This window comes from Phoca vitulina, unplaced genomic scaffold, assembly GCF_004348235.1.
Source record: "Phoca vitulina isolate PV1807 unplaced genomic scaffold, GSC_HSeal_1.0 scaffold6, whole genome shotgun sequence".
NCBI lineage: Eukaryota > Metazoa > Chordata > Mammalia > Carnivora > Phocidae > Phoca > Phoca vitulina.
In genome coordinates, this window is record NW_022589709.1 from 62,755,078 (window position 1) to 62,865,041 (window position 109,964).

Below are 109,964 nucleotides of genomic sequence, written 5' to 3' on the forward strand. Positions count from 1 at the left end.
TACTATGTTGAATAGCAGTGGTGATAGTGGACATCCCTGCCGCGTTCCTGACCTTAGGGGGAAAGCTCTCAGTTTTTCCCCATTGAGAATGATATTCGCTGTAGGTTTTTCATAGATGGCTTTTATGATATTGAGGTATGTACCCTCTATCCCTATACTCTGAAGAGTTTTGATCAAGAAAGGATGCTGTACTTTGTCAAATGCTTTTTCTGCATCTATTGAGAGGATCATATGATTCTTGTTCTTTCTTTTGTTAATGTATTGTATCACGTTGATTGATTTGCAGATGTTGAACCAACCTTGCAGCCCAGGGATAAATCCCACTTGGTCGTGGTGAATAATCCTTTTAATGTACTGTTGGATCCTATTGGCTAGTATTTTGGTGAGAATTTTTGCATCCATGTTCATCAGGGAGGGATTTACATATATTTTTAGTTATTTTGCCATTCTAGATAATGCTGCATTGAATTCCTCTGGGCATATAGCTTTTTGCTGTTTAATTATTTCCGTAAGCTAAATTCCCAGGTCAAGGAGTAAGAATAACTTTCTTGTGTAATGGGTACAAAGTTTCAGTTCTGCAGGATGAAAAGAGTTCTGGAGATTGAGGATGATGAAGGTTGCACAACAATGTGAATGTAATGTCACTAACTGTACACTTAAATACAGTTAAGATGGCAAATTTTATGCTGTGTCTATTTTGCCACAATTAAAAATGTTTTATTTTATTTTAAGATTTTATTTATTTATTTGACAGAGAAAGACACAGCGAGAGAGGGAACACAAGCAGGGAGAGCAGGAGAGGGAGAAGTAGGCTTCCCGCAGAGCAGGGAGCCCTATGTGGGGCTCGATCCCAGGACCCTGGGATCATGACCTGAGCCGAAGGCAGGCGCTTAACGACTGAGCCACCCAGGCGCCCCACAATTAAAAATGTTTTAAAATAAAAAGAATTATTCCCTCCCCCCCAAAAAAGAACATCTTTGTATTTTGTTGCATAATAAATCATTTGGCCTTTTAGAAGCAATGACCAAGTTACAGTGCCACCAACACGTTACCTCACTTGTAACAGTATTCACTGTCTCAAGGTTTCTTGACATTTTTTGCTAAATGGTCTAAAATGATTATTTAAGGTTGCCTTAATTTGCATTTTATTTCTAGCCTGGTTAAATGTAAACATTTGCTTTTGTGGATTTTTTTTTACTATTTGTATTTTCCTCTTATGTGAAATATATTATTTATGTCGTTGGCCCTTGTTTCTTTCTGTTAAGACCTTGATCATTTTCTTTAGGTTTATTACAGCCCTTTCCATAGTATGTTATAATATTTTAAGTAAATATTTCTTCTAGTCTTTGTTGTCTTTTTAATTCAGATTTAAGAAATGAGTAACATTATTTTACATCCTGCAGGTCAACTATGGAAAAGTTTGTAATGACAGCAGAAAAGGATTGAAATTCACAGTCTCCTATGGCTGCAGTACAGAGTTTGTTTTTGTACCATATGGTAGCACCATTGCTCTTTATACAATTTACTCAGGAGAACAGATAACTATGCTTAAGGGACATTATAAAAGTGTTGACTGCTGTGTATTCCGGTCTAATTTCCAGGTAAGAATGATCCTTAAGGGAATTTAAAATGTTCAGGTAGCTAGCTTGCCAGACTAGTTGTATACAAAAGAATAAATTGTGATTTCATTCTGAGGAATTACACTTGTAATCCACATTTAAGCTAGGGTTTCTTTAATAGAGGATTATACAGGATACAGTTTTAGATAGTATAGGATATTTGTAGGAATCAATATAATACTGTGCAACTTGACTGAGATAAATTCTTTCTTCTGCATTTGGGCTCCACTTATTTACCAGATGAAATCTCTAGTAAATTAAAATAATGTCTTGCAATCAATCTTTTGGGAAAAGATGGAATACTGTGTCTAATCTCAAAATACAGTTTTTGTATCTTCATTTATCTATGTGTGAGTCTGTCTCAGATTTTATTTCTTCTTTATTTCTTGTCAGTGGCTAATCATTTACTTTTGAGTTGATGCAGCTTACACGATTTCTTAAATATGGCTTTTGTTTTTTAACATCCTGACCTTTCTCTTTCATCTTACCAACAGAGCAGATTATATTTTTCAGAGAATATTGGCACAAATTACCTCATGTATGCCTTTAAATGAGTCTCTAATATAGCAAGACTGTTGGTATTTTCTGTATTTTGTAGGTAAAGAAAATGAGGCTCATGAGCGTTAAAATACTGATAGGATGAAAACTATGGATTATTAGAGCTAGGAAGGACTTCATCACCTGGTAAAGTTGTTAATCATTTATTCATTAATGCTAATTACTTAATTTGTGTCTGATACTACAGTAAGATATACAGTGCTTATTTTTCAGCCACCACACATCTGTATGGCAATAGCCATTATTAAAATATTCAAATACATATTTTATTGTTTGTTAAATAGCTATTGCACCAAGCCCCCTAAGAGACCTCTAGCTTTACCCCCTTTCCTGAGGCCTCGTAGTTTACACCTTAACCTAGCACCTAAGAGGGACCGTCAGGATCCTGCTCCCACTCTATGGCTATTATGTCTGCTGATTGGTCAGTATCCTGATGTACTAGTTGTTAAGTATTTTTAGTATTACTTCTGGGAGAAGAAGACTAAAACACCACTTTGCCTTGCCTCAAACCTGCAAGTAGTTATTCACAGTGTATGGTTATCTATTCAAAGAAATTCTTGGAATACTGTACCTCTTTTCTTATGCAGAGTCACTCAAAGACACAGCCAAGATTTTAAACCAGATATCCTGACTATAAATTATTGCTTTCTACCAAATCAGAATTCCTAACACATGTGCCTAGAATAGATTAAAAGTGTGCCAAGATACTGGTTCCCCCCAGCCCTTGGAATAGCTGAGACAAGCCGGTCACAGCCAGAAACCTAGGCCAGTTGCCTCCTGACTAATCCCATTTCTCTAGGTGCTACATATGCAGATTTGAATCACTGCACTACATCAGACAGCTTCCGGCTCTTATCCCATTATATCCATTATGATTTTTGAGAAGGAAAATAATTCTAAGTCTCAAAAGCGAAATAGGGTAGTACTTTGCATGCAGTAGAACCCTTTTTCAAATTATATATTACACAGAATTTACAATCTGAAAACAAATTGATGTTTATAGTACTTCTATCATAACTATAAAAATCTAACAAGATATACCTAACATCGAAATAAATAATGATAATACTGGGTTATAACACATTGACTAAATAAGGGTCCATGAATCCATTCAGGTATAAGTAAGTAAACTAATAAATTGGAAGTCTAATGAGGAGTGGGATATTTACATAGTCCCAAAGTACCTCCCTATAAAATATTAATTACAAAGGTAAAATGTGTAATTTTACCTTGAAGAAGCCTGGCATACATCACCTTAATCAAATGATCAAAGGTAACATCCCAATTACATAGTATTCCTTCAGTGATAGCCCTGGCAAAGATGCATCACCTCAATTTAATCACGAGGAAACAAAAAATTTGAAGGGCATTCTACAAAATAACTGGTGTTTATCTTCAAAACTGTCAAGGTCAGGAGGGCCAAGTGCAGACTAAAGAACAGTTCCAAATTGAAGGAAAGTTAGGAGACATGACAACTAATTGTAGCATATGATTTTAATCTGGACCCTTTTGCTATAAAGGACATTTATTCAGACAATTGGTGAAACTTGAATGGAGTCTAAGAATTAGCTGGCAGTAATAGATCATTGTGAATTTTTTGATTTTGTTAGATGCACTGTAATTGTATGAGAGTGTCCTTGTTCAAAGGAAATAATACACTAAACATTCATGAGTGATAGGACTCATGTTGTCAACTTAGTCTAATTTCCCAAGTGAACACCTAAACTTATCCCAAAAACTTTAACACTCAATTCAAATCCCTCCATTTACCTGAAGTCCTTATTAGTCATTCTAATTTAAGTGCTGTCTCTTGTAAGCTTTCTTGAATATCTACAGAATTTCCTTTGTCTCCATCAGTGTGGCAGTACTTAACCACAAATTGCCTTGTAAGCTTATCTGACCAAGTTATCTTGGAGGTGTGTGTGTGTGTGTGTGTGTGTGTGTGTGTTTATATTCTCGGGAAATTAAATTGTTCAAGGGCACTGAACATTTGAAAATATCTTTGCATCATCCACAGTTAGTGTAACTATATATTCAAGGTTAAACAATACAGTCTGTAGAATTTTGTTCCCTTCAGGAAGTCTGATAATGTATAACTAAATCAAATTTACTTTAATATTTTTACATCTAGGGGCACGTGGGTGGCTCAGTCATTAAGCGTCTTCCTTCGGCTCAGGTCATGATCCCAGGGTCCTGGGATCAAGCCCCACATCGGGCTCTCTGCTCAGTGGGAAGCCTGCTTCTCCCTCTCCCACTCCCTCTGCTTGTGTTCCCTCTCTCGCTATATCTCTGTCAAATAAATAAATAAAATACTAAAAAAATATTTTTACATCTATATTTCCTATGAATAACTTTATAATCTTAATTTCCCTTTATCTAGAACCTTTATTTTTTTTTAGAAAAATACTAATTGTACCATACTTCAAACTTTTTGAGATGAGGGCGCCTGGGTGGCTCAGTCGTTAAGCGTCTGCCTTCGGCTCAGGTCATGATCTCAGGGTCCTGGGATCGAGCCTCACATCGGGCTCCCTGCTCGGCGGGAAGCCTGCTTCTCCCTCTCCCACTCCCCCTGCTTGTGTTCCCTCTCTCGCTGTGTCTCTCTCTGTCAAGGAAATAAATAAAATCTTTAAAAAAAAAAAAAAACTTTTTGAGATGAACAGTATTGAAAATAAATAATTGCATAGCAGAGCAGGAAAAAACTTCACTATTAGAAATGTTTGGGGGTGCCTGGGTGGCTCAGTCGGTTAAGCGTCTGACTCTTCATCTCAGCTCAGGTCTTCATCTCAGGGTTGTGACTTCAAGCCCATGTTGAACATGTTGAAAAATAAAATGTTTGTGTAGAAATACAGAAATAAATTTGTGTGGGAAAAAACCACTTAGTCATTCATAGTTTTACAGCTGCTTATCGTTTTGCTGTTTTTTCTTTTTAGACCTTTTTCCTTTACATAGCTTTTTCTTTTTTTTTTTAATTTGGCCTTGTGTTTTACATCTTGCTTTTTTCCTTCACAGGATGACTCTGTGGTTCATATCCTTCTCTTTTCTCTTGACATTGAGTATTTCCCCATGTCATTAAACACTCTTAAAAAACAAATTTAATGATTATATGACATCCCATACTATGAATGCAACATAAATTTATATATAAATCATTACCCTACTTTTGGACAATTATTTCCATATTTTGTTATTTTAAATATAATACTGCTGATATCCTTGAATTTCATACATGTCTTTGGCATGACTTCTCAGAAACGCATACAAAAACTTTTGACATGTATTGAGATTCTATTCTGCATAGATTATACCAATTTATACCTTCTTTATATGAGAGTATCTATTTCACTGCTTCATAGGAATGTTTTTAGTACTAGACAATATAACATATTCCTTGAGTTTTTTGGGGGATGGAAATGAACATTGTTCAGCTATGTGTAAACAGCATATTCATAAAGATGTTGACATAGACTGCGCATCAGCCCAAGCTTCCCCTTATTAAATAAACTTCTGACTAAGCATAGCATATGGATCTAAAAGCTCTTCTGTTGAATAACAACCAGTTAGGCAGCTGTGAGCTAAATAATATTTTTTGTGAAGTTCTGGCCTATTTTAGCTAGAACTCATAAGGTTTTATTATTGATGTCTTTCTTAAAACTCAGTTATTGACAGAGAAGGACAGACTCTTGATTCCATCTTTTTTTTTTCTTTTTCTACTCTGACACTTGGCGATAAATGGATACTATGATTGATAAAAAACCACTAGGTTGTTCAATCTTTTTGTAAAATTTTCAGGTTAGCAAGCTCTGACAATATCAGATATTTTAATCCTAATATCCTAATGATATTTTAAAATATAAAACAAAGCTTTACTGCATCCTAAGGAAACAAAAGACATCAGCTCGGTTTCCTTGGAGAGTAGAAATAGAATTAATCTAACTGATCTAACCTAAAAATTAGTCTTTAAATGATGTATTCATTTCAGATTGGCACCAGCTTTAAACTGACCCATGATCATATCTTTATTTTCTGTGTTATAGGAACTTTATAGTGGTAGCAGAGACTGCAATATACTTGCTTGGGTACCATCCTTATCTGAACCAGTTCCTGATGATGATGAGGTAAATATTATTTACACAAATTATACAGTGACTTTTAAATCGCAAAGAAAATAGTTTTAGAGGCGCCTGGGTGGCTCAGTCGTTAAGCATCTGCCTTAGGCTCAGGTCATGATCCCAGGGTCCTGGGATCGAGCCCCACATTGGGCTTCCTCTCCCACTCCCCCTGCTTGTGTTCCCTCTCGCGTGTCTCTTCTCTGTCAAATAAATAAATAAAATCTTAAAAAAAAAAAAAGTTTTATTAATTTATTTCACATGAGAGAGACTTTAAGATTATATTTATTCATTTGATAGAGAGAGCATGAGCGGGGGTCGGGGGAGGGAGAGGGAGAAGCAGACTCCCCACTGAGCAGGGAGCCTGATGCAGGGCCCTATCCCAGGACCTGGAGATCATGACTTGCGCTGAAGGCAGACGGTTAACCATCTGAGCCACCCAGGCGCCTCATGAGAGAGACTTTTAAAGCATGTCTGGCTATTTTCAGATTGTGAAAATAGTTTGCCTGTTATAACACTTTTGGAAAATCCAGAAAAATATGAAAGAACAACTTAAATTTCTAAAGTTGAATTACTATTAACACTTTCATTTACTTCATTCTTGCTTTTTCCTATGCATATATGGTTGTTTAAACACAGTTAATATGCTTGGACACACAACTTGGCATCCTACTTTACTAACTTAATAATAAACCTTCTTCCCTGTCATTAATAACTATTTGTAAATTTGTTTTTAATAACATAGCACGCTGTCATTTATATATCACAATTTACTTAAATATTTACCTATTCGGAGAGATTTCTTTTGATCACTATAAACAAATCAAGGTAACTGTTTATAAATTGTTTATATTTCTTTTTTTATTTTATTTTATTTATTTATTTGACAGAGAGAGACACAGTGAGAGAGGGAACACAAGCAGGGGGAGTGGGAGAGGGAGAAGCAGGCTTCCCATGGAGCAGGGAGCCCGATGCAGGGCTCGATCCCAGGACCCTGGGATCATGACCTGAGCCAAAGGTAGACGCTTAATGACTGAGCCACCCAGACGCCCCATAAATTGTTTATATTTCTGATTGCTTATTTGGATAGATTCCTAGAAGTAGATTTTATCTCTTGAGTTATCATGTATGACATTTTTAAGGTTTTTTATTTACACACTTGAATTTTACCAATTTATACTCCTCTATCAGCAGTCTGTTAGTGTCTGTCTTACTTTTTTTTTTTTTTTTAAGATTTTATTTATTTATTTGAGAGAGAGAGAGCATGAAGGAGAGGGAGAAGCAGACTCCCCACTGAGAAAGGAGCCCGATGTGGGACTCAATCCCAGGAGCCTGGGATTATGACCTGAGCCGAAGGCAGCCACTTAACCAACTGAGCCACCCAAGCACCCGTTAGTATCTATCTTAGACATAAATTGATACAAATATAACCAATGGCCATGGGAATAAAGACCCTTAAAAATGTGGTAAATAAAGATGAATAAGACATACCCCCTGGTCTTAAGTAGTGGCCTCTGTATATTTTTACTTCTATGTTACACTGTCTAAAGGTGCTATCTTTCTCACCAAAGATTTTTTTTTTAAGATTGTATTTATTTATTTGACAGAGAGAGAGACAGTGAGAGAGGGAACACAAGCAGGAGGAGTGGGAGAGGGAGAAGCAGGCTTCCCACTGAGCAGGGAGCCCGATGGAGGGCTGGATCCCAGGACCCTGGGATCATGACCTGAGCCGAAGGCAGACACTTAATGACTGAGCCACCCAGGCGACCCCCACCAAAGATTATTTTACTAACCACTGTTAATCATCCCTATTTATCTTAATTTCTAGGATATAAAAAGTCAAATGTCTAAAAACCAATATTTATGTATATAATTTTTTTTTAAATTGGAAATATAAATAATGCAGTTAGAAACACCTTGAGTTAATCTTACTCAAGTCTTGGTATAAAAACAAAGCATCTTCAATGGAGATGAAAAGTATTGGTAGAGCAAGTTTAAAATTCTAAAAATATTTTTCACATATTTAGTTCCTTTGTGAGAAAATGACTGTCCAAAACCACATGGAAATGAGTTTTTATGGGGGTGGTTGATACCATTTAGCAGCTATTGGCAAAATCTATTTCATGCCTAGATTTGCAACTGCTGTGGCTTACTGCAGGGTATAGCCTGTGACTTATTTTCTTTTGGCCCTAATCCAAATAAAATAGAGAAAACACATAATGGTAAATCTTCAAGCAGCTGGCCAACTGCTGTATGAATATTTTCAGATTTCATCACAAATCTAGTTTATTATGGCTTTGATTAGTTTTGGTGTACAGCTGCTTTAAATGACTGAATTTTTTTTTTTTTTTTAAGATTTTATTTATTTATTTGACAGAGAAAAACACAGTGAGAGAGGGAACACAAGCAGGGGGAGTGGGAGAGGAAGAAGCAGGCTTCCCGCAAAGCAGGGAGCCCCATGTGGGGCTGGATCCCAGGACCCTGGGATCATGACCTGAGCCGAAGGCAGACGCTTAACGACTGAGCCACCCATGCGCCCCTTCTGTAGAAAGCTTAGTATGGTCAAATACTTTGGCTCAGGCATTTATTTTGCATTATTTAATTACTGCTTCCTGCCTTTTAGGAATTACTGTCTGCAATAAATTTAAGTTAAAACACTATGAAAAAACCCCAAAAAACAAAAAATAGAAAAGACCACTCGAGGCTATGTTAACAAGTATAACAATCACTTACAAAATGAAAACAATAAAAATAAATCTATGACTTACATATGGAGAAAGGATATTAGAAGAAAACTAAATTGCTTAATTTATAAAGATAGTCTGTGACTGATGTTTTATTTATACAATGTAGTTATAGTGATAGTTTCCTCATCTAGAAGAATTTTTGCATGTGGGAAACTAAACTGAACAAGTAGAAAAGCAAATAGAGATGCACAAAAAACAAGTTAGCTTTATATTTAAGTTTTAGAGCTATAAAGCCTTATCTTTTAAAATATACTGTTTATACGCTTTAAGATAGCCATCATTCTCATAAAATGGTATGGGCTAAAATTATTTTCACAAAACTTTAGTTTGGAATATTCCTTTGAATGTAGGTAGAACATGAATGTGATCATGGTATAGATCCGAGAGAAGTCTGTCTGCACCAGACCCTACTCCTTACATGTATATTTACTATTTAACTCATATTTAAAAGTGTTTTTAGGGGCACCTGGATGACTGTCAGTTAAGCCTTCAGCTCAGGTCATGATCCTGGGTTCCTGGGATGGAGCCCTGCTTCAGGCTCCCTGCTCAGTAGGGAGTCTGCTTCTCCTTCTCCCTCTGCCCTGTGCATGCGCTCTCTCGCTCTCCCTCTCTCTCTCAGATAAATAAAATCTTTAAAAAAAAAACAAAATGGTGTTTTTATCTCAGCTATCAAATAAGTGATGCTGCAATTTCCCAGAAGTGTGCAGGAACACACTTCAAAACAAAACACGCACATACATGCACACACACTCACTTAGTCTTCAGTTTCAGGTAAACTAAATAATAACCATACTGGTAATTGGGTTTGAATCCCTGTTCTGACATCCATTGTGGACTGAGGACAAGTTTATGGTATCTCCTAATATCAGAATCATCAAGCAAAATTGTTCTTCAGTTTCTTTTCAAATCCACCCTTGAGATGAGATTTACTTCCCCATCAACCAAGATATAATCCCTTAGCAGTATTTCTTCTGATATCCAAGATAGAGGGGAAATTTAGTCCTACTGTAAGAAATTGAAAGGCACTGGGTGATAGGGACAGGTTTTATGGTCTTTAAGCATAAATCTATGTATTTAATTGGCAGACTGTTTTATTATATTTTGAGGACTCTGCCTTCCTTTTGCCCTCTTTTCCTAAAACTTGGTCATGGTTAAGGCAAGCCTATATAACTCCTAATCACTTTTTCCTTTCTGAGATCTGTACGGCAGCTACATTATAGTTTAAATCTGACCTCTCACCAAGAGTCTTACTTTATTTTGATAGTCACACAATACATAGCTGTTTTATTTACCACTTGGTAGATATGTGCAATTGACCCTTAAACAACAGGGATGCTGGCACCCACCCCCATGCAATCAAAAATCCTTATGTAACTTTTGATTCCTCCATAACTTAACCACTAATAGCCTACTATTGACAGGAAGCCTTACCCATAACATAACAGTCAATTAACGTATATTCTGTATATGTATTATATACTGTATTTTTACAATAAAGTAAGCTAGAGAAAAGAAAACGTTATTAAGAAAAGCATAAGGAAGAGAAAATAAATTTACAATACTGTACTGTATTTATAAAAAAAAATCTGCGTATAAGTGGATCCACATAGTTCAAAGCCCTGTTGTTCAGGGTCAGCTGTAATCATTTGCTGACAAAAACAGCCCTATTTTGCTCCTGTGGAGACTTTCCAGTAATTACCAGTAAGGAATTTAGAATACATCAAGATGTATATGTGTAGATGTAGGGGTTGGTTTTGTTCTTCCTTCCCATTATTTGGACCTGGACTAGATCCCTTCTAAATCATGCTTCTCTATCTCCATAATATTTACAACTGTCTCTCAATAGAACAGGCAACCTGGTGAGGTTCAACCATAGAAAGGATGTCTACTAGGAGGAGATGTTATAGAGAAAACTTAAGTGATAGATGGTAGTTACACTTCATCTGTGGGTCTCAAACAGTAATATGGGTACCACATCTATATACAACCTTCTCACAGTAGCTTTTAATTACAAGTGTGTTTTATTTGTGATTTTTTAGCAACAAAATATAACTGTAATAATCGTACTATAATGCATTTATATTGTTATCCTTTATTACTATAAACAGTCAAGTTTATAGTATTTGCGTATTAGTATAGTATTTATCAAAATTTATCAATATTTCATTTCAATTTTCACATAATTATTTTGGTTTCTTTGCTCACCGTAGCAACAATAATTTACAATAAATTATAATTTTGCTTCTCTCTTGAGTCTTAAAATGAAATTTAAATGTTTAATAGGTTACATATTGGGCTTCCATAGTGGAATTAGGAGGCATGACCTTTGTGTGGCTTATTCACATTCAGGGACATTTTTGGGAGATATCTAAGGCAGAGTAAGATAGAGTAAGGGAGAGGAATCACCTAACCCCCAAGGACATTACAGCTTTTTTTTTTTTTTTTTTAATTCCAGTATAGTTAACATACAGTGTTATGTTAGTTTCAGGTGTACCATATAGTGATTCAACAGCAATTCTGTACAGTGAACATTTGGATGAAAAAATAAACAAACTTAGGTGTGGTACAGTCATTGATTACAAATCAGTGGACTGCTGCTAGAAATAAGTGAATAATTAGCTGAGGTTTGGTAATAGTTTTTTATCTGAGTATTTGAGATATATTTTTTGTTTGTACAACTGAGTCATGATACCAGGCATGACTATTATAGTTTAATAATGGTGCCAATAGCGGGCATTAGGTTTAGTAATAGATTCTGATCTATAGCTTTAATAGCCATAAGGAATACTTAAATTAATATGTCCTTTTCCAACTATCCTGGGTGATATTGGGGAACTTACTGGAAATTCACATTTTCTCTACTGTTATCATTGTTTAAATTTTAAGATTCTAAGTCATCATATCAAAAAAAAAAAGGCAGTAAACATGCTTAGACACAGGGGTTCCTCTTAACATAAAACATTGCTGTATGTTGTATAAGGCAATATCTAAGGTAATATGTGAGTGGTCTTGGTGCTAATACATTGGTGGATTTGGGGTCTGAACATACTTGTAGCAGATGTAAAAGCTGCAGAATAAGAACCTGGCTCAGAATGACCAGATACTCAAAACAATGAGACCGTCTTAAAGCCCTTTAGTCATTTGCCAGAGAGTAAGAAGGTAGCCATCCAAAAAGTTTCCTCAGAAAGTGAATTGATTTGAAATGCCACAAATAATGAAAATTCCTCTAGTTGCTGATTACTTTTATTATGTAGGGCTCTAAAGTTGTAAGAATACTGTGATGTTTTGTTGTTTTAAATAAACACCATCCAGGTGCATATTATCTTTCAAAGAAATCTCCCTGGAAAACCTTTGAGCTAATGACAAACATATTACCATTTTTGACATATTTTTTCATGTACTTGGGAACTGCTTTACCAGCGATGAAAAAATAAATAAACCTCACTACTTAATAACTCACATTAGTTTTTGGACCAAAAATGGTGTTACTCCGTTTGATGAACACCTTATTCCCCATATATGGATATTTGCGTATTTATAGTCAGGTCCATCCAAATAATAAAAAATTGCCAACATTAATATTTTGGGCTGTCAGGTCAGATTATAGACCTGAGTCCAGTCTTAGCCACATGGATGTTAATGTGCAGCCTTCTCCAGATAATTCCAAAGAGTTGCAGAAATGCCATAAGCAATAGCTGATCAGTGTGTGTGTGTGTGTGTGTGTGTGTGTGTGTGTAGATGCATTTATATATGTGTTTGTGAAGTAATTACTTTGAAGGAAACATAGTTAATTTGGATAAATTCTGGCTTGTCTATTTAAAATGAAGTTACATTGCCTTACATTGTATGTGGAGTGTTTGTTACATTTTTTGTTTTGAATTAACAATTTTATTGTTACTTTCAAAATATTGTAATTGCTCTTCATTTGATAGATTTCATAACTATGTTGTGAACCTAAAATTATGAGGTAAAACAATCAAATTTTCCTTTTTTCTCCCTTTTTTAGACTACAACCAAATCACAGTTAAACCCAGCATTTGAAGACGCATGGAGCAGCAGTGATGAGGAAGGATGATTCTCAATCCTGAGTACCTTTGTGTCTCTACTGATGAAACTTTTAAAATGGGACTGTTTTTTGTTGTTATTGTTTTCTTCCTAACTATGTGATGACAGCTAAATTAACCCTGAATTTGGGTGATTTTTTTCACCCATGTTTTAAAATGAGGGTAGGATTTGCATGAAATCCTGAAGCAGACTTTTATATAGTTTATTTAATCAAAAGTATCTCCTTGATCCCAGTTGCTGTAGCCTGGGGCATCCCCTATTGTTACAGTACTCTCTCTATTGAGACAGATCCTGGCAACCCCTGGCCCCCGTGTGAGACCCTGAGCACATTGTGTGAACTGTAAGATGCAGTCTCAGAGGATGAGCAAGTAAAGGTTATCAGCACTGACTTTCTCCTACTGGCTGTACCATCACCTTGTTCATTTTCACTTTCAATGATGCTTTTACTGAGGACAATCATATTAAAAATGATAGTTGAAAAGTTAGCATCCAATTTTTAAATTCTTTTTTATTCATGCATTCAGTTTTTGCAATGATTTCATTTAGCCAACCATTGTCTAGCTTTAATTAAATATTTTTGGACTCAGTCCAAAAAGTGTGTATCACAGAAGGTTTTAACTTGGGGGAAATCCCATGTTTTCTTTATTTTTATGTGTCAGATGGTAGCTTGCACTCGTGCTTGAACCTCCCTTCTGTGAATCTTGTTAAGATGTGACCAAGTCCTGTTTCAGTCATTAAAGCAGAAAATGCCCTGGCAGGAAATCTGGCCCAACATGAAATGTTGTCACAAAATTTCTATTTTATTGTCTACTTTTCTTGTATAATAACCCACAAGTGATTATCATGAAGCTAATCTTACTCCCTTTCTTTCTGATTCTTATCAGCAGGAGACTAGGAAAAGAGGTTTTTGTAGCTTGAATAACAAGTGTATAGTCGTTGAGTTTTTGTGTGTGGTAGGCCTCATATCAGACCTTTCTGGGCAAATGTTTAACATATATTTACTATACTTGATTTTCTTAAGCACTGACCATTATACTGTCGCTTCCCCCCCACTCCTCAGTGAGGATGCTTATGATCTTTGAGAATGCTACTGAAATTGGAATCTTTTTTTATTTAAAAAGAAGTCCTCCTCTAAGCTGCAAATAACTATATTGCTTCTTTCTAGTTATATAAATATACATGCTGATTCTAAATCATTCAGACAACATTAAAACTTACAAAAGAATATAATGGTCACCTGGAATCATACCACCCTAAGGTAACTACTGTTATCATTTTGGTGGCCATTCTTCCATGCATCTTTTTTTGACATAATTTTACATAACGGGATGTTTGGCTTGCTGTTGTTATCATGGAAATTCCTCTCCTCCCACATCAGCACCTCCCTCCCCATCCAATAATCCACAGTATTAACCACGTATGCAACAATCCACATTATTAACCAAGTATGTGTTGTGGACTTGTGAACCAAGAGCATCTGTTTTTCAAGCTCTGGATCCGTGTGCCTGCGCTGCTGTAGCTTCCATGTGACAAGTCTCGGGATTGGTGATCTTTTTAGCCCTGCTTTAGGCAGAGAGGAAGCCGATTTTACCTGCGAAGGGGGAAGGGGAGGGAAAAGGGGGACAGCTCAGGTAGTGAATCACAGCCCCTCTTTGGGTCGGTCCGCATCTGGGAGGCTTTAATCCTACTCCTCAGGTTATGCTTGGGGGTGACTTAAACTGTTGAAAGTAAAGACCAGCTCTCAGAAAGCCTTAAAGATTTCCAACTCTCTGGAAAATAGAGGCTCTCACAGACCCTGAGCCTGTGACCTTTCATACCCAGCAGCGTATTAAGCTTTAAGTCATGAGAACAGCCCACCAGAAACTCAGTATAACTACCAAGGCCTCCTTAAGGTAGGATAGAGCCAAATCTGGGCTCTCTGGTATATTCCACCTGTAGGAGGAGGTGGCTCTCTCTATCCTCAGTCCTTTGCCAGATGGCATGGTGCTGGAGGATGTCACCCCTCCCCTAAATCACTTGGCTGCCTGGGAAGACACTTGGGATTAACTGAATGAACAGCAAGGGAGTACCTAGACTATGCAAATGGCACTGCGAGCCACAAAACATGATGGAACTCAGTGGAATGTTGCTGCTTCCCATCTCTTAGCCAAGATGTCCCTAATAAAGGACAGGACCCAAGAAACAACACACTTGGCCAAACTTCATGCAGTCATCTTAGTACTCAATGCCCTGGCCAATAAGTAGCTTCATCTTTACATTAATTATAACTGTTGGGCCATTGCCTAAAAATTGTCCCTTTCAGGGAGAAACAAACAAGCAAACTCTGGGACTCTCTTTCCTCACAGATACCCAAAATCTAAGTCAAAATTACACATCTCCATCTATATTAAGGTCACAATACAATGCCTTGCCTGGACACTCCATCATATTACTTTCAGAGTTATAGACATTACTTATAATAAGCAAGACACACATTTTACTTATCAAAATACACAATGCTAGTCTTTTGGAAAAGGTATTCAATCGAACTTCCGTGTCCGTATTAAGTCCCAAATAGCTGGTTTAATTGATAGATATAGTGGCCTTCTCAAATAACTCCTTTTCGAGTTCCGTTCAGGTAAATGGACCCGTGAAGGGTCTCTGTCTTGCTCCAGGCCTTATTCTCTCTTAATTCAAGGACCTTTGGCCAAATTACACCTCACACCAACTTAGAAAACTTTTCCATTGCCCTTTCCTGTATTTAAAGGGAGAAGTGTCTTGCTGCCATGTATATAAACATTCATTATTTATGAGGCCCTTTTTATAATGTTTTTCCCTGTCTTTATAAATTGTTTATCATTCCCCTATCCCAGAAGGGCTGGAGGCCATATCAAGGGTGCATACTCTTTTGGGACCCATTATCCAGACTGTCCATAGATCAGACAGCTGTTCATCTAATATAGGACTCATTTGAGCCTAAACTTCAACCAAAAAAAAACAAAAAACAAAAAACAAAAACAACCCTGTGAGGTATAGCCACATACCTTTCTGTTGACTGTTGGTCTTATTACCATTGTTCTGTGTGATTTCCTTAACTTACAATCTGGAGACCCAAACCCTCTAAATAAGCCATTGTTGCAAATGCTGAGACCCACATCACCTCAAGTGGGTACGCTTTTAGAAAGGATACCCCAGTTCCACATCCTAGATAACATTGCCCCAGTCTAAGACCTCACTGTTAGGAGGTGAGCCCATGGGTGCCTATGGGCTGGCTCTCCTAAGGCACAAATTAGACACAGGACATTTTTGCTTTTCTTCCTTTGATAGTAGGGATCCCATTATGGTTCTGAGCTTACTGTCTGCTTAGCCCATGACCCGGCTACAGTCTTTGTTCCCTGCCAAAAGGCACACTCCTACCCTTCCATGCCCATAGGGAAATCTGGTAGAGGTTACTACTATCTTCCATTCTAAATATTAATGGAGATTATTGCTTTCTCCTTAAGCACCTGCCTCATATCAGTAAAAATCCTTCAACCCACTGGGGAGAGAACCAAGTACTTCCCAAGACTTTTCCGCCTCTTTTGATCTCCCACCATGACCACCACAACCATTCTTTTCCTTTCGGCTACATGGTATCACTAATCTTTACATACACTCTACTAACTTACCATTTCATACCCTGCAACAAAATAACTGCTGGACCCACCACCTTGAGATATAAATAGATAGAGCGATAGAGAGAGAGATACAGATACATAGATATATAGATATATCATACTTTTAACATACTATACAACTCCACCAAGATATTGTTAGAGACCCCAAGAATTTCAGATCTATTTTCTTGGCTAATGGCATCTTATGCCATACTCTCCACTAGCATTGCCTCAAATTTCCTTGATATGATGCAATTGTATTAATTATATTTTCTTATTTTCTGTATTCTTGATACTCTGGCATTTGTGGCTTTCATCCTGGCAACACTGCCCCATTCCAGGACTAATTTCCAGAGATTAGCAAATGACTCCCCTGAGAGTGAGTCTTTGATACACAAACCAATCAATCCAGAGTCCACACCCACAACCATCTTCTTTATCAAACTCAGTTTGATCAAAATCACACCAATGCAGTGTTCCTACTGCCCTAAATCACCACAAGGCCAGGCCCCAGACAACTAGGGACCACCCCAATAGCCCAGAGACCACCAAAATTATTCAAACTATCCAATCCTAAATTTATTCAGTGTACGTACCTGCTTCATCCATTCCTTGCCACAAAACCCCAGCAAAGGCTCTGGGCTGTGCTCTGTCCTCCCTCTCTGCCTCCTGACTAGCCATGGGCCTTCGCCATGTAGCCCTGCATGGCATGGTGTGCCTGCCTCCTGGTTCTGGGGGTCTGTGGGTATAAACTTTCTTCTTCATGACAATCATTTCTCTGTCTTCGTGTCTTAGAACAAACCCCAGGTACAAAACTGAACACACTAAGTCATTCTTTTTATTAACTGCTCAATACTACATCTTGAGAATGTACCACAATTTCTTTAGCCAGTCCCCTGTTCAGGACCACATGTATAATAGCAAAGATTGTCAACGACCTGTTTTCCTTAGGTGATGTATTTGGGTGATATCTGTAGTTATTAAATATCTTCTTTTCGGGGCGCTTGGGTGGCTCAGTCGTTAAACGTCTGCCCTCGGCTCAGGTCATGATCTCAGGGTCCTGGGATCGAGCCCCGCATCGGGCTCCCTGCTCTGCGGGAAGCCTGCTTCTCCCTCTCCCACTCCCCTTGCTTGTGTTCCCTCTCTCACTGTGTCTCTCTCTGTCAAATAAATAAATAAAATCTTTAAAAAAAGAAAAATCTTCTTTTCCTCTGGCAGAAGAAATGATCATCTTGCTGGGTGTAGGATTCTTGGGTTGCAGGCCTTTTCTTTCCTTAGTGTGTAACTATTATGTCCACTTTCTTCTGGATTCTGTTCTTGCAAATGAGAACTCCAAAACCACTTTGATTTTTTTCCCCTTTCTTGGGAACTCATTCTTTATAGCTGGAAGCTTGTCATCTGTGAGATTTTCTTCCTCCTATCCTTAGAGTTCCATAATTTTAGCAAGATATCTGATAAATCAATCTTCCCCCACCTTCTCCATCACTTCCTGGACCTTTAATGAGCTTTTTTCAATCTGAAGCTTCAAGTCTTTTTTCAGCTTGGGGATATTTTCTTTTAGTATTTGTTTGGCTTCTCCTCTTTTTTTTTTTTTTTTTTTTTTCCCTTCTCTATATTACCAAATAATTGCATGTAATGTCTACTTTGATCTCTCCTTCATAGTCTTATCTTTTCCTTCCTGCTTGCCTTTAAAAAAATCCTAGAACAGTAGCTAGTGCAGAGTAGATGCTCAGTAAATACTTATTTTGTTATTTCTATTGTATACTTGGAGATTTTGCACTTGATCTTTGAAGTCACTAATTCAGGCCTGACTATAATCATCAAAAGAGGCTTTTTAATTATTGTTTTATTCTCTTCTCCACCTTAAATCTTTGTTTTGTTCTGTTTTTAAACATTTGCAGATTATATTAGAAAACTATGAAAGCTCCATGGAGGCTTCCACTTGAAACTTTTGTTTCATTTAATTGATGTTTGTCCAGCCTTATTGACAGTATATATCAATGAACCTATTACAAAGGTAGCTAGACTTCTCTCTGAGGCCTTTTACATTTTACAAATTGTTCCTCCACCCTGTCCTGGCTAATAGTATGTGTCTTTTGGTCCTTTAAGGTGCTGTACCGCACCATGGATCAAAGAACACTTAAGCCAGTTGTTTGCTTCCCCTCAAATTGATCCCACTTTTAACTGAAGTCACTCCTGGTACACCCATGAAATGCCTAGTTTTAAAAAACAGAAAGAGGGATGCCTGAATGGTGCAGTTGGCTGGGCCGCTGCCTTTAGCTCAGGTCATGATCCCAGGGTCCTGGGATCGACTCCTGAATCGGGCTCCTTGCTCTGCGGGGAGCCTGCTTCTCCCTCTGCCTGCCACTTCCCCTGTTTCTGCTCTCTCTCTCTGACAAGTAAATAAATTTTAATAAATAAATAAATAAATAAATAAATAAATAAATAACGGAAAGAAATGCACATGCTTTATTGACAGAGCCCTAAACCTATGTTTAATAGCAAGCCTGAAAATAGCATCATAGATAAGCTTTTATACTTTCTATTAAGCCTTTCTTTATAATTAATTAAGGAAACAGTAATGGGGGAAAAAAAGAAATCTTCCTTTCGAGTGAAACATTTTTTCTGTTCAGTTTATACTAAAAAGCCCCATTATTTAAATAAAAACATTTAAAGAAAGCTCTGAAGACAAACCCTTTAACTGTAACAATTGTATTAACAGATAAAAATAACTTCAAAATGAAGATTCTTGAGGAAGGGACACAAAGATATGTAAAGCCTACTATTGGTAAAGCACCAGAAAACAAAAACCTTTAGCTCTGTTACTTAAAATCTGAGTGAGACAATGATCGATGTTGGAAAAAGTCTGTCTCAACAAGCTAATCTCATTTATCTTTGAAAGAAAAGTTACTATCTCATATTGGAAAGGAAAACCTCAAATTAGATATTAAGCTTATAGCTCTATAGTTCCAATGCAGAAATACTTCATTACTGTTCATTTATATACATTTCTATAAAAATGATGTAATTACTAAAGATTAGAAAAGCTATAGACCTTTGAGTTATAATTTTTATAAACAAATGTATTGATTACTTTTGTTTTTTTAACTTAATTTTTTTCTCTATATTCAGATGCTATATACTGAGCCTGAATTTAAAAAACTTTGAGTATCATTAGAGCAATAAACTAAAAAATCAGCCAAACCATGCCAGAAACGAAACTGGCAAAAAAACCTGGCCTGCTTGGGATTTTGCCTTTCAAAAAGTATAACAGGGAAAGCTAAATACAGAAAGGAAAATAATCACTTTGTTTCGTATTGTGATGAAGTTTCTAGATATCTGAAGATTAATTCCAGTGCTAGGATAGGATTGGTTCTTCTGTTTTAACTCTGGAAAAAGACTAAATTCAGGAGACCTATCTAACAAAGCTCAATCATGAATATGGCTTTTCGTCTTTGCAAAGAAATACGTACAGTTCTGTTCTACCTAGAGTCATGGTACTAATAAACCTTGGTGCTGAGAATTTATTACAAGTCATTTATTGTAATACAAGCTTGTCTGTCTTATTAGCTCTGTCAGACACATCCTCACATACAAGAGGTGTAGTTGTTTTGCTGCCATCTAGTTCTCTATTTTCTGCTTTTTAAAAAAATTAGACAAAAAATTTTAAAAAAAGGGCCACGTGGGTGGCTCAGTCAGTTAAGTGTCTGCCTTCAGCTCAGGTCATGATCTAGGAGTCCTGGGATCCAGCCCCACATCCGGCTGCCTGCTCAGCGGGGAGGCTGCTTCTCCCTCTCCCCCAACTCATGCTCTCTCTCTGTCTCTCTCTAAGAGAAAGAAAGAAAAGAAAGAGAGAGAGAGAGAGAAAGAAAGAAAGAAAGAGAAAGAAAGAGAGAGAGAAAGAAAGAAAAAGGAAAGGGAAGGAAAAGAAAAGAAAAAAAAACTAAGGGAAATAATAAGACAAACAACTGTATTGTGACCCTTTTTAATTCTCCAAGCCTAAGAGTCTGCAAATGGCCTATATGCTGCTGACTAACCACTTCTGTTTATCCTCACAAGGGTACTTGTAAACTTTGAGCTAGTAAGTTAATAACGCTCTCCCAAGGCTTTTTAAGAAATAAAATGTCACAATCCTAACCTGGTTTGTTATTTCATCACTAAAAACACAAGGGAGTGATGTTTAAAACCAGGTTCCTCAAGCTTATGTTTTTATGCTCTCACAGTTGTCTCTGGTTATTGTGTAGGCCTGGTAGCCTTAGGCCTGGCCAGTGGCTTGTTTCCTTGGCAATGGGGGTCAGCTCTTGAAGGCAACAAATGATTGGCTCAAGTGATTGGTACAAGCCACTTCTCTTTTGTTCATCGCATTCTTGGTGGCAGGAGTCAGCAACAGCACTAAATTAGGGGCTCTGAACACCTAACTGTTCAAACAGCACGAGCTGGACAGCCACTCCTTCCCAGGTGGCTCTCATTCAAGTCCAGCCGCTCTTCACCCTGTACAGTGACATCAGCCACTGTCATGTGAATCTGTGTATTTTCTATATAAACATACTGTTAAAGTTGTGCTAAAATGAGGAATAATCCTCCTAAGTCTTTGATAATCAACTTAACTTTTTTTGTACCATTTTAGTGTTATGTATATGATATATGTAAAATTTTGTTAGAGTTTCAGTAAGAACTGTGAAAAAAAAAAGGTATTCCAAATAACTCAGTGGTGATTACTATGAACATTAAAGAATGGTAAGATTATCAAAAAGTAACTGTGACAGTTTCATAAAGAAATAAATAGTAATAAATGGACTGGAAGTGAGAAGACCAGATCTTTAATGTTAGCTTTATTACCAAGTAAACATATGAATTTGAATAATATTTTTACTTCCTTTTTCTCATTAGTTAAAAAAGAGACAGAAAATTGGAATAGAAAATTGTTAAATTCATGTCTGCTCCAAAATCACACATTATAATATTTAGAAAGCATTTTAAAATGGTATTTACTGTATGAAATGTGTAAGTAGAGGGTTATATTCAAGACTAAATGAAGTTCATTGAAGGCAAAGTGGAGTGTCTTTATATAAAAGTTTTATGAACTATGTCGTACTGAATGAACATTCAGATTCTAATGGAATGAATGAACATGCTGTTTTGCCTAAACTAAAACTTTAGTTTCCATTTACATTATGATGGAACTGCTACTGATTAGCTGTTAGATTAAGCAAGTTCCTTAGCCTTCCTGAGCAAGTTTCTTCATTTGTGGAAAGGGAATATAATACACCTTACAGAGTTGTAAGGGTAAATGAAATAAAGTCCTGACATATAAAAGTTGTTGAGTTAATAAAACTCTTATTACTTAAAATCTCAAGATTATTGGGCTCTGAGCTCTTGTCAAAACTCTCTCAAATTTCACCTCCTCAGAACATGGTCTGCTTACTTATTTTGTCCTTCTCTCCCTTCTAGAATGTATACTCCACGAGGTCAGGAATTTTATCTGTTTTGCTTATTGCTGTTATCCTTGGCACCTAGAGCACTGCTTGACAAATAGAAGATGCAAAAATGTATATATATTTATTGGATTAATTAGTGAAAAACACCATTACCAATCACCTACCAAACAATTCCACTACAATCTGTAAATGATAAAGTGCTTAACTGATTGTGTTATTCTTATAACTTACTATGTATGAAATTTTAAGTATTATTAAATATTAGTTGATAGCTTGGGCATTACATTAATCTTTTTTTTTAATGTTTTATTTATTTATTCATGAGAGTCAGAGAGACAGAGAGAGAGAGAGAGAGAAGCAGAGGCAGAGGGAGAAGCAGGCTCCCCGCCTAGCAGGGAGCCTGATGCGGGACTCGATCCCAGGACCCTGGGATCATGACCTGAGCTGAAGGCAGACGCTTAACCATCTGAGCCACCCAGGCGCCCCCGGGCATTACATTAATCTTGCAGGTTTCTTACAGAGTGGCAAAGAGTCCTATTCTCAAGGTTTCCAATTGGCCTACACACCCAATACAGATCCTCCCTGAATCTATTAGACAGCTGCTATATACTGCAGACTTGCTTTGTGAATCTCAATAGCTAAACAAAATTAGAGGAGTGCCTTGAGTTCAGATTTCTTTACGTGGTCCCCTCCAACTCTTCCCCATTCCTACCTGGTAATATTGTGTTTAGACGGAACTTCCCCATTGCCTTTGGCTCTAAAGTTCTGGGCCTTCTCTTGTGTCCCCTCATTATGGAAAAATGACAGATATATCTGGGAATTTTACATATTTCAGGTCATTGATTATCTTTACACCCAGGAAGAAGGCAAGAAAGGCAAGATGAAGGCTCACAGTCTCACATGATTACAAAGGTCAGGAGAATATGGTAAGCAAGTGAAGGGGTGGGAGTAACGAAGATCAAATATGAGAGTTATAATCATATCCTTTATTTTTATTGCACTTTGGTATAAGCATGTAACATAAACCTATATTAGAGATTAAATTTTCTGATATAAAATTCAAATACCTAATTAGATGATATTTTAGTTATTATATTTTTCTTGTCTAATCCATTATTTTGTTATCTTGAACCAGAGAAATGTGACATTTTTCTTCTGTAGCATCTGGGAGCAATATTAATTTTCTTCAAATCAATAATGTAAAAGTTTTTCACAGATAGGGTCTTTTTTTTTATTTAAATTCAAGTTAGTTAACATTTAGTGTAGTATTGGTTTCAGGAGCAGAATTTAGTGATTCATCATTTGCAAATAACACCCAGTGCTCATCCCAACAAGTGCTCCTTAATGCCCCTCACCCATTTAGCACCTCTCCCTTCCCTCCTCCCCTCCCCCAACCCTCAGTTTATTCTCTATAGTTAAGGGTCTCTTATGGTTTGCCTCCCTCTTATTATATTTTTCCTTCCCTTCTCACAGATAGGGTTTTCTAAACCATAGATTCCTTACTCAGCTTTTTTTGCATACTTAAAATATTTATTGAATTCAGTTCATGGTTAGTTTTTAGAGCTACAACTCAGAACACTAACTTTCATGTTTTTTTAGATTTTTATGTACATCAATATTAGCTGAGAAAAGGCAAACTGATACAAGTTTGTTCATTTTTATAAATTTTGAAATCAAATAACTTTTTTAGAATCAATTCTTAGGTTCACAAAGGGTAATCATCGCTTGAATTTCTGAAAAATGATTTCTGCATACAAAAGTAGGCCAGATTTTTCCTGGTTAAGTGAAAAGCGCAATCTGGTTAGAAATAAGATGAATAAAATGAATGATTTGTTTGTGTAAGTGGTTGTGAACAGACTTGTAGAGAAATAGTGTTTATAATGTCAACCAAAGGCCTAGTCTTCGACTAAATCTTCATTAATGAGTTTAGCTGACACTTTCCTTAGATAACAGAAACCAATTTCTTTTTCTTTTTCTTTTTCTTTTTTTTAAGATTTTTTATTTATTTGACAGAGAGAAAGCCAGAGAGGGAACACAAGCAGGGGGAGCAGGAGAGGGAGAAGCAGGCTTCCCGCAGAGCAGGGAGCCCGATGTGGGGCTCGATCCCAGGACCCTGGGATCATGACCTGAGCTGAAGGCAGACGCTTAACGACTGAGCCACCCAGGCGCCCCCACAAACCAATTTCTTAAAAACACCCACCTCCCCACTCCCCAAAACACCTTCAGTCTCACACCACATCTATTGTGCCTACAATCCCTCAGGAAAACACTGACGTGTGTCCCGTGGTTCAAACCATGGTAGTACATCCATTTCACAGTATTCATGGCTACATTCAAGACATGTTCTCTTTTTGTAATTTAAATGTGACCCCCCACACTGAATTATGAAATACATGTATGTTGTATGCAAACTGCCAGCATAGATTTAAGTTTTGTAAAGCAAGTCCACTGTGAGCACTGACTTGTAGAGCACCACCGGCATCCCTGTACCCACTTCACTCAACACAAAAATAGTTTCCTGTTGGCCCATTACTGGTTCGATACTCAAAAGCTATTCAAACACTTAAAACCTTCCAGACGTCACAAACGACTATAGCTAATAGGGTGGTATTTATATCTTTTATATCTGTACTCTCATTGGTAGGTGCGGAGGACTACAAATGATTTAATCTTTTCGTGTAACTTTGCGCTATATGTCCTTTCACCCCCAGCTTCAACATGTGAAGAAATGTTATGTTAAACTTATGTTTACAAATGATGGTTCCTGTTCAGGATGCAATTTCTGCTGTAGTCAACCTTTTTATAAATCCATCCTTGGCAAAAGCTTTTCCTGCCAAGATTTTTTTTCTTTTTTACTTAATACATTTTAAACCATTAACACTACTGTAATTCCAGCCCTTGTTTCCAGTCCATTAAGTTTTTCATCAAGTTAACTTTGTCATTAACATGTCTTTGCTATTCTGGTCATACTTCTTACTGTCGTTCGTTTCATAATAGCTTCTTAAGTCATGTAAATTTAATACAGTGTGCATTAGTATTTGGTGTGCAGTATTTGTCACATAGGAATAGTCTACTTCCACAATGACATATGCTCTTCAACGACTCCTGAAACACATGGCTCTATCAGTCTTTCATTTTCTTCTTTTCAGTGCAGAGAAAAGCAGTGTGATGTGATGATAAATGGCAACTCCTGGGCAATGTTAGGAAGACATCCGGTAGTGGTGGCAGTTGTGATAAACCTGAGAACACCTGCCCAAAGGCAGCAGTTTTTATGAATCAGGGTTAGATTTACCTGAAAGCCCAAAATAACAGAGCTTAAATAAAATATAAACGCATTTCTCTTGATAAAAGTCCAGGAAAGCAGTCCTCAGCCAGTATGTCATCAGGAAACTACGCCCTTTTTTTCTTACTGCCCTCACACCCTCCATCAGCAGCTTCCCCCCTGTGATTGAGCATGATTGCTCTAGCCATTATATCCACATTCCTCCCAACAAAAAAAGGAAAAGAAAGAAGATGGCGTGCTCCCTCCCTTTGAGGACACTTCTGAGATGGTTCACATACCACTTTCACTGACATCCTGGCCACACCCAACTGAAAAGGAAGCTGGGTCTTTAGGTGACCATGTGCTCAGCCCAAAACTGGGAGATCAATTACTGTTAACAAAAGGAAAACAGATCGTGGAAAACAACTAACTGCCTACACCACATGACTACTCGGCTCCAGCTAGTTTAGGCCATGTGCAAACGTGGACCTATTGAAATGCTAATTACTCAAGAGAAATGAAAATCCATATTTTTATCTGAAAGAGTATAATTTTTTGATATTGGCAAGTGATTCAGAAAATGTTCATAGCTTGAGAATCAAAATATCTGTGGTCTACATCCTATCTAAGTGTATTACTTGTGACTATATATATAGATAAGGGTATAGAAAATCATGAAAAAGATCTGCTACATGTCTTCATGTTGCAACATTTATGCAAAAAGGCAAAAAAGATTTTATCATGGTAGGAGGAAGTTGCAGGTATTAACATGTTTTATCCTCAGAGGAGACACTCACCTGCTCCTTACTAGGTATTGACACAGTGAAGAACTATATCCATATTAACTTGTAGCAGGGGGAGGAGAGGTGGAGGCACAGATGGAGAGGGAGAGAAAGGATTTTAAGCAGGCTCCACGCCCAGTGTGGAGCCCAATGTGGGGCTCCATCTCACCACCCCGAGATCATGACCTGAGCTGAAATCAAGAGTCGGACGTTTAACCAACTGAGCCACCCAGATACCCCGAAGTAATTTTGAATATATTTTGAAGGTAGAATTGGCAGAAAGGAAGAGAAGAGTCAAAGATGACTCCCAGATTTTTGGCCTGGGCAACCAAAAGAATAGAGTTGCTATTAAATGAGACAGGGAACATACAAGAAGGAGGGAAATATCAGGGACTATATTGTGGACATTTAAATTGGAGATACTTATTAGACATCCGATAAGAGAGGCCCAGTAGACACTAAGATATACAGGTCTGGAGTTCAGGAAAGAGTGACAAGCTGGAGATACACATTTGGGTACCATGAGTAGACAGCATTTAAAGCCCCGAGACTGGTTCAGATCACCTGTAGAATGAGTGTACAGAGATGAGAAAAGGATCAAGGGCTGAAACCCAGGCACCCCAACATTTAAAGGTCAGATAAGAGGGAACCTGCTGAAAGACCTGAGAAGGAATGGCCAGGAAAGTAGGAAAAGGGGTGGTCAAGTGTGGCACCCTAGAAGTCAAGTGAAGGAGGTATTTTAAGAGGACAGTAATCAACTGAGTCAAATGATGTTGACAAGTCAGCTAAGACGAGAACTATAAAGGCACCATTGGCTCATGCTCTCAACAACTACATCAGCTTCCAGTCCTGGAGGAGGAGTAAATTTCTCCGGAAAATTTTTCCCTGCCAGATCCCAGTTTGAATTAGGAGTTTCTCTTTAGTGCTCCTTTGGCATACTACACTTATCTATATAATAGCATTTAAGCATTCAACAAAAAATGTATCTATTATTTATTATTCCCCAAGTACTACTCTAGGCTGGCAGTCTAACAAAAAGTCAAAAATCCTTTCTCATGGAGCTTTCATTTTAATGGGGGAGGGGAGGGCACAGATGATAACATTAAAAGGAAAATTTGTATAGTATGTTGAAGTTACTAAGTACTATGGAGAAAAATAATACAGGGAAAGGGTATAGGGAATGTAAGGAGTTGTAATTTTAAATAATGTGCTCAGGAAAGGTCTCTGAGCAAAGAGCAAGCCACGTGGGTACCTGGGAGAAGAACGTTCCTGGCAGAGGGAACAAACCAGAAGTCCTGAGGCAAGAATATGCTGGCCATGTTCAAGAAATAGCAGGGAAATTAGTGTGGTTAGATCAGAGTAAGCGAAAAGGAGAGTGTTAGGAGAGGAGAGGTGGCATATTGCCAAAGAAGTTGCCAGGTCTTATCCAGCAAATACCAAAGAGAAGCCAATTTCCTGCAGTTCTCACTCAATCAATCTTTAAGGCAATTTAAATCAAAATCCTACCATAGATTTTGACTGGGGTGGGGGGAAGAGCTGCTCTTAAAATTTACAAAAGTTACTCTATGTAAACAATACAACAGTACCTGGCAAATAGTGCATGTGTTAGCTATTGATATTAACACCACAAGACTGCAAATAACCTACATGTTCATTGACAGGGAGCTGGTTAAGTAGATTATGGTTGATTCATACAATATAGAAGTAAAAGATGAATAAGTTTTCATTCGAAGTATCTCAAGATACATTGTTTAGTGAAAACAAATAGGTACACAGCAATATGTAGGGTGTTTAGTATTTGTATTCAAAAATAAACAGGAAGAATAAGCTTTTTTAAAAAAATTTCTTTTACATCTCTAGAAGTATATCAGAAAGGCATGGAGGGGCACCGGGGTGGCTCAGTCGGTTAAGCGGCTGACTCTTGATTTCAACCCAGGTCATGATCTCAGGGTCCTGGGGATTGAGTCCTGTGTCGGACTCCATGCCAGCGCATAGTCTGCTTGAGATTCTCTCTCTCCCTCTGCCCCTTTTCTGCTCTCTCTAATAAATAAATAAGTTTTTATTTTGAAAAAAAGGCATGGTTGGGAGAAGAGGTGGAGGGAGATTTTCCACTGTATGCCTTTTTGATATGAAAGTCATGTGAAGGGCGCCTGGGTGGCTCAGTTGGTTAAGCGACTGCCTTCGGCTCAGGTCATGATCCTGGAGTCTCCGGATCGAGTCCCGCATCGGGCTCCCTGCTCAGCAGGGAGTCTGCTTCTCCCTCTGACCCTCCCCCCTCTCATGTGCTCTCTCTCGCTCTCTCATTCTCTCTCTCAAATAAATAAATAAAATCTTTAAAAAAAAAAAAAAAAAAAAGAAAGTCATGTGAATGTGTTACCTGTTCAAAATAATAATTTTAAAGCAGTTCCAGACAGATTAAAGATCTAAATTTAATAAGAAAAAACCCTAAATTTTAGAAAACAAAAATGAGTATATTTATGACTTCAGAAAAAGGAAATAATTCTAACATAAGAGGCAAAATGCACAAAATATAGGGAAAATATCAATTTACATTAAAATTTTTTAAACTTGTGAACAACAAAAATCCTCATAAAATTAAAATATAACACTTAGATTGAGAAAAGATATTGTAGGGGTGCCTGGGTGGCTCAGTCGGTTAAGCGTCTGCCTTCGGCTCAGGTCATGATCCCAGGGTCCTGAGATCGAGCCCTGCATCAGGCTCCCTGCTCAGTGGGAAGCCTGATTCTCCCTCTGCCTGCCGCTCCCCCTGCTTGTATTCTCAAGCTCTCTTGCTCTCTCTCGCTCTCTCTCTGGCAAATAAATAAATAAAATCTTAAAAAAAAAAAAAAAACTTAAAAAAAAGAAGATATTGTAAAACCTATAACCGACAAAATTAGCATAAATTAACAAGAACAATATAAATATATAAAAATAAGCAAATGACATGAAAAAGCAATTCAGAGAAGACATCTCAATGGCTAAAAAAATATGAAAAGATGTTTGGTATCACAAGGAATCCTGAAAATATATATTAAAACAACAGTGGGAAACCGTTTCCCACCTATCAGACTGGCAAAAATACAAGGTTGAAGAACATGGAATGTTGACAAGGATTTGGGGAAATGTGAACTATTCTATAATGTGGTGGGAGTGTAAATTAGCACCACTTTGGAAAGTAAGTCAGTCAGGGTCCTCAACTGCAAGCAAAAGAAACTAAATGACTAATTTAAAAAGAAAAGGTGTTTATGTTTATTGAAAAAACACTGAGAAGCTTACAGACTTCCCCAAAGCCTGGATAACAGGCTTGGAAAAAAGAACAAAGTAATGCTCTGCTGACAATCCAGAGCTAATTTTATGCTAGTGAACCAGTCTGGGGAGCCATGCCTCTAGCAAGCACAATTTCTTGTGTCACTAAATTCAACGTCAGCATCCTGAGTGGGGGAAGGGAGTGTGGGGGGGTATCCGTTTGGCCCAGCTTTGGTCACAGCCCTGTGCTCTAGCTGCCCAAGGGGCTGGCGAAGTATCACACACTTAAGCTTCTATAATGGGAGGTGAGTTCTGCCTCCCATGAAGTCTTATAATAGGAACTTCCTCAAATATATGAAGAGGATTCAGATTCAGGGCAGCGAAAAAATACCGAACGTCCTTAGAAGAGAATAATCTAGTCCATGACCAGCAATTCCATTTCTGAGTGCAAACCCCAGAAATTTTTCTACATGTGTATAAGCAAATATTTACTCATATATTCATTGCCACATTGTCTCCAAAAGGGAAAAATTAGAAGTTACCCAATTTCATTCATTAGCAGGCAAATGGATAAATGGTTTTACTCCTACAATAGAATACTATATCATAATTAAATGAGTGAACAAGATCTATATGTATCAACATGAATAAATTCTCAAAAACAGTGGTGACAAAAGAACACAGTTGCAGAAGAATACACAGTATGATAGTATTTACATAAAATTTAACCATATGTAAAATTATAGTATGTATTTAGATATATATGTAATAAAATTAGAAACACACATGCATGGAAATGATACATAGCTACTTCAGGATACCTTTGGGAAAAAAGAGAGAGGTTAAGGTAGTTTTAACTATAACATTTTATTGCTTTAAAAAAATGCAAATTTGGAAAATAATATTTGCATAGTAGACAATGTCAGTTTCACCCAGATCCCCTTGGATCCCTTAATGGCCTCAATAGAGCACTCATACACAACTTTCTGTATCAGGTCTGCCTCTGGGGAACTTGATAAGACCATCTATTAACACAAGCTCCTACTTCCCCAACATATGCCCGTAACTCTGCCTTCCCTCTGTTACCTATGGGTGAATGTGCATGTTCAGATCTAAGGTCAGATTCTCTACCTGTGTACCAAATCCCACCCCTCTCACATACTCCAGGACATCACTACAAGAGTTGTCTTCTTTCTAGCCGTACAAGTTTTTGCTTCTTTACTAATATTTTCCGAAGTATACAAACCACTATCTTTAACACACACAAAAAAACAAAAAACAAAACTCTCTAGATCCAATTCCCCTTCCTGCCATGACCACATTTCTTTGCTCCTTTATACCACAAAAGTCTTCAATAGAATTGTCTAAACTTGTTTTCTCCAATTTCTGTCTTCCCACTTACTCTTGAAACTCACTCAAATGAGATTTTCATTCCTTCGGCTCCTCCAAACCTGTTCTTCCCATGGTCAACCAATGGTTTCCATATTGCTAAATCAATAGTCAATTTCTGATCCTCAGTTTACAGCATTTGACACAGATGATCACTTCCTCCACCTTGAAACACTTTCTTCCCTTGCTGTAATAAAAGCTGGGGTTATTGTGTAGCAACTATTCATTCTCCTCACCCTTCCACTATGGGCATTTCTTTTTAAAATCTGGGTCATGGGGCGCCTGGGTGGCTCAGTTGGTTAAGCGACTGCCTTCGGCTCAGGTCATGATCCTGGAGTCCCCGGATAGAGTCCCGCATCGGGCTCCCTGCTCAGCAGGGAGTCTGCTTCTCCTTCTGACCCTCCCCACTCTCATGCTCTCTCTCTCTATCTCATTCTCTCCGTCAAATAAATAAATAAAATCTTTAAAAAAAACAATCTGGGTCATATGATGTCACTTCTCTACTAAAAAATGCTTCCCTTAACTGTTTGATCTCCTATATTACTAATGTCCTCACTTACCCCAATTCAACCACTCTGGCCTCCTTGCTATTCTGTGAACATGACTATCCCAGGCACAGTCATGCTTCATGGCCTTTAGCCTTGCTGTTCCACCAACTAGAATCCTGTTACCCAGTTGGACACACAGGCTTGCCACCTCACTTCCTTAATATTTTGGCTCAAATGCCTCCTTCCATTGAGGTCTTCCCTAACCACTTTAACATTGCACCTCCCTATCTCCAACTTCCCTACCCCTTTTCCCCTCTTTATTTTTCTTCATAGCAGTTACCACAACATGAACACCACATATTTTATTTATTCATCTATGGTCTCCAATTAGAACGAGTGTACATTCCAGAAGAAGAGAAAATTTTTTTTTCATCTGTTTTCTTGTGTGTTGAGTCTTGAGGGCTTGGAATATAGCATTATTAAGTATTGCTTAATGAATGAAAGAATCCATCTGACATTCTGCATATTTGAAATTTCATCAATATATGTAGATATTTAGAGATAGACTATCTAGAGATAGACTCAAAAGGAAATACAATTAAGCAAATGTCTCCAATTCACAAAAGATCTTCCAAATCTACTAAACTGTATTTATTTATGTTTTCATTATGAAAGCAGAGTTTACCTAAAAGGAAGGAGAAATCTTCAGTTTCCTTGACGTCAACATTCTCTTAAACTTGAGCTTTCGTGTGTTTTGCATTCCTTTCAATGGCTACTATGTGGGTTCTCAACATTTTTTACACAAAGCCTTTAAAGCCTCTTGTTCAATTCAATAGGGTTAGGTGTGGAAGGCAAACTATATGTGCAGAAAATACACTTCTGGCCCACTGAATGTTCTCCCTATCCACCATACCTGGTCCTCGTCTGGATCCTTTGTCAAGATTCCATGCTTGAAACTTACAGCACAAACCCAGAGGCCACATTTGTGAGGAGCTGGGGTCAGGACTGCAACCCAAGGTTATTTTTCAAGTTTCTAGAAGACAACTCAAGGGGCGCCTGTGTGGCTCAGTCGGTTAAGTGTCTGCCTCCACCTCAGGTCATGATCCCAGGGTCCTTGGATGGAGTCCTACGTTGGGCTCCCTGCTCAGCGGGGAGCCTGCTTCTCCCTCTGCCTCCTGCTTCCCCTCCTTATGCTGACAAATAAATAAATAAAATCTTTAAAAAAAAAAAGACAACTCAATTCCAGTTCTTGGTTTTGTTTCCTAAGCACGTAACTTCTTCCGACTCCTATTTTGCCTCCCAGCTACTGATGCCATGACCCCAAAACTTAACAGAGGTTAAGAGGATCATAATTAGACACAGGCCAGGTAAGTTAAAAAAATAATGGAGCGCGCATACACATACCTGACATTCATCCTCGCTCCACTCCCCAAGCCCACAGTAGCAGATAAGGAGAAATCAGTTTGCTAGACTTTGTTCTCTGCAGCAGCTAGTGTGACGAACCAGAAAAAAGTTAACTTAGATTTTATATTTGTTTTCATTGCTCTAAAAACCCCCTCCACTCCCCAATATTTGCAGCAATTTCTGTCCAGTTTCTTACTAAGCAGGGATGGAGCTGACCCAGATTGGGCTCTCCTTGGTTGGGTCTGGCCTCCATTTTAGATATGAGTTAACCCTCCGAAAAGCTTTATCTGAAGCAGGGATTCCCTTTTTTTTTTTTTTTTTCCCTTCCCTCTCCACTCCAGCCTCACCTCGGCCAGGTTTTCCTCCTTTCACATTTTTCTACAATTCATTCCTGAGTCATGCATGACGACAACTTTCACACTATTTACGTTACGCCTCCAGATGACCTCAGGTGATGGCAGGGGCGATGAGAAAGAAATTAACAGTCCAAAGGACAGAACCCATATCCCAAAGCAGCGGGCCACGGTCCGGGGGTCGGGGCGCGGAGGCGGGCGGAGGCGGGCGGAGGCGGGGCGCTCGCTCCCGGGAGAGCGGCTGGCTCCTCCCTCCCGCCCCTCGCGGGTACCTGGCGGCGGGCGGGGGCGGTGCTGCGCGGCGTCACGCGGCGGGGTGGGAGAGCTGGCAGGTGACACCCCGGCGGCCTCCTACCCTTTTCCAGCTCGGTCGGCGGCTGGGGCAGCAGGGGCCGCTGTGAGGAACTCCGCGCTCGCGCCGCCGCCCGCCGCTGCCCTCTGCTCCCGCGCGCGCCGGCCGCTTCGTCTCCGCTCCCCTCGGGGTGAGTGCGGGACTCCAAGCCCGTGGGTTGGGGCTAAACTTTTCCAGGGCGCGGAGAAGCGATGGGGGGAAGGGAGAAAAACCCCGTCGGCAGGGGTGCGGAGCAGCCGGATGGAGTGACCTGGGCGCGGCGGGCGGGCAGCGGGATCCGGGTGCGGGAGACCCGGGAGCCTGGCCAGGCCCTCCGCGGGCTGTGGGGAGGCGTTTCGGAAGTTCTTGCACCACGGCCTGTAGGTGCGGAGGGCGAAGGCCCTTCCCGAGGGAGGGCGGGCCGCCGCGCTCACCTGCGCTCTCCCTGGGAGCCCCCCGACGCCCCGGCGTCCCAAAGGGCCGGTGCTCCCGGGCCGCCCCGGGGCTTTGAGCCTCCCCGAGCGCTCCCGCGGGGCGGGGGCCCTGCTACTCCGGGCGGGAGGGCTCGCTGGTGGGACTGGGAGAAGGACCTGCTCGACCTTGGCCACGGAGGTCACTTCCCCAGCTCCGGGATCTGGCTTCGCTAGCCTCCCTCTCCCCCAAATTCCCAAGCCCCTTTCTTTCTGCTTCCTTCCCCTTTGGGGCGCTTTTGTGTCCTCGAGGCCGGAATGAACTTGGAGGGTGGGGGCTGCTCTCGCAGCGTGGCGCTGCTTCTTTGGCTCCCTGAGCTGCACTGTGTCCCGGCGACTGCCCCTGGCTGAGAAGGGTGATGAGTACTGAGCCGTAGAACAGGTCGTGCTGGAGATGGAGATGGGAAAGCCTGTTGTTTCATCTTCCAAGGTATCGTTGGTTAGGAAATTGCCCCCCCCCACCCCGCCCCCATCAGTCAGCGCTGATTTAAACTTACCGGATGCGGAGCGAGCGTTCCTTCGAGCTCCCTGGGGAGCCGGGACAGGAAGGATCGGGTCTTGCCCCCGAACAGCTCCCTGTGGGGTTGGGGAAACACGTCCCACGCCAACTGAAGAATAGTTTTGGCGAGCCAAGCCTTTCCCCTCTTGCTGAGATATCCCCTCGGAAAGCATCTTAACTTATCCCCATACTCGCAGATTACTTTTTGTTTCACAACTCCCATTTATCGTTCAACTGCTGTGAAAGAATCATCCATACTTTGTGATTGCCTCTGGCTTCTTACTGCTCACGGGCTTACTAATTCCCTTACTTCGTAATTTCTGCTCCTACTACTGGCCAGAAATTGTTCTCCCCAAGGTCACCGAAGACTAGAAAAATCTCTTCCTCTCAAAGGCAGGCATTTATTTAGTGTTTATGTGATGGGCACTGTTCTAAGAACTTACATTAACTCCTAATCCTCGCAATGATCCCGTGAGGTTAAAGGATTATGTTATCCTCATTTTACGGATGATACCTCATAACTTGCCCAAGATCACACAAGTAGCAGGAAGGGATTCCAACTCAGGGGCCCTGGACCAACCACTGTGCATACTGCCTCACGTAGCGCTCCTTTCTTCCTCCTTATTTCCTAAAGTCTTGACCTGAGCTCTTGGAAGCATCACTGACCAGGTTCTCATTCTCATATCCCTCTTGTGTGGTTTTGTACTAGTTTAGGTTCTTTTTAATTTTAATTTATTTATCATTATTTATTTTGAGAGATTTCGCAGAACTCTGTTACTTAAGTTATCACCTCTAGTTATGTGACTTAAGATCCTGTGCTTTTCATGTGTCTTACTTAGTTTTCTAGTAACATCTGTCAGTTTCTATTGTAATATTCCTTGTGGACTTGCCCTCTTTTGCCTCAAAGCATTTCTGGTTAACATCATTTATGTCAGGGGCCCCATCATCATCCTAGTCACTCAGGTGCAAAACTCAGCGGTCCTGTCTCATGTCACCTCTCTCCGAATCTTGATATCTCTTCAACTTCTACCTTGTCTCTTCTTCTAGCTTTCATTGAACCTTATCCTCCCTGACCCTTCTTCCCCAGTCTCCCTGTGATTTATCACCTATTGTTTGTCTTTTTCTCCTGTTGGGTAATGTAAACAGCTTAGGATATTAAATCTTCAGGCCTTACATGTAGTAGTTGCTTGGTAAATGTTTGCAGGATATGATGCAATATGAATTAAGGTAGTACACAGGTGTGCTTGATGATGGTAGAAACTGTTTTGAAAATTTTAAGCCAGATTTCAAAGGGTGTTAAGGAGTTTGCAATGGAAGACTTGGAGTAGCTGGCAGACATTGTGGAAGAGGAGAAAAGCCTCTGCTGACCTGACTGTTGCGGAGAGGAATCCAGTTATCCTGGCTAAGCATTACAGTTAGTAATGTAGCTGTAGGACCATATCGGTCGATAGTTATGAATCCTAATCTTACCTTAGCAAAACAAGACGTAAAACCAACCACAGTAACTTACAAAAAAAAAAAAGCCATCTTTAATTTCAAAATATAACGTATACATAAAAATGCATAAAACACAAATGAAGAGATGACCAACAGTAGACATATTTAGCAGGAGAATGACTGTCTTATTCTGGCAGGAGATGTGATGATAGTGGGATGAGAGTGCAGACATGCCTAATAGGAGCCTTTTCCCAAAAGCTCTGTAAAGGTGATGTGAGCCTGGACTAGTCCCAAGAGGAGGTGTCAGGAGGTTTGCCGACATTTGAAGTGAGGAGAAGAGAAAACCAAGGAGGTGCCTAAAGTGAGACTAGGGAACCAAAGAGAGTTTTGACCCACTGAGTGTAATTCTACCACAGTGGATGTTTTGCGATTTTGCCTTTGTCTCTCTCCATTTTTTTCTAACTATTAGCTAATGTTTCCTTCTGATTTCCAAATATGATTTGCAAAACTCCTACTGTTTGTGTTATATTCCAGCAGTTGTAATGTCTACTCTATCCTCTACTGTTGAACAGGTGTATCAGCAACAATTATAAACAACCTTTTACAGTAATAGTTACCTTTGCAGTTATGTCACTTTATGAATTGGGGTTTGTTTCTTTATGTCAGACATTGGAATGCACATAAAAGAAAATCCTTGTCCTCAAATCATTGGTAGTTGAGTGGAAGAAATAGGACTTTTCCTAATTTGTTCAATTATTCTCCTTGGTGTGCTGTGTGCGCAAACATCAGTTTTAGGATATAGAAGAATGCTATTTACCAAACAAATAATTTTGGAGACTTTGTATATTAGCATGTTAAATTGAGAACTAACCTTGAATTTTAATCTAACACATCATATAGCATGGAAAGAAGCCTGCCATAAATACATTTTGAGAGAGGAGTATATCTTAGATGTGTTTCTGTCACTCATCCAATTTGGACCACCCACAAGTTATGAAGAAGTTGAAAGTGAATGCAAATTTAGCATTTTATAAGACTGATCTTCTAAAAAATCGAGATTTCCAATTATTCCTAATTTAAATGTATTAAAAGCACATATTACATTGGGAAGTAGAATTATCTGTTTGGTTAATGATAGAAGTAGCCGCACCACCATAAATACTTCTAAACAGGGGCGCCCAGGTGGTGGCTCAGTCGTTAAGTGTCTGCTTTCGGCTGGGGTCATGATCCACGGGTCCTGGGACTGAGCCTCGCATCGGGCTCCCTGCTCGGCTGGAAGCCTGCTTCTCCCTCTCCCACTCCCCCTGCTTATGTTCCTGCTCTATCTCTCTCTCTCTGTCAAATAAATAAATAAAATCTTTAAAAAAAATAGAACTTTAAAAAAAATACTTCTAAACAGGCTATTACTCAAATGAACTAAGTTACCATATCACATATAACATACAAGTCTGCCATGTGAAATACAAAACCTTCATCCATCTTGAGAAGCAGCCTCACAGCCTTTGAACACAGCAGCCTAGCTTCTTCGTCCTCTCTGATATAAGGTTATAGAACTAAATCTAGCCGAAATTAGGGAGTTTTCGGAAGTTGCCTATTCCACAGACATTTAAATGAGTGCCCATTTTGTGTCAGGCAAAGTGATCAGCAGAATGGCCAGGGTTTCAGGGAGGTAAACAATTCCAGTGCAGTGCGATCAACTATGAGCAACACAGTGTTGGGGAAGCCAAGTGGAAGAAGGGAGGCATAAGCGCCCTCCTAAGCCGAAAGAAGAAAGAGTGGGAGTTAGGGCAGCAGAGAAATGAGGTGAGGGCAGGAAATCTGATTGAGGCTGAGAGAAGACAGATGCCTTGCGGAGGGTGCAGAGGAGGGTGTGAGGTCAGGTTGTCTAGGCCTGCAGTTTGCTGAGAGCCTTGTTTCACCTGAAGCATTTGGATTTTCTCCTAAAATCTGCGGGCAGCCAGGCAGCCCTTGGAGACATGCAAGGAGGTGAGGGGCCTGTTCACATTTGAATTTTAAAAGTATCCCTCTGGCATTTGTATCCTCACCTTTCTGAAACCTCTCCTCCTCCTGGTGGAGGCTCGCTCGCTCTCTTCTCTACCTGATAGCCAGCTCACAGTTTGTTTCTCTTTGAAAGGGACAGCCACTTTCAGTGTTTACATTAGATATCTTGATTATGCTCTGTTGGCATAACAATTTTGGAACAGAAAATAAGCTTTTATGACTGTCCGTGTGCCACATGTTTATAAAATGCTCAAGCTTGCATTTAAGTTTTCAGTCTTCTATTGGTGAATATTTAGGCATCTTTTTAGGTATCATGATAGTTGCAACAAGGCACTCTACAGGCATTTTCTCATGAATCCTCTGAGGCTGGCAAGGTCTGTACCATGATTCTCGTAGTACACATGGGTGCAGAAAAGTGAAGAAAGGTGCTCAGGTGAAGAAAGCAGACAAGGTGCTCAGCATACACGGTTGAAAGTATGCAGCCAGGATCTGAACCCAGGTAAAACTGCAATGTTTAAGCTCTTCACACTCTGCATACTAACTCTGTGGGTTTATATTTTAGAGGGTGTAAGACACACTAGGGTTCTGATATCGTGTGGTAGTTTGGTGAGGGCATAAGGGCAACCCTAAAGATAAGCCTGATTTAGATTGTTTAGGGTCAGTGGTAGAAATGGGAGAACTAGAAAAAGAGGGTTTGGCTAGTAGTTCCTTATGTAAATGCAGCCCATTCTCCTTTCTGTCCCAAATGTCTGGGTTTTGTCTTAATAGCACATTTGGGATGTATTTGTTTGTTTATTACAATCAAATGATAGAACAAGGACAGAATAAGGACAGTAAAGGGTGCTCATATTTAAGAATGACTTATCCTAGGTCTGTCCAGGGGCTTCTCTGCCCACTCCCCTTCTTATCTTTTTCCTGCCTTCCCTAGGCAGACAGTGCTGTGTTGGTTCCTGTGGGTTACAGTGGTTTGTGTCCCAGAAGCAAGCAAATAAACAAACAAACTAGTGCTGACCTCACATTTTAATCTCTCTGCTGTTTTCATTCAGTTAGTTAGAAGGCACCTGCTTATACCTTCGGCCTCTGAAATTCTAACAGGTGTGACGTTAACGTGAAGAAAGATAGGAGGTAGAAGTAACATTCCTAGGAAACCAGAGTCCAGATACCGATTATTCAGCAGCTTAGAATGAGTTCCTGAGTAAATGTAGAGTGGAATTTTAAAAATAACGTTGCAGGAAGTACTATTCATTGTTCAAAGGGAGAAAAATAAATAGGTAGTAGATAATACTTAACATTAAATGTAGCTCATGTTTCTTAAAAAATAGGTTGGACATAGGCACTTGCCATTTCTCTGGGTAAAAGACAGTTAGATGTTGGCAATTGCATTTGGTTTATCCTAATAAAGGACAGTCCTCTTGACATCTAACAGGTTGACCCAATGAGCTGAGCCTATACTCTTCATTTCCCCTTAAAGCAGACTGAGTGCAGCCAGGCCTGGTGAACAGGGGCTGCTAGTAGCCTGATCCCTGCTGGGTTACTGGCTCAACAGCAGTCTGTTGTATTTATCATAAACCTGTTGGTGCCAGTTACACTTGTTATTGTGATGAGATCATTTAAATACCAGTAATGGTTGTGTAAATCTGTGAAATGCAAGTGCAAAAGGAAAGAGTATTGTTTCTGTGAAAGGAATATTGAATTCTTTAGAAAGAGTCCATAAAAGTGAGCAACTAAAAGAAGTGGGCAGGAAGGGCGCCTGGGTGGCTCAGTTGGTTAAGCGACTGCCTTCGGCTCAGGTCATGATCCTGGAGTCCCTGGATCGAGTCCCGCATCGGGCTCCCTGCTCAGCAAGGAGCCTGCTTCTCCCTCTGACCCTCCCCCCTCTCATGTGCTCTCTCTCTCTCATTCTCTCTGTCTCAAATAAATAAATAAAATCTTTAAAAAAAAAAAAAAAAAGAAGTGGGCAGGAAAACTGTGAAAGATTAGAGAGAAAATTGTGAACATTTGAAAGAAAATATCCTGCCCTTACTTTACAAGTTTATTGTCTTTGTTTTTTAGGTTTCAGTCCACTTAGAAAATTAAAACTGGAAATTGTAGAAGATAAATTCTGACTGATTTGTATAAGAAAAATTGGGGGGAGGAATTCTTCAAGGAAAATGTTGGAATTACTTTAGGAAATTGGGTAATTAATATATGTCTTAAGGTAAAGTAAATGTTTATGGGGTATGCACAGTTTTTTGATTCTTTAAACAAATTTTTTTATTAAAGATTGATTTATTTGAGAGAGAGAGTACATCCATGGCGGGAGGGGTAGAGGGAAAGGGAGAGAGAATCCTAAGCAGACTCCACGCTGAGCACGGAGCCTCATGTAGGGTTCTTTCCCACAACCCTGAGATCATGACCTGAGCCAAAACCAAGAATCAGACGCTCAAGCCCCAGACAGTTTTTTTTGATTAACCAACCAGAACCAGTCAAAATTCCTGCTGCTCTTAGTCTGACTGTAATAGTTGATGCCATAGCATGGTGAGCAGTCACAGCGTTTGCCTCTGTTGTTATTCTGTGGGCCTACATTAACAAAGGAAAACTTTGCCATTGGGAACGTGAGAAGCAGGATACATGGAAATGTTTTTTTTCTTTGCTTACCATATCACGCTAATGGCACATAATTCATATTTCTTGTTTTAAATTAGGCTTTTAGCACCCATATAACATTCAAGTTTATTTTAATAATGTGAACCAGTATGTAGATCCGAGGGCTGATTTCCACCTCCTTTAAGTGACTTCCATAAAAATTGAAAGCAAAAATTGAAAAAAAATTCTATAGTATAGTATTAGCTAGAGTCTATTAAACTTAATAAATTTCTTAGTGTTACTAAGCTGGACAAGTTGAATTAGGCAGGGTGTAACTTATTCTAGATTCAAATACTATTTAGAAGTATAATAAGTATTTTCTGAAGCATTATAACAAGTTAGTGGAAAAAGACCAAACTTGTAAAGTGGAAAAAAATTAAAGTACATTTTTATAGTAATAGCATTTATTGAATACTTGCTATATGCCAGCCGTTGGAATACATTTTACATATGCCTTATCTCATTTAATCTTCATAGCAGCCCTACTGGGAAGGTTATATTGTTCCCATTTCCTAGACAAGGAAACTGATGCAGTATAGATGTTAAGTAATGTGCCCTAAGTCAAGTGATTAGTAGCAGAACTGGGCATCAGATCCATTTTATTCTGAACCCTAGTGCCCATATGCCCATGCTCTTACCACTTTTTAAAAAAATATTTTATTTATTTATTTGAGAGAGAGAGAGAGAGCACAAGCAGGGGGAAGGGCAGAGGGAGAAGCAGACTCCTCACTGAGTGGGGTAACTGATGCAGGGCTTGATCCCAGGACCCTGGGCTCATGAGCTGAGCCCAAGGCAGATGCTTAACCCAGTGAGCCACCCAGGTGACCCTGCTCTTACCACTTCATAAGGTAGTAGATATCATCTCCAGCATGCACGGTAGTTTTCATTTCTGTTGTCCTAACTCTCTGGGAATAAAGGCTTCTACTTTTTTACGAACTGAACATTGCCTCTTTGCTATGGGCTGGACACTGGAGTTGTAAACATAGGGAAGTCACATTCTCTCCTCATTTCTGTCTTTATCTTATGCCCACATCCAAATTAGCAGCAACTGTGTCAGCTACGTCCACAAAACGTATCCTGAATCTCTCTACTTCAGTAAACTCCTAATCCTTCTGTCTCACTACAATCAATTCTTTACTGAGCAACCAAGTTAATTTTTAAAAACATAAGTCCTGTCACTCCTTTGCTTAAAAGATCCTGTCACTACTTTGCTCAAAAGCCTCTGATGAGAGTTGCAATTTTGCAAGATGTGGATTTCTAGAGAGAGATGGTGGCTGTGTTTGCACCAACAATATGAATATACTAAATACTGCTGAATAATACACTTAAAAATGGTTAGGATGGTAAATTTTGTTATGTGTATTTTACCATAAGTTTAAAAAAGGAAAATAAATAATCTGCAACAACAACAAAAAAACCTCTGGTGGTTTCCCGAGATGGACCTAGAATAAAACCCCGCTCTTTGACTGAGGCCTCAAGACCCTGCGTGTCCAGGCCCCTGAGGCATCCAGCATCACTCTCTTCCTTGTGCTCTGCTTTCTGTTCCACTTAGTGAGTTTGTTCCTGCCTCCAGGGCTTTGCCCTCGTTGTCTTCTCTAGGACCGCTTGCCCTTCAGATCCTCTCAAATGTTCTAGCTCTTTCTGACTACGCATGTACTGTTGCAGCTCTCTGCCCTTGGGGACCCTGTTGTATCACTCTGTTCTGTTTCATTTTCTTCCGAACTTTTACCACTATTTGTCTTATTTATGTTTGTGTTTGTCTTTGTTTGCTTGTGTATCTTCCCATACAAGTAGACTGCATGAAAATAAAGATCTTGCTGTATCCTTAGTGTGGAGAATGGTGCTTGGTACATAGTAGGTTGTTCAAATATTTATTGAATAAATGAGTGGAGATGTGGTCCCTTCCCCCAAGGACCTTGCAGTTTCTGTTACTGATTCTCAGTCTCAGTTGCAATTCTGAGCAAGGTCTTTGAGAGCCTCTCAGCTTGGTCTCACATAGAGAATGGGCAAATAGTTCTGCACAAAATAAAATGATGTGGGGAAGGAGGAGGAGGAGAGAATGACGTTGGGGCCCAAAGAGTCAAAAACACATGAAGTATTTCCTCTCATTCAAGGTTGGAGAGAAACTTTTCCTCTCTTCTATCTCCCTCTTCACCTAAAAAAAGCAAAACAAAACAAAACAACAAAAACAAAAAAGCAAAGAGAAAACAAAAATATAGCTACATATCAGCATTCAGTCATGGACCCTGCCCAAACCAAGCTTAAAATGAAAATCCTATATGATACTGTGTATCACATTCCCAGAAATGCCTGACTCCTTTGGGCCATTTGCTCTTAGCGGGTCCATTATGAGCCCTCACTTGTGTTAGTCAATAAGACTGTCCTGCCAAAATGAGTCCATAATCTTACCAATCTTTCTATCATTCCAGAATTATCTTCTCTAGCACGCACTTCCCCAGTGACCATCAGAACTCACCCTTTCCATCCTGCTGTCAAACTACAGGCCATTTTGTAGATAACTGGAGTTTCATGTTCATGTTTTTCATTATTATTTTTCATGGCAAATATAAAGTATATTTTTCTGTGTCTACTGTGAAAAATCATACTTTCATATAATCAGAAAAATCAGATTATTTTCTGACTATCATAATAGTATATGCTGATTTTAGATTGAAAAACATAACAAAAGATAACAAAACAAAACCAAAAAACTTGTAACAAAAAACAGACCTCATGCATAATCCCACCAACCGGAAATTACCATTGCTAACATTTTGATAAATTGCTTTGCAGCCTCTTAAAGGCATTTTTAAAACGCTGAAGTTTTTCTTGAGGAAAAAGAATTGACAGCTATTTAAGTGAAGAATAAGAGTCATCTGGTATACTTAAAAAAAAAATAAACCTTTACAAGCATTTGCAACATGGAAGTTTTATTTCTTCCTTTAAAGAAAACTCATATTAAGGAAATTTCCAAACATTTATAAAAGTAGAGAGAATAATATAATGAACTGGATGAACACATCACCCAGGCTCATGACTAATCTTATTTCATCTGTAAATATTTCAGTGTATCTTCAAAAGATAAGGACTTAAAAAATTACTACAATTATTACACCTTATAATAAAATAATAATTTTTATGCTCTTAAAGGTACATGATAACTTTTAAAGAAAAGGGCAAAATCCTGAGAATCTCTGAATAATTTATATCTGTTTCAATTATTGTGAGGGTTTATCAGAGAGAATTCGGGGAACAGCAAGAACATTTACTTGGCCCAGAGAATATTTGATTAGGAATCAGAGTGAGAGGGGAGGGTAAAGGATAAGTGGGGTCTAGTTAATCTAGTCTATGATCAGGAATTCCAACTTGGTTCAAAGTTCCATTACATACTGCTAGAGAGTTCTGAAAAGAGAAAAGACCTGGTCAGAGTGTTCTGAGTTGGGCAATTCGGGTTGCTGGCTTGTCACACTGTCAGTGGAGATGAAACTAGGGTATAAAATGGGGGAGCTTGATTCCCTTGAAGCAGCACAAAGCCTTGATGGACTGAGAAGGGCAGAGATAGTGCAGGAAAAGTGGGAAAGAAGATCTGGATGAGGGAAAGATAGGAGGTCAAGGTTCCAAGCCTAGAAACATGGGTGGATTCAGATGCCCAAATTGGTCTCGGGGAAACTGGGTTGGGAAATGCTTTGAGATTCTGGAAATTTCTTCATTTCTATTCATTGGTAATCATTGCAGGTTAGTGAACAAGCCCATTTGTAGAATTTGAGACTTTTAACCAAGGTAGGCTCTTCCAGGCAATTCCTTTATGGTGGGGCAGTTAGAATTTGTACTTGTGAGATATTTCACAAATCAGGTGGTTAAAACTCACAATGGTAGCTAAAGCCAGAAGAACTAGAATTTCTCCCTTGCCTCCCTCCTCTCCCACCAGGAGGAGAATCCATGGAAGTTATTTAAGTATTTCATGTAAAACTAACTAGGAAGAAAAGTCTTTTTTTGTTTCCCTAGAAATACATTTGTAAATATTCGCCATGACCACTTTTATAGGGCAGTTATTGTTCTTATCTTGTATTACCTGCCATTTCTGTTTGCTGATCCTGGGCTGTTGTTTGCAAGGGCTATAGCTGGAAAGCTCACACTGAGACAATATTGAACTAAGCTATATTTTTCTGTCCAGATAAATAGTGGGGGGAAATATTAGTGTAAGTTGTTGCTTCTGGAATCTTTCGTACCAAAATTATTTTACCTAAAAATTAAGTAATGCTATTTAGGAATGATATCTTTATTACAAATATATTTTATATACATTATGCATTAAATAAATATGTCTCCGTGTAACTGCACTTTCCTTGGGAAAATCTTTTCTCTGGTTAAAAACCCGAATTATAGATTTCGTCCTCAACTGGAGATGTCTTTTGCAGACATGGAATAAATGCAAATCTTGTCCTATCTCTATATTAGTTTTTAATTTGTTAAACAAAACTGAGACACCTTAATAGTAATCATTTTATTAAAACTGAATGAAGAAGGTTGTGTAGATACAGGAACAGCCTGCTAACTCAGAGGACATTTATCATGAAGCTTCAGTACCTAAAATGCTGTTGGAAATCAGTAGGAAAGCAGAGAAATCATCCCCGAGCAGAGGAAGCTGTGTCCTGAAGCCCATTGAGTAACTCTGTATTTGACCCGTAGGGAGAGCCTCTGGTGTTTAATCATAGTCTATTTAGCATTATTTTAAATATTCCAACGTCATTGGTTATTTTATTTCCTGTCCCATAGCAGATTAGGGACAGCAAATGAGAATAAGTATGATCTTATAGAAACAGGAATGCTGGTAACAAGCCAAGTGTGGTGGCTAACCAGCTGATAGGGAGGAGACAGGAAATCTACTCAGAGTAGATGCAGGTGTTTGAAATGCTTGGCAGTTTGGAAATTGTTAGTGTAGGGCAAAGATCAGAGCTCTAGCCCTAGTAGTCACAGAGGGCACTGCTATGATACCACTGCTCTCCGTAATAGCCCCAAATCATCCAGGCAAGTGCAGTGTATAAAATGATTGTCATCTTTCAAAAGATGTTTTTCTTTTTTTTTCCAGAAGTACTTTTTAAAGTACACCTACAGATAAGCATTTCTGTTATCTAAAATGTTAACTTCCATGGAACACTGTATTCCAGTGGATAAGGCTGAATAAATGAATTGCACCCATAAATAGAAAAGCAGGATGAAGTAATTTAATCTTACTATTGGCTACTTTTCTTATTCACAGTTTCTTTGGGACCACTTGTTTTTCTTCCTTTTATCGGCTTATCTATATATCTCATGGATGTGTATTATTATGTATTGTATAATACTTTCCCCATGTTTAAATAGGTAATGGGAAAGACAAGTATGATTATTGTGTTCTCTAGGATTCATCAATCCACATGACCCACCTCTGGGTACCATCTCCCTCCCCTAATGGGGCTCCTGCCCTATCCCTCTTCCTACCTGGACTGAATCTGTTATTGCCAATTCTGGTTTGTCTGAAAGGCAAGGTAATTGGAGACCAATTGACTCCCACTCTTCCTCTCATTCTTGTGATTCTCAGTTATGGCCTAAAAGAGAAACCCCTTACTGGGTATTACAACCTTTCTGTTGTCTCCTACTGTTAACTACAATTTCATCTCTGTCTACTATCCTTTGAAACCATCTTCCATTGTTTTTACAAATTCTCTTCAGTCCTCAGTCCCATCACCTTCCATGCATAACTGAATATGGCTCTTTCTCCCTACCCCATGTCCCTACACTGCAGGAGAAGGTTCATCCATTCACCCACTCAACAGATATTTGAGTGTCTGCCACATCTCAGGTACTGTCTTGGTGCTAGAGAAGCAGCAATGCACAAAATGGATAAAGATCCCTTCCTCTGAAGAGCTTATATTCTAGAGTGTTATGGAGGAGTGGGGGGATCACACAAACAGATAAATATAGAATATTGGTGAGATACAGATAAACAATGTTAAAAAGTGCTAGGGAGAAGAATAAAGCAATAAAGATAGAGAAGTACATAGTAGTAAGGTGCTGAAGGTGACGTGTTAGCAGAGATCTGACAGAAGGAAAGCCACAGCCATGGCAGATATCTTGAAGAAGAAAATTCCAAGTGGTGGGGGTAGTGGTTTCAAATGCTTCGAGGCAAGAGCATTCTTGATGTGTTCACGGAAGGACAAGGAACCCAATGTGGCTGAAGCTAAGAAAAGAAGTGGGAAGGACGGGAGGTCAGAGAGGTTGTCAGGGCCCAGATTGTGGAGCGCCGGATGCCCCGTTGTAAGGTAGAAAGACATTGGCATGTTTTAGGCAGAGAAGTGATAGGACTTGGGTATTTTTTATTTTGTTTTGTTTCCTCTAGTGAAGAGTACGTTGAAGGAGGACAAAGGTGACATTGGGAAGACCAGTTAAGAGGCTATTGTAGTAAATCAGGTAAGGGATGACAGTGGTTTGGACCACAGTTGGAATGAAAAATGAGTGGATTCTAGAATATATTTAGGAAGACATTTGTCAGGATTTCCTGATAGGTTTGATGCAGAGGTGAGAGAAATGGATGCTTTCTCCCATATTGAAACGTATTAAGGGAGACTGGCCAGAATTTCCCTCTCTTCCCGTTGCCACATCTGAATCAAACTGTTACTTTTTCATTTCCATGATAAAACAAAACAAAACTCTCCTTTTCTGAATGTCTCCCTCTCAGGCTCTCTGCGCCCTGCATCTCTTAATCCTCTTTGTTTATCATTTTCCTCTTTAGTCCAATAATGCATTGTGGATTTTAGCATCTGACTTGTCCACCTCTCCATCCCCACATCTACTGTCACGCTGGGAGACTTCAAAAATCCAGCGTGTGAGTAGCTTTGTCAGGCAGAGTTCCTTGTCTGACCCATCTGTGATCATGTCTACAGCACTGGGGCCACTTGTTTTCATAGCCATTCTCTCAGCCTTATCATCTGAACATGTGTCAAGAAGAAATAACTATACTGACGCCTCTTCCAACCATAGTGACGCTCCCTTCAGCTGTCCTACACCTCCCTCTCTTCACATTCAGAGAGACCTTAGTTTTCCCTCAGTTTCACTTTCATATGTATCTGGCAAAGCACCCACTCCAAGTTGACCCTCCAGTCGTCCTCTGCGCATATATCCAGGCAGCTGAACAGTATTGCAGAAAATTGGGTGGAATGATGAATCTATCAGTTCATGGTTTCCAGTCTCAGTTTAACTCTGACCTCCAATTACCTCATCCTTCCACTCAGTGACTCTCAACCTTAATTGCATGACAGAAGCCTTTGGGAGTTTTAAAAAACCCAATGCCTTAGCTGCCAAGGCCTAGTAAATCTGAAATTTGGGGGTGGAACTCAAACATCAGTATTTCTTAATCTCCAGGTGATTCCATTATGCAACCAAGATTGAGTACCACTGCTTTAGATTTGTCCTTGAAGGATTTCATTTTTCCATTCCTCTCAAAAGCTATCCTATCCTTCCCATGCTCTCCAGAACCACCTCACTGAACCTGATTTTATAAACTCTCAGCAATTGGCCTCACTTCCTACTTTGCTAGAAAAATTGAAGCTTTTGTTGCTGAATCTCTGTTTCTTCGTCTCACTGTAAACATACTTAAGGTTTTACCAAAGTAGCTTAGATCTCATGTCTTTCAGGAAGTCTCTAATCATTCATGTCCTTATTGATTTACTCACTGATATCTATTGGACAACTGCATTGTTTTAGGCAGCCAATAACATCCCAGAAAGTGGGAGATGAGAACATACCTGACTGAGCGCATTAGAGCAATGCTTTTCAGACTATCTGTGGCAGTGGACCAATCAGGTCTTGTTGCACATGATTAAAATGCAGTTTGCGCCACATGTGACTCACCACACAAATCCAGCAACACCCAAACTGGTCTATATCTTGTTTAGCGAGTATTACATACTTGGATGTCACTGCAATTCCAATTGCCATAAACATTTCTAAATGCTTACATTTGATTTCTGAACTTAGCTCGATCCAGACAGGTAATAAGCCATTTGTGCATTAGCACCAGTCCACAGGCCACCTTTGAGTAGCATTGCACTAGAGGGTTGCTGTCAATGCAATGGTAGAAGAGGGGACAGCTTACATCAGGGGCTCAGAAGAGACCAGACACTTTTCCTGATTGGTTGAGCTGTAAGGGCAGGGGAAATCCTATCAGAGAAGGGCAAAATCTTTAAAAAAAAATGAGATCTCCTTACGAGCTAGAGGAACCTGGCTTTTTAGCCACGAGGAAAAATTAAAGCATAGAGTCAGGGCCATTGGAGCAGCCTGGGACTGCTAAGTCTGTCGTAGTAGGTGCATAGTGCAAGGGGGCCGCTATAAGGTTAGGGATGAGGCTGGAGTCAGGGGTTGATTTTATTAACTCAACAAATACTTACCTTCTAAGAGTCAGCTATGTAGCAGATCCTTCCTAGGCCCTGGGATTAGAAGCCAAGGAGAGACAGTTTTTGCCCTACTGGAATTTAGAAGCATTGCTAAGGGTAGCTAAGGAGTTACACTTTTTCTTGTAAGCCATCTTCGAAGGTGCACAGCATGATCAATTTAATTCTTGAGAGATGGCTCAGGTGGATTATGGGAAATGATGGCTATTGAATCTGGAAAGTTAGTTGAGAGGTAAGTAATCCAGGTAAGAGATGATCAGTATCAGGAAGGAGCAGTCAGGGGTTGAGGGAAGTAGTAGGGAAAGGGACTTTTATGAGAAATATTATTAGGGGGATATAAACCACAGGTCTTGAGGGGTCAGTGGAGTTTAGGATGGCTTGCAATTTCTGACTTGTGATAAGGTTGATGGTCTAATTCATTGGGGGAAGGGCTTTTTCAATGGGGAAGGGATTAAAGCAGTGATAAGCAAACTGTCTGAGGAGGTCGCACCAGTTAAGTGCCTGCTCTCTGGAGTGTGCTGTGCTAACCTCTGTCCTTGTGTTGGTCAGTGGGTTTCTGTATTTGTGAACTCCTTGAGAACCTGTACCCAGTTTTCTATCCTCAGTACTTGGCACAGGGCCTAACATGTCACAAATCATCACACACTTAGTGGATTAAAACAACACAAATTTAAAATTCATATTATTTAGGGGTGCCTGGGTGGCTCAGTCGTTAAGCATCTGCCTTCACCTCAGGTCGTGATCCCAGGGTCCTGGGATCGAGCCCTGCATTGGGCTCCTGGCTCAGCGGGAAGCCTGCTTCTCCCTCTCCCACTCCCCCTGCTTGTGTTCCCTCTCTCGCTGTCTCTCTCTCTGAAATAAATAAATAAAATCTTTAAAAAAATAAAAAATAAAATTCATATTATTTCTTTCTTTTCTTCTCTAAGTTAGAAGTCCAGGTTGGCAAGGGTGATTGCCCTGCTCTGTGTTTCACAAGGTGCTGGCCGTCTGGCCTTTCCTCAGAAGGCTCTAGAATGAATCTGTTTCCAAGCTCATTCAGGTTTCTGGCAGAATGTTGTTGGGACTGAGGTCCCTGTGTCTTTGCTGGCTGTCAGCTAGAGGATATGCTTAGGGGCCTCTCTCCAGTCCTCAAACATGGGCCCCTACATCTCAGAGCCAGCAATGGTGCTTTGAATCTTCATGCTTCGAATCTCTTTGCCTTCCTCCTCTGCCACATCTCTTTTGTCTTTTTCTTCTTGCAGCCAGAAACAGTTCTCTGTTTATAAGGGCTCATGTAATTACATTGGGTCTACCTGGATAATCCAGGCTAATCTCCCTACCTTAAGGTCTGTAACCTTAATTATATCTGTAGAGTCCCTTTTGCAGTATAACACAGTCACAGATTCCAAGGATTAGGGCATGAACATTTCAGGGGCATTATTTTGAGCATTATTTTGCCGACCGTATTAGTAATTATCCATCAAGTCATGTAGGGATCATCATGGTTCTTGAGCACTTATACATTCTGGCACCTCCTATTTGTACAGGGAAGTACAGGAAGGTAAGTCTTACCCACTGTCACAAGGAAATAGGAGCAGAGGTAGATCACAGCCTTCAGTTCTATTCTTTCTTCTAATCACCCATCTGTTTTTTCATTCCATCCATCTGTCTGTCCATCTACCCCATCCATTTATCCTTTCTGTCATTCATTCATTCATGAGCTTTATTTCAAGGATCTGTGCTAGTTTGGGAAATGAGGAAGAAATTGAGCTACAAAGATAAATAACACCTGATTTGTGTCAGCTAATTTTCAATATTTTGGCGTCTCCCATCAAATTTTCTTAAATCCATGTGATCTCCTGATGACTTTGGCTTGTGTGGATGATGTTACCGTCCCTATTTAGTGAATAATCTGTTTTTAGGCATGTGGTCTCAAGCCTGTACCAAGGACTCAGTAAATGTATTTAATTATGATCACTGCTGCTTGGTTCACTCCCTCTGTTTGGCCATAAAATGTAGGAAACATTAATAAATATATATCACTGTTTTAAATTTTAACTTTATTCAAATAAATAACCAATGTTATCAGTTTTTTATTGATCTTTCCAGAGACATTTTATGCATATAACAAAGAAATATTTGTCTTGTACTGGGCATTAATAATACATTGTAGCAGTTATACCATAGCAGATAAGTAAAGCTGCTTCGTTCTTTTTTATAACTACATAGGATTACCTGGTATGAATATACCAGCTTGTTAAGAAGTCTCACCTTGGTGGACATTTGGATAGTTTCTACTTCTTTTGCTATTAAAAGATTGTTGTACAAAATCTTGTACGTGCATCTTTCACACAAATATTAAGCATACACATAGAACAATTGTATTGCAACAGTTACTGCCAGATTAGAGGTTGTGCCAATTCACATTCCCATCAGCAATGCAGGAGACTAACTGTTCCTCCAAACCTTGGCCAACAAAATATGTCATCAGACTTTATGGTCTTAACCAATCTGATTAGGAAAAAGTGGTATTTCTATTTTTCTAGCTTGAATTTGCATTTGTCACATGGCTGACTAAGGTTGGTTGTCTTTTTTGTATGTTTTTTTAGCGCCATTTCTGTTTCATTTTCTATAAACTGTTCATATCTTTTATCTATTTCTCTGTTGAGTATTGGCTTTTTTCTTACTAATTTGCTGGTAGCCTATATATTAAGGAAATTAGCTTATGAGAAGCATGCATTTCAGGATATGAGATGGAATATAAGATGCATATATTTTTTCTTTGTTTTGTCTTTTGATTTTGTATGCTTAGGCTTTTGACATGCATAAACATTTAATTGTAGGTGGGCATATTTATTTATTTTTTTAAAAAAGATTTTATTTATTTATTTGACAGAGACACAGCAAGAGAGGGAACACAAGCAGGGGAAGTGGGAGAGCGAGAAGCAGGCTTCCCGCTGAGCAGGGAGCCCGATGCGGGGCTCGATCCCAGGACCCTGGGATCATGACCTGAGCCGAAGGCAGACGCTTAACGACTGAGCCACCCAGGTGCCCCATAGGTGGGCATATTTAATTAACATCTTTTTCTTCTTTGTTTTGTGTCATTATTGGAAAGGTATTCTTTGTTTCAGTATTAAAAAATAATTACCTCAGGTTTCACTAAATTTTTTTTACCGTTTTATTTTGAAATAATTACAGATTTACAGGAACTTGTAAAGTTAGTACAGAAAGATTCCATGTACTCTTCTTTACTCAGTTCCCCTAACCACCAGATATTTTTATGGTTTTATTTTTTGTGTTTAAATTGTTGATGCACCTGAAATTTATTTTGGTATAAGATGAGATATGGATTCCAATTTATTTTTTTTCCACTTGGTTACCTATTCGTCCTAACATTATTTACTGAATAAGCTACATTTTCTCCAATAATGTAAAATGAATATATATCAATCATGTGTTAAATTCCTAAGTATACTGGTCATTTTTTAAAAAATATTTAAAGTGCCACAGCTTGCAAAGAAGCTGAAATGTCACTGTACATTTTTCCAAGAGCTTTGTGTTGAGATGACCAGGGCTGGCCCTCTTTCAAAATTGTATTATGGTGTAGTTTGGCCTATTTGTCTAGAATTGACTTTGTGGTGGTGTGGGTTATGCTAGGGTACAGGTAAATAACATTCAGTTCTTAGCCTCCAGGAGTGCATCTTAGCTTACTGATCCCACTCTATTAAGGTAAAGCCTTTACCCTATGTAGTGCTTAAGGTTAACCATGCAATTAATCCTTACAAAACCTTTCAGAGGGGTGTATATTATCCTTGTTTTTGTAGATAGAAAATAGAGACTCAGAAAGATTGAAACTGCCCAGAACTCAGGTCTAAGAGCAAGTTGGCAGAACTCAGACAGGTCCTGGCCTTGTGATTGGCATTAGCCCACAGTATTCCAGGACATGCTGCCGATCTGCCCGAGATGCCTCTTCCCTCCAGTGATCTGAAATAAAAACTACTGTAACTTCCGGGCTAGAACGTAACTCCACTGTTCCATCTCTGCTTTAGCACCCTAAAGGCTTTGACCATTTTTAGCTCCTCCTTTTCAGTGGAAAGTTCAGGGAAAGATAGATGACTTCTCTAAGGCTTTTCTGACTTTGCTCTGAACAATGCTAAAGGAAAAATACAATACTCATTTGCCCATCTGGTTGTCTGAATTTAGGGGGTAGATTTAGATAATTCTTAAATGCTTCCCCAGCTCTATGATTCTAGATATATGCTGTTGTTTTTTTTTTTTTCTCTCACTCGTATTTTCTGTAGTTTTATGTTCTCATATAGGAGGGAGTGAACAAAAGCATTTAAAGAATGACAAGTATTTTCATGTGGGTTATTTAGAGGGAAAACATGTTAGAAATTCTTTAATCCAATTAGAAATCACATCTGTTAGGAGAAGTCATGTAGGCTGGTTATTGTATAATAAAAAGTACTCTCAATTTTAGTTCATTATATCAGCTTGCTAGAATATATTTAAAGACCACCACTTAAAATTCTGTATGCACTTTGAGTCTAAGGTTATCAGTTCACACACCCTTTTAAGATCCTCTAGGTTCTTGTTAGCTGCAGTGTAGTCGATGTGATGCTTTTCACAAGACAGGGGTTTTAGGATAAGTAAAGAAATGGGTCTCCAGCTCTGAATTTTCCACTTAAGTGTTAAGAGTTATCGCTATAGCAAAGTAAGGTCTTCCAGGTAATTTTACCCACTTCTCTTGGAAGCTATGTCTGAGGTCTCCATGGACAGCCCTCAAACTGGCCAATTTGGATACCTAGATACCAAAGTCACTTAATGTGCTTGGAAGGGAAAAATATGTTCTTAGGGCCTAAGTGAGTTAATGCAAGGCCAGCCACACTCAGGAAACTGGTCCATAAACTAGAATCCCCCAGTCATTCATTTAAAATTGTTTATATATGTAGACAAAGTAAAGATTGAGCAAAGTTGCAAGTAGGTAATTCTGCTTAGGAGTTCCAGGGCTAGTTGGGAAAATTGGTGAAATTAAAGCAAACAGAGCTTGATTAATCTTGTTCTCCTCTCTAGAGGTCATTCTGTCCTTTAAAACCTTTACCCTGCACACCCTTCTGTGCCGTGCTAGAAAATTCCGGTGAGTAACCAACTGTGTTTTTGAGATTTTTTTTTTTTTTAAGATTTGTTTATTTTAGAGAGGGGGGAAGAAGGGCAGAGGGAGAGAAAGTCTTTAACAGATTCCGTGCGGTGCCCAACACAGGGCTCAATCCCACAACCCATGAGATCATGACCTGAGCTGAAAGCAAGAGTCAGACACTTAACCAACGGAGCCACCCAGGTGCCTCTGTGTTTTTGTGATTTTAAAGAGATTTCTGCCTTACAGTTTGCATTTAGTTTCACATCAGCTTCTGTAATTTTAACAGAACTATCACAGTCTACTAAAGTTTACTCACCATATAAATTTTAAATTATTTCTTTTATCTGAAGGGTGGCACCTAATTGCTAAAATAGGCAGCCTGTCTTTCTTTCCCCATCTATTATATGGACAGGCCTCTTCATGCAATGACTTTTGGCTCTGTGTTAACCTCTCTGTGAGGGTGGGTGGTCAACACTTCTAGATTTTGTTCCTGAATTTGGAGATTTGTCCCACTAGGGGACTTGAACTTTCTTTCCCTGAGTCTACCTTTACTCCTTTTTGAGACTTTTCTGTATGGTGGACTAGGGAGGTTAGCAGTAAGGAGAACCACAAGCCATCTCAAGTGTAAAAGTCTCAGCTGGACTAGTCTGTGTTAACTTGCTCTTACTAGATATCCCCAGGTTACATTTCTGCAGGATACACCAGCCTCGCTCCTACTTATCCTTTCAAAGATCTGCTCAGACATGACTTCCTCCGGGAAGACTTTCTTCGTCTCTGCCCATGAGTCTAGCTACCAGGCTGGATTAACTACAATCTCCTCTTTGCTGCAAAAGCACTCTAGGCTCATTGCTATTGTAGAGCATATGCTGTATAACTGTTTACTTATATATGCACTCCAAGAGGGCAAGCACTGCAAGCACTCTGTCTACTCACATTTTATTTTATTTATTTATTTATTTATATATTTTTTTAAAGATTTTATTTGTTTTTCAACAGAGAGAGAGACAGCGAGAGAGGGAACACAAGCAGGGGGGAGTGGGAGAGGGAGAAGCAGGCTTCCCTCCCGTCGAGCAGGGAGCCCAACGTGGGACTCGATCCCGGGACCCTGGGATCATGACCTGAACCGAAGGCAGACGCCTAACGACGGAGCCACCCAGGCGCCCTGTCTAGTCTACATTTTAAAAAGAACTCCACTGAGATCTAATTTACATACCACACAGTCCACCCATTGAAAGGGCACAAATCAATGGTTGTTAGTATGTTCACAGAGTTGTACAGCCAGCACTGCAATCAACTTTAAGACATTTTCCTTACCCCCAGAGGAAACCCAGTGGCCATTAGCAGTCACTCCTCACTTCCGCCTCCAGTTCCCCAGCTGAGCAAATTACCAGTCTGTGGTCCATCTCTATGTGTTTGCCTTTTCTGGACATTTCATATAAATGAAAACATATGATATGGACCTTGTGTGACTTGCTTCTTTTACTTAGCATGTTTTCAAGTTTCATCCATATTGTAGCCTGAGTCAGTACTTCATTCCTTTTTATTGCCCAATAATATTTCGTTGTATGGATATGCCATATTATATTTATTGGCTCAGTTGATGGACATTTGGGTTGTTTCTACTTTTTGGTTGTTACAAATAAGGCAGCTATGAACATTTAGATACAAGTTTTTGTGTGGACCCATGTTTTCAGTTCTCTTAGGGACATACCTAGGAGTAGGGTCATGTGGTAACTCCATGTCAAACTGCTTTTTACAGTGACTGCACCATTTTACAATCCCAACAGCAATATATGAATGTTCCAATGCCCTCACATCCTTGCCAAGACTAATTATTGTCTGTCTTTTTTATTACAGTCATCCTAGTGGGTATGAAGTGGTTTTTTTGGTCCACTTTTGAATCCCCAGCATAGGGCCTACTATGGGGCTAACCAATGTTAGTTGATTGGCTAAGTCTTTTTTGCCGTCTTGCTCCTCTTACCACCCTCAACACTGGAAAGCTGGGTGCAATAGTGGATGAGCAAAGACTAGAGTCCTGTTGTATTTTGAACACCTGCTCTGCAACATAATAACTGTGTGATCGGGAGCAAGTTACTTAACTGCTCTGAGCTTCAGTTTCCTTTCTTTTCTTTTTTTTTTAAGATTTTATTTATTTATTTGACTGAGACAGTGAGAGAGGGAACACAAGCAGGGGGAGTGGGAGAGGGAGAAGCAGGCTCCCCACTGAGCAGGGAGCCCAACGCGGGGCTCGATCCCAGGACCCTGAGATCATGACCTGAGCCGAAGGCAGACGCTTAACAACTGAGCCACCCAGGTGCCCCTGAGCTTCAGTTTCCTTATCTGTGACATTGAAATAAGGAGATCTCTTTCATAGCGTTGCTATGAAGATTAAATAGATAATATGAGTGAAACACCTAGTGTAGTACTTGATACAGAGCCCTGATAAGTGGGCGCTGTTGTTATTCTCTTGGATTATTTGGGTGGCACCTGGCTCTCCCTTGCCTCAGGAAACAGAGGCAACATTTGATTTCAGACGTGCCTGGTTGAGCTGCCAGTGGTTATGTGACGTCTTTGTTTCTTCAAGAAGACTCCCTCCTCACAGGATTTGTTAACACCTCTTGGGTTTCTGAGCAATACTCCAAGACTCCCGAGGCCTGATGAGAGAGCCCATTATCATCTGTGGTTCTGCTTCTTATCAATCCCTACTCAGGCTTTAACCAACTGTTTCACAGATTTGCTTGCATCTATTAACTCATTATTAAAATGGTATTCTTTTCAGGAGTACCAACTTTTAAAACTTTAATCAAGACAGCTTTTTAATTGCAAAAATCCCCAGGAAGGAGTCCAGGTTGTCATAGTTTGATTTGGGCAATGGAGAAAAGTCTTTCTGACCTCTGTCAGAGAAAAGGTCTGCTTTGACTAGTACAGCTTGTTGCTGCCTTGCTTTTGAACCTTTTGGTTAATTTATGAAAGCAGAGGAACTGCTTTCATCTGAGGCACACAGTGGCCAAGTGCCCATGGCAGGAAGTGTTTGTTCATACCAGTCTCAGATGTAGTGGTCACAAAGGAGATGATATTTTGGTTTACTTGTTTGTGCTTTATTGTGATTCTGTGATTGTATCAGTGTTTTCACCTGAGAGCTAAGTCTCTAAGAGAAATAAATGTGACACACTTGCCTCTTCGTTATTCAGCCCCAAAGTGCCTGTCCAAATTAGCTGCCGCTTCTCTTTCCAGATCCTCATGTGCTACAACTGGGCTCATGGGCTGGGAACAGGCACCCTCTGAAATTTCCAAATCCGCATTTTTTAAGAAGAAAAAATGTGATAAGAACAAAACCAAACAGTTGATGATTTTTGGGGTTGGGAAGGGTGGGTAGGGACAGGTGGGAAATAGCTTACTGGAAAAAAAAGGGGGAAAGGGGGGTGTTTAACATCAAAGAGTGGAAGAGAGTTGTGGAAAGTAAATGTGAATGGGGAGAGTGGACTCAGACAATGGAGCTGAGAACTCAGGACTTGATGTGATTTATAATAGGTTCTGGAAAAGAAGAAAAGAAGATAAAAGTTTTTTTTTTCCCTGGGAATAATATTAACCATAAGCATGAATTTAAATGAAATAAAAGAGTAGAGGCAGGAGTTATCCAGGCCTAGTTGCAGTAAGACAGGTATGCAGTAGGGTTCTAGTTGTTAGCAGTGAGGATGGTGGGGAAAGGTTTCATCTAAGAAAAGTCAGAGAATTTGTAGCAGTTCACAGGTTAGAGGTGAAAGAGCGGAGTCAAATATGATTGTCATGTTGTGGGTCAGAAGAAAAATCAAGCCACTAATATTGGTGGTGGGGAAAGAAGCCAGTTGGTGGGAGGAGTTGGGTAAGATGAGTTCCTTTTGGGATTAGTTAGGTTTCATGTGACAGTGGAATGTCCAGGTTACAGTGTTTATTGGCAGTTGGGAATGGTGGACTATGGCACGGGTACAGGGTTGGGGTTCAGAGTGTAGATTTGGGGTGTTACTATAGTAGTAGGAGCAAGTAGATTTAAAAAAAATGCCACCAATTGAGGGGAGAAAGCACCAGTACGGGAGTATGAAGAACAAACCCAGCAGAACAAAATGATAAAGGGCTGGTCGATGGACAGGCCTGAGGCCAGTTAGAAGAATGCTATGTTCTGAAAGCTAAAGTCAAGGGCTTCAGAAAGGAAGGAGAGGTCAGCAGTGTGGGACTGCAGTGAAATCAGGGTAGATAAGAACTCTGGAAAAGCCGTTGAGTTTAGCAAGAGGGCAGTCCCTGAACTTTGTGTACAACTCCAGCGAGGGAGGACACCTTTAACCAAGTAAGATGGTTATCTGAGGACAGTCACACCCTCCTCTAAGCACGACCTAGAGATGTGGGGGTCCAGAATCCCCACTGTTATGAATCACAGTTATTTTGGATCTATTCAGGAACAATTCCTTTCCCTTATTTTATCATCGTATGCCTACTCTTAGTTTTTCTATTTGGATTGCGCAGCTGGCCTGCTCCAACCCAGTGAGGGTCTTGTCCCTGCTGATACTGACTTATCAACATAGGCCACAAACAGTTAAACTTTGTCGTGTCACAACCCATGTTTTCTAATGAAAAGTAAATATATACCAAACAATAAGTTTGGCTCTCCATTGTCAAACTTACTGGCAAGGGCCCCTCTGTTACTTCATGCTCTTTCCTTTCCTCTCAAGATCAGTTTTTGTTGTTTATATTTCTCATTTTTGCTTTTTTCTAGGACTTGTCTTAGATTAAGGTTGAGACTAGGTAATAAAGAAGCATTCTCAGGAGAGAATAAAGGGGAGCTGGGGTCATAAGAAGGGTGGGATGACAGTGGTGGCTTGGAAAAGAGGTTTTATAGAATTGCAGAAGAGATTGCATGGTTACTATCCTTAAAACCATAGCTCAGCCTTCTAAGAACTCCATGAATGATGTTTGAGTGAGAGATGTAAATCAACACACTTAATATAAGTGTGATTCAAAGTTACATTCCTAAATTGTATTTGGAAGAAATATAAACCCTATAGCTCAGATGACACATTGGAGGAAATCCAATAAATTCTGCACCTGTCTTGCGTGGGAGAAAAGTGAAAGAGCAAAGGTGAAACCCTTTGTTGTTTAAATGGTGTGACTTAGTGGTAAGGGTGCATTTTTATATAATGATTGATTATTTTATATAATGATTGATTATTTTATATAATGATTGATTATTTGAGCTACCGAAGACTATCAAAAAGAAGTTCTAGATGACAAAAAAGTAGCTAGCTACTATGCTATGTGGATATCTGAAACTCGGGAATTTGTAGGTGATAAGTACCTCTGTAGAAAGCTATTATGAAAAGATCTTGTATGGCCTTAGTTACTCTGAAGATTCTGTAACTTATTTATGCCAAAATTATTTTCATAGATTTTATTTCACTTAAAAAAATTTTAGATATATCCTGGATTTATGTTTGGTCCACTTAGTAATATACAGTAAACAAAGGGTAAGGAAACGTTTTTATGTACAATTTGGTTAATTATTAATTCTTCAGATTTACAGTACACTATCCTTCAATTTACTGTCCAAAGGGGAAAACACACCAAATTTGGGGGGAATTTATATTGGCAATAGGAAGGAATGTGTTTCTGATAAATCCAATGTGTAGCAGTACTGAATTTTGGTACCTTTTTGTATTTTTGCAAGTAAATCTCAAAGGTAAAGCCCAATGAAGACAAAGGTTGAGTACCTTTGTACAAGTTATCCAGGCCCCAGTTTCTCAGTTTCTGATCTTTATTCTTGGTATTTCATTATTCGTTAGCCTTTCTAACAGAGTATAGTGGGAAAGAAAGAAAGAAAACTCAGATTAGTCCTGCTACTTATCAGGAACCATTCTAAATGAACTAACGGACACTGAAGCCAGTAAAGAGAAAGCTTAGAATTCCCCGCACACTAGCTCAACAGTACTATCTTCTAGACTATTATTATACATAATACTAAGCATATAAGATTAAATACATATACTTTATAGTATATGTATACTATTGTATATGTACATATTATATTATACAGTATAATTACTAATTATAATATGGTATATACATATATTATATATGTGTATATATACTATATATTATATAGTACATATGTATTATAGTATATATATATACATATATATGTGTATATATATGTGTGTGTGTGTGTGTGTGTATATATATATATATATATATATATATATATATATATACACTGTAATTTAAATGCATTTTGTCTCCCTCTAAGTCATGAGGATTTAGTTAAGTGGTCATAATTCAAATGAGTAAAATGCAACTAATCTTATCCCTAGAGTTAAAAAAAAAAAAAAGTGCAACTGATCTTAATGAAAACCCATTCCTCAAGTTTCTTAGAATCAAATCCCATTAAAGGAAATCTTTTGAGAAGATCAAATATAGCTTCTTAGTAAAAGTCAAGAGCACAAGCAGAATAAAATTAAACAACAAGGGACGCCTGGGTGGCTCAGTCGGTTGAGCGTCTGCCTTCAGCTCGGATCATGATCCCGGGGCCCTGGGACTGAGTCCTGCATGGGGCTCCTTGCTCAGTGGGGAGCCTGCTTCTCCCTCTGCCTGCCGCTCCCCCTGCTTGTGCTCTCTCTCTGATAAATAAATAAAATCTTAAAAAAAAGAGAGAGAGAGTAATTCTTAAACTTTAATGTGCCTTAGACTTTCCTAAAATACTTGTTGAAAAGGCATATTTCTAGGGCTCCCCCCCTCCACCACCGCCATGGTAATCTCATTCCAATGGGCCTCTAGTCATATTTAGGTAAACACTACACTCTTATTTTCTGATTTTGTTTTAAGATAATGCTTGTTAACACAAATGAATGTTTAACTGAGTGTTTTAGGTACTTAGGAAAATGAAATAAAGCATTTCTTATAGTGTGAAGAAAAATGTTTTGGGACAGAACTACAGAAGCAGGTTGGCCCAGCCTAGGGCAGTGCCCCTAGGATCCTCTTCCTGCTACGTATTAATACTTAATACACACCTTCATTTCACATTCATGGGTGATTCCATATGAAAGGGAAAGGCAGAAGATGAGTTCATTCATTCATTAGAGGCTTTTCACACACATGGGTGTTTCTAACCCTGCTTGCTTCGCTTATCTCAACTTCTGCTTAAAGAGATTCTATGGAGAATACTGTTCTGTCTAAAACTGATGACAGACTAGTTTAGTATCATATATTATTATTCAGGTGAATAAATTACTAAATTATACAAATTATATGCAGTCCTAGGGCACAGTGTATATAACCAGTACTGACATTCTGCTTTTCTGCTTTGGGACGGCCAGGTCAGTTTTTCATGGCTGGCATCTTCTCTGGTAGGTTGGACATCCATGCCGCACTGGTTGTAAATATTTTGGTTCTCACTCATGCATGTGCTTCTACATTTGGTAGCCACCATTCTGCATTTTATGTTACTTGTAAACTTGTCTTACCTCACCTAAAACTCTAAGTTCTTGTGGGGTATGGTGGGAGGGATGTAGCATACAAATTTATACCTTATACCGAACTAACTGAGGGATGGTGAAGCAAGAAATGCCTATGGTATCAATCAATCAATAAATAAATAAAACTACCATAGCTGGTGATCACATTTTGTTGTACCGGCGAGTAGGAAGACCCAGTTTTCAGAGCTTCAAATCTAAGTTACAAGCACAAGCCTATAATACATATTTATCTGTAAATAACTCACATGACAATGTCAACTTTTCATCATTTTGTTGTTTAATTTTTTTTGAAAGCTTTTATTTATTTATTTGTCAGAGAGAGAGAACCAATGAACCACCCAGGTGTCCCAAGAATTACTCTCTTATTCTAAATAATGATGAAATTTTCTTTCATGAGTTGCAATTTAATGAATTGTTCTGTTTGTTGTTGAACAATTAGGTAATTGTGTACTTGGAACATTTTTGCTGGAGTTAAGGCCCTGGTAGATAGTTGTGCTGGGGGATTTATGGCAGAATGCTCTGGGCATAGGATGTACCCAAATATGGTTTATCTTGAGGACCTAAGGAAGGTATTCTCTCTCCTCTGTTGTACCAGAAGTCTCTGTTTCTCAGAGCCAGAACTCCAATTAAAACTATATTTACTCACTTTGTGGGCTAAATCAGTATTTGTGGCTTTTCTAGAAAACTAAGTGTCCATTATACTTTTGTTTTGATGGAATGCTTTGAATTTCTCAATAACTCAAATATAAATGCACTTTAGAAACCCAGCTCCTTACAGGTTGAGTTATAGGTGTTCAAATATAGACTTCTTCTTGCCTGACTTCCATGTGGATATGGCCAGTGCATCTTCACTTGGGGCTGTGGTTTCATTTTTTTCCTACTTTGTTCTGACTTCCTGTGAAGTCCAAATTCTCGTCTTATACATAGACACATATATTCACACGATTTCAGCCTCTCTTCTACCACCAACTTTTCCTGGTCCTACAAATGTATTCAGGATGTTTTTGTGTTTGAAATAAATCTTTCACTCTACCACATTATATCTCCTTCCCCCTACAAGTAAATATCTTAACGGACAGCATAGGATGGGAAAGAGCCCAGAAGTCATTTGACCTGAAAGTTGAGCCAAACTCTTCTTTGGAAAAATTTTCAGAGCTTCAGTCCTCACAACTGGACCAACTCTTGGGGATCCCTCCAGCTTAAACCTTCCTCAAGGATAAAATTTATGTATATTTATGCTAACTAGTTTCAGTTCCTCCTTAACACTTAGAGACCTAGATTTGATTTTTACTACTCAACTGTGCAGTATACTTGAAAGTTTCCAAATTATGTGCTAGTTTCAGAATTCATTATTTTTTTCTTCATTTTAATTCATTTTGACTAGTTCTCACACTGGAGAACTAGTTTTCCTTTGTAGCTTCTTGCACACTGCCAATACTAGCTGTTGGCTTAACATTCTTTGCTTTGCCTGCCTGCCTGCCTTCCTTCCTTCCTCTTTCTTCCTTTCTTCCTTTCTTTTTCTTTCTTCCTTCCTTCCTTCCTTCCTTCCATCCTTCCTTCCTTCTTTCCTTCCTTCCTTCCTTTCTTTCTAGATTTGTTTATTATTTGAGAGAGGGGTGGGGAGGGGCAGAGGGAGAGAGAACCTCAAGCAGACTCTGCACCGAGCCCAGAGCCTGTCATGGGGCTCAATCCCACAATCTTGAGATCGTAACCTGAACTGAAACCGAGAGTCATTGCTTAACTGACTGTGCCACTCAGGCACCCCTCTTTTCTTTCTTTTTAAAAAAATATTTTAAAGTGGAAGAGATATATAATTAATATCCATGTACCATCATGTTTCCTCAAAAATTATCAACATTTTGCCAGTTTCTTAATGTCATTTTTTAAAGAAAAAAATCATCTTTTTCTCATAAAATAGTATATACTCATTCTAGAAGATTTAAGCAATGGAGGAAAACCCAAGGAAAAATACGTGTTTTTTTTTTTTTAAATAAATCACCTCAAATCCAGCCATCCAGAAATATTATAATAATCATAGAAATATTATTATTAGATATTATTATATCAACATCATTCCAGATAACTGTTCTAGGCGTGTGTACAGATGAAATGCTGGTTCTGGCTGACTAGCTGGATAGCTCGGCAGATACATTTTTACAAAGTTGATCATTTATGCTACCTGTAAATAAAAACATATTCAATTTAATTCTGCTTGACTTTTTGAGGCAAAAAAGAAACTGAAGTGAACCTGAAGAGATTGCTGAACTTCAAACAAATGTTTTTCCACACAGACAGGTTTCTTAAATGAGCCCTTAAATTATGAAAAGAGATTGTGAAAAACATGAAAAGGTTGGAGTTATTCTTTTTAAAAAAATTTTAGACAATCATAATTTTGGGCCATATTAATTGACTCACTAATGTAAGATATGAGGTTACTGACATCTCACATTTCTTTCCCCTTCCTTATCCCCACCTTCAGATTTTTGTCAGTTAAGTTACTTTAATTTGGGAAGGCAGTGTAATATGGTGGTTAGTGGAACCTGGGTTCGGCGACCAGACCACCAGGTTACTCAACTCTATGTCTTGGTTTTCCTCATCTGTAAAGAAGGATAGAGTTGTTGGGGAATGTAAATGAGTTAATGGACATAAAGAATCAGGTGTATAATAAGCATTCAGTAAACATTATTTATAGTTATGCCTTTATGTTGTAGGGATTTATAATACATTCTGTTCTCTAATCCTGATATTCTTTCCATATTTAAATGGATTCTGCCCACGACCAACCAGTCTTTTTAAAAGGGCTTCTCTATTTCTGAATTTTTTGATTCATCTCTATATTGGCTTGATTTTGTTACCATATAATTTTTTCAAGAAAGCTGATGTTATATTCCCTAAGTTCTTCTAATCAAATTTGAAGAGGTATTTCTGCTGCTTTTATACTTGAGCAAGATCTTAGGTATAATATTCCTGGGTTATACTTTGTTTCTTTCAAAATGTTGTGTTAATTCACTTATCATTGAATGTTGCTTTAGAGAAGTCTGATGCAGCCTAAATTCTCTTTTGTATATGATGTGCTTTTGGGGGGATTTTAAAATCTTTTAAATTAATACTCAGTAAATTAACTCTTTTTACATTGTGTAAATTCACAGTTTTTTGGTTGATAGTTCTGTGAGTTTTGACTCATAATAGAGTCATGTAACCACCATCAGAGTAAAGATACAGATATTTCTATCACCATAAAACATTTCCTTGTGTTGTGTTTTATAATCACTCCTTCTTCCGAACTCCATTCCATGGCAACCACTAATATGTTCTCTCTTTATAGCCTTGCTTTTATTCAGAATGTCACAAATGGAATCATATAGTATGTGGTCTTTTGAGTCTGGTATATTTTACTTAGCATAAACATATTTGAGATTCATCCATGCTGTGACTATCAATAGTCTCTGTTTTTATTGCTGAGTAGCATTTCATTGAAAGGATATACCATAGTTTGTTCATCCATTTATTAGTTGTAGAACATTTGGGTTGTTTACAGTTTGGGGTGATTATGAATAAAGTCACCATAAACATTTGTATATAGGTTTTTGTGTGAATATTTTCTGGATATATTTAATTTGCCTTCTGTAAAGATTCTTTCTCCAAATAAGATCACATTCGGATGTACTAGGGGCCTGAACTTCAGCATATGAATTTTAAGGGGATTCAGTTCAATGTATAACACTTGATTTTTCACTTACACCACAAATATTATCTGCTACATGCCAGGCACTAGTCTAGGTACTAGGAACACAAAGATAATGAGGCTCAGTTTCTTCCCTTTTGGTGAATGGAAAGATAAGAATTAATGAACAGGCATTTGCAATGTTATGCAATACGTGTTATCATAGGTAAGCCAACTTATTATGAGTCCACCTCCATGAGACATTTAATCCTGACTTGATTAGATCAGGAATGACGTCTCAGAGGAAGAGTTTATGCTGGATCCTGTGGATGCAATAGCTGCATAATTGTTCTCCCTACTTCCAAACCACACCCTCAGTTACCCAGCCCTGGACTCTGCCACCCAGTTAATCTTTCCAACCACCACCTTAGTTAAGACATTCCCTGGTTGAGAAACCTCTAATGACTCCTCATCATCAACAGAACTAACTCCAAAAAAATTCTTTATCGTGGCTTTTGGTGCCTCCACAATCAAGTACCACCATTGGAATCTACCGTTCCTGTTTTGATCTTTCTTTTGTTGCCCTCCTTAATTCTATGTATTATCAAAATAGATTAACAAACATTTTGGAAATGTGCCAGGAGCTCTTCTATAATTGCATGAAGGCAGGATTTGTTTGTTTGTTTGTTTTCTATTATATCACTGGCACCTAAAACAGTGCTTGACATCTAACAGATTCTTAAGAATATTTATATATATGCACCCAACATAGGATTACCAAAATATAGAAAGCAAATATTAACAGATCAAAAGGGAGAAAATGACAGCAATACAATAATAGTAGGGATTTTAACATCCCACTTGATCGATGGATAGGTTAGACAGAAATTAATAAAGAAACATCAGCCTTAAATGACACATTAGACCAGGTAGACTTAGTAGATAGATATAGAACATTCCATCCAAAAGCAGCAGAATTCACATTCTTCTCAAATGCATATGGAACAATTCCAGGATAGATCACGTTAGACCACAAAACAAGTCTCAGTAAGTTCAAGAAGATTGAAATCATATCAAGCATCTTTTCTAACCACAATGGTATGAAACTAGAAATCAATTTTAAGAAGAAAACTGGAGGGGCGCCTGGGTGGCTCAGTCAGTTAAGCATCTGCCTTTGGCTCAGGTCATGATCCCAGGGTCCTGGGATTGAGCCCTGCATCAGGCTCACTGTTCATGGGGAGCCTGCTTCTCCCTCTCCTCCCCACTCATGCTCTCTCTTGCTATCTCTCAAATAAATAAAATAAAATAAAATAAAATAAAATAACTGGAAAACTACAAATACACACAGATTAAACAACATGTGACTGAACAGCTACTAAGTGATAGAAGTCAAAGGAGAAATAAAAACACCTAGAATGAAAACAAAAATACAACTTTCCAAAACTTTGGGATGTAGCAAAAGCAGTTCTAAGAGGGAAGTCCATAGCAATACAGGCCTACCTCAAGAAACAAGAGAAATCTCAAACAATTTAATTTTATATTGAAAGGAAGTAGAAAAAGAACAAATCAAATCCAATGTTAGTAGAAGGAAGAAAATAATAAAGATCAGAGCAGAAATAAATGAAATAGAGACAAAGGCCAAAAAGGTCAATGGAACTAAGAGCTGGTTCTTTGAAAAGATAAAATTGACAAACCTTGAACTAGGCTCACCAAGAAAAAAAAGAGAGGATGCAAATAAAAAAAGATCAGAAATGAAAAAGAAGTCACAACTCGTACTGTAGAAATACAAAGGATCATGAGACTATTAACTGTCCAACAAATTGGACAGTCTAGAAGAGATAAATTCCTAGGCATTTATCTTCCAATACTGAATCAGGGAGAAATAGAAAGTCTTAATAGAGTAATTGCTAGTAAGGATATTGAATCATTAATCAAAACCTTCCAACAAACAAAAGTCCACGACCAGACAGCTTCACTGGTGAATTCTACCAAACATTCAAAGAAGATTTAATACCTATCCTTCTCTAACTCTTCCAAAAATTAAAGAGGAGGGAAGCCTTCCAAAGTCATTTCACAAGGCCAGCATTACCCTGATACCCAAGCCAGACAAGGAATTACAGGTTAATATCCTTTATAAACCTAGATGCAAAAACTGGCAACAAAATATTAGCAAACTGAATTCAACAATAAATTAAAATGATCATACCCTGTGATCAAGTGGAATTTACTCCAGGGATGCAAGGATGGTTCAGCATCCACAAAACAATCAATGTGATACAGCATATTAACAAAATGAAAAGTAAAAATTATATGGTCATCTCAGTAGATGGACAAAAAGCATTTGACAAAATTCAACATCCATTTATGATAAAAACTCTCAACAAAGTGGGTATAGAGGGAACATATCTCAATGTATAAAGGCCATATATTAAAAACCCATAGCTATTATCATACTTAACTTTCACGTGAAAGCTGAAGGTTTTTCCTTTAAGGTAAGTAACAAGACAAGGATGCTCACTATCCCCACTTTATTAAACATGGTATTAGAATCTTAGCCACATCACCTAATCCAGAAAAAATAAAAGGCATCCAAATTGGAAAAGAGGAGGTAAAACTGCCACCATTTGCAGATGACGTGATACTGTATATAGAAAACCCTGAAGACTCCACTAAAAAACTACTAGAAGTGATCAATGAATTCAGTAAAGTTTCAGGATACAAACTTAATATGCAAAAATCTGTTGCATTACTATACACTGATAACAAAGTATCAGAAAGAGAAATCAAGAAAATGTTACATTTACAACCGCATCAAAAAGAATAAAATATGTAGGAATAAATTTGACCAAGTAGGTGAAAGATCTGTACACTGAAAAGTATAAGTCATTGAAGAAAGAAATTGAACGTATCCTGTGCTTATGGATTGGAAGAATTAATATTGTTAAAGTGTCCATACTACCAAAGCAATCTACAGATTCAATGCAATCCCTATCAAAATTCCAATGACATTTTTCACAAAACTAGAGCAAATAATTATATTTGTATGGAACCACAAAGGACCTTGACAAGCCAAAACAATCTTGAGAAAGAACAAAACCAGAGTTATCACACACTCAGATTTCAAACTATACTACAAAGCTATAGTAATCAAAATAGTATGATATTGGCATAAAAACAGACACATTGATCAATGGGACAGAATGGAGAGTCCAGAAATAAGCCCACACATATATGGTCAAAGAAGTCAAGAATATATGTTGGGGAAAGGACTGTCTCTTCAATAAATGGTATTGGGAAAACTGGGCCACTATCTTACACCTTATGCAAAAATCAACTCAAAATGGATTAGAGAATTGAATGTTAAGACTTGAAACCATAATCCTCCTAGAAGAAAATATCGGCAGTCAACTCCTTGACATCAGCCTTAGCTATGTTTTGTTTTGTTTTTTGGTTCTGACTCCAAAGGCAAGGAAAACAAAAGCAAAAGTAAACAAACAGAACTACATCAAACTAAAAGGCTTCTGCAGAGGGCACCTGGGTGCCTCAGTTGGCTGAGCGTCCAACTCTTGGTTTTGGCTCAGGTGGTGATCTTGGAGTCCTGGGATTGAGCCCTGTGTTGGGCTCTTTGCTCAGTGGGGAGTCTGCTTCCCCTCTCCCTCTCCCTCTGCCCCTCCCCTGGCTCGCTCTCTCTCTCTAAAATAGATAAATCCTTTAAAAAAAAAAAAAAAGCTTCTACAGAGTGAAAGAAACCATCAACAAAATGAAAAGGCAACCTACTGAATGGGAGAAGATACTTGCAAATCATATATCCGATAAGAAATAAATATCCAAAATGTATAAAGAACTCATACAACTCAGTAAAAAATGAACAATCCAATTAAAAATGGGCAGAGGATTTGAATAGACATTTTTCCAAAGAACACACACAAATGGCCACCAGGCACAAGAAAAGATGCTCAACGTCACTAATCATCAAGAAAACTCAAATCAAAACCAAAGTGAGGTATCACCTTACACCCATCAGAATGGTTATCATCAAAAAGACAAAAAATAACAAGTATTGGCCAGGATGTGAAGAAAAGGAAATCTTTGAGTACAGTTGTGGGAACATAAATTGGTTTAACCACTATTGAAAACAGTAGAGGTTCCTCAAAAAATTAAAAACAGAGCTACCATATAATCCAGCAATTCTACCAGGTATTGATCTGAAGAAAACAAAAACACTGATATAAAAAAAAATGTTAACTGCAGCATTACTTATCATTGTTGTACATCTAAAACTAATATAATATTGTATGTCAATTATACCACAATAAATAAAAATCTATCATATCTAGTAAAAAAAAACAAGATATGGAAGCAATCTAAGTGTTCATCAATGATCAACAGGTAAATGGATAAAGAAGATATGGTGTATATATGTGTTTGTGTGTGTGGAACTTGAAGGTACTATGCTAAGTGAAGTAAGTCAGACACAGAAGAACAAATACTGCATGGTCTCACTTATATGTGGAATCTAAAAAAAACAAAACACAGACTTAAAGATACAGAAAAAAGATTGGTCATTGCCACAGGGAGGGGAAATGCGGGGGTGAAATGAGTGAAGGGGATTAGGAGGTACAAACTTCAGTTATAAAATAAGTAAGTCACAGGGATATAATGTACAGCATGGGGAATATGGTCAATAGCATTGTATTAACTTTGTAAGATGACAGATGGCTAACCAGATTTATTGTGGTAACCATTACATGATGTATAGAAACGTCAAATCACTATGTTGTACACCTGAAACTAACATAATGTTGTATGTCAATTATACCTTAATAAGTAAAAATCAATCAATCCTATCCAATAAAAAGAAAAAAGCAATAGTATTAGTTGAGTAAACAAATGAATGAGTTTTCCCTTGGAGGTCCCTTTGCTTGCAGTGCATGTCCCTACTCTCTGCCAGGTGCACACATTTTTGCCTATTGAAATCTTACTCTCAAAGTTCAGGTCATATATCCTCCCCTCCATCATGCATTTCTTCCTGGTCACAGGGGCCAGAAGTGAGCCTTCATTCCTAGAAGGTGTAGTACTCTCTGTCAGCTGTTTGCCTGACCCAGTGTTCTGCTTTGCATTTTAGATATCTGTGTAGGCAATTATTTTTCCTGCCAAATCGAAAGTTGTTTGAATTGAGGGACCACGGTTTTAAAATGATATTGTATCCTGCTCAGCACTTTCTTGCACAGTAACAAATGCTCAAAAAATACCTTTGGTTTGAAGAGAAAATGAATGAGGGCAATATGGCATTCATTGGAAAGAAGTGGAGAAGACCTAAGGGGTGGGGTATTTGGTCTGGCCCCTTTGCCTTGCCTTTTTTTTTTTCTGAGTTTACAACATTTCAAAATTCATTCTGCAGATACTTATCGAGCACTGATTTTACTCAAGGCATTGTTCTAGGACATAGGTTACAAATAGGAATTAAACTGTCCTTGAGGTATTCCTCACTTCTTGTGACAGAGAATCAAGTCCTATTGGTCCTGGTGGTCACTTGCATCTGTACAGTTTTTTGGATGCTTTTCTCAGACTTACTCATCCCATTTTCTAGAATCTTTCCATGGGTTGAGGCTATCTGAGGGCAGGGTTCCCGTCTTCGTTGTCCTGTTCCCTACTGCATTGGACAGAGTTTTATACCTGCTAATAATTTAAGCAGGTTCTTTATTTACCCTAAATGTTCTCTGAGTCTTGTCTAAATTTGCTTGGTGTTTCCAGTGATAAATGCTGGATTGGAGCCAGAGATTGGCAAGGATACTAATGGCTCTGCTTAGATTGGGAAGCCCTCTGTTATCACAAGAGTGGCGGTAAGCATGATATATAGCATGCCTAGCATTGTGCTAATGGTTGGCATGACTTCCGTTTCCTGCTGGAGCCTGTTGCTAACATCACTGGTTTCTTGTCATATTAATATGTTGAAGTTGTTAACGTCTAAAGTTTACCTGCTTCTTCGCTCAAACTCATGAGTACTGGTAAAGTTGCAGAGCTCAAGCCAAACAGAAATGTAATCTGAGTTAGTCTGGTGGGTCTTGCATGTATAGTGTTATCTTTTCCTGAGGCATCTGATCTTAAAAAGTACCTCTATTAAGGGGAAGTAAAGAAGTGGAAATCAAGATGAAATAATGGAATAGTAAGGAATGGAGTGGCTGGTAAAGATACTTGTATTGAGGTCCTGCTTGACATGGAAATTACAACTCTTAAACCTGATCAAAGGGCAGGCCTGAGTCTATCCATATAGAGAGAGTGTTGATACGTACTATCAGGTCATTGTTATTGGGAGTGAGAAACACCCATTTTATTTAAACATGCTGTATAGCAGTCAGAAAAAATTAAGTTTGTGGAAGTGGCATAACAGTTACCCTTTTGAGTTCAACCCTATGCTGTCCTGTGTTTATGAATTTAGAGCGTGTCATCTGCATCATCAAAGAGACTGTGGCCCAAGATAATTCTGAATAGCAGATATATAAAAGTCACTAGAAAGTCTTCTATGGTGCTGCAAAGTGTGCTTAACATAGAACCATGTCTTACTTAAACAAAGTCATGATTAGCTTATCCTGAGCACCTATCAGCAGGACAAGCAGCACATAGATGGCTGGGCTCACTCTCAGAGCTTCAGTCCATATTAGAAATGTCACTACAGAGTAATCTCTTCAATGCACAGTTTCAGCAGACATTGTTTCTCAAAGTTAATCTCTTCTTCCTTGTGGGATTACCACTTTCCGCTCTTATTTCAGGCTCCTCTTCCTCTCTGAAGCCCTGTGCTCCCCCATGTCACTGTGTGGTAAACGCACTACCAATTACCCTAAAGAAACCACTGGGGTCCCTGCCATTTCTCAGTGCTTGACTTAGATATTGGCATGGGATGCACCTCTGGGAAGGGACGTTTCAAGGGCTTCTGGGGAGCATTGGGAAGGGGTTTGAAGCTCCTAAAAAGGAGACACAAAGAAAAGGCCCCTTTACTGATCTGGATGAAGGTGTATGAGAATGTGATATTTGGAATGACTGCCACTATCTTTTTCCACCAAAATGACAAGACAGTTATTAATCAACTCAGAAGGCGACATTTCCCTACCTTTAGACCTCTTTTTCTAGAACTCATCCTCTTACTGCTTAAGCCACTTCCAATTGAGCGTTCTCTTACAGACAAATCTCTCTTCCCTGACACCATAACATTCCTGTTTGCAAAACAGAAAGTTAGATAGTTTCTTTATTTGATATTTGTGGTCAGTTTTGTTTGCCTAAAAGACAAGGCTAATATTCTAATTTTCTGTGATTTACCAAGACCTAAGATGTAGCAGTGATTTTCCCTTTCCCAAATGTTTGGGAACTTCAAGCTTATTTCACTCTCAAAATAGGAGGTTAGTTTCCTTATATCTTGGGTGTATGTGCTGACTAAAAGATCTACCAGATTTCACATTCTTATGGGATGTTTTGCATCACCAGAGAAAACTTTCCAGTATTGATTGCGCCTCCTGTTCCTGCCCTTCTTGACCCAGATGTCTTATCATATCCGGGTGACATTCATTAACTGGATCCTTTGTCACGAATTTTATGCCATTTCCTCATGTTGTGGGTGTTGTGTCTGAGAATGGCTTATGCAGCATTGAGAAAGGTTCCCAAACCTGGCCCATCATCAGAATCTCCCCAAATATACTAACTGAATCCAGATTTCTCTCCAGGTAATTCTGATTTTCAACCAGGCCTGTCAACCGATGAGATAAGGGATAGGAAAAGGGGAAAAATTGTAGTGACCTGATTCCATACCTAAAGTAAATGGCTCCAAACCTCAACTGACAAAGTCAGCTATGTAAGAACAAAATTGTGTTTCTTTATAGCTTAATTTTTATTTTTTTAATAAAGGTTTCTTTATTCTTTTGGGTGGCAGGAACCTATTTCAAGCAATTCTAAATATGGCTACCCCACTCCATCCCCCTCAGCAAGTTAAAACTAGCTTATGTAAGATCAAGTTAGTTGGAAGGAGGAGCCCTTTAGTCCTTGATGTCCTTTGTCTACATGGCTATCCCCTGAGACATCCAAGGTCGCATCAGCTCTTTGGCCACTTGTCCCCGCAGATCTGTGCTGTTGCTAGCTGCATGACTCCTTCATTTTCTACAGCTCTTCTGCGGTTCTTCCGGGTCTGTCGAGGATACTCAGAAGTGTCTCTGCTGCTCCTCTCCATGCCCGAGTAAGAGAAACGCTCTACACCACCCTGAGGCCCCATCACCCACCTGTTCCCCCTCTACCCAGGCAACTGAGCCTGACCACTCCTGTTCTCTCTTCCCATAAGCCTACCTGACATCTTGCCAGGGCTTCTTGCCCTTCTCTGAGATCGGCACTAATTGCTTTCCCTCCAACTCCTCCTCCATCAGTCCTGAAGCTTGCTCTTCTGTGCTAGGAGGCATGGAAACCTCAGATGTTTCCTCTCAGATCTCTTATTTATGTCCTTCTGTTCTTCTGTATGGCTAAAGTGCCTAAGCTTTCCTAACTCCAAAGCTGGGATAAAACTTTCTGTTTCTCTGCCTTCTGCTGTTCTGTTTCATTCCTGAGACAATTTATACAACCTAGCTATGGAATAGAAATGGCCAAAACAAGTGGGGGGAGTGATAAAGGAAATCCCAAGAAGAAGCATATATATTTTTTAAATGACAGATTTGTAGTAGACAAAAATACATGTTTGACATCTTGTATGGAATGTATTTTTGCTTCTGCAGTGTGTGTGTGTGTGTGTGTGTGTGTGTGTATTGTACATTCACACATACTTGTATGGTAATTAGCAACATTGAAAATCTGTCATTTGAAATCATTTTTCACTGAGTCTATTTCAGGTTCTAAATTCACTTTCTTTTAATTGGAGTTCACGGTAGATGATAGAGAAAAAGATTTAAACTAATATGCTGGAATATACATATAAATGAGTGTTTCCTCAGTTACCTCAGGCTACTATACATTTATTCCACTAATATTTCTATGACTCTAAACATTTCTGGATTTTTTTTAATTGTCTTAATGTTACAAAGCATGTTGAAAATGTTAATAGTAAATTATGAGTAAAGCAACTCTGTTGCCCCCGCTTCCCACCCCACTCAACAAGGTGGAGCTCAGCTTCATCCATTTACCTTCAGAATCATTCTTTTTTTTTTAAAGATTGTATTTATTTATTTGGGGGGGGAGTTGGGGAGGGGCAGAGAGGGGGGAGAGGGAGAGGGTGAAGCAGACTCCCTGCTGAGCAGGGAGCTCAACTCGGGGCTCAGACCCCGAGATCCTGAGCCAAAGTCAGACACTTAACTGACTGAGCCATCCAGACATCCCCAGAATCATTCTTTTTTTTTTTTTTTAAGATTTTATTTATTTACTTGACAGAGAGATACAGTCAGAGAGCACAAGCAGAGGGAGGTGCAGAGGGAGAGGGAGAAGCAGATTCCCCGCTGAGCAGGAAGCCTGATGCGGGGCTCGATCCCAGGATCCAGGGATCATGACCTGAGCCGAAGGCAGACGCTTAACGACTGAGCCACCCAGGCGCTCCCCCCAGAATCATTCTTAACTTATGATTGGTTATGACCTGATTTTTAGAAGTAGTAGACAAAGATTTTTTTCCCTTAGAGCCACTTAAATGACATTCTGAAAAACTCTGAAATCATTTTGTGAAGAAAGCTCAAAATTTTTTTTGAATGACAGCATCACTGAAATAAATGTATAATTGCTAAAATGATGACTCTGAACTAACTACTCCTATCTGGATGAATAAATGTTGGTAGTTTAGTTTAAACTAGGGATTGGCAATTTGGCAATTTCTTGAAATTTTTTGGTTGTCTCAACTGGGGAGTTCCTGGCATCTAGTGGATAGAGGCCAGGGTCGGTGCTGAACATCCTACATTGCTTAGGACAGCTTCCCAAACTAAGAATTGTCTGTCTCCAAATGTCAGTACAACCAAGGTTGAGAAATCCAGGTTTAAACAAATGAATTATAATTTTATAGTCATTCCTCACATGTTAATGTGCTTAAAAGTTTCTGATCCCTTTCCCCCAGCCTCAGTCTAACTAAATCTTTGGGATGGAAAAACTCAGGCACCCAAACCTTCTGTCCACAGACTCACAACCTCTTTGAGGCTTGCTTTCTGCTTACGTACAGAGGATGGGGGTGGAAAGGGAAACTGGATCCAGGGAGGAAACAGGCAGGGAATACACAGGAAACCTGCAGATTAATATCGAGGTGGAGGTTTCCCCGGCAGTCTTTGAATTCTTCCTGAGATTTTTACTTCTTATCTCAGCGTTTTTTCTTCTCAGCTCTCTGGTTTTCCAGCGTCATTACTCAGAGAGAGGCTGACACTTTTCACTTGAAGACCTTTTACCACCCAATAGCCTGAGGTCCCAGTGCCCCGTTCTGGACTCACTGCTGAAACTCCCCTGTCCTCTTCTAATGAGTCAGGATTGAGTGCTTTTTCCTTTTGCTTCCCAAGCTGGCTCTGCTCTCCTCCTTTGAAACACCATCTGCATTTGAAGACACGTTTCCTTTATCAGTTCTCCGATGAGCAATTATGACTTCTATGGAATAGCCTGATTTGCTCTGTCCCTCTCTCCTTCCTTGCTTTGTACAAGGGTAAAGTTTCAAACCACCACCTAATTATGGGGCCAGGTATGGCTTTCCACAGGAAGGCCAGCTGTTTTGTTCTTACCCTGCTGTCGTCATTTCCACCATAGACCTCCATCCCTATGCTGGTATCTTCCTGTAGCTTCTTTTGTGTGTCCCCCAGCAGTATCTGCGGCTAGCCAGATGTGTTCTTGCAGGTTTTGTCCCTGATGTCTGATTTCCAAAGAAAAGATCAGTGGGGAGCCCAAAACCTTCCAAACAGCCAAGAGAAAGGGAAAACCATATGGCCTTTTTCCTGGATCATAGACACGCCCTAGGAAAGCCATATGCTGACTCTACCACTCCTTTCCCCCCAGAGAAGGTGTCCCGTACGTATTTTACAGGATTTAGATAAATCTCTACACATGAGGATTAACCTGGAAATGGTGGGCCACGGTTTTAGGTTTCTAGACTCCTGCTAGGTACTTCTTATCACAGGTAATTCTAAGGTCCCATCCTTGTCTGGGTGCATTCCACCAAGAAGTTCTTTCAGATGAGTTCTGCCTTGCAATTACTGTTAAGATAACTTTGAGCCAAATGGATGAAGTGATCAGATACCCCAAGCATACCCTCTGTGTTCTGGTGTTCTTTCCATGCTGCACTTGTGGCTGAGTAGTCTCCAGGGAAGCTGCCCATGGGAAGGGCCTTCTGCTGGCCGCAGGCACATTTCTCATATTTGAACTTGACATCTTTAATGTACGGGACACCTTCTCCATCAGCTTGTGCTAGTCTGGGCAGTTTCAGCCTTTTCTTTACCAAATGACCCAGTCACCATGTGATGCTGTCAAAAACAAGGAGAATTCATGGGTCCGTTGTAGGTAGTAGAATTCTAGTACCAGTCCTCCGTCAATAAGCTCCTGTTGACTGCTACATAGTTTTGAGGCCCTTGGAGGTGGACCCCTCCAGTGCCTCCCTTGTCTCTTCCCTTGATGGAAGTGTGGTCATTTGTCTACCGTTTTTGAGTTTTAAGTCTGCTTCACCTGCAGGAGAACCCTGATTTTTGTGGCATCACTAGCCCTGAAATTTTATGTTATTAAGCATTTTAAATTGGTCATCAAGGCCCCAGTTCTGCTGTTAGCTAGAAGATATCTCTATACCTTCACCACATGGAGTAAGTTTCTTCTCATCTCTGTGTACCACTGTCTCGCAGTCAAGTGTCCATGTTAAATCATATTGTAGTTAGGGGTCAACGAGATGCCTGACTCTAGTCTAAGTGCTATCTTTTGCAGGACAACCCAGGCTGCCCCAAATTCAGAGGTTAACAGTTTTCTAGACCAACCCCTACAATGTCATATTAGCATCCAGTCCAGTACTGTCCAGCCTAGAAAATTCTCAGCTGTGTGCTGTCACTTCCAACAAAGTTAAAGGATCAGGTTTTCTTTTCATGCCCCATCCCCACACAATGATGCACACGATGCACACTCCTTCTCTTCTGGTGGGCCCACAAAGTGTTAAGGACTGTTGGATGTCAGGTTATATAAAAGTAAAGGATCAATGAGAGAGTCCACACTCCAGGAACTTGGGCTAATGGATCCCTTTCCTACCTCGCCAGTGCTCCATCTCTCACCTCCCGGGAGAACATCTGCTCCTGCTTCCCATCCAGCATGAGCTGCTCCTGTGACTGCCTTTCGCTTCTCCCTTCATTTCAGACTTGTGTCGTGTTTGGGATTAGAGAAACCAGCTCTGTTTACTGCCCGTGAATATTTCTGACCTGCATTAGACTGTGGTTTCTTGAATTTTTGTGCTTTTGGGAGTTTAGGGAGAGGAAAATGTCCTGTGTGGAATGAGTGGGGGGAAAAAGAAGAGGAGGGAATTGCGCAGAAAACAGAATAATACTTTGAAATGTAACCTCACCATATACCATGTACAATTAGAATCTTTTACTCCAGTTTGGAGTGATTTATTTATTTTTTATTTTTTATTTTTTTTAAAGATTTTATTCATTCATTTGACAGAGAGAGAGGGAGACACAGTAAAAGAGGGAACACAAGCAGGGGGAGTGGGAGAGGGAGAAGCAGGCTTCCCGTGGAGCTGGGAGCCCGATGAGGGGCTCAATTCCAGGACCTCGGGATCATGACCTGAGCCGAAGGCAGACGCTTAACGACTGAGCCACCCAGGTGCCCCTGGTTTGGAGTAATTTAAACAGCATTATTTTGGGAGTTTAATTATAAGAATAATGGCTTGAGGTCTGTTTTATCTGTGGTTAAGGTGCACAGAAGTAGCTTTTAGCATGGTCTAAACACTTAGACCAGGGCACTTGGGTGGTGCAGTCAGTTAGGCGTCCGATTCTTGGTTTCGGCTCAGGTCGTGATCTCAGGGTGGTGAGATTGACCTCCACATGGGGTTCTGCATTGGGTGTGAAGGTTGCTTGAGATTCTCTTTCCCGCTTCCTCTGCCCCTCCTGCTTGCTCGCTCACTCTCTCTCTTTCTCTAAAATAAATCTTTTTAAAAAATAAAATAAATAAAAAATTTCAAAAAAGCACTCACACCAAAATAGTTGGAAAACATCAAGGAAAGAATCATGTATAATCTGACATTCCAGTTCTTAAAATAAAAGTAGTAGAGTTTTCTCTAGATTTGTTGCATAAAATGCCATTCAGCTCTACTAGATAATGAGTTTGTCCAGATACTTTCCGATAAAATTGGCACAATTTATCTCTGCAAGTGATGATGTCTGACTTTGATTAAATGTTCATGCTTTATCGAATTCTGTGCTCTAAATTTCACAAGTATATATTATCTCACGTGGTCCTCAAAACAACTCTGAGTTACTTTATCTTATCTTGGTAGGTTGTAGAATCACCATTTTACAGATTAGGAAATTGAGCTTTCATTTTGCTCAGGGTCATACAGCTGTTAAATGGTGAGATTCAAACCAAGGCCTTTGTGACCCTAGAGGCCCTACTCCTGGACCCACATCACACCTTCTTTGTAGAAAGGATCCATAGGGAAGCAAGAGCCCAGGCTGACTCGAGTAAGACCCTGGCTTCACCACAGCCAATCTTGAGTCTGAACTCAGCTTGAGGACATAAGATATACCAAAGCCATGCTGAGATACTTCCCTGAACTTGGAGACATCCTCTGGAGGGGATGGACCCTTGAGGAATTAAGATAAAAATCTCTCTTTTGTGTGTATGTGCATTTGTGTATGGATGTTTAAGTAGGAATATTCCAGCAAAGGTGCTGCTGATCCTATTCTTTTTTTTTTTTCTTTGAAATATTTTAATTCTTTATTTTTGGGTAGATAATATATTCACATGAGTTAAAAACCAAACAGTATGAGGTCTGCCTTCTACCCCTTCAGCCCATTTTGTACCTCATTCCCTTACCCATGGATATCTTTTCAGAATTTGTTTTGTGCTAATATAAATAAATGCAAATTTATATTCTCATTCCTTCCCTCCTTTTTTATATAAAAGTCATTTTAAAATTATGTAACTTCCTTTGCTTTTTTCACATAGAGATTTATCTTGGATACCTTTCCATATCAGCACATGGAGAACTTCCTCATTCTTACTTAAAATAGCATAATATTTCATGGTTTAGATGTATTATCATTTATTAACCAGTCCACTTTTATTAGACATTTGGCTTGTTTCCAGTCTTTTGCTGTTACTAACTGATGCAATGAATGACCTTGAATATGTCATTCTGCATATGTGCATGTGTATCTCTAGGATGAGTTTCTAAGAGTAACATCGCTAGGTTAAAAAATATGCATTTATACTTTCTCCTAATAGTGCCAAATTGGCATTACTAAGGGTTATGATCATTTGCACTCCCACCAGCAATGTATGAGTTTGCCACAGTCTTCTCAACACATTTTTGGATTTAGGCCAATTGGACTGATAAAAATGTTTGGACTTTAGCCCATCCACTGCAATAAAATATTGTAAATTTCTTACTATGATTAAAGGTAAGCAACTTTTCATATGTTTAAGAGCCATTCATATTTCCTTTCCTATGAAATTTGCCCATGCTTTTCATGGCTTATAGGTCTTCTTATCAATTTCTTAGAACTCTATATATTAAGGAGAGTAGCATTTGTCTGTGGTATGAATTGAACATATTTTTTCCTGTATGTCATTTTTTATTTTTTAATTTTTTCCTCTTGATTTTCATGTGGTTACATTTGTTAGTCTTCTCTTACATCTTTTGTATTTTAAGTCAAAGTTAGAAAGTCCTTTCCCATTACAAGGCTAGAAAAATGTTCTCTCTGTTGTCATCTAGTACTTTCATTGTTCTGTTTTTCTTTTCTTTTCTTTTTTCTGTTTTTCTTATTTAAATTTTCGATCTACTTGGAGTTTATCTTGGTTTATAGTATAATGTTTGGATCCAACTTCTTTTTCCCAGGTGGCTATTTAGTTGTATCACACCATTTTTTGAAGAACTGCTGGTAATTCAGTGCCCACTGGTTTGAGATGCCACCTTTATCATATACTATATGTCTTAAAAATAAATATTTTATATTCTAAATATATATATATGTTTACATTCTAAAATGACTTTTAGAATGCTAGAAGAAAGTTTTAATTTTCCTGTTTCAGGCTTAAAGGATTTCTTTTTTGTGATAAAACCTATATAATGTAAAATTTACCATTTTAACCATTTTTAAGTGTGAAGTTCAATGACATTAAGTACACTTACATTGTTGTGCAACCATCACCACCATCCATCTCCAGAGCTATTTCATCTTCCCACTCTATGACTTTGGATCAAATACACTGTTCATTTTGTGGGACACCATACATTTGTAAGATTTCAGAAATGTTAAAATGTGGGAGAGTGTACATCTGAGAACCTACAAAATACAGTTCTAAGTTCCTAACTGTATTTGATGTATTTCTGGATGTTTTGCTGTATTCCATTGGTTTGCTTCTTCATGTGTCAGTGTCACATTGTTTTAATTATTAAAGATTTAGATTATCTTTTAATATATAATAGAGCTCGTGTCCTTTCACTAGTGTTTTGTTTTTTTTTTTTTCAGAAGACTTCTTTTTCCAACTATTCTTACCTATCTGTCCAGATAAATGAGGCAACTTTTCCCTGGCTATTGTAGATCTTCTTTCCTTCCCTCTTTCTACCTGTATTCCACTTAAATTGTAAAGACTTGCATACAGAAGACCTTGTTATGCCTGAAGATCAGTTATAAGTCCTGGTTCAGAGTAACTTCTCTGAATGTTTGTATATCTTCTTGACTTTTCTTCTACTGGGTTTTTATTTCAGAATTGCCATCGAAAGTAGTCCTTTCCTGATCTGCATTATTGCTATAAAAAGGAGATGCACTTATGAACATTCTTAGAATCATTTACTCCTTTTATATCTTGCACATAGAATGTTAGCCCTTTTCAGCAAAGTAAGCATTGTTCTTATAATGATGAAAAATCTTAAATGTTTGCCACTGTATCAGGGTTTAATGTGGTTCACTAATGCATTTACCCTTAGTACAGGTCTGTTGTTTTGCCAAGTATTCCTATTAAATATTTAGCATTTATCATATTGTTTTATTAGAACTTGGCTTTATTTGCATTTATAGATCATAAACTCATTTCTTTTTTTCTTGTACTGAAGAACCCATTATAAGAGCCAGTAAATCCTGTGGAAAATGGTCTTCAGTGATCTTACATCAAGAACCGTGCGTCTTTATGATAATTGGATCAAAGATGCTGGTAAGTAACCAAACTTCCTACTTAAGGCACATCTTTTCTTTTTATGTCCAATTCCAATATTTAATAGGATTTCACTGAAACAGAATGAGAGACTGCAAGTTAACACTCCCTCATAGACACCTCAAATATTAATTTTTATTACTAGTTAACAACGGGGAAGTATCAAAGTTCTCATTACAAATATGTACAAAGATAGAGCTACACAGATGTTTATTATGATGTTTATAATAATGAAAATAGCTTTAATATCCAGTTAAGGAAATTGGTTAATAGATGATGGTACATTCCAACTCAGCAGTCATTAAAAGTGATTTTTGGAGGCACAGTGCTCTTAGGTTTGCTTCTGCCCTAATGCTCCTAAGGGAAATAGCAGTTAATGCCAACAATGTTGATTCTTGAATGGGAGGGGCTGCACCCTCAGGGGTGTATCAGAAAGGGAGCGTTTCATAGGGCATCCCTAAGTAATTCTGAAATGTCTGCCTTCTTGCTGTAACCATTAAAAAAAAAAAATCAGTATTCTAGGAACATTTAATGCCAAATCAAGTTTAAATACATTAAATGAAAAACAGGTTGTAAAACACCACATACATTACTTTTGTGAGAGCCATTGTCTCTGTGTGATAGGATTATGGGTAATTTCTATTTACTTATCTATATTTTTTTTAATACCACTCAAATGTATGTTGCTTTTATAACCATCACAGAACATTTTAAAAATGTAACAAAGATGGGACTCCTGGGTGGCTCAGTTGGTTAAGCATCCAACTCTTGATTTCAGCTCAGGTCATGATCTCAGGGTCGTGAGATTTAGCCCTTCATTGGGCTCTGTGCCAGGCTCCCCGCGGAGCCAGCTTAAGATTCTCTCTTCCTCTCCCTCTGCCCCTCCCCCCATATATATATATGAGAAAGGTAAAACAATTTTTTTAAAGATTTTATTTATTTGTGAGAGAGACAGAGAGTAAGAGAGAACACTAGTGGGGTGGGGGCAGAGGGAGAAGCAGACTCCCTGCTGAGCAGGGAATCCAATCCAGGGCTCGATCCCGGGACTCTGGGATCATGACCTGAGCCGAAGGCAGACGCTTAACTGGCTGAGCCACCCAGGCACCCCTATATATATGACAAAGGTAAAACAATTTTTAAATAAACAAGGAGTCAGAGTGTTGTAGAGCTGAGGCAGACCTCATCAAAGGTGGTATCATCAAAGCTAACTCCTCATTTTAGAATTAAAGACTGAGGCTCAGAGATGTGACCTTGTTCAGAATGTGGCTAGTTGTTGGCAGGAAAGATTAGAACCTATGTTTCCTGATTTTGATTAGATCTCTGGTATTTCACATTTGAATTGTTTTACACATATTCATCAGCATCACCACATCAGCTTAGCTCTTCCCTATCAACCAGAAATCACGTGTCCTCCAAATTCAGGAAGAAAAAGTGCTATCTCTTGGCATTTAACACAACTGGAATTATTTTCCAATTTATGCAGATATCAGCAAAGATACACTGTGTCATGGTTGCCGTCTTTCTCAGGAGACTGCTAAAGACCAATTTTATTTCACTAAAAAATGTCCCAACAGATTTGCCCTGGAAGAGCACCGAGGGTTTTTTTAGTAGCCCATAAATAGTGAAGCTTCTATCTGGTAGGGAAATGGAGAATGACTGTTTCCATGTTTCTTCCTTTTTTTCTTAGTTTTTCAACTTATGTAATGATTCTGAGAACAAGTAGATTTCTCTAGAGGTCCGCCTTCTCTGAAGGTTTATAGTAGTTCTCATAAATTCAGTATTTAATTTAAATACTGTTTGTCTTGTTTTAATGGCTTTCACTTTTTTGTATTTTTAAAAGTATTAATATTTTTTTTTAATTTTTTTATTGTTATGTTAATCCCCATACATTACATCATTAGTTTTAGATATAGTGTTCCATGATTCATTGTTTGTGCATAACACCCAGTGCTCCATGCAGAACGTGCCCTCCTCAATACCCATCACCAGGCTAACCCATCCTCCCAACCCCCTCCCCTCTAGAACCCTCAGTTTGTTTTTCAGAGTCCATTGTCTCTCATGGTTCTTCTCCCCCTCCGATTTCCCCCCCTTCATTCTTCCCCTCCTGCTACATTCTTCTTCTTTTTTTCTTTCTTAACATATATTGCATTATTTGTTTCAGAGGTACAGATCTGAGATTCAACAGTCTTGCACAATTCACAGCGCTTACCAGAACACATACCCTCCCCAGTGTCCATCACCCAGTCACCCCATCCCTCCCACCCCACCCGCCACTCCAGCAACCCTCAGTTTGTTTCCTGAGATTAAGAATTCCTCATATCAGTGAGGTCATATGATACATGTCTTTCTCTGTTTGACTTATTTCGCTCAGCATAATACCCTCCAGTTCCATCCACGTCGTTGCAAATGGCAAGATCTTATTCCTTTTGATGGCTGCATAATATTCCATTGTATATATATACCACTTCTTCTTTATCCATTCATCTGTTGATGGACATCTTGGCTCTTTCCACAGTTTGGCTATTGTGGACATTGCTGCTATAAACATCGGGGTGCACGTACCCTTTCGGGTCCCTACTTTTGTATCTTTGGGGTAAATACCCAGTAGTGCAATTGCTGGATCATATGGTAGCTCTATTTTCAAAAAGTATTAATATTTTAATTGCTTTTCTAAGTAGAGGTATGCCTTGCTACCTGAAATGTCATGATTTGAACTTGGGAGCCAAGTAGATCTGGTTGCATGTTTTGAAATGGACCCGTTTGGAAGCACAAGTCCCTTGCTATTCACTATACCAAATGCAGGAACTCAAGAGAGGCAGATAATCAGTATCCTAACTCAAGAGCCAAATTGATTTAGATGATGATTAATATCTGTATAGAGCTGGAAGTACAGGATGTTTTTAAATGAACAACTTCTGATTTCTACTTCCACTATTATCCATGTAATGACTCTCTGCTTTTTATTAGGAATACTTATATTGAAAAGCTGAGCAATATTAGGTCAGAAAAAGGAATGATGAAGGGCTGGAGGTGGTTAGGGAGAGACAGAGGGAGCCCCTGGAACAGCTTTGCAAACAGTACAGGGAAAGTGAGCGAGAGGGGCAGGCATTGCTACATCTCTGTTATGCTAATTTGAAGTCATGAGAGAGGGGAATGGGTATGGGGATGTATAATGAGAAGACCTAGATTTCAGTTAGACCATTTCGATGGACTGGCTAGGTGGTCTTGAACTAATTACTGTCTGTATTAAAAAGGCATTTCTTTTTCAGCAAAACAGAGGTGAGGATGGTACCAATATGCATGAAAGTGCTCTGTGACTTAGGAAGTAATCCAACACAGATGGTGGTAGTTGTTACAGATGATGGAAAGAGTACTGTCATCTGAAAATACTTTTAACATAGCATATGCTTTTTAAAAATGTCTATTCATATATATATATAATTTTTTTTTTAAATCGGGGCCTAGAGAGTTAAAATGTTTTGTGTTAGATTTACAACTTTGTGACAACACCACCAGGTATAATAGGAGAGGTTTTTTTTGCTTCTGCTTAGTGTGGTATTGATCTCGGAGAGCCATTAGAAATCACTCCTGGCCATCTTAGTCCAGTTTAATTTTGCTTACCCTGGAGGGTCTGAACCCATGATTAAGGGCCAAGAATTTCAAGTGTATTCTTGGCTTTGTCCCTATTCCTGAGTAGCATTCGGGGAGCCTACTCTTATTCATTGGTTTCTTGATTGCTAAAGAAGTAGTGGTCATACATAATTATTTCATGTGGAAAATTCCACAGCTACAGATTTAAATATGGTTTAATTAACACCTAAGCTATAAGAGGATTTATTATGATTCCTGGATATGAGATGTCAAATTTTGAAGTCATGCTCTAGTAGCATTTTGGACTGTAGAGAAATGGAAACTTGTTAATGTTTTAAAAGCAACTTTCCTTGTGTTTGGTTAGTAATAATAACTTTTCAAACCTAGTTATGATCTTTTTACAAGAAAATGGAGTATGAGTCGGGTTGCTGCCATTCTGAACCTTTAGTACTTCACAAAGTGCTGGAGGTACATGTTTGCTTTTCCTTCCAGTGCCTTTATCTTGTTGGTGCATTGAATTTTAAAGGGTGTACTTGAGCTAGTATATGCTACTTAAGAAGAGAACACCCTCTTACAAGTAGTTGATGGAAAAACTCATTAAAATTCTATGTTTGTGGCTCTTCTACTTTCCCTGTACTCTCTCTGGAACACTCTTAGAAAAGAATTATTAGGCTAGCAATAAGTCAGAACTTCGGTAATGACTGGGGTATGGACTTCAGACAACCTGCCTCCCCATCCTCTTATGTCATCTTGGCTCGACTCATGACACTTAAACCCAACCCTGATGCCAAATAGAAGGTACATGAAACACTCTTTCCTCGGCCTGTTGTGTCTGGGGAAAACAGAGCTCACCCCGAATCTTTTGTAATCTGTGGCATCACAGAGTGAGTCTTTATCACAGACTTTAAATGTAGTCTGATCACAGACTTTAAATGTCATTGAGCAGGCCCTCCTACAACTTGTCAAGTCACCATCTATACCTGATTTGTACACAGCTTGTCAGGGGGAGCCCCCTACCTCACATGGAAGTAGGCTCTCTATTCAGAAAGGTATAACTGTTACTGAGCAAGAAGGCAGGCAACATGAACAGTTGTCATTCATTAACAATAGACAATAAGAGACAACTGCAGAGCACCTAGTGAGGGATGCTGAGGCCCCCAGTGTAGGTGAGGGAAGCACTGAACCCCGGGTTCTTAACTCTGACAGCTCATCGTGATTACCTCAGCATTTATGGATACCTGGGACCCATGCCCTAGAATTCTGATGCAGTTAGAACAGGGTCATTTTTGGACCATTTGATTTTTAAATACTGCAGAGTTGATTCTGCTCTGCTGACAGAATTCACATCTGCTGTAATAGTAGCAATGCATAATTACTGAGCCCTTAGGTTGTGCTGGGCTCTTTACATATGGTAACTCATTAAATCCCCTATGAGATACATGCTGCTTTATGCCCAATTCACAGATGGGGAAACTAAGCACAGAGAAGTGAAGTCAGTGGCCCCAAATCCCATGAGTCAGTGGGAGAGCCAGGATCAGAACCCAGGCTGGCTGATTCCAAAGCTTTGCTAAAATAGGATTTAAAAACAAACAAACCTGATGTACTGTTTTATGAGAATAACATGAAATTAGCCAGCTTTTCCCAAAAGATACAGTGATATTTTCAAATTTATAGGACTCAGAAGTCACATGTAGGATTTTAAAAGAAGGTGTATGCTTAAAATATTAAATTACGGGAAAAAATTATTTATTTTAAAGTTATTTTTTTTCTGCTTCCTGAGCCAACCCAGCATGCTTTTCCTGGCTTGTTTTCTTTCTACTGCTACCAGAGGAAGAACAGAAAGATGATGTCATTTGATACTTTTCCCCCTGCTGAGTCAATAAAAGAATAAAATAAAATATATCTTTAATTCAGGAATTCCTTTAAGGACACACACACAAAAAAAACCCCTAGTTTTCAGTCATACCCATGATGTCTGTTAAGAACAGAAACATTTTAAATTGCTTAAAGAGGAGAAGAAAAAAATTAAAATCATCCATGCCATCACCATCCAAAGGTAACCATGTTAATTAACATCCTACCAGGGGTCTTCTTTGGTACTGGCTGAAAGTCCTTATTTCATTGGAGGTAGAAACTAGACATATTCATATGGCTTATGATGTTCCTATATTCAAACTTCGGATTACCCACTGATAGAAGAAATTCAACAAAGTTGGAGCAGTTCTGATTCTCTCCCTTAGTCCCCATTTGTGTGGCAACTTTTATTTCCTGTGACTTCCCTGGTGAGTTACTGGCCCATGGCTAGTGCACCTTGTGGCCATTGAAACTGCACATGGCGCCCAGATGTCCTGGGGAACGTGTGGAAGGGAAGGAGGGTACCTAATAGAAGCAATAAAAAATTTCAGTGCTGTGTACCTGGATCGCTGATTTCGAAACTTGTTCTGATTTCAAGCTGTGACAATCTTAATACGAGGAGAAAAATTAATTTTGAGAAGTTTGTGTTTTTATAAATATCTGTCAGGAGACTTCTGTTGAATTTCTATCTTGTGCAGGATACTTGACTAAAATTGTTCCTGCTAAGAGCATCAGTGACTTCCTTTTGTTAAAGTCAGTGTCACTGTCTTTCTCTCTCTGCTTCATTTTATCCTTTGACTCCTTCCAAAGATTCACTCTTCCCTTAACCTCAGGATGGCTCACTTCTGTGGTTTTCCTTCTCTCTCTCCGGCCACTCCTTGGTCTTTTTTTTTTTTTTTTTAAACAGTTTTCTCATCTACCATCCCTCCTGCAAAGATTGAGTCCTCAAGATTCTGACTTAAACCACTTACTCTCCCTACTCTGCCCACTTTCCTAAGCCACTTTCCTGGCTCTGTTGTTCACCTTTCATGTGATAAAGATCCCAAATAGTACATCTCTGGCCCAGATCTCTCTCCTACTTCCACTTTCAAATCTCCAGGTGGCTAGAGGGGTTTCCATAGACATGTTTTAGACGTAGGCCCAATGTAAGATGTTTGAAAACCTAAGCCATCTCTCCCTGACCAGTGTTGCTCCATATCCTGCATTCCTAGTCTCAGTGATAGTACAATTATCTAAACAAAAATCTCAGTTTTTCCTTAACTTCCACCTGTTCCTCATTCTCTGTGTTTAAGCATTTACAAAATTTTATGTTCTCTGCCTCCTTACTGTATCTCAAAATGATCAGATCCTATTTATCTTCATCACTACCTGGTTTTTAAATGTTAATTCCAGTATAATTAGCATATAGTGTTATATTAGCGTCAGGTGTACAATATAGTGACTCAACAATTCTACACATTACTCGGTGCTCATAATAAGTATACTCTGAATCCCCTATCACTGCCTAATTTTTAATGGCTTAACTTAAAGATTTGTTTCAGCAGAGAGCTCTTTCCCAAACTCTGTTCCACAGTGTATTCTGTGGAATAAGCAAATAAGTTTGAGGAATGTTGCATACCACCATTCTCATCTTGGCAATTCACAATGAACACGAAGCATGAAAATCCTGCAGAAAAACAGTTTGCTTGTTTAGCATTCTCATTAGCCTCACCCTACTTTTTCTGTGGACAGATTTTAAATGTCTTGCTTCCACTGTATAGATTGGGCCAAGTTTGTATAGGATATGAGGTAAGGAACATGCTCATTTTTCTTCCAAATATTCATTTTTCCTATCAACATTTGTTGAATAATCTCTCCTTTCCTTGCTTGTTTATGGGTCTTCATTTATCATATATTAAATTCCTAAATATCTTGGGGTCTGTTTTAGAGCTGACTTTTGGCTTTTTTATTTATTTTTTCAAGATCTGCAACAAATAATACCTTATATGTTAAAAAAAAAAAAGTAGGAAGGGAAAAATGAAGGGGAGGAAATTGGAGGGGGAGACGAACCATGAGAGACTATGGACTCTGAGAAGCAAACTGAGGGTTCTAGAGGGGAGGGGAGTGGGGGGATGGGTTAGCCTAGTGATGGCTATTAAAGAGGGCAGGTATTGAATGGAACACTGGGTGTTAGACGCAAGCAATGAATCATGGAACACTACATCAAAAACTAATGATGTAATGTATGGTGATTAACATAACATAATAAAATTTAAAAAATTAAATAAATTACGTTAAAATTAAAAAAAAAGGATAGGACATCTCTTCGTATTTTGATGGAAACTGATCTGTATATAGAATACATCATTTTTCATAGCTAAAGCCATGCCTTAGTATACCCGAGTATCAGATATGAGCTCTGCAGCAATAAAATTGAGGCCAAGTGAGTCCTCAACCATGAAGTCTGTTGAAGAAATTTTTGCACTGGGTAGGAAGTCAGACTTGAGGGGGTATTCAAAGTGTTTTGGTAATTGGCTACATCATTAGCAGTTTAAATGAGCAAGGGCTGTATTCTTCCCACCCCTCTTTTCCAATTGACGGAAGTGATGGTGTTTAGCAACATAAGGTTAGTCAAGACTCAGTTTTCAGTCAGATATACTTAGAAACCTGTTCATACTTGTCTTCCTTTGTAATGCTCTGGTTTCAGGAGACAATTTAGTAAAATTACACCTGAACTACTTAAGATTATAGAATTAATCATATCTTGTTTTTTATTGTGTCATTCTTTATTTTAATAATATTTTCAGGGGTGGCACAGTCGGTTGAGCATCCGACTCTTGGTTTCAGCTCAGGTCGTTATGTCAGGCTCATGAGATCGAGCCCCGTGTGGGGCTCCACACGCTCAGCACGAAGTCTGCTTCAGATTCTCTCTCCCTCTGCCTCTCCCCGCTCGTGCTCGCTCACTCTCTCTCTCTGTCTCTCTCAAATAAATAAATCTTTAAAAAATATTTTCAGACATTAAAACATAGCCATAATATTATAATCACACCATAATAAAACATCATCATCAAGAATTTAACCAGTGTTCATATTTTCCAAGTATCTCATAAGAGTATTTTTAACTGCTAGTTTCATCATTTTTTAATATTTGAGGCATTAAAATAATTATTCAAATGATTTATCCTTAATAATAGCCCATGTCAGAAATAATAATAACAATTTCGACTTTATCTTTTTTCCTTTTCTACTTGAACAACATTCTAAGTATATTAAGAATACTTAGATTACATCAGTTTTTCTATAAGTCTCTATACACATGGATCCTTTTTTTGTGGTCAAGTGGTCTTAAGAGTCTTCTGGGATAAGTCTGACATTTTTCCATTTTGAGATTTGTTGCTTCTTTCATCATGCTTATAGAATTTTTGTTTATCTTTGCAATACAAGAATTTTACCTACATACAGCTAGATTTGCTTATTCATTAGTATTTACTTCCTGATACATGATAAGTACTTTGATATAAAGATTTAGTTTTGATTTTCATTTTTCAGAAAAAAATTTTATGATCTATTTGAATATTTTTCTGTTTTTCTCTTCTATTTTACTTCTGTTCAGGAATACCTATTATATTTGCAAGTCCCCTGTTTATTTGGCATATATATTTTTTTCTCAAATACTTTTTTAAAGAATTCATTATTGAAGAATAATTAACATACAGTGTTATATTAGCTTTAGGGGTACAAGATATTGTTTTAGCAATTCTATACATTACTCAACACTCACCATGATAAGTGTCACCATACAGTATTATTACAGCATTATTGACTATATACCCTATGCTGTACTTTTCATTTCCAAGTCACATTTTATCTTGAGTTGCAATTTTTAATTGATATAATTGGAATGAGCAGTGACCAGTGAATTTCTTTTTACATGGTTGTGAGGCTAATACAGCTTTTGTTGTTGTTGTTGTTTTGTTGTGCTCACATTGGTTAGCCTATTTTGGACACCTAGAACCCATAATTTAGGTAGATGATGCTATGGTCCCTTTCAGTTCTATGATTTTGTGATACAGTAGATATGGAAATGTCCTAGTTTCCTTGGGGGAAAGCAAACACAGACATATTTTTTATATAAAAGAATATCTGGATAGAGAAACTCTAAAATGTTACTAGTGGTTATAGATGCGTGGTGGAACTTTGCTGGGTGTCTTCTGTTCCCCAGATCCATTCTGCACCCTGTGCCGGACCCTGGGGAATGACCAGTATAGACTGTAACTGTGGGCTTGCTCCCCTACCCTCTGGTTTCTGATTGGGCTCAGCCAATGGAGAGTCATAGGAGATTGGAGAGAGAGTGGGGGGTGGTACTGAGATATTGATTACCCAGCCATTTACTTCCAGAATTGCCTTGTGCTGGCCCAGTCCCTCCACAGAAGGTCACAGTTCCTCTCCAGGAGGGCTTCTCCATTTGACTCCTGGGTTCTAGTAACCACTACGTCCCTGTGTCCTTTGAGGCCTGTGGTGATAAGAGCCCCACTCTTCCTAGCCCCATCACTGTCCATGGTGATTTCCCTTTATCCTTCCCAAAGATAGTAGATCATTGACTGAATAGTCTGCTGTCAACATTAGGATCTAGGTGCTTGCTTAAAGAAATGCTGGTTGCTGTCAGTTATTTCTTGGCTAAATGGATGTGCACTTACTTTTTGTTTTTAGATCCAAGAGTTGAAGACTGGTTCCTCATGTCCTCACCTCTGCCACAAACGATCATCCTGGGACTCTATGTCTATTTTGTCACTTCTCTAGGACCAAAGCTCATGGAGAATCGAAAGCCCTTTGAACTCAAGAAAGCGATGATAACATACAATTTTTCCATAGTTCTCTTTTCTGTGTATATGTGTTATGAGGCAAGTGTCTTCAGTATTCCTAATGGGAGAATTTTGCCTGAATCTTCCTGTTTTTCTGTCATTATGTTTCTTGTTATGATTATAATGGTAACACTGAGATTTAAGGAATTTTAGAAATTTAGCTAAAATTCTTGCCAAAAAATTGTTATATATGGACCTGATATTGAACTATTTAGAGGATCTCAGTATAGTCTACCTCACAAGTAGTGAGAAAAATTAACATTAAGTCCAGGAACTTGCACACAGTTAATCTTAATAGATGATTGAATGAATCCGTGTTAGTTTTAAGGCAACTCATACATGGAGAAATTAAGTAACTTACTCAAAGTAACATAGCTGGTTATGGGAGGACTGATATTTGAATCCAGGTCTGTCTGACATTGGGAGCTCATCTTGACTCTGTAATGAGTTATTATCATCATGGTAGGAACCTTGGATGAGCTGTAAGATGGTAGACTGTTTAGGTTTGGTTTAGCTAGGCCTTGAGGGGACAGAGAATTTAGACTCATAGAAAGCAGTAGGTGAGGGAGACTGTCCCTTGTCGGTAAGGGAGATAGGGATCTTCCAGGGCCCAAGAGTAGACTCGTAGATTCTCTCTCACCCACTGTGCTGTTAACAATCTTCACCTAGCCTCACTTACCTGCTTTTCTGGGATTCCTTGCTTCTTTTCCAATATCGGCTGGCTTCCTCATCTTCTACTCCTTATTTACTTCTTTGCAGTATAGCTTGTGCTTCCTTCCTCATAACTGGAACTCTCGAGGGCCCACCATGACCACTCTGGCCCCTCTTGACACTGTGACCTCTCCACATGCATCCCTCCAACTTGATTCCTGCTCAGATCCACCTGATTGAGTCACCTTATTCTGCTGTAACCTCATGTCTCACCGGCCCCCCCTCAAGTCTGGACTTACCTTGCTACCTTCTATTTCTTCTTTTATTACCAAAATTAACTACAAGCTATCATACTATCCCTTCTGGATCATGAGTAACTGAAAGGGAAGGAGTAACAGAGGTGGGGAGCCAAAAAAAAAAAAAAATACATGCTCTTACCAAGTTATGACAGAGAGGAAATAGCCCATAGGACCATGTTAAGCGTAGACCTAGAAGCCAGGAGACTAGGGGCTAATTAGTATCAGTTATGCTACTAACTAGCTGCCTGATTTTTGAGCAAGTTACTTAACCTCTCTGGGCCTTAGTTCTCCCATTTTATAGAATCAGGATTAAACCAAATTGTTTCTCACATCCCTTTATGCTCCGTGTCTGATTATGTCATTCAGTGTAATGTCCCTAAATATGTTTCTCGGGGGAATTTAATTATAGCCGGTAAATTTGGGTTCCTATTTTAGCAAATACAATGTAAAAGAAGTTGTGAAAATATCTGAATTTGGCAGTTTCTGTCTCTTATTAATCACTCATACTAGAGTTACTTATATGCCAGTGTTGGGGTTGATTACCTGCCAAACATAAATTATTGCTGTTCTTCTTGATAGCCTGAAATATAGAAATGTCAAAAGCTTCATAGACTATTAGAATGTTCTTAAACTTAATATCAGGAAAGCACTAATTTCCACTCTTTTTTTTTTTTTAAGTTTTTATTTATTTGACAGAGAGAGACACAGCAGAGAGGGAACACAAACGGGGAAGTGGGAGAGGGAGAAGCAGGCTTCCCGTGGAGCAGGGAGCCCAATGAGGGGCTCGATCCCAGGACCCTGGGATCATGACCTGAGCCTAAGGCAGATGCTTAACGACTGAGCCACCCAGGCACCCCTCCACTATCTCTTTAAACAAAGAGTTTTGGCAGCTGGTCAGCATGTCATCTCCAGGACACTGAACACATCACATGGTTTACTGGTAGAGCACAATTGCATTAGATATACAGAGGAAACACCTCCACTTATGGGTGTTAGGGAAAATATGAACAAGATGAAAGGGAAGTACATAGACTAAAGGAACCCACGGGCCTTATTGTAAAGCAATGGTTTTGAATGTGCTAGTTAATTGGCACCAGTCAGACATCAATAAAGAGAGACTTGTGAAGATCTCACAGAAGGCCATGTCACAGAGCTTCTCCTGTTCAGCTCAGTCCTCATTTGGGGTAGGGTAAAGTGGAGAACCAATCATCCCAGTTAAGTAAGTGGACCTTCGGTTTTACTTGCAGCAGTCAGTAGAGGTCTGAATGGAAGAGAATAATGACGCTCACTGACAGATGAGGATTTTGTAGAATTAGCTGTTTTTCTACCACATTCCCTTGTTCCTTTGAGAAATATTTGTTGACTTGTTTTTGTAAGTCATTTTTCTTACCCATAAAATATGTCTTATACTTTCCTGAATCTTAAGATAATCTTCTTCAAGATTTCATCATTTATCAAGTTAACAGTGGGATTAAATATCTTGTGAATCAAGCTAGGAGCTAGTGTCAGGAAAGGATGGTGTGATTTTTGAATACCACAGTCTAAACAGTTGTTCTTTCTCTTTTGTTTCTTTTTGTTTTTCACCATCAAAATATCATTCTGATAAATCTCATAAATTTTGGCTTTTAAAAATTAATTTATGGTAAAGTTTTCATTTTAGCTTTAATAGTAATTAAAAATAGAAATTTAAAATGTGCACTAATGGCAGAAAATGATGTAACCATTATACCGGGAAAGAAGACATTCCGGGGAAGATGTTGGCATTTGTGAAAACAGGATGTCAAAGAAGAGCTGATCATATTGTCAGAACACTCAGTTAAGCTAACCATTTAATATATACATTAAATTAAAATTAGAGCCCTTAGCTTTTCATTTTCAGATACTGTTTTATTTCTTTTAATTTTTTTGGAGTTTTTATTTGAATCAGATACTGTTTTAAAAGAACTTCCCACCATCATACTAAAAGAATGTCAATATAATCTTTGAGCTAAGGTTCAGATAACAACAATAGCCTCTTTCTTGTCACCACTAGTCTAAGGTCACTTTGTGGGTGTGCTGGAATTAAGGCATGCCAGATTGCACTCTTCTTGTTAACATTTTTGTCTCTTACTTGTCACGTGAATCCAAACTGAACTAGTCTCTGAGTCTTGTGTTTGATCAATCTTGATTTTAAGAGCCATAGACTACCACTTCACTTTACACATACTAGCTAAGGACAGGAAAACCCAGTGTGGCAGCCACTAATAGTACAGTAAGGAATTTTGGTTTGCCTATTTATTTATTGGCTGATGGAGAAGATTAGAAATTATCAGAAAAGACTGTTTTCAGACTCTGTTATTCAGGCATATATAGATATACATATATGTACATATACTGGCATATACCTACCAGTATTTGCTATCTATGCAAAACACTCCCAGCGTTTTCTTCTCCATGGACATTTGAGTCAGAACACATTTGATACAAGTAATATATAGCTGTATGATTTTGAAAATTCCTGTTGTTTTATCAAGCCGAGTTCCCAGTTATAATTGTTCTAGCCTGCCTTTTCCTCTGCACTGCATGCTGAGTCAGCTGAGATTGTGGTAAAGAGACACAATCAAATGTACCATTGTTGTAGCTGTTGAGCAAATTCTTCCTTCTTTAATATACATGTGCTCTTTTACAGTTTGTGATGTCTGGCTGGGGTACAGGTTATTCATTTCGATGCGAAATTGTTGACTACTCACGGTCACCTTCAGCATTGAGGGTGAGTTTTTCTTTGGAAAAACTTGTAACTCAAATGTTAAAACTTTTAGACTGTGTTTTTTTTTTTTTTTAACACTTAATGTGAACTCAGAAGAAGTAAATGACACAATTATCAAATTACATGGCCTGAGGGAAAAAAAGCTAAAAATTATCAGAAAGAATCAAAGTCAGGGGCATAGTTTTCTGTTAAATGAAAATTGGTGCTTTTATTTAACTTCCTGGATTTAAAAATAAATTCATATCTGGTTCGTCAAAAAATTAAAAATAGAATTACCATATGATCTGGCAATTCCATTTCTGGGTATATACCTAGAAGTAACTGAAAACAGGGACTCAAAGAGATATTTGTATACCCGTATTCACAGCAGCATTATTCATAATATCCAAAAAGTAGAGGAACCCAAATGTCCATGGACAGATGAATGGATAAAGAAAATGTGGTATATCCATACAATGGAATATTACCAAGCCTTAGCAAGGAAGGAAATTCTGACATGTGCTGTAGCATGGATGAGCCTTGAGGACTTTATGCTAAGTGAAATCATCCGGGCACAAAAAGACAAATATTGTATGATTCTATTATATGAGGTACCTGGAGTAGACAGATTCAGGGACAGAAAGTAAAATGGTAGTTGTCAGGGGCTGGTGGGGAAGGGAGATGAAGAGTTATTGTTTAATGGACACAGAGTCTCACTTCTGCAAGATGAAAAGAGTTCTACAGATGGATGGAGATAGTGGCACAACAGTGTCGATGTACTAAATGCCACCAAACCAAACACGTAGAAATGGTTACAATGGTAAATTGGGTTATGTATATTTTGCCGAAATTAAAAAAATGAACTTTTCCTCCATATAAAAAAATAAAATAAATTTGTATCTATGTGTGTTTCTGCAGATGGCACGCACCTGCTGGCTTTATTACTTCTCCAAATTTATTGAGCTATTAGATACTGTGAGTATGTGGTCACCACATTTGGTGAATGTTTGATGTATCACTAGAAGCAATAAACTGCTAGAGTTCAGTTGTCTGATAACTCTGGTTATCTCTCCACTTCAGGCAGACCTCCTATTATCTTTTACCTTTTATTATCAGTAGTTTTAGAGCATAGATAGGATAAGCATTTTTTTTCAGTCTTTTGCCAATGCCAAAAGGTTTTCTTATGTATCTACCACCTGACTAAGATAAGCATGTAACTGTCGCTGCAAAACTGCATCTTTATGGAGATGGATGATAGGTGTTTGGAAAATCAAGTTCACGAAGCAAAGAGCAGAGAACATTTACTTTGGGTTCTTTTGGTATAAACCAAAGCACTGTGTCATCCATATTCCTTTAAGAGGATAAGTGCTTCAAAATTCATAAACTTACATTAGGATGTTATCCCTGGGATATTAATAATTTAGGTAATATCAAAACTAACTCCAGCTGCCTTTCTCAAGTTTATGCTTATTATACCTTTTCTGTTCCAACTTAAGATCCTGTTGAGGATCAACTCTGGATTTGGGTGATGGGCTCTGGGAGAAGCCAGTGTCATGGATTAGGGTCCTTGATGAGAGGAGAAAGGCGTGTACTTCTGTTTTCACAGTAGCCTAGGAAAGCTGGATATTTATCATATATTTGGGGCATGTAGGTCTCAGATATCTGGAACCAGTTCTGGGTCTAAGACAGACAAGTTTCTTCTCTCTTCAGGATACATATTACCATTACATATTACAGAATAGATATTTCTTTTCTTTCTGCTTAATTATTATTTTTTATTTAAATTCAATGAATTAATATATAATGTATTACTAGTTTCAGAGGTAGAGGTCAGTGACAGACTACATATTTCTTGCAGCAAATCTCAACATGCTTCACCTTCTCAGCTGAATAATCACATACTGTTAGAATTGGAATGGGCTTTAGTGAGCATAGAATACAGTGGTTCTCAAACTTGGGCTTGCCTTAGAATCACCTAGAGGGCTTGTTAAACACACAGACACCTGGACCACACCCCTAGAGTTTCTGATTCAGTCTGTTGGGCTCAAGAAGTTGCATTTCTTTTAAGTTCTCAGGTGATGTTATTGCTGTTGGTCCAGGGTCCACACTTGGAGACCCCTGCTGTAGTTCACTGGTTCTCAGCCATCATGGTACAGGAGCATTAACTGCATTAGAAAAACCCCTAAAACCTGGGCCCCACCTCCAGAGATTTGGTGCCAGGTGGTCTACAGTTAGAGCCTAGGCATGGCTACTTTTATAAAGCTTCTTGGGCACTGTAATATGCAGCCAGGGTTGTGAACCACTGATCTGGGCCAGAGTTCTCAATCTGAAAATAAATCGAAGCCAAGAAGGTAAGTAACTCACCCAGAGGAATGCCACTACTGCTTGGGACAGGGACCCCAGAGAGTTGGTTTGGGGCTTTTTCATTACATGGTGCTGCCATCTTCCATGTGCATAAGCAAATGCATTTTAGCTTCATTGTTTCTGCTTTGCATGTTCTCATTTCCAGGTTCCATAAGGAAACTGTTGCTACCTCTATGTCCTTCCCTAAACCACATTTCTCAAATGCCATTATGGATACTTTTGTTTGTGTTGCTGTGCTTAGTCCTATATTTAGAAGTCTGACTCATCACTGGTATTCTGAATTTTGAGTATTTTTTGAACACTTAATTCTGCTTTTGAAATTTTTTTGAAAAAAATTTCCCCCTGCAAAAGCCTTCCTGTTCTCCTCTTTGTTTGTCTGTAGGGTTTCTGCAAACCACAGATACATTCAGTCTGGATGATGCCTTTGTTCCTAGGCCACTTCTTTTCTCCCATCCTATTTCTCCAAATCTCCTCGAGTTTTTCCCTTTTCATCTTTCTTTACTAATAATATGCTAACTTTTGCTTTGTTGCAAGTCCTCTTTTCAGTTTGCTTTATCCCTTATCTAAATTAGTAGGATGTCTTAGAGAGCAATATAGAATGATTTCTGTCCTAAGAATTGAGACTCTGTGCTTTCCCATTTACTTCAAAATCCACATGGATGTTTTCCTGCCCGTAACGTTTCTTTCAATAGTATTTGGCTATGTTCTTCACTTTCCATTTTTGATTTTCAAATCTGCATACATTTTCTTTAACACCTTTTTATTGATTCTCCCATGACTAGTCATCATACTTAAGTTCCTTCATACTAATTAGCTTTTCAGCTGCCCCTTGGAGAATCAGCTGCTTCTATGAGCATTCTCTAAGGCAGCCCTTTTAATGCAAATTATGATGTGAAATAGTTTGTACTTTGCCAGTATTTTTGTAGATAAATCAGTAGCTCAATCATTGCATGATTTTCTATGAACTTGATTTTTTTAAAATTATTTCAGATCTTTTTTGTTCTGCGTAAGAAAAGTAGCCAAGTGACTTTCCTGCATGTCTTCCATCATACCATCATGCCATGGACCTGGTGGTTTGGAGTCAAATTTGCCGCAGGTAGCCAAGGGAGAGTTGGGCTCATGTGTTATAAACTATTACATTTCTGTATGTTGTAAACACAAATTCTGTCCTTAAATGTGATTTAGAAGAAACTCAAAACATCAAAAGATGACTTTGATCAAACTTCTGACTTTCATTATTACCTGAAACATAAATGTAAGACTTTAACCTAGATCCCTTCATTCTTTAGAGACACATGACTTTTGGGTAGTCTTCTACCCATATCCTTTAGTTAGTTTGTTTGGATTTTACTCTTTTCCCATATAGTTCTATTAAATATCATTAAATAAATAAACAGTAAACAAATAAAATGGTAGAAGCCTTAGTTTAATAGAAATATAGTTAGATATCTATTCCTTATAGGTTTCCAGAAAGTTAGAATGTTTCTCAAGTTCCAGTCTTCTTTGCATTCAAAATTCCAATAACTGATACGCACCTCATCCCTTACCAACTCTTTAAAGATGTGTCAAATTGTGGTTGAAGGGTATTGTTTTGATATTTTTTGAAGTTGAAACTGGTTTAAAGCAAAAGCTTGGCAAACAGCCTCTTTTGTTCCTTTGATTTGGCTTTATGCCTCTGAACATCTAGAATCAGAAAAAACAGGGTAAGTAATTTTACCCTATCATGAAGTGTTAAATAAATGATGTCCCCAAGGACATATACTTATTACCAGACATTGGTTGGGAGATTAATTAATATGAGTTTCCTAAATTTGAGAAGTCTTGGAGTAGATCTGCAGCCCATGTTAGACAAAGCTTTAAAATTTCTGAGAGCTTATTTATATTAGGCATTCTGACTTTGTAGGACAAAAAAGAGAAACCACAATTGAGAAACACTTGTTTGAGTTTTAGAGTCTCTAAGCCTGGGGAAAAATCCTCATGTCTCAGAGCATGAGAGGGCATGAATAAGCCATTGGCATGAAAGAGATACCAGAACCTAGAGGAGCCAGAAGAACTGTCCCTACCATGGCCTGTGGGCATCAGATTTTCCAGTATATGAGGTGTTTCCTTTTCTCAAATTGGCATTTGTATGTTGGACTTTTAAAAAGTAAATGTCGCTGGTTTTTCTGATAATGTATGTTAATGTAAAAATGTAACTCACGTTATGATAAGATAGTCTCATCTGTGTCCATTTTACAAATCAAGGATAGCCATATTATTTAATCTCCATTATTTTACTTCTCTTTATATGTTTATGTTTTCTCTCACATGCACATCAGTTCTCTGTATAGTGATATTCATTGACATCTTATTTGTGTTCGCCAAAAATGGGAAAATACCTAACCATCCATTAATAAAATGGTTATGAATTCTTGTGTATATATAATTGTGAAATGCAAATGATACCGATAGACATTTAGTTCGTCTTCTCTTTTAAGCAGTTTGACTCCAAAATTATCAGAAATAGGTGTCTATTCTATTTTAAAGTATGCTAGAAAAAGTTCTTTCACACTCTTATAATTTATTTATTCAGATTTCTTCTCTGAGACCAGAGTATTACATCACAACACTGAAAAATAAATATAAATAGGAAAAAGATTGGGAGGCCTTACCCCAAAATACAGTGACTTAGAGGGACTAACACAAAAAGTGCTTTCTCTCTCCATCTTTATCCTTCTCTGTATTTTCTAATTTTTCTATATTGAATAGCTGTAAGTTCTATAATGGGAAAAATGAACTTTATTTGAAGAATAGAGTTGAGCACTTTTCTAATGTCTATCTTTGAGCCCATTGATAGTCTGACTTCCATTTTCAAACAAGCATTGCTTTCAATAATGAAAATTTAAACATGAAACTCCTTGGTTTTTAATGTTACCCTGTTTATGGACATGAAACACTTTGTAGCAGGTTCATTGTCCACAGCTTAATCCCCCTTCTGCTTAACAAACTGTAAATACTTTCTTCTGTCATATATTCCATGAGTTGGCATTTCTGTTAAGTCTTGCACGTGGGATCTAGTAAATACTTGTACACCTAATATTTATTTAGTGACAAGTACAGCAATAAGAGTTGAGATATTTCCAGAAATGTGGTTTGGCATTAGCTTTCATTCCTGTAATGAAACTGTCCAGTTTACACTGTTCTTTCAAAAATTTGAGCACAGCTAATCTCTATCTAGTATTTAATTTCCTGTTCGCCTGATGCACAATTCTCTGGCATAAAAAAGCATTCCAATTTTTCTTTGGAATATGATGCAAATGTTTCTCTGGCAGGTTTTTATATTCATTATGCACATACTCCCTTCCAGAGATATGGAGAATTGTGGTAATTACCCAGGTGATTCCTTTATTTTTCTAAAAAGGAATAAAATGAGATGGTACTAATTGCAATTTATTCTGAGATGTTAGCTTTGCAAAACTATTGTTGTAAAGAAGAAAGCAAGCTTAGAAAATACTTTATCAGGAAAGCCTTCCAAAGAAGATGTGAAAAGCATTACTAATTAAAATGTTCTATGAACAAAGTTATTAACATATCTGAGAAAATAATAACTAGACAAAATCAGCAAGTTAATTTTATTTGATAGCTGATTTTGATTAGTAATCCTTACTAAACCCTGTTAGCTACACTAGTGCTTTGTTAAATTCCTGTCCTTAAAATCGTCATTTTAGGACATTTAAATAATGAAAGATTCTGGATGGAAAATAGTCTTCTACCAAAAAGTGGGACAGGTATCTTAGTGAGAAAGGCTCTGATGTAGTTTGTTTCCTGTGTGTTTATATAATCACAAGACATAAATGGACATGAGAGGTATTTGGCTTATGCCCCTGTTAAGCAGCTTGACTCCTAAACTATCAGAAATAGACAACTAGTATATTTTTAAATCACCCTAGAAAAGCTGTTTTCACACCACTATAATTTATTTATTCAAGTTTCTTTTGGGAAAAAAGACTAATCCAAATGTAAATAATAAAATGTGGGAGGTTGTTAATAAGCTTCATTAATTCAGTTTCTTCTGACTTGAAATTTATGATAATTAAAGAATTGGCTGCAATTTTATTTATTCTACTTAGAAAATGCATAAATGAGGCACTGGGGGAATATTTAAATTACTCAAAAATAATTATTTAAAACACGTTATTTTAAAGGAGTACTTTAGCGGTGGTAGTATCTAGAAGTATCTGGAATTTCTGCAATTATGAATGATTATTAAAATGTAATTAGTTTCTACTATGCGACAATTTTTATTTTGCTTTAAACTTTCTGTAATACATAGTGTTTATGAATTTGGTCCCTTTTCTAACGTAATTCCACATTTTGAGGTTTCACTTTATTTCTGGAATTAAAGAATACTGGAATGGGCGCCTGGGTGGCTCAGATGGTTAAGCATCTGCCTTCGGCTCAGGTCATGATCTCAGGGTCCTGGGATCGAGTTCCGCATCGGGCTCCCTGCTCCTTGGGAGCCTGCTTCTCCCTCTGCCTCTCTCTCTCTGTCTCTAATGAATAAATGGATAAAATCTTTAAAAAAAAAAAAAAGAATACTGGAATAAACAAAGTAGAATATTTTGGAGAAAAATTTAAATCCCAGATCAATATCACTAAGCTGAATCAGGCTATACATAAAGAATGCAGCTTCTTCTAGATTATGCCTCTTAGGAAAAATGCTAAGGAAGAGTGTTTTGGTTTTTTTCTCCTGCTATCAGCTAGTCACCTTGTTACCCCTTCCACTGTACTACAGGTCCAGCTAAAGATAATTGAAATGACCTTTGCTTCTGTTCCCCCAGGGTTCTTTGCTTCTACTCTAAACTGAATGTGATCAGTAGGAGATGTAGTGGTTAGAAGAGGAAAATCAAGATAGGAAGACACAATTGATAATAATCAAGTGGAGGCAGTAAACAAAGATGGCTTAACAATTAATAAAAGTTTATTTTGGAAGAACAATAATTGTTTTTAAATAATTAAAGCAAACTTAGCATAGCCTACTAATGAAAGCCAGTGGTTTTACTGCCAAAGTTTTATAGCACAAGAGAATGGATTGTGATGCATTCATACAGTGCAATACTATAATACTACACAGCATTAAGAAAGCAAACTACTAATATGCACAGCAACATGGACAAATCTTTAAAAAATTATGTTGATTGAAAGAAATTAGGTCCAAAAGATGATCCTGTATAATTCTATTTATATGAAGCTTAATATCAGGCAAAGCTAATAGTTGATGATAGAAGTCAGCATAAAGGTTACATTGAGAGGGCTATATTCTTGGAAGGGGAACAAAGGAACTGTACGTGGTGTTGGAAATGTTCTATATCTTGACCTTGGTGGATGGTTATGTGGGTGTACACCTATGTACACAATCATCACTTAAGATTGCATCTGTGTACTTTATATATGTGAACCCTCACTAAAAAAAATGAATTTGATTACTATTATTAAGCATATACCATTTAAAAAAATAACTCAACTTAGTTTGTTAAAGTGAATCCAAATCAAAAGACCATCTTAAGGTTAAGATATAATAATAAATAAAGGCATTCTAATTTATTTTTGAAGATGTGCATCTTACATTTTACTGAATGAATATGTTATCCAGCTCCCTCTAATTTGGTAGCTCTTTAACAAATTGATGTTGTATGTGTTTTTCTTTCTACTAAAATTAAAGAAATAGTTATTCTAAAATCTCAGTTCAGACAAAAATGAATCTCATTTTAAGGAACGTTACCCCCATTTTACAATAATTTTATTTTCCAGGTGGTTTGGGAACATTCCATGCCTTTCTAAATACAGCTGTACATGTAGTCATGTATTCCTACTATGGGCTATCTGCAATGGGACCAGCCTTCCAGAAGTATCTGTGGTGGAAAAAATATTTGACGTTGTTACAGCTTGTGAGTAATTAATTTTCTTTAAAACCAGATATAAAACTAAACTGGAGTCATTTCTCTTCCCTGTGAATCAGAATACTAACTAAAGAACAAAAGTTACAAAACAATAGGAATATAGAGTGTGTGGCCCCTATATTGCATCCCATCATTATCCTTTCCATGTTATTTAAACTCTTGTCAAGAACTGTGTTGAAAACAAAGTTTATTTGGTAGCCAAGAGCCTCAGACAGTTAAAGCAGAATGTGTATCTTTAGGCCATCTTTATAGTATTTTATGCTTTTCTATAAAATAAATATACTTATGATCAAGATAATCTGAAATTTATTTGAACTGCAGCAGGCATAATATTAAATTAGAAGTTAGAAATTCCATATTCTAGATCTAAATGACTTTGAGGGAGGGAATGTAACTTTGAGGGCATTACGAGTCTTCCTCTATGCCTGCCTCTAAGTCTGTTTTTCCTCCAAATAGTAAACATACATGCAGATGAAAGAGGTAGGGGGATGGTATATTATATATATTGATAGAATTGACAATGCTCTAAATAACCAAGTGTAAGGAAATAGTGAAATAAATTATTCTAATTCCTACTTTGCAATATTATGAAATCAAGAAAATGATTCACAGTTGCTTTCTTTTTTAAGTATTTTTTTCTAATTGTAAAGTAACATATGCTCATCGCCGAGAAATTAGAACATCTAATTAAGCAAAGAGAAAGAAAAATAAGAATAATTCCACATATATGTGTATACCTGTTGCATGATTTGCATTATACTGCATTGACAATTTTGTATTGGGCTTTTTTTCCCACTTGCCTACTCTTAAATGTTGTAAAAACTTTTTAACGATGTGGCAAAATACTAAAATAGAAGAAAGAATAGGTATTTATTATCTCGAACATGTTGGTTATACACAAACATGCCTGCTTCAGATATTGAAGGTGTCACCGAGGCTTCCAAAGGTGTCATCTTTGTGTCTGTAAAATGAGAGAAATAAGGGTAGATACTGCACAGGAATGTCATAGAAGTTTCTTAAGATGATGCAAGGAAAGTTGAGGATGATCATAAAAGAAACTGTGAAAAGCTTAACTATGGTTATAACTGGAAGATTATAGGTAATTGTTATTTATTTTTATTTATGGAATTTTACTTGTCTAACATTCCCACAGAGCACATGTTGCCTTTTAATCAGGAGAAGAAAGATATGCAAAAAATCTGGACATTAGCCTGGGAAGTGTTCCTCTTAAGACTGTGTAGAATGTTCTGGAACAAAGAGCCCTTGGGCATTACAAGGAAGGTCATCAATACTGTTTTACTTCTTACAGATTCTCTGCTGCCATTGGCAGGATAGATTTTTACCCTGATATAACTGTGGGTGACAAGTGGCAGATACCAGGACTCAGGCGTGCTTTGTCTCCTACAGAATTGCTAGGGCTCTAATTAAAATGTTTGTATTTCCCCAAAATTGAAATACCTTGTCTAACAAGACAGAATATTTGAAACTGAAACTCTTCTAGAAAATGAGGCCATAAGATAGTGATCCCATGTGTATTTCATCAAGTCAAGGACTCAAGACAGAGACTTGCCAAGAAAACTTGCTCTGATGGTTCTTTCTCTGGATACGAAAGGCCTGCTGCCCTGCACAGCTCCCGGGCCATTTATGAAGGGCCGCTGGAGTTGTACCGTTGGGCAGGACTGAATAGTGGATTTTGACACTGCCCCACCCACTCTCACACCCATGGAGGCTAGATTTAAAGATAAAATTCCCTACCGAACAGTAGCCTAGATGTGGTTGCAGAGTGTTTAAGCATAAGCAGCCAAAGAATGCATTAAATGATTGCTCCTTTGTGACTTCATATCTGAATAATATTTTTCATTCTTTCATCTGTTAGGCCCAGTTCACTATTGTCACCATCCACATAGGCCAGTTCTTTTTCATGGAAGATTGCAAGTACCAGTTTCCAGTCTTTCTGTACATCATTATGAGTTATGGGTGCATCTTTCTGCTGCTCTTTCTCCATTTTTGGTACCGTGCTTACACCAAAGGCCAGAGGCTGCCCAAAACTGTGAAAAATGGAATCTGCAAAAACAAAGATCACTGAAATGCAAGCACGACATGAATCTATGAATGAGACTGGTATCTTACTTTCTTTGACAATCAAGAGCTATTTCCATGTGAAGTGCATTTTGTATATTTTTCAAAACCAAGAGCTTGTATTTTTATGATAAGTTATTGGAGCTTCTGATATTCGAGAGCCCAAAGATCCCAGATAACAGAGTCTAATTAGAGCCTAAAGCAGGAAGTTTTTCAGCTGCTTTTAAACCTACTATAAAGGTTTTATTTAATACATTTTGTTATAGTGAAAGGAGAATATGAAACAGTATAGTAATTTTCAAAGAAGTCCAGTATAGATGAAAAAATATCATGAGATATTTTGACCATGGACAGAGATCCATGCCCTACTATAGATTCCTTCTGCCAACTCTGAAAATCTCAAACTGAGGGTTTTGGCTTTGTTGCTTGTTGATTATATTCAGAAGACACTATATTTATTCTAAAGTTAAATGCCCATTCTAAAGAGCTAACACTGGTGAACATTAAGTGAATTTTTGATAAGTTGTCATTTAACATCACTAACAAAAATTTTTAATGGATCTCCTGTGTAGCCACCACCAGCTTTACTGATAAGACTTCCCTACAACATTTTTGTTGTATATACTGTTTAAAAGTAACAATTCTTTTGGTTAGTACATTCATGCACTTGACACTAAGTTTAAGTTAATATTTTGAAAACAAGATGATTTGTTCTGTGGCTTAACAAGCACTGTGCTATTACTATTTTGCAGTTAACTTTGTATATTTCTGGAAAGAGGTGAAATTTGTCAATGGAAAAAGTACTCTAGTTCAGTGGGAAAAATCTGTTGTCTGTTGTATTATAATGTCACTTTCTCATATTGTCGTGGCTTAAAGGATTATCTTGTTAAATATGTATTGGTTAGATATATAAATGTTCATGCAAGTACCCTTAAATCATAAGTGATTTCAGACCTCCCATTATACAGTTTCCTGAGATGGCTTAGAGTCATTTGTGAAGCAACTGGAGGAAAATGGTGGCACAGAAATTATCCAGAGACTGTTGGGTTTTGTAGGGGTCTCTTAATAAAGAGAGAAAGAGAGAGCCTATTTAACAGTTGTTATAGATACACTGCATGGAAAGACATTTCCCAGAATTATGAATGAATGAATGAATGAATTAATAGCCTGGATTTCTTTTTTTCAAAACTATAAACTATATAATGAAGACCTGAAATTCATTTTGCCTACTTTTGTTTTTTCACAATTACTGCTTTCTAAAATTCTCTTGTTCTCACATTTTCTTGTTGGCAAACCAAAGCTACTGGTCAATAGAGTTTTGTCCCAGAAACAATGATATTTGGACATTTCTGAATTTTTTCCTATTGCTTTTCTTTCTTGTTATATTTATACTTGATTTTGAAGGACTGCTTATGCTTATATGACTTTAAACAATCAGTACTTATGGGTCTCAGTTATATAACACACAGTGATAGCATTGCCCATCAGAGCCTGAGTTTTTCCTCACTGTAAACTCCTGTAGTTCGATGTGTCACCCCAGGCATTTAATCTATACCATGGCCTTTTCTCTCACACTTAATCAGGTTTATAATGTTACTTGCCTTTTAAGTGACCTTTACTGATTTCACTTGCTTACAATATGAGAAGACGAGATTTGATAAATGGGGGAAATATCTTATTTTTCTCAAGTAAAAAAAAAAAAAAAGAAAGCAGAAAGCAGAGCTAAAAGAACAGCAGTTATAATTTATTTCTCTGAGGGCCTCAGTGTTCCTAAACTGTTTTCCTGTTTTGGCTCTTCACATCCAACCTGCACTAAAATGAGACAGTGTAGTGTGTGCTGTTACACAGTGCACAAAATTCCTGAAGACCCAAGAAGGGTAAAGACCAAAAGGAAGCACAAAGAGAAGAAGATGAAACAAGAGAGTTTGGTTTTTGCAATACTTTCTGTCTTGCATTGTACAACCTCTCCTAACCTCACTGTAGTCTTTAAAATGTCTGACTTGCCTATGCATCACAGCGGCACGTGATGGAACTATGCTCTAAATTATGTGAATAGAAGTGGAGAGCTGGAATGTTACGTGAAAAGAAATCACAGCTAACAAAAGTATCCCCCGTGTAAACATCATTAGATCAAAATGCATATCACTGGATGTAGGATGTGCATGGACAGTATTTTATTAAAGGGCTCTGTGGGTCACATAGAGTTTCTGTTGGGGTTTCATCCACTTTTCAGGACTTTATTGCCTTTGGGTCTGCTTACCTAACAAATAAAGAGACTAGTTATAAAATCTGGTTTATGACATGAAGTTCTATGAATCCTTGAAAACCAATGTCTACTGTAAAATACAAATACAAAATTTTAAGTCTCTATGGGACATTGCCAGTTTACAGTCTTAACTGAGTTGAATTCTTAATTGAGTGGACTACATTGTTACCTAAATTATAAAATTATGAGTTTATGTTTCCTCAGTTATCTTATTTCTGTTAAATTTTTAAAGACTATGGAAAACTGTGAATATTGTCAAAGTTGTGTGTGTGTGTGTGTGTGTGTGTATTATAAATTTGTGGTAGTGTGGGTGTATGTGTGTCTTTTTTTTTTTTTTAAAGATTTTATTTATTCATTTGAGAGAGAATGAGATAGAGAGAGCATGAGAGGGGGGAGGGTCAGAGGGAGAAGCAGACTCCCTGCCGAGCAGGGAGCCCGATGCGGGACTCGATCCCGGGACTCCAGGATCATGACCTGAGCCGAAGGCAGTCGCTTAACCAACTGAGCCACCCAGGTGCCCTGTATGTGTGTCTTTTATTTTGGAATATAACTGCGTATGTTTGCATGTGTAGGTGGTTTTAATCCTGAATACTCATTTAACCAAAGCATTTTACACATTTGTTGCACACTTGGTATATTCAGAGCCCCTGCTAGATATTAGAGTGATACGAAGATGCCTCAGACATAGTTGGGGCCTCCTGAAACTTACAGACTGACAGAGGAAGCTACGTAATAGGGCGGCGAGGTGCCATATGAGTGAAAGTTCTGTCACTTAGAAAGCAGGGAAGGCTCTATGAAGGAATTAGAACTTGTGTGTTTAAGATGTACGGAACTTCAAAATGGGTGGTGGGTTAGTGGGCAAGGTATTGTTAAGTGAAAAGAAATAACAAATCAAGGTCTAGGGAAAGGAAGGAATGGCCAATAGACCAAATTAGAGCAAGGCTTCCTGCATTTGATCCAGAGAGATGAGACCAGAAGAGGAGGTGGGCTCAGACCTTGGAGGCACTTGGCTGTAGTATCTGGGCTTGATTCTCCAGGAAATTGAGAGCATTAAATGGTTTTTAAGAGAAATGAGGTTTGATCGAAGCAGTACCTTAAGAGTCATCTGGTGGGGTGGATTGGGGTGGGTTAGGGTGGTGGCTTTAGACACTAACAGCAGAGCTAAATTGGTTGATTAAGGATGATGGAGGAGAGCCAGCATGTGTGCCTAGAAAGAAAGGGGGATGTGAACACTTCTGAAGGGAGAGTCTCATCTAGACCAACCATGGATGGGATGGCTAGCAGCATCCAAGGAAACGGTGGGGTGGTGTGGAAAGTGGGCTGAATCTAAAGCCATGAGGCATGGATGTTAGATGCCAGGTGACCTTGGATAAGCCAGTTAACCTCTCTCAGCTTCTGTTTCTAAATCTATAAAATGAGAACAATAGTATAAGTTTTCCTTGCTGGATTGTTCAGTGGCTTAAATGAAATAATGTATTTTCAAAGCCTTTTGTAGTAATTGGTAAAAATATGAACATATGCACAGAGAAAATAGACTCAGCAGATTTAAATGGGGAGGAAAAGAAGGTGAGTCCCTAGCTCAAAAGAGAACAAAGTTTATGGTTCTTTCTACTTTAGGTGGGGTAAGGTATGTGATGATTGCAGAGCAGATGGGATAAATGGATTGAGGGAAATTTTTTTTTCTTTTAAAGAAGCAGATATAAACGTGTTTATTTTAGGAATGATTTGACACGTGAAAAAGTTATATAAACTGGGAAATGGATGTGCTTAGGGATAGACACAGATTTCAAATATTTCCCAGCCTCTAGCAGAGCCCCGTTGAGGCTGGAGACCATATGTTTGTAGTGGTCCCAATTTGCATAA

At 38.4% G+C, this 109,964-nt stretch overlaps 2 protein-coding genes across 7 annotated transcripts in view; both read left to right on the forward strand.

Moving 5' to 3' along the window:
• Positions 1 to 17,722, forward strand: part of ERCC8 (ERCC excision repair 8, CSA ubiquitin ligase complex subunit) — a 60,601-nt gene extending 42,879 nt beyond the window's left edge. For 2 of the 4 annotated variants that reach the window (XM_032404369.1, XM_032404370.1), the window contains exons 10-12: positions 1,404 to 1,601; positions 6,212 to 6,292; positions 13,037 to 17,722. In XM_032404369.1, coding sequence (XP_032260260.1) covers positions 1,404 to 1,601; positions 6,212 to 6,292; positions 13,037 to 13,105 — 348 coding nt within the window. In that variant the 3' untranslated portion in view covers positions 13,106 to 17,722. The remainder of the gene's footprint in view (positions 1 to 1,403; positions 1,602 to 6,211; positions 6,293 to 13,036) is intronic. The other 2 variants (XM_032404371.1, XM_032404372.1) reach the window with 2 other exon arrangements.
• Positions 17,723 to 33,363: 15,641 nt separating this feature from the next.
• Positions 33,364 to 107,051, forward strand: ELOVL7 (ELOVL fatty acid elongase 7). Of its 3 annotated transcripts, XM_032404374.1 has the most exons (8): positions 33,364 to 33,574; positions 81,395 to 81,492; positions 91,627 to 91,817; positions 95,397 to 95,477; positions 96,372 to 96,428; positions 98,808 to 98,913; positions 103,608 to 103,744; positions 105,633 to 107,051. In XM_032404374.1, the coding sequence occupies exons 2-8, from the start codon at positions 81,429 to 81,431 to the stop codon at positions 105,840 to 105,842; spliced, it is 846 nt and encodes a 281-aa protein (XP_032260265.1). In that variant the 5' UTR covers positions 33,364 to 33,574; positions 81,395 to 81,428; the 3' UTR covers positions 105,843 to 107,051. The 3 variants fall into 3 exon arrangements, with proteins under 3 accessions (XP_032260265.1, XP_032260266.1, XP_032260267.1); XM_032404375.1 differs by lacking the exon at positions 33,364 to 33,574 and having other exon boundaries at positions 81,308 to 81,492; XM_032404376.1 differs by lacking the exons at positions 33,364 to 33,574; positions 91,627 to 91,817 and having other exon boundaries at positions 81,308 to 81,492.
• Positions 107,052 to 109,964: the final 2,913 nt, after the last annotated feature.

Coding starts and splice junctions, on each gene's coding strand:
- ELOVL7 (XM_032404374.1), top strand. CDS start 81,429: ATGGTCTTCAGTGATCTTACATCAAGAACCGTGCGTCTTTATGATAAT. Junction 95,478..96,371: donor GGTCACCTTCAGCATTGAGG/GTGAGTTTTTCT, acceptor GTGTTTCTGCAG/ATGGCACGCACCTGCTGGCT. Junction 98,914..103,607: donor TGGAGTCAAATTTGCCGCAG/GTAGCCAAGGGA, acceptor TTTATTTTCCAG/GTGGTTTGGGAACATTCCAT.